Source organism: Leptidea sinapis, chromosome 21 (genome assembly GCF_905404315.1).
Source record: "Leptidea sinapis chromosome 21, ilLepSina1.1, whole genome shotgun sequence".
NCBI lineage: Eukaryota > Metazoa > Arthropoda > Insecta > Lepidoptera > Pieridae > Leptidea > Leptidea sinapis.
Genome location: NC_066285.1, coordinates 4,804,770 through 4,939,172, shown reverse-complemented (window position 1 = coordinate 4,939,172; position 134,403 = coordinate 4,804,770). Strand labels below are relative to the sequence as shown.

General features: G+C 35.2%; 4 protein-coding genes and 1 non-coding gene across 6 annotated transcripts; 3 read left to right on the top strand and 2 right to left on the bottom strand.

The window, feature by feature from the left end:
• Positions 1-13,543: 13,543 nt before the first annotated feature.
• Positions 13,544-39,400, bottom strand: LOC126970406 (trafficking protein particle complex subunit 10). The gene is made up of 15 exons (XM_050816239.1): positions 39,060-39,400; positions 38,778-38,989; positions 37,989-38,381; positions 36,217-36,516; positions 32,539-32,718; positions 31,132-31,367; positions 30,836-31,018; positions 26,933-27,337; positions 26,033-26,516; positions 24,917-25,096; positions 24,063-24,293; positions 22,939-23,199; positions 20,916-20,997; positions 19,928-20,056; positions 13,544-18,157 (listed from the first exon to the last, which is right to left on the bottom strand). The coding sequence occupies exons 1-15, from the start codon at positions 39,121-39,123 to the stop codon at positions 18,024-18,026; spliced, it is 3,474 nt and encodes a 1,157-aa protein (XP_050672196.1). The 5' UTR covers positions 39,124-39,400; the 3' UTR covers positions 13,544-18,023.
• LOC126970744 (U5 spliceosomal RNA) lies at positions 28,980-29,099 on the top strand. Its single transcript, XR_007730693.1, has one exon. It is a non-coding gene; the product is annotated as a U5 spliceosomal RNA (small nuclear RNA).
• A 9,203-nt stretch (positions 39,401-48,603) lies between the features above and the next one.
• On the top strand, positions 48,604-72,409 carry LOC126970407 (mothers against decapentaplegic homolog 4). Its single transcript, XM_050816240.1, has 13 exons — positions 48,604-48,748; positions 49,244-49,490; positions 50,232-50,406; positions 51,404-51,613; positions 52,477-52,593; positions 53,072-53,209; positions 54,064-54,168; positions 55,465-55,595; positions 56,417-56,508; positions 57,531-57,699; positions 60,135-60,261; positions 62,198-62,342; positions 63,191-72,409. Exons 2-13 carry the CDS (start codon positions 49,254-49,256, stop codon positions 63,258-63,260), a joined length of 1,716 nt encoding a protein of 571 aa, XP_050672197.1. The 5' UTR covers positions 48,604-48,748; positions 49,244-49,253; the 3' UTR covers positions 63,261-72,409.
• Positions 72,410-82,215: 9,806 nt separating this feature from the next.
• On the top strand, positions 82,216-100,705 carry LOC126970409 (RNA-binding protein 33-like). Of its 2 annotated transcripts, none has more exons than XM_050816249.1 (5): positions 82,216-82,383; positions 90,161-90,213; positions 91,893-91,956; positions 94,422-96,484; positions 98,774-100,705. In XM_050816249.1, exons 2-5 carry the CDS (start codon positions 90,200-90,202, stop codon positions 98,907-98,909), a joined length of 2,277 nt encoding a protein of 758 aa, XP_050672206.1. In that variant the 5' UTR covers positions 82,216-82,383; positions 90,161-90,199; the 3' UTR covers positions 98,910-100,705. The 2 variants fall into 2 exon arrangements, with proteins under 2 accessions (XP_050672206.1, XP_050672207.1); XM_050816250.1 differs by lacking the exon at positions 98,774-100,705 and adding an exon at positions 97,171-97,200.
• Positions 100,706-114,312: 13,607 nt separating this feature from the next.
• LOC126970423 (uncharacterized) lies at positions 114,313-118,202 on the bottom strand. Its single transcript, XM_050816307.1, has 2 exons — positions 116,889-118,202; positions 114,313-116,818 (listed from the first exon to the last, which is right to left on the bottom strand). Exon 1 carries the CDS (start codon positions 117,965-117,967, stop codon positions 117,056-117,058), a length of 912 nt encoding a protein of 303 aa, XP_050672264.1. The 5' UTR covers positions 117,968-118,202; the 3' UTR covers positions 114,313-116,818; positions 116,889-117,055.
• Between the last annotated feature and the right edge of the window lie 16,201 nt (positions 118,203-134,403).

Below are 134,403 nucleotides of genomic sequence, written 5' to 3'. Positions count from 1 at the left end.
AAATTTGGCAGGGGATTTAAAACAGGATAATTGCATTTTCTTTTACTTTATTGTTTTGGAACCAGAGTAAAAACACTGTATCAAACATTTATATATTATGGAGCTCACATAAAATTACATTATTATCATTTACTGGTTTCTGCACACACGTAAAACTTTTTTAAATATAAATCTGACAGTTTACCAATTAGAATAAATTTTTATATAGGTCTAGATTGGATCTTGACGCTTGAAGTATATTTTTTTACTTATTCTCATTATAGTGTGGCGATCATATTAGTGTTCTAGTTGACGTGGTATACCAAAGCCCTCTACAAAATAGTTTTAATAAACAAATTGATTGGTCGAAAGTATTAGGGAAATTGTATCAGCAATTTTGATTTCCACGAAACTTTATATATCCCCAAAAATGGGAAAATACCCTAATCTGGAGACACTGCCAGATGTCACCATTCGCGCTGTCAACAGCAAGCACCAGACGTACAGTGCGTTCACAGTTATTTTATCTCTAGCCGTTAGGTTAGCTAACCTGAGCGTTATATTGCCATATGTAGCTTCTATGACTCCCTCAAACGACAAGATAAATTTTACGGTATTGATGATATATTTTTTTTCGTAAACTGTATCGGGTAGAAGAGTAGAAATAATACAACAAGTTATTTTAGTAGTTTTATTATTCGGATTCCGATGATAAAAATATAGCTATCTTATAATATTATTTATACCTATCTTATCATATTAATTTCCGTTCGCTTTGTTATTTAATGTAAGACTATACCTTTTTATATCTTTAAGAATTTGTATATCTAATAATATTATTTTAAAATAAAAAACAATTAAGTGATCGGGAGGTTTCCGTCAGGAGCGATGTTCGTTATTCCAATTTTATAAACTGTTCAGTAAGATACGAAATGTTAATAATAACAATATGAAAATAACTCAAAAAATATGTATAAGCTTATCAAAAGTATTTACCTAGTACCAAAGAATTACCAACCCTGATGGTATACATTTCAAGTATTTTATTTCGAACTGCACACAGATCAAAATCATGCAAAATTTTTTTTTCTTGGACGCGCTTTGCTCTGGGCGTAGAAATTTTTTGAGAAGTGGATGTAGCAACATTGCCTTCTTTAGTTATGGTGCTTACGGTTTTTTTAGATATTCCTGAAACAGGAAAAGGTTTTATTTTATAAAGCCTATTTTATTTTAAATTAAAAATAGCTGTGTATATATGTAGAGAGCTATTTCTTACCCATAATGTTCCTATTTACATTTTTACCTAATCGTATCAAATGCTACCAAACGAAAATTGTAGTTCTAACTAAAAAAATAGAGGTCAGCTTGGCATTTATATTATTTATTTATTCAAATTAAAACCACACAAGGCGACTTATACTAATTGACAATGATTACTCTATTAAATTATGAAATCATATAATATATTACAAAGACAAATATAAAGGACATAGAACTTGTATATCAAATTGAAGCAAATGATTGATTATATTACTATAAAAATAAAACATACAAAAAACATCACAAGATAGTTACTGTACTCGCAAGAACAACAACAAGCAGTCTAACATTTATGGTGAGAGAAAATCAAAGTTGACGCGACAGAAATTATGTACTGATAGCGGTAACGCTAGGACATCAAGTTTCCACTACAATTGGGAAAAATAACTAATTGGGTAACCCTACATATCCGGCGGCAACTTCTTAACGAACATTTTCAAATGGAATTAAAGGAGCATTATTTACTTTTTCTCTTTCACAGAAATCACGCACCGATAGTATTATATTTATTCCGCTACTTTGAATTCTTTTCGACATGCTAACAGATGAAATATCACAAATATTAAAGAAAAACGCTAGGAACTTCACAGAACGACTCGACAGGAACACCAACATATAGAAAACATATGAGTAATGACTTCTGTCAGAGGTAAAATAACTGTGAACGGACTGTAATCTGAAATTTGACACTGACTGACTGTTAAAACATTCTTCATAGATACACAAAATCTTAGAATATTATCACCATAGAAGTTGTCTCCGCGTGCCTCTCTTAGAAACCTAGGAATAGTTTTGATAGTAGTCTAAGGTTGTCATATTATGAATAAAAATACCCCTAACCGAAATAAATCGTACGACACAACGTCACATACTCTACAGATGATTGGGAATGAAAATGAATTAAACACAATAATGAAAAGCATATACTGACAATTATTTAATTGGTATACGATCATTACATAACAAAAGTAATTACATATTGTTATATGAGATAGAGCAGAGTATCAGCAGTAGACTATGAGCAAATCAGTGCATTCACCATTATTTAATATAAGAAAACAGTTTTATAAATTAATTACAACCTTTTATAAGCATGACAACGTAATAACTGCTTTGTAGTCATAGTAACCAAAAGTCACTAATTTCTTCTTCTATGAGTAAGACCTCTATGATACTCCCCCTCACGATGACCTTCAGGTCTGAGTGACGCCTATCATCTTTAGAAGCTTTAACAATCTTGGTTGTGGTAATGCCTTTGTAAAAAGGTCTGCCTCCATATGCTCTGTGTCCTTAACGGATGGTCACTAATTTCTTCTGGACACAATCCCGTATAAAATGTTCCTTTATGCTGATATGTTTCGATCTCTTACCAGTCATTTGATTGTCTGTGCAGCCAAATTATCATTATAGATCGTAACAGTTTGTTGAAAAACTCCAATATCTTCCAACAGATATTTCAAGTGTAAAGCTTCCTTCGTTGCTTCTGTCATCGCCATATATTCGGCTTCTGCTGTTGACAAAGCCACTGTTCTAACTGTTCCACTGTTCTGTACTTAAAAATATAACCGGTATATGAACTACGGTCAACGGTACATGCCGCCCAGTCAGCGTCAGCCATGCCTGTTAGTGCCATTCCTGATTGTTTATATCTGATGGTTACATTTTTCGTTCCTTTTAAATAACGAATCACCCTTTTTGCAGCTTGCCAATGTGTATTATCAAAACATGTATTATATTGGCTCAAATAACTAACAACAAACATTATATCTGGTCTTGTGGCTACAGCGAGGTACATTAGAGATCCAATTAACATTTGGTATGGTATATTCTCCATCTCTGTGAGTCCATTACCCTTCTCCAGTTTCAGACCAGTCTCCATGGGCGTTGACACTGGCTTACATTCAGCCATGTTGAACTTATTTATTAAATTTTCAATATAATTCTCCTGTGACAATGTTATTTCTCCCCCTACATGGGTGAATTGTATGCCCAGGCAATAATGGAGTGAACCCATATCTCGTAACTCAAAAACTTTTTGCAGTTTTGATTTGACTTCTCGTAACAACATTTCTGATTTATATGCTAGTATTAAGTCATCCACATAAATGTTTGCAAACAGCTTTTCTCCTCCTTTTTCTAATATATACAAGCAAGGATCCGCTGAAAAATTCTTAAATCTGATTTCCAACAATTTCTCATGTAACTTTAAGAACCATTGTCTTCCTGCTTGTTTCAAACCATATATGGCTTTGTTTAGTTGACATATCCCATTATTTTTATATCTATTTATATCTAAAAGCATTTCTTTTGCTTTTTTAATCAACTCTATGTCTTTTCCATGCGTAATTATGTATTTTAAATATTTATCCAGATTTTTCGGCTTCTTCATATAAATTTGTTCATCTAAATCGCCGTTTAAAAATGCAGTACACACGTCTAGTTGGGATAACTTAAATTTATTTTCAATTGCATGTGCAATAAGTATTCTAAGAGTACTCATTTTTGCAACAGGTGCAAATGTTTCAGTGTAATCAATTCCTTCTTTCTGATTAAACCCACGCGCCACAAGTCGTGCTTTTCGTCTATCTATTTCTCCCATTGCATTATATTTATATTTTAAAATCATTTTACTATCAATCAAATTTTTGCTTTCGTTCCTGTGTACAATTTTCATAGTATTATTTTTAATATGAGATTCAATCTCGCTTATTATTGCATCTTCCCATTCATCCATGTTCTCGTCTATTTCACAGAGGAATGATTGTTCAGCATCCATCTCATAATCTTGATGCCATGCTGGTGGTTTTCTCTGTCTGTTATCAGTAGAACTAGTCAGATCTATTTCATCTGTTTCTGTATTTGCGTCAACAAATATTTCATCATTGTTCAATTCCTGGTCAGTTTCATCAATTTCATGTTCTTTCAAATCTTTATTATCTTCTACATTTTCTTTTTCAGGAGAAAATATAATTTCTATTTCCTTTTTATTAACTACATCTTGTTTTTGTTCTCCTTTGATCTCGTTTTCATAAAACATTTTGTCCAGTATTTTGACATCTCTGCTAATCATTACCTGGTCTGTTTTTGGGTTGAAAATCCGGTATGCCTTGTGATTTTCCGAATATCCTACAAAAATTCCAGGTGTCGCTCTGGCTTCAAATTTTCCATTTTTCTTTCCATTTTTATGTACAAACGCCTTAGTTCCGAATATGTGAAAATGTCTTACTGACGGAACTCTCTTTACCCATTTTTCAAATGGAGTCGTGTTACCAATACTTGTGCAAGGACTACGGTTTGCCAAGTAGTTAGCTTCAGCCCAAAAAACTTCTTTCATATTGGCGTCTATCAACATCATCATTTATCAAGCAATGTCCTATTTTTTCTTTCTGCTAAGCCATTCTGTTCTGGCGTGTATGGTGCGGAAAGTCTCCTTTTGATGCCATTCTCCTTCAAATATTTGTCAAAATTATTATTAATAAATTCTGTCCCATTGTCACTTTGTAAGCATACTATCTCCTTTTTGGTAAATCTTCCAGCCTCATTTTTGAATTGCTTAAATTTTGATAGAGTTTCATCCTTAGTTTTCATTGTATATACTCTTGTATATCTTGAATAATCATCTGTAAATGTGATGAAGTATTTGGAACCCCCTTTCGATGGCTGCCTCATGGGACCACATACATCAGTATGCACAATTTCTAATCTTTCATTTGTACGTTGCTCATTTTTAGGTGCATTAAACGGTAGTTTTGTTGCTTTGCCTTTAGCACAGACTTCACAGTCTTTAACTGTGTCACTTTTATTGAATTCTAAGCCTTCCATAATTTTCTTATCAAGTGCTATTCTCATTTGTCCTTCATTTAGATGTGCTAACTTTCTATGCCATTGCTGCATTTTGCTTGCTTCGCAGTTATTAGCTTTCTCTTCTATGTTTTCTTTAACGTAGTACAAACCGTCTGAATGTCTCTCTGCTTTTAACAGAATTTTATTGTTTCGCATCACGATAGCATTTTTTTGTTTAAATAAAACTGTTCCACCTTTGTCTGTTATTTTTCCAACTGACATTAGATTTGTAGTCAGTGATGGTACGTACAAGGCTTCAGTTAGTTTCAGATTTGGTATTTTATAAGTGTAAAGTTTTGCTGGACCTCGTCCTTCATTTGTGCAAGACAGTTTTCTGATGCTAACCTTAACGTTTTGTTATCAGCTTTGTCCATATTAATGAATCTTTTCAATTCATGACTCATATGTGACGTACATCCGCTGTCAAGACACCATTTCTTAATTTTTTCTTTATTATCAGACGTATTTAGGCATGTTTCTTCTAAGCAACATAGACTTGCATTATTTTTATTAACTCGGTCCACTTTTGACCAGCATTCATGAGCTTTGTGTCCTTTCTTTTTGCATTTAAAACATTTAACAATAAAGTTTTTATTTTTGCCACGTTGTCTACTGTACAGCGCCTCTTGTTCAGAGTTTTGTTCACTTGTACTAGCTCCTTTTTTTCTTGCCTCAGCTTCTTCAATTATCTTTTTTTTCAAGTTGTCTGGATCTGGTAGATCATTCCTGGATTCTATTGCAATTCTAAAATTTTCAAAAGATTGAGGTAAGCTGTAAAGCATCATAATACTAAGAAGATCTTTATTAATTGGTATGTCCATATCTGCTAGTTTATCGACGATATCCATAAATTTATTCAAGTGATTGACAATATTATCACCACCTTTCATCTTCTTCAATATCAACTCTTTTAATAGGCTTGCTTTTCTTGCAGGACCTTTGCTATAATATATGCTTTCTAGCGTATCCCAGACATCTTTACTTGTTTGACAATTTTTAACTTGTTTTAATTCGCCCGGTGATATTATGAGAAATAGCTCGGCTAATGCTAACTCATCTTTTTCCATATAGTCATTCAATGCATCACCTTCTCGCGTTGGTCTCTTAATTTTATTTGAAACATAGCTCCAAAGGCCAAGTTTTAATAGTACAGCTTTTGCATGGATCCTCCATGTATCGTAGTTTTCTCTTTTCAATTGTTCTATGTGCACGTGATTACTCATTTTTCTCTTTTATTCCCGTTTCTGAGCCCATGCTATATGAGATAGAGCAGAGTATCAGCAGTAGACTATGAGCAAATCAGTGCATTCACCATTATTTAATATAAGAAAACAATTTTGTAAATTAATTACAACCTTTTATAAGCATGACAACGTAATAACTGCTTTGTAGTCATAGTAACCAAAAGTCACTAATTTCTTCTTCTATGAGTAAGACCTCTATGATACATATAAATCACGATTAGTGATTAAAATATTGTGTAAATACATATTGTCATTTAACTAATTATGAATAACTTTCATCTAAATCTGATATCATTAAATATATACATTTTTTTATGACTCATATCATTATTTTTAATTAAAGCCGTGTTAACAACTAAAAACACCTAGGAAAATACCTCCACCACTTAATTTACTTAATAATTAATTCAATTTATATTCTATATAAAATTCATTAATACCACTATCACATTTTAAAAATGTTCACATATTAAATAATATAATAATTAAGAATAAGATATTGAAGGTAAGATTAGGACAAGTTAACATAAAGTTGTTATTGAATATTGAAGAATGTCGTAAATATTACAAAATTTCTGAAAACTAATAAATAAATAAAGAACCTTTCTTTACATTATCATTTTAATATACATAAACCTTAAGTTTTACGTTTAGTTTTACTTAAGTAATAACCTAAGCTTTTTTTAAGTTAATCAATTTCAGTACTACATACTTAGTTCAACTTAGTTTTATTTAAGTTATCACTTCTGTCGGGCATCCCGAGACGCACACGATTTTTTTGTTAGTTGACCTAATGGAAACCTGAAATAGAATAATTTTATTATATGACACATTGTTATCATGCCCCTTGTTTTATTATCAATTATAGAAAAAAGTTACTAATGTTCTAATGTCCTTACTCCATACAAAAAATTGTTGTAAATAAATACTAATAATAAATACCTGCTATATGTTCAAGAAAAGCATTACCCTAAAACTTGGGCAAAACTACATCTATTTTATAGCAATATTCTCGTTGTCACTGTTTCATGTCATTTTATAAATTAACTGAAATAAGGTGACTGCATAAAAAATTAATACTTTTGGAAAGAATATTTGATATAATTTTTTTTTGAGACGAGCTTACACTTTAAATTGAAAACGTTAGATTAAAAGTAATACTATGTACGTGTGGAAGCTAACTCTTGCATTTATATAATATTCACTACGTCTGTATGTATGTATCGTAACTAGAATTAGATTTTTTTTTATGGAATAGGAGGACAAACGATCGTACGGGTCACGGTGTTAAGTAATCACCGCCGCCCACACTCTCAAAATTATTAATAAATTAGATTTATGAATTAGATTGTATAAATAACTTTGCATCAATCGACAATACTAACGTCGATCTCCATTAATTCCTTATACCAACCATGATACTGCTCTGGAATGACTCCTTTGCAACAAAGTTTTTTACGCAACTATTTTAATACTTTTTAGTGCATATTATATCTATTGTTTTAGAATAGTGTTTTTGAAGTCGGTTGTTTTTTTGATAATTTTTTTTTATTAAATACTTGATTTTTAGTGAATTTGAAGTACACTAACTAATAATTTGTCTAAATATGTGTAGATATCGTCGTCCTTCCCCCATCGGCGCTCTCCGCCTAAAAATGTTCGCGCAGCGTTCTCCCCGTGCGTATTATTTTATGTGTAGTAATAAAATGCTTATAATTAGGGTGATTTGAGTGACTGTCACTGAAAGCTATTGAAACAAGCTATAAGACCATGTATAAATTATTCATATTGTGTTTTTATTTTATTTCACACAGACTTTTCATTCGACAATAAGTGTAAAAATAGGTATATTTAGAATAAATAATGATTTTCAATGATCATTTTATTTACTAACTTTTATGTTTTTGTAATAAGCATTATATGTTCTTTATAAAAGAAAAATACATGCCTTCATAGTAATATTTTGATATATTCATGCAGAAACATACCCACGAAAATGATAATCAACAGAAATTGCTCGCGTTAGGAGCCGTTCTTCCAAAACAATTTTATGAACAGATATTTAGCTTCTAGACTTTTATTTATATACCATTCGGTAGGAAATTTAATATAGATTTATTTTAATAATAATCGATCAGATAATTTATAAAACCCTATACTATTTGAAGCAAAAAGTAGACTGGGGTAGAAAATTAATTATCAAATCCAAAGATTTTTATCCTGTCACATTTTGTCATGATAATCTATGTTTTCTGTTCATACACTACATTTATCAAAATGGCAATGAAATGACCTTTTTAGCAATATATAAAACATGTACACCATAAAACAAAAACTATTGAAAAAAGTTAAACGAAAGTAGTTTGCGTGGACACAAAACCGTTACACACACACACACTTAGACAAATGCTTACGTGTATTTACAAGGGTGCCCTAACTTCGCGCTGCTTGAGAATTCTGAATCTTAGCATTTGCCTTTCTTGTGGTATACTGTGTAGCTTGTCCTTACAAAGTGTATATTTATCGAAAAAAATATTATACCCGCGCGCCTCCCACGAGTAGATTATTAGGTATAACTCCACAAAGAACAATCTTCGTGCGCTGTCTTGTGAGTGAACCGCTCGCTGCGACGCCCGGGAAAAAGTGAACAAAAATGCTTTGTCCGTAAAGATAGGACGTCGAATGTGGGTTGCCTTGTATCGTAACGAATCGAAATCTGTATCGCATTTCATTCGTTCATAATTGCATAGGTAAATAGACCATCTTGTACACGTAATAAGCGCTAAAACTGGTTGAGGTAAAACAGTGCCATACGGCTCTACCGATCTCTGCGTGTTTGTAAAAATAAGTGCCTATTGGCACCGTCCGATGTGGAAAGGTGGTAAAACCGACTAAATGCCCAAGTTGTCAAAACGAGATACTTAATACAATTTGAAAGTTGAATAAACAAAATCTCTGATAAAATAAATTATAATTAAAGTTGGGCGAAAATTCATTTTTAGAACAATTATTTATCATTTCAGACAAGTAAATTTTGTGTGCCGCAAGTCTATAATAATATCAGAAAACAGAAAAAAATTTTTAAACCCCCCCCCCCCCCCCCCCCCAGTTAGTAGGTTTGACCTGTATAACCTTAAAACACGAATATTGAATTAAATAAAGCTACTCCCTACGTGTTATCGATTGGTAATATTGGCTTAGTATAATTATTTATTGGTTCCTATCGAGTTACATTTTTAAGACAGGAATAAATCTAATTAATTATAAAAAAACACATATGTTAGTTAATTTTACCTGTATATAAATAAGTGTATTAAGTCCAAGAGCAACTACATCTATTTTAATATTTTCTTGACTCTATTAATTATTCATGGGCTTTTTGTCAGTGTAATGTTTCGAAACTTATTAATTTAGTTGTTACCTGACTACTCAAAAATAAAACAAAGCGTATAAACCGTAATTTGTACAGCATTTGCGAAAACGAACAATTAACAGCAAATTAAAAAAAGAGAGATAACAAAACCAACATAATTAACGTTCTTATATTTGCGAAATTATATTATCCTTCTCCTTCAACATATTTTAATATTACTCTTCATATGTCATCATTCATCCGAGGTATCCTCATCAGATACAGTAGCATCGATCGACAATACTAACGTTGATCTCCATTAATCCCTTATACCAACCATGATACTCCTCTGGAATTACTCCTTTGCAACAAAGTTTTTGCAAATCTGCTTTTTTTGCTTAAGTAATTGGCAGAGAATTGTTAAATATTACAGCTACATCTGGTGCAAGAATATTAATCAAAGGCTTTAAAAGTTTAACTGATATGACCCAGAGATCATTCGCCTTAGTTTTAATAGATTTAAAAGCTTTTATAATATCAGAGCCAGAAACAGGATCATTTATATTTAAAGATCTTATCACATTCAAGAATATTATCTTTAATAGTGAAAGAGCGAAGTCTGGATCATCAGAGTTCAACGAAATAGTATCTAGTGGAAGTATATTATCTGTAAAGAATGTTTAGAAAATTGTTGCAACTTCGTAATCAGACGTTACAGATCTGTTAGTCAGTGTTTAAATTTAACTCAAAATTTTTGTGTTTCACCCTTCCGGCTTCTTCATTTATTATTTTCCAAGTCGTTTTTATTAGATTTCTTATATAAGACAAACAAGCAAGAGGCTCACGGGATGGGGAGTGGTGAGACAATTGCCCATGGACATCCGCATCAACAGGTGTCAAGAGATGCGTTCCCAGCCTTTAATTTGGGATGTGTATGCTCTTTTATTTTTTGCTGGTAATTGATTCCACAAAGTGGCTGTACGATAGTCTAGAAGTTTCTTGCAAAACGCTCGGTTTTGGAATGCCAGCCGTCAACGTAATGCGGGTGGTATTGTTCATTTTTACGTAATGTCCGGTGGTAGGATTCGGCCGCTGGAATCAACCCGAACAGCTCCTTTGAGCACTCCCCGTTATAAATGCGATAGAAGATGCTGAGATAACCCACATCCTTAAGCAACGCCAAAAAACCAAATTGATCGGAGAAGACTAGTCGATGATTCGAGCCGCTCTTCGTTGTATGCGGTCAAATGGAAGAAGCTGCTTCTGGGGATCACCCGCCCAGAGGTGAGAACAGTACTCCATGTGAGGCCGAATTTGCGTCTTATATAGTTGCAGGTGGTAGTTTATAGTGAAGTACTGTTTCACCTTACTGTGTACCTACACCAAGCTTTTTAGAGGCCAGTTTGGTCTTCTCTTCCAAGTGACCATGGGACTGAACGTCGCTCGATATATCGACCAAGTATGCCGATACAGGCTATGGCAGTTAGATATGAAATGAAATGATTTATTTGTATGAATCGTGGTAACATAGTTGTTAACAATTAATTATTGTACAGCACAATTCGCCAATATATCGGCATACAAATATTTGATTGTCAATATTGGAATATCAGGTATATTTAATTTATACTTATACGTCATTAATACACATTACATGGATTTAATTCAATAATATAATATAAATATTAGTTTGTAGGTACCTCTCAAAAAATTTTTGAAAATTTGAATACTATTATTTTTGGCTAATATAATATATATAATAATTCTTTTAAACTATAAAAGCATTTATCTATTAACCATAATATTAATTTTTTATGCATTAATGTTTTAGGCATCTCTCTAATATTCTTTGGAAGATGGTTAAATACCCTATTACACATAACATTTGCGTTATTTTGATGAAGCGCTGTTCTACAGTACGGCATCAGAAGGCGAGTTGGATCTCTTAATCCTAATATGGAATAGTCCTTTGCTGGTTTAAAAAGTTCACCATGTTTTTTAATGAACATACAAATTTCTAATATATATAGACCAGTAAGCGTTAACAGACGGTGCTTTTTGAATAATGGTCTACACGATTCTAGAGGACTGACATTGCATAAAGGTCTTATACATTTTTTTTTGTGCCAGAAAAACATTTGAAATATTAGTGGAGTTTCCCCATAGTATTAACCCGTACCGTAAAACTGACGTCTGACGCAATATAACCATGTATGCAGTAAGTGCAGCATTAAAGGATACAGTTTGTCTGAGCCTTCTTAAAGCGAAAACGAACTTATTTATTTTGCCTGCCACTGTATTACATTGAGCTTTCCAGTTACAATTGCAATCTAATAATTTTATTGTGTTTGTTTCTTTAATCGTTTGGTCACTGTGTGTTATATTTAGAGATTTATGTATTGTTTTATAATTAGAAAATTGTATATATTTAGTTTTTGTCATATTAGCGAATAAATTATTCTCATTGAACCATGTCAATATCTAGGAGTGATCTCGAATCGAGGAGAGACTTTTTAGCGGTGCACGCACAAACTTCTGTCGTTTTGGGGTTGAATTAGACTAAATTTTGTCGACCCGACCGAGACTTTGAAAAGCATAGCCTCGATTTCAGACGCAAGTTTGTTCCGGTTCTCGTCGACGCAATCGCGGGACAAGTTGGCACGGCCGGTGTAGGAAGCAAACCCTGTTACCATACCATACGTTAGAACTATTGTTTATTTTATCTCGTATATACCTAGACTTAGCAATAGTGAAATCTTTATTAAAAATTTTAGAAAACCATCGTACATATTAACTGTTCGAACTAATCACTACAGTAACATTGTCGATCCGCATGTAGGTCATACATTTTTGCCTGTTTTTTGTAATTCAGCTGCAGTCCACTAGCTAAAAACTATTGCATCAGTTTTGAGGTCCGTCACTAAGTTCATTCTAATATTATATATAGCATTATCTCAATTATTGTCGAGTAAAAAGTACTATTTCGGTTAGGTATGATTTAATTCCATATTCGAGTGCTGCTAAGAAAGTTTCACTAAAGCGAAAAACAGTTAACTCCTGATCGTATTTTTTGCGTGTAGATCAACAAAATGGGTATTAAAGAAACTTTCAGCTTGAAAAAGAGATTTATTGGGATAATTTGTTTTTTTCGTAGAAAAAACATTTAAAACGATGATATTATGTTGTAATAATTGTTTTTAAGTCTCAACTTTTATGAAAAATCCTATTTTAGTGTTTTTTTCCATTCACTATCTTTGTAACGCTGAATAATACTGCAAAGTGGGTTTTACCATTAGATAGTTCTCATTTTTTTTATGAAAAAGTGTAGTGTGTAAAACTCAGTTTTCCAAAAATCGATACTTAGTCGGTTTTACCATTAATACGAAGATAGGTCTGTATCTACTAAATTTTTCAATGCAGCAATGAACGTAGGCGCTTAATTGAAGAGTTCCGCTACTTTGCCATGGATTCCGTAATCAGAACCTAACCAAACTCTCACCCAACTATCTTTGAAGTATATCCTTTCCAATAAAAACATGGCGCGATATTGAGTTATTCGTAAATTTATCATCCACTTTGCTATACGTATGTATAGCAAATTTAAGACTTTTATAGTTTTCTCATGGATGCCTTGTCAGTAACAATGGGGCCATACGGGAAGCACCAGCTTTCAAATAAAAAAAGAATTATCAAAATCGGTTCACCCAGTCGAAAGTTTTGAGGTAACAAACATAAAAAAAAATACCGACGAATTGAGAACCTCCTCCTTTTTTGAAGTCGGGTAGAAATGACAATAAAACGAACAACATTTTAACAATAATCATTTACTGACAGCTGAGTAATATACAGGGTATGAAAGATAAATATGTATTTCCATAACACCTTACATCTATGTACAATATTAATTAAATTCTAACATTAACACCACTTCTGACTATGAGAATTATCTTTTACAATATACAAAAACATATTTAAATAAAACGTTATTCAATATAATTAAGCATTTCTAATATATTAATATTATGTATTCTGGATTATAAAAAAATGTACACCTACACAATTGTTGTGAGTAAGATACCTCAGATATCTTACTGAAAACGGATAATTAATCACTTAAAATAATATAGGTATTATGTCGCGACGTAGTTGAAATTATCAGAAAGAAACAGACAGGTCATACTTTTGACAAAATTGAACTTTTCTGAACTACTCGTCGATTAGATTCATTGTTACATTCGCCTTTAATAAATTCTTAACTTAGCCCATAATTGTGACACGATAATCTGTGTGGTAAGACTATGTAAGGCTTAAGATGGATAATTATGAGAATCTACAGATGTACAAGCGCCTTTAAACCAGAACAGGAGCAGAAATAGACCGTACAGTCTCGGACGAACTCTGGACAAACATTTCTACTGCTACTACTATTGTCTATTGCTGATAGACAAGCTAACGTTCGCCAACTATGGGCCTTGTGAGAAAGGGCATGGAACCAAAGTCACCGACATATTCCAGATAGTTGCGAAACCTTAGTGGCAGTGGGCAGGGCACATAGTCCGACGGACTGAATTTGAATTTGAATTTAAGATGCAGTGTTGGTCTTGTCCCCCCCACAAGATGGACCGACTATCTGGTCATGATCGCCGTAACAGGTTGGATGAGAGCAGCGCAGGACCGATAGTCATGGCGATCTTTCGGGAAGGCCTCTGTCCAACAGTGAACGGCTGAAATGATGATGAATCTAGCTCCAACTCCAAGCGCTGTTTTATTTTGTGGGTTTTGAATTATACGGAGCTGTCACTCTCGGTTTTGTTACGCTCATTCGAGTAGAATCGGATCAAGTTTACTAAAGGAGAGTAATTTATGCACAATAATTATAAATGTATATTGTAAATGTTTATATCGAATTAACACTAAAGAAGACTTAAATCATTTGTATGTTTATATTTTGTATAATATAAAACAAAAGCATTGTGATATTTCCTATTATTAGCATAGTCTTGATGATTTTTTTAAGCCCACTCCATTTTTATTTATTTATTGGCTAGTATTATGCAGACAATATCCATCTTGTTAAGCGACTTTTGAATAGGACGTCTATTTTTCCCGCTAATATTATATTTAACCTCCCACAATACCTTTACTTTACCTTCTTTACAGTCAAACTACGCGGGAAGAAAACTAATACAATTAGGCATTGATAACAGTATTTGGCGAGTCAACACGTGTCTTTGATTGTCAACAGTGATTTTGAGAAACTTAGCGAATTAAAGACTAAATAACATTATAAATTACTAAGCGAGTAGCTCAGTTTGAACACCCGTGGGAGTTACCTTTTGTTTTTGTGACTGATAGGTATTGTACGGTCTGCAAAAACATTTAAATATCATATCTGCATTATCTTCGTCACTAGTGTCATAATTAAGTATGATGAACTCTTGGTCTATTTCCTTTCCTTCATTGTAATAGTTTAACTATAAACGTTTGTGTTCATGCTAATATTGACACAAACAGGCTACTCAAAACGTAAAAAATTCCCAACAAACAACACAAAAATATATAGTATTCACAAAATTAACAAAAGATATCTTCGTTGACTAAATGTATCTTATCTGGCTTCCTGAGGCTCTATTAATTTGTTGGAAATTATTTTGTAATAATTTGAACTAATAATATATAAATTGAGCTATATTATGTTTAATTTTATAAATTTTTAAAGGGAATTTTATGTCACACTTTATATATAATTAATAGGGGACGTAAATATTTTTGGACAAAGGGGGTGTTTACACTTAGCATTTTTTATGACAATTAGGGATGAGACAGGACGTTCAGCCGATGATAATTGATGCGCCCTGCCCATTACAATGCAGTGCCGCTCAGGATACTTCAAAAACCCAAAAGAGTGGCACTACAACTGCACTCGTCACCTTGAGAAATAAGATGTTAAGTCTCATTTATCCGTTTGCACCGCTGTGGTACCCATAATCTAGCTGGCATCCTGCCTCTGGTATGCCACTGGTATGTAACTTTTTTATTGTAAAACTTGTAAACGTAAAATAAAAAATAATAACATAGTACCCGATAGATGATATTTCAATACAAGAAATATATTTATTCATATTAAAAAATAATAATAATTAAAAATCTCAGTAATATCTCATCATTAACACTGAAAATTCAAACTATGAAACGTTAACACAGGTAACAGTTTACGACAAATTCCTATTCCAGAATATATTCGAACAAGTGATTGTATTATAGAGTGCACTGATTAGCACCAGCTGTTTTAATAAACAAAATAATCCTGCTACAAAATTCTATAATCGCACGACACGTCACAAATTTAACCTTATAGAGTTATGCTAGAGCTCCACAAAACACGTAACTGTCTTATAAATTAACGCAATGTAAGTTACTCCAAGTTTAAAATTACTTCCAAGTCGTGTAATTCTGTAGTGACAGAGTTAAGATAAAGACAAACGGTCTCACAAACAAACTTCGTATAAAGTTATACCTGAGAATAAACTAAGAATATTTACAGTGTCAATACAACACTGACCTGTATTAATACCAATGGACAGGCTGTTCCATATGTTTCACAGCAAACTTTTGTGCCTTCCATACAAATGGCTGCGAAGGAACGTACAATACTCTGAAGTATTTTGCATTTTCAATTAATTTCGTTCGTTCCCCACCATTTTTTTTAGTACCGCAGACTCTCGCTACATGGCCAACAGCGCCAAAATGGCGAATATCAAACAGGCACAAAAGCACTTTGACAGCCGCCAGTATAGTGCTACCATTATACAGTGGTAGGTATACCTACGTATATACCTACCGCTATACTGTAGGTATATACCTCTACTATATAGTAGAGGTCAGTGCAATACAATGATAATTCTGAAGTTTACCGAATGTTAGATACCCTTGCAAATAAACTCAGGAACCGTTATACGTCCGAATAAACCAAATCATAACCAAACATCTATTTGTAAACATTTTGCATATTCTTGGTTTATTATAATTTACTTTACACCAAGTTTATATGTGAGGCAGAAAAAGTTTTAAATTTGTAATAACTTTACTTCGCGTTATTAATAACACAAAATCGGTATAAAAATATAACGAAAGCGGAAAGGTTGACTTTAAGCAGAGTTGTACTTTGATAGCATACGCATACTAACATTTAGTGACGAAAGAGGTTGATCGATTGCACCGCAAGTCTTTAGTTACGAAAAAAAGGTCTCACTACATATAATAGTTAAGGGATCGTAAATATTCAATCAGTTTTTGTACCTACTAGAAAGTAAAAAAATAATAATTATACATTAACTAACAAAAAAAAAACATTTCAAAACTCTTGCTTAAAATGATGTATATATGTATTTGTTATTTTTAAAGTGATAACCACCACTTCTGGAATTAATTATAACACAAATTAAATTTAAAAACAGAATTTATGAACGATGTGGGACTAGAACGGTTGGTTCAGTGGAACGCGAGAGATTCGAGTCCCGCATTGTTCATAAATGTTGTTTTCACATTTAAATTGTGTAATTATGGATATACATTATAAATTAGAGTGAATCGTTAATGTAGGTATCCTATTGGTGTCACATAGTGACTAGTGCGGGGCTAAGTACCAGTTTGACTAGTCAATGATTTGCAATTTTTATCGGATAAGTTTGGACATTATTAATTAATTTTTTTCTCATAAATGTGTTGAATATCGAAATGCAGTCTTTTTGTGGTTTTAGTGAATGGTTTAAATTATCGTTACAAAAATATTACTTTCAAGTACTTACGTACAAAAAACTGACTGCATAATATTGTTTTACGATACCTTAACTATTCTCCATAGCCCAACCTTTTTTTTACTAGTGGTATAGGTTTTTTTCCGAGAGCAGTCGGTGATCTCTGAAGAGAACAGGCCACGCGAACCGAACGTTATACAAGCACAAGACGAGCAGGGCTTCAGCTGATGATTGTTGTAACGCCCTGCCCATTACAATGTAGTGCCGCTCAAAATTCTTGAAAAGCCCAAAAATTCTGAGGGGCACTACAGCTGCGCTCGTCACCTTGAGACATAAGATGTTAAGTCTTATTTGCCCAGTAATTTCACTAGCAACGGCGCGCTTCAGACCGAAATACAGTGATGCTCACACATTACTGTTTCACGGCAGAAATAAGCGCCGTTGTGCTACCCATAATCTAGCCGGCATCCTGAGCAAAGGAGCCTCCCACTGGTAGAATTGTCTTGACTTGTTATGAAACTTTGATAACTACGCGGTAATATCAAGATGTTCCTTAGGAGTCGGCGCTAACACATGCACTTGTTTCGCTTTGCCCGCGTGGTACACCTGTCCCGGACTGAACGGTTCCAGCCTGGGGTGAACTGACATGTCATTCTTTGGATCTGAAAGTGGAAGAACATCATTAGTGAAGCTCAAGCTTGATTTTCACTATCCGAGTACACTCAATGATCGAGGCTGAGATCTATAGAGTGTACTTATACTTAAAAACACATACAACTTTAAATTTTCACCCGTTTACGATCAACACCTATTTTTGTATCGCGATTTTAATATTATTCTATTCCATTCATTTTTTTATTCGTTTCAATATGGCATATGAATATAATAATTGTAGTATGATAAATATTTTTTATATTTCAATAATTTTTCTTACTTACTTCATTTAATTTATTGTTTTAAGATTGTAATTAATACTGTAAATTGTAGGTATGTGTTTTTTATTGCTAATAAAGTGTTTCTATTCTATTCTATAAATTGTATGTAAGATATAGGTTGGTGTGAGACTCGGTCGTTATCTATTTTTTAGATTCACGACTCGTGGTCACACCAGTTTGTCACACCAGTGTGACTACGAGTAATTTTTATTCCTCGTGGTCACACCAAGGGTTTTACTACACCCTGTTGGTAATTGATATAAGTGATGTGTCAATTTCAATTCTCATGATATCGACATTCTCGATAATTTAGATAGCGAATGATTAAGGATAGAAATTGTTTTTTCCTCGTCTTCACACCACGGTTTTAACTACACTATTTTATTAAGATATAAAATTAGTTAAAACGTTAGTGGTGTAATAAGTACCATATGTCGAAATAGGCAAAGATGTTTAACTTTTGTACATAGGTATATAATTAACGAAGTATTTCCATAAAATGGCCATAAGAAATATTATTATTAATAAGTTTTGTTTGGGTGTTAATGATCAAATTATATATCTTTCTCAATTTGTCTCTTTTTCCTTGGGCTTTTTTCAATGACTATTTCCATATACTCTTTTAAGACAGTTAATAATTAATTAACTGTCTCATAATTTTTGTTAACTGAATAGTGCCAACTTTGGCAAACATTATTTGTTCTGTGTCGTTTCGTGTGACCGTAAACGTTCCATTCTGCAATGAAACTTTTATTATATATATTAGTATTTCTTCATGTACTCTAAAAAGTCTTTTACTTTGCCAACTGAGGCACCCAAATCTTTGGCTTCATTTTTTATATAATCCCATGTCCCATGGCGATGGTAGGATAATCATTTTTGCGACAAATGATGCCAAATCAAAAATGGAAACTATAGACGAGTATTTTTGCAATGCTACTTTGTTATTACGTGTCCCACCTCCTTTCGTTCAATTATTTTCAATCCACGGTGATTTCAGGACCACGAGTCGTGAATGATTTTTTAGACCCCAAAAAAAATTAATTACTGCAATCCTTTTTTTTACTCTATATGGCAATACAATGTTTACTGGGTCAGCTAGTAAACAAATAAAAATGATAAGCACGCCTCAGTTCGCGCGAAAATATCAACGGATGGATCGCATTCACTCTGTATCGCGCCGCATCGCATCGCATCTCGCGTCTGTTAGGTCACATTTGTTGTTACCGCACCTTACCTGCCGCTTAGCGTTTGCGGCAAAATCTCGACACATAGCATCGAGCATATCCACTATCAGGTAAGGGTAATAGCAACAATATTGATATGATATCATTTATTTCTTTTATTAAGAATGCCTCAGACCTGAGAAGAACGGGCACAAGAAACTAAGTGGGCTTCTTTTTTCATCCAGCAGCTCCATTCCCAAAATAAGAGAGCAAGGATTGATACAAGTGAAAGATGTTAGAACAAATAGAGGAGTGATTGTATATTTCAAACCTTTGCTAGCTGCGATGTACTTGGATAGCCGCACGGTGGGTAGAGGCAGGTAGCCCGCCACCAGGGGCATTACGTCGAGCGACACGCATTGACCGGTCCCGGAGCCCGAACTGTCCATGGTTATCACTCCTGTTAAAACAAAACATGTGTCCTGATTAATTTGTGAACAATCTGTGCTGTTTCCCCCGGGGCATCCAAATTATAGGGAAGTCGGCCACAACGGCGCCTTTTTCTGCCGTGAAGCAGTAATGTGTACGTGTTGGAACCGTCTTAACTGCGGCCGATGAACCGGTTGTCTAGCCAGACGCCAGAGGGGAGCCGGCGGAGAGGGGAGGCAACGGTCATCAAGGCACTCTGCAGTGCCACGTCCTGCAGTTGCGTCCAAACTATCAGCACGACACCGGCGCACGCGCAGCTATCTATTTATAATATTTCCCCATACGATAACCAGTTACTTTGGGCTGTCAATAAATATTTAACTACAGTCCGCTGTTTGCTTCGCCACCAGTACGCGTTATTGTGTATTATGTTATTTATTAAGAATCCTTAGCGGCACTGCATTGTAATGGGCAGGGTGTATCAATTACCATCAGCGGAAAGACCTGCTCGTCTCGTCCCTTATTATCATAAAAAAACTGGCCATATTTGAAATGAAAATTCCAATAAAGACGACTCATGAGTAAGAAACTTAAATCAGATAAAGTACGGGCGATTGTGATAACGTAGAACACTAAAAAAGGAAAACAGATAAACAAAAGGTTGGACAAAAATTTTAAATATTGTTTTCCCAGTGTAAAAGCTGTTCTTTTAAAATACAAAGAGATAACTTATTTATATGTCATCTATGTATATGGATATTGTTTTCCCAACACATTCACTGCTAGCTCTGGAAAGTTATGATACAACTATACAGTGTTTTATAGCACAGTTGAATTGGAAGTAAAATCCCAAATAATGTGATTTTAGCAGTTAATGTAAACACACTCACCCGCAGTCCGACCCAACACGGCCCACATGGTCTGGTCGGCCAAGACCTCGTACATAAGAAGCGTGTAATCAGTCTCGTTTACCTGAAATTCAAATTGAATTATTTTTATTCAAAATACGATGTGACTTATGTCACTTATTGAAAACTACCCATTCAAAACGAATGCCTCAGACCTGAGAATAATGGGCGCAACAAATTCAGAGGGTTTTCATCAAAAAAATATGTTTACAAAGTAATATTGCACAATTAAACTTATGATTTAATAGCCTGAGGGCAGTCGCTCTATTCCCAATCTGTGGTACCATTAAGAAAGTCATTTATGTCATAGTAACCTTTACCTTTACCGTGTTAACATTACGGTTATGACAGTTTCTAGCAAATTCACTTATGTGCATGAACATACATTATATTATCAAGAATATATTGAGAACCAACAGTCAACGTTCTTTGAATTTTGCTCTCAATGATTCTTTATTACCTAGGTTATAAATAGCGCGAATAGCCCTCTTCTGCAGCACAAATTTTGTATTATTATACAATAGGACATAATACTATGGATATAACTAAAGTACGTGTGTAACACTGAAAATGTTTAGAACTGGCCTGTTAAAAACATTGCTAATTAACCTTATTTTGAGCTTTACCAACTAAGGTAAAGAGAGGAAGAAGTCAAGGAAAAAAGATGATTGCCTCATTCTTTGGTCGGAAAGGTCATTTCGCGACAGTTGTTCTAGAAGATGGAAGGACAGTTACTGCAGACTGGTATGTCGATCGCTGTTTGCCTGTTGTCTTGGAAAAAAATCGACAGCAGTGCCCTCGAAGCAGGATCCTCCTTCACCACGACAATGCTTCAGAGCACTCCGCACAACGGACTGTTGAATATTTGACTATGGCAGGTGTCGATAATGAGTCATCCGGCATACAGTCCTGACCTGGCGCCCTGCGACTTTTATTTATTCCCAAGAACTAAAGATAAAACTGGGAACAAAGCGGTGAAAGCGTACGAAAATGCAATAGAAGAGACCCCTAAGGTAGAATGGGCTATAAAACAATAAAAGTATTGGCAACTTTGTAGAACGAAGCCGCTTTTCATTTTCTAAACATTTTCAGTGTTACCTTTACTAGTCGCGCCATATCTATGTCAGGTAATTCTCTAATCTTTTTAACCGCGTATGCTGCAGAACTAAGTCTGTGCGCCAATCCTTCAATATTGTTATCCCATTGTAATTTGGAATCCAGAGTAATGCCAAGAAATATAGCAGATTTCACCGATTTTATCACCTCTCCGTTTAACAAAACACTTGCATCTACATTTTTGACATTTGGTACGGTAAATATTATATATTTCGATCAATATCAAACATTATTAAATGAATATTACTCGAACGATAATAAAATCAAGTTAGCTGATTATAATCTATTCATTCTTTACAAAGCTAAGTCTAGAAGTGTGTTTTAAAAGCTTTGGCAACTTTAACACGAAAAAAATAAGAATAAAATATAAACTGACTTCGTAAAATGAACATAATTATTATTTGTTTATTTTCACCACATTTTTTACTTTTAATGAAACATTTGATATATATTTAAACACGATTCATATAGTGGATGCAGCGACCTTACAAACTAATTTATTATGTATATTACAACCATTGTAAAATAATCTAATTGATGGAAAAGACTGGCCGTTGAGTTTCTTGTATGTTCTTCACAGCGAGCTCTACTTTTTCAGAACATAATATAGTAGATTGAGTAATTTAAACGAAATATTTATAGTGTCGATTCCAAAGCGCTTAGTTTAAGCCTAATTGAATTAAGTTACTTTGACTTTGAAAAATGGTACAAACATATAACCTGTACAAAAAAAATAACAGCCGATATTTATTCAGATTGTGTTGTCCCTATAGACAGTGGATGCTGCAGTCAAATTAGTTTAGTTAATAATATTTCTTTTTTGTATTACCTTTAGTTATATATTAGTACTTAGGTATAAAAGGTATAGGAGTAGACAGTTTTAGCTTACCCTTTGCACAGTCAAGTGTAAACAGCAGACCTGTGATGCCCTACAGAAGTCCGAGCCTTTCCCGGGTTCCAGCTTTGTCCGGATAACAAATAATGTTGTGTAGTCCTGTATATCAAATGGACACAAGAAACTTCTAGACTGTTCATCGTCAGGTAACTGGTATTGAACACTGAATGTTGCTTTCATTGCTCCAGCTTTCACCAATGGGTCTTTGAGTAGCTCCCACATGAATGATACTGTAGTGCCTTCGGAGGACACCAACTGAAATTTTAAGCAAAACAAATTTCAATCAAACAATGAGGAACCACATTTCAGAGTATAATGTATTGTATCATAATATGTGAGTGCCTATTTTTATTTATATATATATATAATAAGATACGGGACGAGCAGGGCGTTCAGCTGATGGTAATTGATACACCCTGTCCATTAAGGCCATAAAAGGCATTTATTTTCTCAAAATTGATTCCTTTAGAATTCTTTTTGATGTCATTTCTTATACTACTAGATACTACTACCGCTTCGGAAACAAATGGCGCTCTGAGAGAGAAGAAGCGGCGCAAGAAACTCTCCAAGCATTCTTTTTTTGCGCTCTTTTCAATAAAAATATACAATATTGTATAGTCATTTCTATCGCTATAAAATAATCACAATTTATTTCCAGGCTGTCCGATCATTTAGAAAATCATTTGGAAAACCCAAAAATTCTGAGCAGCACTACAATTGCGCTCGTCACCTTGATACAGATGTTAAGTCTCATTTGTCCAGTAATTTCACTCGCTACGGCGCCCTTCAGACCGAAACACAGAAATGTTTACATATTACTGCTTCATGGCAGAAATAGGAGGCGATGTCTCCCACTGCGTGAATTTCAAATAAAAAACTAATAAAAGTTTCCTGAACTATTATATTTTAACTTTTATATTCTAAACTTTGTATGTATGTTTTGTATTTTTCCACAAAAGTGCAACCGGTTTTTATTTTTTTATTGGGGTGATATTTTGCGTAATATCTTTCCTTAAAATGTTAAAATTGTATTTATTTTACATGTTTCAATTATATATTTCAGATATACATGAGTTTTACATATTTTTTTATATATAAAATTTTAAGTGCAATCTTACCAAACTTCGACAAGTCTTCGGATTCAAATCAGAGACGGTTATATTACCGTCGCACTCCAACTTGGGCTCACTCAGTACAAAGCTAACTAAATGAGCAACTACAGACTTTACTGTGACATTCACGAACTTTCTGGTGTTCGAAGTAAGTAGCCGCCACGTCGCTAACAGGGGTGGGGTGAAGTGGAGGGGGACTTCCATCACAGTCTCCAACCATGGACATGTTAGCCACACCTGCAGGAAAACATTTACATACATATATATAATAGTAGCAGAACAACTAACAGTAAGTATGCTGATTTCGTCCAAAGCTCAATGTACCTTCACATTTCTACTACGAAACTGCGATTTAAGCTGATCGTGTAATGAACCAATTTTGTGTGTTATTATATGTTAATGAGCAATTCGTTCAATTAAATTATAAATTTTTACTAAAACTGCATGATGATCGAACAAACGTTACAGCACAGATAAAAATAATAATAAGCCATTTATTCCATAACCCATATTTTACAATAAAATGTTAGTAAAGTTTTTAAAATCTAGTGTTAGTTTTATTTAAAGTGACCAATTTAATTATTTATTCTTATATAATTTTGGTTGTGGACCCCATTTTGGGTATAGGCCTCCCCCAACTTTTTCCTATCCTTGCCCTGATCGATCCAGTTTCTCCCCACCGCCTGCCTCATCTGCCGATCGCTGCTTTGGTCTACCAGTGCATCTTTTACCTGGTGGCCCTTTCCATTTGATGGTCTCTATTGTCCACCTTCCAATGTTAGCGCGTGTCTTAGTCCCAGCACAGATAATAGCAGTTGTTTTCATGTAGGTACCTTCACAAAAAAAGTATAAATACCTACCGAGTGTTCTATACTTTTCTCCCGTCTTGGCATCAAAGTAGCATACAATCTTAACGATGTTCTCGATGTATAGAAAGGTTCAGTTGCCTCAACTTTCACGCTCAGTTCGCGAGATAATTCGGAATCGTCTGCGAATCTCATCTGCAGGCCCGTTGATGTCTTTAGAAGTATTGTAGAATTCTGCAATATATAATTGATTGTATATTTTATACTGTAGATGAATGTATGATTAAGAATATCTTTCGATTTGACTGTGACAATCGAACTTTAACTTTCAGGCGTAACACGTAAAGTCGAATTTTGTTTCTATAAAACCTACATAGTGGATGGTCTGAAAACATTAGTAATTTTGGTATGTACATAGTAGCAAATGCTGCTATCGATTGTTTTTAAGTTTGGAAGCAAAACAAGGCTATAAGTACAGAACGAAGAACCAATAGAAAATTTTAAGATTTCGGCGATAATCTTGGACTACTAAATACTCTATTTCTGATTTGGAATTGTTGTGTAAGTAATTTTAAATTACTAGTTAACTAGACATTTTTTCATTGGTATATCGAAGAAATTGAAAACGTAACAATAAGATAAGGTGGATAGAGAGAGGATGGAATGAAGAAAATTAACAGCAAACAGTTAGGAAGCGAGAGTGGATGGAAGTTGGACTTTATTTATAAACGGCTTTAACCAACGTTTGGCGGAGTTGGAGAGTCCCTCATCAGGGTGAGTGTAGTGTAGTCCGCGGTGATGTCCCATCTCAAATTGCGGATTTGCGTAGGAACTCCGAATGGTCCGAAACTAGTTGGTACTAACTCCGACAAACCGTGAGAAAAGCCGTATATAAATAAAGTTTATAATGTCCGGAGAAGTTTTTAATAATTTAAGTGGATGGAAATGTTGGAAAAGGTCGACTTATTAGTTTTTTTCCAAGCGATCAAATAGACCATGTTTTAAAAAGAAGCCTAGTCAAGAAGACAATACTGAGAATAAGAGAGATTGACTTGAACGAAGGTTGAGAGTAGCTGAAGATAGTGACTGAGACGTATGGAGATAACCATAATTATTGATAAATTTATTCAAACGCAATAATATATATAATTCTGAAGATAACATACTTACCTCTTCTAATTTAGAACTGCCGTTAGTTACAACTAGCTCCATCTCCTGTTCAAGACCGGCAACTAAATCTTTCTTCGGCTCAACTTTATTCAAATATACAGATACTCCTTGCGTGACCACTTCGTAGCCCATTTTAATATTCAACAAAGCATCCGATAAAAACTCCAATTTCTCTTCTATCGTTAATGAAACCAGACCAAGTTTGAAAGTGCCACATTTCGTTGGAACATATTCAAGCACAATATCATTCAAGCCCGGATGGATTATAATATTATTTTTCGAAAAACTTAACTCGTAATTACTTCTCACTGGGGCAGAAGGTTTTCTATATTTACTGCTATCAGAGCGTTTTAGTGTAATCTTTTGATTTAGACATTCCACTGTAGCCTTTTGAAGAGTTTTGTCCTCTTTGTAGTGAAGTTTTGATATAATGTGCATTGGATTGAGTAATGGATCCTTAGGTTTTAAATCATCTAGTTTTATACTGAAAAATTTAAATGAACCTTTTAAAATATCAATACCTGACTTATGTTTTTCAATCAACAAGTTTTAAAAATCAATCCATATTATGGGAATATACTGGCCCATGAAAATGTCAAACTCAGATCTATGGAAACACTGCAATGTGACCCCGATAAGAAACCCACAAGTGAGTTAGATTTGCCACACACTTCCAAGGGATTCGTCACATCACAGAAAGTATCTAATCGCAACTGAGCTAATGTTGCGGACCTCAGATTAGTTATTATATACTTCACGATAGTTGCGTTTAGTTCTTCCAATTTCATTTCCTTTAACAACTTTGAAATACGTAATTACCAAAAATTTATGCTGCCATCAAACTCAACATAATAAAATCTAATAAGTAATAAAAATAATATATTAGTAATTTTATGTTACCTTTTAACTAAATTGTTAGAAACATCATCAGATTTCTTTGGACTCTGTGTTCCTACACTACTTAAATCAGTCTTAGAGGTTTTCACCGGCGTCTGTTTTTCTGTCTGCCTTTCTGTGTACACATCTATACATATCGCCGCTTGAGTACAAGCCACATCCTTTGGCAACAGACTTTCAAACACCAGTCTTACTTGAACCTTATTTTCAGTAATATAAATACCACGTTCGGACGGCAGGAGAGTTACTGATATGAGCTGAAAGCAATCATTGAGCTCTGTTTGAACAGCTTTCTGTTTATCACTGAGACTCTCTTTAATAGACTTCATCATCTCTTCGAAGTAGAAATGTCTGACTAGAATTTCTAATTCCACCGTGCTTGCTATTCTAGCTGATAATTTCGTGTATCTGAAACATAAAAAATGTTCTTATTTCAAAGTATTCACAACTTGATTGATATAGATTTTAATATAATAAAATAAGCACAATTTAAAAATGTAATAAACAAGAAAATTACAATATGATCTAAAATGTAGCTTATACATTCTGTAACATTAGTCTTTCTTTTAATGTTCTTTTTCAGTAATCTATAGTTAATCAAACCGTCCTTGTCACATTAGAAACTTTAAGTCTTAGTGAGAAGTTTCTAAGAAACAATTGTTTTAGCATTATATATTATAAGCCACTTATTTTTAGATTTTAGATAATTGTTCTGTTTTTTTCTCCAAATAAATAAAATAAAATAAAAAAACTTATTATTATTAGCGACACTACCTAAATGTTACGACAAACAAATCCGGGATTTGTTTTTTTCTTTTAAATTTTTTTCAGTTTTAGTTTCTATCAAATTCTCTGAGTATTTTTCACTCTTCCTTATAGTTGCGGATTTGTCATCCACGCCCACTCGAAAAATTCACCCTATAGTGTTTTATACATGGTTTTCTAGCATCCATAGTTTAATTTATGTCTAGTTTGGGTCTAGATAATTTGATGTTATTGTTTATTGGTAAAAGTGTGTCTATTATTGTTATAAAATCAACATAATATACCAACATATATACAATATATCGTCTTTATGAATACAGAAAATGCCTGCTAAAACGGCAACATCCATGATTGTTATTCCAATTTAGTTACAAAAAATTCAAATATCAACTGTCAATGTCATCCCCTCATGACAATTCTTTCTGATTTTTTTTTCATTCAATTCAAAAATTTTCGCGTAGTGTGCAATCTACTAACATTTTTCTTATAAAAAAATGAAAAATCTATTTAAGAACAGGCACAAGTAGCACCCATTTATGTTATTATCATTTTTCAAAAAAAAAAAAAATGAGCCCTAATTTTATTTACTACTAGCTGACCCGGCAAACGTTGTTTTGCCATATAAAGTATAATTCACGCGATAGTTTTATAAGTAATAAAATATTGCCTATATTATAGCCTGTACATCATTTTGTTCTATTGTCAATAGTTTTTGCAGCGCAAGCAAAAATAGGTTTTCGATTTTACACCTTGTGTTACAAAATAGCAATTTTATTACGGATCCCTAATTTTGAAAAAAAAAACATAGCCTATAGCCTTCCTCGATAAATGGACTAGCCAACACTGAAAGAATCATTCAAATCGGACCAGTAGTACCAGAGATTAGCGCGTTCAAACAAACAAACAAACACTGCAGCTTTATAATATTAGTATAGATTTAATATTATTTCTATTTAGTTATAAGATATATCATAGAGATTAACTTTTTTGAAGCTGTATCAGTAGTAGGCATTGTGAAAATGTGAGATATCCACAATAGCAATAGCTGATGTATTTGGAACTCTTTTTTGAACTGAGCAAGAAAAAAAAAATAAACAAATAAATAGTAGATTCAGTGAGAGGCACACATTACAAGATTTCTACTAGTTATTTACAGCAGCTGTAGGGACAATGTTGTTGCTTTCATTACAAACTAGATGTCGCTCTTGCGACGTTCTGCATTGCTAACACGCGCTATCTAGTTTTATCGTCATATGACCCTATCATTTCAATGCAATGGATTGAGTCACTCTGGTTTCCCTTCAAAACGTATAAATCTTTCGCCTTTTACTAAAGATTTCCGTGGAGGGGAACACCCAAATGAGTCTAAAATACTTTTTTCAATAGTTTCACTTCGGTGAAACTTTATGACATAATAAAATATGGTTAATATATTTTACTAACAATAATTTATTACTTACGAGTTACGTCTATCAGTTTGTATTTTTAATTATACGTAGTACGTACTACGATTATTAATAATTATAATGATTCATGCGATATTCTTAATTGAAAATTATTATATTAATTACAATTTAATGAAATTATGTTTAATGTGATAGTTTTAATTGTAGACTAAAACAGTACTAATAAGTATTATTATTCATTATAGAAATATAAGTTATTGATTGCTTTTAATTAAATATAACTTTAAAGTTTTTAGTTTAATACTTTAATACAAATATAACATTAATGACTATTGACTCATCAGTTGCTAATTGTTATCCTACTTTATGAAAATTTATTGAATTAGGCGTTACTTTGCGGAAATCCATAATTATACAAATTATTTAAGTTTTCTTTAGTGTTAATTCCGCCAATATTTGTCTTTAAAACAATTCGACACGTGTTTCGCCTCTACACGAGGCATCCTCAGGACGTGTTATCTTGCCAAAATCTGACACGAGACTGAATCAAATGAGCCGGAAGCCGCTCTTTTATACCCTCGTCCCATGAAATGACGCGCTGTGATTGGTCGGCTGTTGTGACGAATTACCCCCGGAAGAGATACGTAACAAAGGTGATGGGACTAAATTTGTTTGTTCATTCAACAATGTAAACATATTGTTATTTTTGTGTTTTATTATTTCTAATTGCTCTAACACATTTAAGCGAAATCCTTTTTCACATGTATGTAAAATATTAAAATTATTATTGTTTCCGAGTGAGTGACCTGTATCAATTAAATGTTTCGCGAAGTGTGATTTTTCGGGATGATTATTCGTAAATGCGGCAATATGTTCCTTTAATCTAATTTCGAAATTTCGACCTGTTTGACCTATATATACCCCGTTACAAGTGTCACAACTTAGTTTATAAATGCCGGATTTTTCGGAATTATTTAATCGATCTTTGCCATTACATATTCGACTGACATTGTGATTCTTTCGGAAGGACACATTAATATTGTTTTTCCTAAATATTTTACCTATTTTATCCGATATTGGACCAATATATGTCAAACTACCCCCATTTTTTTTGGTATTTGATTGTGGTGGGACGGGATAAAGTTCTGAATTAATTAAATGTTTTTGTTTATTATGGAAACCGCGATTTGGTATATTGTATTAAGTTCTTTCGCGAAGCTGTCACGGGACAGTGGGACTGACATTAATCTGTGAACATAGCAGCGGAAGGCCGCTAGTTTATGTTGTACGGGGTGGCAAGATGACGCGGGAATAGCAATATCTGTATATGACGGCTTTCTATAGATTTTGAATTCTAATTTATTATTTACTCTTGTTAATGTTAAATCCAAAAAATCCTACTTTATTTAAATTACAATTACTACTAATGTAAAATTTAGAAAATAAGTGAAGTAAATTTTTTTTTATTGCAAAATTATTGAAGTTAACTTCTTTAGGTGCGACTTTGGGGTAACTCTGATTTTTTTCTGGGTTGTATTGCCGTAAGCTAACACCGTCTTTTGTGACGTGTTACTGACTTAGATCATATATTTGATACTGATATTAAGATGCTCCTTAGCAAGAGGGGGGCTATGTATTCTTTCCCAACATGTTCCCATAAAAGCCTCAATAATAGACCTGCATTTTCAAGCTCATGTAAAGAAATAATTTTATTGAAATATTCAAATTACCACACCTTTCATAGTCCTTCATTTTCTTAGCAGCAGCGACCAACTCTAGTCTAGTCTGTGCTGCTAAATCCATCCAGCCCTGCTCCTCGTAAGACCTCAGGGCATCGACGAGGAATACTACTGCTTTGCTGGTCTCACCCAGCTCTGAATAGAATGCCGCGAGATCCCTCCCTATCTGACGAGCGAATCTGTAATTATATAGAGAAAATTGTTTTTTCTTTTTCTAAATAGAAACAAACAGTAGAAAAATGGTAAGGTCGAGGTTTCTATTAATGCTTCAAGAATATATACACAAACTAACCTTAATCTCCCAATATGTTTATATGTTCCCATAGCTAATTCGGCCAACTCTAAATAATATTGCTGGAAAGTAGTCTTGCTGCAGAGAGCTTCTTTCAATCTCACAGTGGGGGATATTTTGTTGTTTGTCTCTGAATCACCCATTCCGGCTGATAACATTACAACCAGGTGGAGTTGTTCGGAACTGGGCTCTGGACAACCAGGAAGTAAGCCACATAGTTTACCAAGCTCGTGAAGCTAAAATAAAATTGATAAGCATCATTATCATTTATCATGATCACAAGTCTCCCATAGTGATATTCACAGAAAACATTCACAGTTTTCCACTTGCATCAGCCCAAGGTCTCTGAAGAGAGTCAGTTGGCGATAAGATGGAGCAACAATGGAGTGGGGTTTCAAGAGGAGAGGGGCGCCCCACTCCTGCCCACGCAGTCCGCAGTCGTGGAGGTTCGTTTGCTTGTGTACTCGTACCATTTCTGCTGTAAATGGCTATGTCAGCATCTTATAGCAAGTTTTCGTGACAGCCAATACATTCACATTCCAAGCTCTATAGATGTTCATCAATAGAGCTTTGCCTCACCTATTAAAATTCGTTTATAACTGATTATCGAACATTTAAACATACGCCTTCTACTTGCGATTTCTCATTAAATCAAGTTGAAGTTTCAAAATGTTTGTTAGGACTAGGGTTACCATCCGTCTGGATTAATACGCCTGTTTAGACTCTAGTCCGGATCTGATGGAATGTAATAAAAAAAACTACTTATCGAATTAGTCTACAATCTTAACGAGAAACAAAATCTAAACGAGATCAACTAAAAAGTCCGGACTTCTAACAAAATGCAAGGTCACACAAAATACAAATCACAGTGGAACAAAGATGATAAAGCATTGACATTAATGACGTTTCCTTGCACAATTGTACGAAATGATGTTATATTTGCCATACAATATACATACTTAATAAATATTATTAAAGTAATTAAAATGTGTGATTAACAACATATAACAATTAATTTAAACAAATAGCATTATTTATATTACATATTCAACAGGATTTTTGTTTTTTTACTATCAAGGAATTTAAATCGTTTTATTTATGTTTTGTATCGTTGAAAGTACTGCAAATGGCCGACTGAGAAATAGGAAGTCGAATAAAAAGGGGTTGAGTTACTTTTTTTATTCACAAGTTTTATTATATTTATTCAATTTTAAAGGGGCGTATTATTTATATTACATAATTTTTGATTTACATTTTATTTTGTCTAAATGATGTAAATTGTTGGGGTAGAATCTGGTAAGGTCTATTACAATAATCAGGAATAGACAATTTCTTAGCAACTGGACTTCCAGACACATACAAACTTAGTTCTACTGCTCACCTATAATCAATAATTTTAATAAGTACCTTATCCTTGGCATTATGTAACAACGGTGCCTGCATTTCAGTACAGGATTCACACACATGCAGTGTCTCCACACAAGCTAGGTGTGCCCAACAAGCTGGGGCTCCGTCTATTGATTGAGCATTTAGCAGCGACAGCTCCAGTTGTGTGTTGTGAACTGTGCTCAAGCAACGGGATGCAATCTGAAATGATAAATTACATTTGTCAATTACTTTAAAAAGAGAAATCTTATAAGCAATCCTTCACTTAGTTTACAATTATTTCAATTATAATCAATCACGAATTCGACGTATTTCAGATGTCAATAATTTTGGAACAACAAATTTAAAGAAACCCAACCTCTCTCAAATTCAGCGAACTGTCGCCTCATGGTGCTCAAGCAACGTGCTTCTCTCCCAAAAGCATTATGAAGACGAGCGGCAGAGTCTTGCGGAGAGAGAGCTTTTAAAATCATAAAAATCTTTTCGACTTAATTCCATTTTCGTTGATGATTTTTGATTTTCCGCCTATTTAAGGTTGCAATGATTCAAAAAATATGACATTCGAAATTCAAAGTTCCGATTAGCTAGAAGTGCAAAACTTTAAGTGCGCCGCATGTATAACTATAAAACTGCATGAATAAATAATTGCTGATCTATATACTGAGAAAGACAATTAAAAACAATCTTCACAAATGGCTAGTCATGCAGAAAAATTAGTACAGTTTTGCTTTATTCTTGCATTATTGAAGTTTATGAGCATTTTAAAAGGAAGTGAAATTGTATGTAAGTATAAATCTCTAGGAACGACTGAAGGTAATTAGCGCAATGATTTTCCTCAACATTAAGATTAACGCCGGCGGAGTTTGAAGATTTTTGTATGCATATTTATATAATATTTATTACAAAAAGCTCATACAAAGCTCTTAATACTATATTATTTAATATTTATAGAAGTTTTATGTTCAACCAGAATATCTCCGAGAAGGCACATCTTTTTTTATGGACGAGGAGGATAAATAAGTAAGATTCACAGCCGGGCGCCGTCGATACTTTCTTGCTTTCTTATCAGAGTAATAACAAGAACGTTGCCGGGCTTTAAGGAAGCTATACGCCGCTCGTTTTTTGAAGTCACCAATGTCGTATCGTCCTGCAAGAAAGCTCTTTTCCGTGGAGAACAGATTTATACATTTTTTGGGTGTGACTGTTCATAGAGGCATGTTGGTTACTATAACCATGGCGGGTTCTATTCTATTCAATTTAAAAAAGAGTAATTTGGATTGGTGATTTTTGAAGTTTAATATTGGCCTGCCATCACTAAGATAGAGGCCTGTCCCTCTCATCTTGCTGGGATATCACATGAAATGCGAGCTGTGCGTGCGAATTAAAATGTTTGAGAGGTCGATTGAGAAACAGTGAAATGAGAGCGAGATATTTAGTTAAAGGTGGTGACAGAAGGAAATATTGTGGTGGTTTGAACACAACATATGGATCAAAGTGGATTGATTGTAAAAATTTATAAAGCGAATACGGATATTATATCCGTATGCAGCTATATATATTATATACTATTATGCCCGCTCTACACTTAGTCCGCGAATTGCAGGCAAACCTGCGACAGGGCGCGAATGGTAAATATGGAGCCGTTTCGGATATTCTTCGCGGCTTCGCGCTTTGTTCTCAGATTTTTGTCCCCGCGACCGTGAAGCGTGAACGTGGCGCGAATCCGGTAAGACTCCACACTCGCGCTCCGCTCAGTGTCGACTGAGCAGAGTATTGCTGTATTGGTTAATTGTCGTGCATATATAACGATATATTTACAAAAACAATGAATGTCTGGACAAATGAGCTAGAAATGGTATTTTAAGAATATTACCAAGCCGAGCCCATATTATGGGATCCAAATGATAAAAATCACAAGAATAAATTAAAAATTCACGACGCTTGGATCAGCGTTATGATGGAAATATCAATATATTTACATAGTTAAAGTACGCTAATGCGCACAGCGTGAGGGATGCAGCAGCAGCTACTTCGACGTCTATCTCATATGACGTTGCGAACTTTACTGTGAAAGTACTGCGAACCATTGCGAGTGTGGAGTCTTGTTTACTTAACGCAAATTAGCGGCGTATTCGTGATGAGAGTGATGAGAAATAGCGCTGTGATTCGCGGACTAAGTGTAGAGCGGGCATTATGTAAGTGTTGCGAAGTTCGAACTCGGCAGATATTCCACAATCAAATCAGGGATTTAAGGGTGAACTTACGGGTTGACGTCAGAGGCAGAAGCCAAGGAAATAAGTCAAGACTGTGACAAATGGGGGTTCGTAGTTCCTGCCAAACTATTTGTGGTGGAAGAATAATATCATCTAGATAGTTATTGAGCTTTGAACCCACAGCATATTAGATTGGCCAACAAAGTTTATTGTAGTAAATAATAACTAAATAAACATAGTCTTGTTCGTTTTGTGTTCTTCATTGCATTGTAGAGTAGTACAAGTATAACATGCAATCCATTAAATGAAATTAACAGTAATTATTGACATTGCACATGAATATATGAATAAATTATTGTGACTATGATTGATTCATGTATTATTTTACAATTAGTCATCAATTGATCATTATAACCTACATTTCTTTTCTAATTTAACATCAAAAATACCACCCATTTGAAAATTTATCCACACCTGAGAAGAAACTCGGTGGGCTCTATTTTTTTTTATATAATAATCAGTTGAAATCAAATTTATTGTTTATATAGCCTGACGCCGGTTGTTCCATTTCAAATCTGTCATTACAAAGTCCATTATAATATAAAGTTTCTAATGATTCTCTTGAATTTCGTAACTCATTCGTTTTGAACATTTTCTGCTTCGTTTTGAAAGTATCTAGTATGGAATGCACGTTCAGGTGAGATTTTGAGTTTCCCTAATAGCCCCAGTTTTTCGTGCATAGATGTGTGTGGGGTCGCGTGATGATAAGTGATCACCACAATCCATGCTCTCTCGCAGCACAAGGAGAGCTCACTTGAATTTTGCAGGGATTTTGTCATTGTCATTTGTCACCAACTGGTCAAACCAACTGAGAAACATTTCATAAAGAAGTTTATATCAAGTTGGTTATACATGGAAGAATATTTGTTATACCTACACTTAAGTTGATAGGTAGGCACATTTTAATAATTGAGTGGAGTGACATAAGTAACTTCAAGTGAGCTTCATGCTCATACATTGTGGGCTCACAAAAATGGACTGAAGACATCAGCTTATCACTACCACCATTATTCACAGGAATCAATTATCACATAATTATTCGAAGAGTGATAATGACTTTTAGAACAAAAAAGATTAACATGATAGACCAAATGTTCCCATACTTTGTTTGTTTCTTTATGATAGTAAGGGACGAGACAAGCAGGATGTTCACCTGATGGTAATTGATATGTCGTGCCCATAACAATGCAATGCCTCTCAGGATTCTTGAAAAATTCAAAAATTCTGAACGGCACCACAATTGCGCTCGTGACCTTGAGACATAAGATGTTGAGTCTCACAGTAAGAGCACAGTAATTTCCCAATAAATCAATTTTGTGTTGAAAAAAATTGTAAAGAACACACTAATAGACTAGCTTTACTTATATGTAAACACACTTTCTGCATCACATTTAATTGAGGGAAATATCAGTAAATGAATTCTTACCTCAGCTGGCTTATAAGTAAGTAACAGCATGGCACTTTGACGTTGAAATAAATAGCTCCTAAAATCTAGTAGAGAGGCTTTCTGTTTTATTATTAATTCTCTTAAATGTTGTGGCACAACTGCAGTCAGTCTTATGGCTTGCCACGAGGTTATTGGTTGCTTAAACTTATCAAGCCACTTTGGACTTTCTGTTATATTAGAATTGAGAACAAATTGGGAGAACAATGCATCCAATTCATCATACTGGACTAGGGATTCTTCGTATAAGCCTAGCATTTCAAGAACAAATGCTAGTTGCTCCTGTAATTAAAAATGTGAGTTTGAAATAATTGTTTAAATAAAAATAAATACAGTCTATGCAAAGAAATCTCAATGACTATCACAGCAAATAATTAAACAGTAAATCTTCAATTAAAAATTTAAAAAAATACGTTATCTGCAAATATGTTTCGAAAATTAAAACAAAACGAAAATAAAATATTTAAACATTGCAATATCTTGCCCATTTATGTTAAAGTTAAGCAAATGCTATTGAGTCAATTCTTTTTTAATGAAAAAATAAGATTGCAAAAAATAGAAACTCCTATACAAACAAGAGCCATAACTCAGAACCGGTTGTCAATTCTCCGGGCCTGCAACATGTACAGCAAACAAACTGCTGATTACCTAATACCTCGCTTGCTAAATAAGCTGCCCTTCATTGAGCGGCAAAATTCAAATATTAAAAACATTACTTACAGACTAAAAGATTATCTATTGAAAAAAACTATAGCAGCTACGAGAATTTGAACCTGCTAAGTTATATTTATTCGTTTTTATGTCTTTAAAAATTATTTTCACTGTTGTTAATTTAATTTATAGCTTAAGTTGCGACATATAATTAAGTAGTTATTAGCATTAGTTGTTAACCTTTGTGGTTTTTTTAGATGCTAAGTTGACCTAGTTTTTATATCAGTATATGTAATATGATATAAAATAAATAAAAAAATGCAGAATCACACAGCTATGCAACATCTAGTACCCTCTTATTTAGATTTCTATGAATATATTTGTAATTATGAAATGATAAAATTTAAATATATTTAATGTCTTTTGAATTCTCTAATGACTGTTAAACCACACTGTGGAATGACTTCCTTTCACTGTGTTTCCCTGTGTACAGCTATGATTGTACTCCTTAAAAATCCCCTGCAAAAGCTTCTGTAATTTCTCTTAAGTTACATAAGTATATGGGCAGGGATTATTACATAATGTTTATAGTGTTTCATAACAAAATAATTGATAATATTTGTTATATAAATTATTAATATATGTTCATACATGAACTAATTATATATCTATTCAAAAATATTATAGAATGTTTTATAATGTGTCCTGGATAAAACAAATTGTTGATAAAGATGAAAAGCTCATAAAACATGGAAACTAACTTGCATTTGATTGTGCTTTAAAATTGAAATACTCCTTTCTGAGTCCACTAGTGTGAGTCAGAGTCTGCCACATACTATTTAAACAATCAACAAACAATTGAGATAACCGAACAGAAATGTCAATACTGTGTGTACCCACAGTCACATTTTCACACACTCACTGTGATCAAAAAACAAATTACAACAAAAATTAACAGTGTTGATAATAATAGTGTATCATCTGCCACATCTCTTTGTGATAACCCAGTTTAATTAAAATAATTAATATTTTTGAATTTGTATGTATATTGTTCATGTATAAACTATGAAATGTTTACTATACTTATAAAAATAAAAAATTACCTGTAAAATAAAATATTTACAAAAATCCCACTCTGGATCATTTCTTCTCTCCCTCTGCTCTCTCATATATTCTTCAAACTTATTTAACACCTTGTTGTATCCAACTAGAATGAAATGTCTTAATTTTGCTATTAAACCCCTCCATGAATCAGCACTTCGAGCTTCAGATTTAATTGGATTAATAACAGATATAAACCTATCCTCTGTATGTTTTATTGCAAATTCCCCTTTTATTTTATCAAGAACTGTTGTTCTTGGAATTAGTTTATTTGTTTTTCTTATATCATATGTTTCTACTAAGACCACCATCCAATCCGTAATATTATTTTTTTCAAGCTGCTTAAACCATGTCTCCACATCTTCTCGGAGATGTGTTTTATAAAATTCAATATCCTGAAATTAGGTGGCACATGAAAGATTATTTGTCTTTGTTTAGGTTCGTAGTATGATAAAACTAAATCATGTCATTCATCATTAAATATATTGTGAGCATAGTTAAGATTAATGTTGCAGAAACTCTCAAAATGACTAAAAATAATATGAAATAGAATTGAAACATATTACCCTTTCATAGGTTGGTTTTGGGTAAGCCCCAATGCCACGAAAAGTAGGTCATTGAACTTATAGATTACACCCACCTACCAGAAACAACATAATTCTAGTATTAAGATTGATAACATTTAATGATATCTAATAACCAATAGTTAGTCTGTAATTTTTTCATACTAATCTTTTTCTTTAATTTATTTTACACTACAATGTTCTTAATATATTATTTAAAATAATTACCATACAATCTGTCCAATATATATGAAATATTGGACGTTTTAATAAATTGTATTCCGGGTATACTTTGTCTGGATTATATTTGATGAAGGAAGCATCCAAATAGACAAATTTTGTGGTCCGCCCATATGACCGCCTCCACTCACATGAATCTTGAGGAATTGCAGCTACTAATGGTGCTTCTAATGTGCAAAATAAGTTCCAATCACCAGCACCTAAACATTAATTACATTATTATGTATTTTAAAAATTAATCACAAGATGTTTTTTGAATTATTTACTTACATGTTATTAAAGGTTTATTTGTCATCCCTTCTTTATTCGTTTGGGAGCTATCTACACCCTTCATTTTTCATTATCAATTGATTTTCTAAATTTTACCTATATGACACCAAAACAGTCCTGTTTAGCAAAAAAAAAATCACTGACATAACAGACACGGTTGACGACTGTAGTCTGTAATTCATTTAATAGTACACAACATTCTTCATTTAAATAAGGGAGTATCTGTTACACATTTCTTAAATTTATGCCAAAAATTCAACTTATCTAAACTGATTGTGCAGCAAGAATAAACTAGTAGTAGTAATAATTATGGACCTATTGACTATTGTAGTATCAGTGGCAATTGGCAACCCACAATAATGACATGGCATTGGCATTTGACAGCTGATTTTATCCAAATGGCATTTTGCATCAAAGAGGATGGAATTACTAGTATAAAAGGGGCGGGACTGCCTTACTTTATATTGTAATTTTGTTTGTATGCAACGTGCAATGCGATTTTATGCCAACATACAAACTGTTAATTTTGTCATTATTATGTTGGCACTTGCATAGCCAACTATTATTGTTAACACAAGCCATGCTGAGTGCCGACTTAGCAACGGCTAAGGGGGCATATTGCATAGTATTCTTTTGCTTTCGTGAGTTTCGTTTGCTTTTAGTTTTGTTTGGTTGAAAACACATTTTGACTGCACATCGAATTAAGTTTGCTATGTGAGATTTGATGGAACATCTTCCCAATAAGCAGAACAGGTAAGTTTTAAGCATGAACATAGTATACTAGCGTAAAGTTAACAAGGTTTTTGGTTTTATGGCAACTTGGCATATTAACCGCAGTTTCTCTTTCAAGTGTAGCTGTACCTAGAACACATAACATCAATTATTTACAATGTGTAACATCTAACCTTTAACGTAATACCTTCGTAGCATTATAGATTGTAGAAATATAAATCGTGCATATTAACTGTGATAGCGTATGCCGAAAGATTCGTTCTTAAAAGAACATATTATTTTATATACCGTAATATTACCTCTGATAAGAACCATTTCATAATGCTGTACATCAAGTCATAGAATCATGCAGATCACCAGTAGTCATCTCAATAGAAGTACAAGCATCGTCTCGAAGACCGCAGATATACTCACGTGACCAGTCATATGCTCCGCGTCACACAACCTCACAGCAAGGCCGAGAGTACTCTACTAAAGTGTGTAGTTTTCTATTCATTCAATTTTAATGAATGAGCAACAGGAGTGAATGCTCATTGACACCCGCCGATCGAGGATCGACGCGAGCTTACACAAGCGCTCGCTGGCCGGCTTACTGCGATAGCATTAGTTTTAGAGCGAGATAGAACACATTGTATTATTCTCAATTCTAATTGAATGAAATGTTTAACTATTAGTCAAAACGTAAGTAAGCCAAAAGGTTTAGTATTGGTGTGTAGTTTCTAAACTTGTTAATATTTTTTAAGTAACGATTGTACTTGGTTAACTAGTTTAAGGATTTTTTTATATATATCGTGTAACTGAAATAAATTATATATTCCTCACATTCTTCATACTACGTCGTTTACTAAGTCGTTTTATTTAATCTCCAAACGCTCTGTCTCCAAACAAGTACTAACCATCAAGACAATTTTACTTTCTAACCTTCCAAAATACTCAAGTTAAGCATATTATTTATTGTTTTATTACCACACAGATGCTGCGTACCAGAATGTAACTCCAACTAATAAGACAAGAGTGTGAAGTTTGTAGAAACAGTTTCTACTTTGTCATTTCCAAAGAATGAAGAATTACGTAGGAAGTGGTTGAAGGCGATACTTCGGAAAAGATGTACCCTTTCCGACTCCTCCGTGCCGTAGATAAAGCACTTTAGTGACAAAAAAGGCGTGCGTACAAAGTACAAAATCACATACTGTTGAAATTAAAAACTAGTGAATTGTTTAGAGTTTTAGATTTAGAAAATGAGTTTATTCCTCCAATGTATGAAATACTAGTTTTCGCTTGCGTACTTGATATTTATCGTTTAATCGATAAAATGGCCAAATTAAACATTAAACATAGCCTAAAAGTGAGTCTGATGTATAAGCTACATTACCGGAAAGTTTCGTCAAAATCCGATGAGAAGTTGTTGCGTAAAAGAGTAACAAATATCTACACATCACAAATTTTCGGATTTATAATATTAAGAGTTTGGTGGACCACTCATTTGAAAATTGCTAAAAAATAGTAAGCCATAGCATTGGTGACGTATAGATGTAGCGATTCTATCAATATTTAATTGTCGATATCGATATTTTACCCAACCAATGGAACTACCTTAAAAAAGGAGATTGAAACGCTTCCACCCAATACTGGGCCCAGGTGATAAAAATATAAAACTAGCACCATTTAAAAGCTTACATTTAAATAATCCATAATTGAAAGTTTAGCAAAATTTGTCAATCTAGGAGTTGAGTAATCGAAGATATAAAAAAAAGTGTGTGCGTGTAATCTTTACGCGCGATTGCAGCAAAACTTAATTATAATTAACTTTAGGGATAATTAACAGATACATTAATATATACCATGAAATAAAGCTTTGTTACCAAATAAGCACACACGTATTACTTCGGAGCTTTGTTAGAATTTTTGCTAATTTTTTTCTCGGAAACACTATACCGATATAACTTCAACTTTTGAGCCAAGTTGGCATTTTCTCTACCTGATAAAAAGAATGCCTTTATAATAAATAATATTATTTAATCAAGTGAGATTTTATATACTTTACAAAGAATGATATAATGTTATATTTTGATATTATTATTCATCAGAAAATAAACACTTAAACTTTCTACAGGTGAGGTCATAATAAGGTTCTTGATTTTCTCTTTTATGATGAAAGAGTAAAATGTTCCTGGGAATGCGCCATTTTATTTGACTGGATATCATTTAATATTCTATTTATATTTCATTAATACCATTCGCACATTTCAAAATATTCACTCATTAAATAAAATAATTGATAATAAGAAATTGAAGGTTATATTAGCACATACGTCGTTGTTTTTGAATATTAACGAATATGACTGTATGGGCTCGAACCCTTTACCTATCCTAATAATGGACGGAGAAACCAAAAACAAACGAATGTCGCAAATGTCAGAAAAAATCTGTTAATTCTGATAAGTAACTTAAATATTATTTATTACAAAAGGGAGGGAGATTTTCAAAAAATATTACTGAGCATATTTAAATGTTTTTTTTAAAACCATAACATTATAACGGCTTAAAAATTGTTTCAATTGACTTTTTTACTGAGCGTTATTTCCGTCAGAAAAAATTCAAAGTTTTTCGCGCGCTAAGTCGTGCCTAAGAAGTTTTACTTCAAAATGAGTTTATGTCTAAATAATAATAAATTTACTACCAGAATTAAGATGCATACAAAGTAATTAAAGTTAACACAGTACACTAACATAATTGTGAATATTTGAGTACCTTGTACGTTATATGTACTGAGTGGTAGCTCTGCACAAAGCAAGGTGCTTGTGACACAGAAGCCGGGAAACAAAGTTACTAAAGAAAGTTACTTCTATTTGACTAGCAGAACATAGCATGGAGATGGTAGAAAAATAATAATATATTTGTAAAATAAATGAAAATAAAAATAAAAACTTCTTAACAAACAATAAAGTGTGTAAAGTAAAGTAAAGTATGTAATTGTGTATGAGAGTTTCAATCCTTTTTAAAAAATTGTCTGAATGATATTTTCAGTTTCTTGATAATATCGACTCATTAAGTATAATTCAATTTTTCGTTTTAAATCGCGGTTAGTAAGTTTTTTCAGGTTTAAAATACGGCAAAGTTTATTGTATATATGTGGCAGAAGAAAATACGGCAGTCTTTTGATAAAGGTGCTATTAACCTGGGGGTCAGGGATTTTAAAGACTCGTTGTTTGATTAGATCATTGTATTGCGGAGAATCTAAAACTCTGCTGTGAGTTGTAATAGTTGCTCTCAGAATGAACAGTTGACGTACGCGGAGAACGTTACTCCCTTTATATAACAAGTCGGTACAGTATCTATACTTTTTACGTAACATTACTTTTAGGACTGCACGTTGTGCTCTTTCCAGATTGATGAAAAGAGTTTTTGCGGCACCTCCCAAAACAGTAATGCAGTATGTAAGTATTACTTGGCACAAGGTTTTGTAAACTAAAGTTAAAGTATCTTTCCCAGCAGAGTATCTTAGGTTTTTCATAATCATGATAATTTTTCGGACCCGTGATGAGATACTATTTATTTGAAAAATTTGAGTCAGGTCTTCATCTATTATAATTCCAAGGTACTTTATATTGCTGATTTGGCCTATAATTTTACAGTTGTTATGACATTGATGCATAGAAGGTGATGAGCAAGTGTGAAGATTTAATGGTTTATTTGATGGTTGTCTTGAAGAATTTATCAAAATTTAATGTTAGAAGATTTTGCATGAACCAGTTGCTGATAAAAATCATACCTTTTTCTACTTTTCCATATACCTCATTCCAATTTCTCCCTTTGAATAAAACCACTGTGTCACTGTGAAGTTTTTGTAGAAGTATTGGCTTAGACACTGGCTGGACACTCCTAAGCAGGCTTATTTTTGGTACAAAGCCTTCGATATGTCAGTTTTTTTTTATATGAGAGAGGGCAAACGGGCAAGAGGCTCACGGGATGGGGAGAAGTAAGGCAACCGCCCATGGACATCCGCAACAACACACCTGACTTGATCGTCGATGATTCGAGCCGCTCTTCGTTGTATGCGGTCAAATAGGAGAAGCTGGTACTGGGGAGCACCCGCCCAGAGGTGAGAAAAGTACTCCATGTGAGGCCGAATTTGCGCCTTATAAAGTTGCAGGCGGTGGCTTTTAGTGAAGTACTGTCTCGCCTTACTAAGTACACCAAGCTTTTTAGAGGCCAGTTTGGCCTTCTCTTCCAAGTGACCACGAAATTGAACGTCGCTCGATATATCGACGCCAAGTATGCCAATACAGGCTGTGGCAGTTAGAGGAGTGATTTCGAATCGAGGGGATACGACAAAGGGAGGCTTTTTAGTGGTGAACGCACAAACTTGTGCCTTCTTGGGGTTGAATTGGACTAAATTTTGTCGGCCCCATTCCGAGACTTTGCAAAGCATAGTCTCGATTTCAGACACAAGTTTGTCCCGGTTCTCGTCGACGCTATCCCAGGACATGTTGGCACGGCCGGTGTAGGAAGCATACCCTGTGCTGTCGTCTGCATAGCAATGAATATTGCTGATTTGCAGCATATTATTTCAATATTATTTCAGAAAATTTCAGTACCTTTTATAAGTAATCTGGATAATAGAATTATTGGGATTTAGTTTTGCTTGAAGATGAAGTTTGGCCCTATTTCTTTGGCATCTTATAAGACCAGCTATGATCCAAGGCTTAAGTATGATTTAAGAGCGCTTAATAGTTAATTCTTTCGTGTTGCTTTTTATTCAATCTTCTATTATTTGATTAAATCTATTTGTCGCATCGTTTACATTTAACTTATCTGTGACGGTACTCCAATCTATTAAGGATAATTCTTTTGACATTGACAAGTAATTAGTTTTTGTATTTGAGCGTTTCTTATATTATGTCATGATCTGTTATATCTGTTGAGCAAACTAAACCTACGTCTTTTATCGGATTTTTAACGAAATAATGATTGAGACAAGCACTGCCGCGTGTAGGCTTGTTAATTGCTGATATTAGCTGGTATTCCAGTAATAAACATAAATAATCTGAGCATTTACTCTTTTTAGTGTTACCAAGAATTTATCAAAATTTTGTTGAATACTTGATTTGAAATTGTATTGCACAAAAGTACTAGAGATTTCAATATTTTCAAGCATATGGCAGTCTATAGACAGGGATTCGTCGAGATCAGTAAGAAGACTATCAACCATATTTAAAAGTGACACTAACTATAAAAATTACGGCTTAAATTGAGGACTGCGTACCTATGCTTGAATTATAAGATCTATATTTTGTGCATTTTAGATATTTTTGTGCGATAAGGAATGTGTGTGTTATTGTGTAAATGTGTATTTGTAATTGTAGGCGAAGTAATTCGGTTACAATATATAAAATAATTATTTTTAAGTTAATATTGAACCTATTCTTTTTCTTCTGGCAATTTTGCGGCTCCGATTTTGCGATCAAGGTCTTCATAGTACGAAATTTTGATTGCCGGTTTTCCATTATCTTTTCTGACATATTTCCCTCCGTTTCTAACCCAACAGTATTTAAAATCGTTGTCTTTTGCTCGGATACGGGCTTCACGAAAAAGCCGCATATTTTCTTTAGTTAGCCTTTCGTTGAGGAATATTTTTGAGGGCGCACCTTGCATAATGTCTTCAGTTGATAGATTTTTTCTTTCTTTTGCAGCTTTCAATAACGCATCGCACTTGAGTTTTCTTACTAGCTTTACTAAAATAGGTCTGTGTTTGTTAACAATTGAAGGTGACTTTTGTATGATCTTGGGGCCAACTCTTAAAACATCATTTAGGTCTGATTCGGATAAATCTACTAATTTTCAATTATTAAACCATTACGATATGTGTCAGATTTTCGTTGTCCAGTCCAGTTCAGTGACTCTAGTTATTTCTAGATCATTTTGTAATAGATCTTGGTCACGTGAACCTATTTGCGGATTGAGTTGCGTAACTGTTGATTTCAAGAATGAGATCTCTTGTTCTGCTTTATTTCTTAGATCACTATTATCATTCTTCAATGATGATATTTCTTTTTTCGCTTCTGCCAGCTCTTGTTTCACTGTGTAAAACATACTGAATAAATATTCTATGGATGATTGTATATCATGTAAGCCACTCAGCTCTTCACGAATTTTTGTTAATTCAATACTCACAGATTGAGAGATGATTTCTTGTACTTCGTTTCTTATCGCCGTAAGCCAATTACCTTGAGAAGCTACCGTTTCTTCCGTAGTTATAGTTGAACCTGATAGACTACTTCCCAACCTTGTAGGCGGAGATTTGTTCTTATAGATCGAACAACTGGCCTCGTATAACAGGTGTTTTATTCCCCGGTAGAACAATACAATCAAAATGGAATTTGGCTTGACACTTTACACAATTAATTCTTTTTTGTGTAACTAATACATTCAATTTGCAGACGGAAATGTCAAGCAGTTGTAAAACTGTTTGCCATTTTATAGAAATAAATACTTAAAAATATTTGTAATAAAAAATGCTCTGATTCGTAGATTTGAATCACAGACCTCTTGATTGTATACCAACACAAATCTATCGCTCACCACACAAGGCTATCGACGTGCTTATGGTATCATGTTAATAATTGAATTGTATCTTTTGAAGATCAAAATTTTGTGTAAACTGTTACTGTATTTAATAAAATATGTGGGTACTTCTATATCAACCACTTGCACTATAAGACTTTGAATCAAATTTAAAACACTTTTTCAAGTACAAATCTTTAAATTTTTTAACTGCAAACACTAAATTTATTGATAAATATTACTTATACAAGAAGCTTATTTCATATTAATCACTTTTAACTACAAAAATAATTTTCGAACACGGAACTAACAAAGAATGACTGTACTGTTCTTGTTCGAGCGAGTCTCTCTGACTATATGTTGACAGCTGATCTAAAATAGGATAATTAAATGCCTACCTGCTAAGAATTTATCATACTTATATTTGCTAGGTACCAACCTGGTTTTTTTTAGATAAAAAAATACCTATCTATTTACTACTGTAACAACATTTTATAATATTAAACAATAGTAATGAGATATAATATATTAATCCTAAAATAAAAAATAGTTTCATTTGCTCAGATATAAATAATATGTACTCATTAGTAAGTATGTGTCGATCGCGAATGATCGAATCAAAAGACCCGCGCGATCAAACGGGTCGCCGCGGCAAAAGTGATTCGATCTCTCGCAGTAGCTCGATCGTTGCAACTGATCCACCCGTCGCCGCGCACCCGTTCTCTCACCCTAAACGATTGTTTCGCGGCGCGCGACCCGGGTCGTGATCGAGCATCGCGACTCATCCGCCCGCCGCCGCCCGCGCACCCACTCTCCCTCCCTAACGAAACGAAAGTATGCATCTGTCTTGTACACAACTTTTATTAAATTATTTCCATTGTAAATTCATTTACTATGTAATATATTATTTCTTAAATAACTTGTGATTTTTCTTTTCATGGGTGCACTTTTATTACCTTGAATTTACACAACAAAATCTATGTATAGGTAAACAAAAGGTTTATAGGATAATAAGTTATTATTATTATTATAAGATAATAATTAATATACACATAGAATATTCACATAAGAAGGCATGCTTGGTTCGTCAGCCGCTACTTAATAACTACTAGCTATTAGTTAGTAGATACTTAGCAATATCATACTACTATTGTACGTAGGTAACTGGCATCGGTTCTGGTTCTGAGGCGTGAGCCGTGAACCATTGTCCGGAAGCGGAACTGAACCTGAACCAATTAATCGATCGAACGGGTCGTGCGACCCTGGTAATTTTGGCGACGGATCAGTATTGACCTGATTCTCTAAAATTGAACGAACGACACATGTCTACACATTAGCTCATACATGAACTGTAAAGCTTGGGTCCCATGGTCCGAAAAATCGCGGACGCACGCAGACCAGCTCGCACGATGCACTCTGGGACCGGCCTCGTCCGTGATAGCACAGACACGTCTGTGGTGGTGCGCCGGTATCCATCGCTAGTCGGTAACTTCAAAGGTGCGGTCAAGATATGGTCTGGCCAGTGATGACACAGGCCGGTACAGACCGACACGCACCGTTGGAACGGCCCTGCCCACGGTGCATCCCCGTCCGTGCTCGTTGGCTGTGCGTGGCTGATCCGTAGAATAGCGGACTGTGGGACCCCAGCTTAAAACACTAGAGAGACTGCTAGAGACACAAAACATAAAAAACTGGTGGAAGTGGCATGTGGGCGTTACCCTGTCGCCATTATTGTGTACAAATGTACCTACTCGAGGCTCAGGTGAGACCAGTCATTTGAGGTCAAGTGAAGCATAATTATGTTTTTAAAAAATACAAATATGCCTTGTGCCATTTATGACTGTAGAAATCATAGCCGCAATAAAAATATGTCCAACGAAGGGATTTCCTATCATCGGTAATCATAATTTTTCGGTTCCGTCCGAGCGCTCTTTCCAACTGAGCCAAACGTTCAAGTACGCATGTGTCGTAAATTTTGTCATATATTGTTGAACTGTTAATCTTAAGTTGAAAGCAATTCAATCATTGTTGGGCCGTCGAGCCGCACTTAATTATAATTTGGATACGATTTGTTCTAATTTTGATTGCATCTTTAAATTTTATTGAATGGATTATTATTAAATTTTGTAGTTATTCCATAATAGATTTCCTTTAGATAGACTATTTTGTAATAAGCTCTTGAAACTCGCAAAGCAGTAAAAATATTATTCGTAATCGTTGGCAAATGGCAACCCAGACAAAAATGTCGAAATTCGCATTCTGTTTTGGTTTTGTGGATTTGTGAATCAATTAGAGCATTCTAATGATTTTAGAATTATGTGCATTGTTTTTAGAATTTTATAAATTGATACATAAAAATTAAGATTTGTTGCAGTATACATAATAGGAAACAGGTAATTGTACATAAACTGTAACATTGGTTTTGTTAAGTAGGTACATTAAAATTGTATTACTTTATTTTTGGGTAGTTGCCATTCTCTACCGTACGTAAAATTGCAATATTTATATTCAAAATTAGAATACACTTAAAGAATTTCTCCGAAATTGTCAAAAGAAACGCGCTAATTATTTTTTTATACGGATTGTATCGATAAAAATAGAACAGCAGTTTTTGTCAGCAGTCATGTTTTCATTTTGGAATGTCAGTAAATAATAATAAAGTTCATCGATTATACTCAACATATATAATGTAAACTTTAACTGTAAACTTTAGGAATTTTCAGTTTTAGACTACCTGACGAACTGATCAAAAGGTTATGGTAAATAAATTTATTATTATTTACTGTCAATGTATTTATTTATTATTACTGTTAAAATATTGTTTATAAACAATATTTCAAGAAAATTTATATTTGACATATATATTTTTAAATTTTTTCATGTTAAAGGTACCTAGTCATGAATACAACTGCTCCAACTTCAGCTGATGCATGTCTCAGCATTGTCCATTCACTCATGTGCCACAGGCAAGGTGGAGAGAGTGAAGGTTTTTCTAAACGTGCCATAGAATCACTTGTCAAGAAGCTAAAGGAAAAGCGAGATGAACTAGATTCTTTGATAACAGCTATTACAACAAATGGCGCTCATCCTAGCAAGTGTGTTACAATACAGAGAACACTGGATGGACGATTACAGGTTGATATGCATTTTTATTTTATCAAAAATTTAATATAATACTTCAAAACTTTCCAAATCCCATCAGAAAGAAAGTGTAGGTCAAGTTGTTCCTGTTCACCAAAAATCGGTTTTTAAAAGGAACCTATGTAAAGTTTATTTGAAGAATCTGTTACATAGTTATTTCTGATGTTGACATACCTTATGTAAGGCACTGACAATGCATGCACTTCATTCTCTTACTTAAACAGCAGTCATATCAATGTATTCACAAGAGTAGAACTAATTATAATTAAACAATTTGTAATGTTTTTAAAGTGATAACCCTCACTTCTAGGATTAATACACAAATAAAATTTGAAAAACAAAATTTTATGAACGATGCGGGATTCGAACCCACGACCTCCGGCGTTCCGTGCCGGTGCTCTAAAACACTGAGATAACCGTTAGAGTACTGCCTCGTTATAAAATTCTGTTTGCTTTGTTAAATCAGTTGGGTTTCTCTTTTTGGACCTTGAGATAGAAAATATGACATACATAAAGAAATGATGAAAATGGAAAATATCTTACAATTTAAATATGATATATATTAAATTCTTAAAAACTAAAATTTTTAAAACTTCTCATGACAAAATGTAATATGTGATGATTATAACCGAAATATAATGTGTAATATGATGTACCATTTCAAGTATAGGCAATGTGCAGGTAAGGCCGATATTAAGCCATGAGCTCACATTGGTTTAAATATTTAATTTATAGGTTGCTGGTCGGAAGGGATTTCCTCATGTTATTTATGCACGAATATGGCGCTGGCCAGACCTACACAAGAATGAGCTCAAACATGTAAAATTCTGCCAATTTGCTTTTGATTTGAAATGTGATTCAGTATGTGTCAATCCTTATCACTATGAGAGGGTTGTTTCTCCTGGAATTGGTAAGATTGTATTTGCTATACTGAATGTTATTAACTATTAAAAATGATTAACTAAGCACTTCAATGTGCCAAATTTGTCTTGTAAAAAATTATATGTACCCAGTCTTGCCATAAATATGTGACAAGGAGAATATCTTTACTTCTAATGCATAATATAAAGTAGTTTAGATACTAAATTTAATTAGCATTAAAAATATGTAGCTTATTAAAAAATCTGTGTTGGGGTTAATACAATCCTTAAAATCTGTGGGAGGCTCCTTTGTACAGAATGCCGGCTAGATTATGGGTACCACAACAGCACCTATTTCTGCAGCAGTAATGTGGAAAGCATTATTGTGTTTCGGTCTGAAGGGCACCAAAGCTAGTGAAATTATTGGGCAAATGAGACTTAACATCTTACGTCTCAAGGAGACAAGCGCAATATTTATTGGTATAGTTGGTTTGGGTTTTTCAAGAATCTTGAGCGGTATTGCATTGTTATGGGCAGGGCGTATCAATTACCATCAGCTGAACATTCTACTCGTCTCGTCCCTTCTTGTCATAAAAAAATCTTATAGAAACTACAAATTATTACATTAATCTTAAAGGTACTTATTAAATTAAACATGTTAACCATGGTATTCTCGCCCGTATTACTGCCCGTTTCTGGTCTTGGTTGCGTGAGCGCCAAACCATGAACAGACAAACGAGTTTGCTGTCTTGTTGCTATCTAAAGATTGCCTCGGCAATATTTAAAAACTTTGTAAAATATCAATTTTAAACGTGATATTAACTACGTATCACGTTTACGTGTACATAAAATTTATTTATTAATTATATTTCCCTATGTGTAAGTTTATATAATATTCTAAATTAAGTATCTGTAAGTATGTTAAAAGTTTTGAGATGGACTTTTGTTCGTAAAACATATGATCTTATGATGTACCACTAGGATTTAATATACACTGGCTTTTGTACATTTTATTTATATTTTATTTATATTATTTGTTAATTTCAGATTTATCTAATCTTACACTACAGTCTGGGCCCAGTAGGCTAGTCAAAGATGAATATACAGCTGGTATTGGTGGTAATGGCATGGATATGGATACCGGAGAACTAGTCACCATTCAACATCATGCAACAAGTCCAAGACATCCACACTCATCTATACCACACCACCATCAACAATTCCAAACAACAAATATTATTATTAACCAAGGACAATGTAAGATCTATGTTACGTTTGTAATATTTATTTTCTATCAATGTTTTATTTAGTTTGCAATGCATTTTAATTTTTATTTTGCTTTTGTTTTTTGTGCCGATAGCGCCAGATGGCGTCCCGAACATATTTTCGCCTGTACATGGACCTAGGCCGCCGTTACGTCCGGGAGGCCCTCAGCTAATCACACAGCAAATGGGTCATACATCTGGGCCGCCACAAATGATGCCAGGCCATCCAAACAATCAAATGACAAATACACCAATGGGTACAGGCAATCAACAAATGGGTAGAACAACTCCACAAATGGGCAGAACGACTCCTCAAATGGGAAGGACAACTCCACAGATGGGACGAACTACCCCACAAATGGGCCCTGGTCCTACGCATATGGGTCCTGGTTCACAGCAAATGGGGGCTGGACCTCCACAAATGGGACCTGGACCTCCACAAATGGGACCTGGAAATCAACAAATGGGACCCGGGACTCCTCAAATGGGACCAGGCACACCTAAAATGGGACCGGGGACCCCACAGATGAATACAAATGTACCTCAAATGGCATCACCAAGAATGGCATCAGCACCTACCCAAATGTCGCCTGGAACACCACAAATGCCTAATATAAGTCAAGGAATGTCTATCCCAAGTTCACAGCAAATGGCAATGGCTCAGCAAAGAACACTAGTTCCAAAGCTGGAACCACCGGATACAATGGACGCCAGGACGCTCTGGCTCCCGAAAAGAATGAATCATTGTAAGCTTTTGATCATTTTATTTTGCACGTATTACTAGCCTTGTTCACGAACTTTATTTCTATTTAATATTTATAATAAATTATGCACAAATTATTCTTTATGTTCCAGCAATGTCAGTAAATATGTCCCCCGGTGGCACTACCCCACTCATGGATGGAGCTAATAGTACGTTCTTTACAAATGAACAGACAACGGCCGACACACAGTTAACACAAACATTACCTGGTGAGTAAAAACCCAAAGTTCTCAATGTTAAGTTTTTTTTTATAGAAGAGATCATTTAACTGATGTTAAATGATCACCCCACCCATGTTCTCTTGCAACAAGAGGAATTACAGAAGCGTCCCCGGCCTTTTAGAAAGGTATCCGCGCTTTTTTTTAAACCACCGCACAAGGAAGCTCTTTCCACATCTTAGTAATTAAGATTAATAGTAATTAGTACTTAGCAATAAAAATTTTCTATTACATTTTTATTGAAATTTTCAATATAATTAAAATAAAAATGACTGAAAACCGCACTGTAGAGAACGCCAGACATCGAGATGGTGGGTAACTTTCAGCATTTATTACGAGGAGTGTTCCGAAAACCTGTTTGACCTGATTTTTGTACGACAAATGAGGATACGAACGTCTCACAATATGCTGATATCGCTCTTTGTTTGATGTCATTCATACTCACGCAATAATATAATTATAATTTTAGCGGGATCTGTAGCAGTGTCGACGCAGACCTCCGTGGCAGTGACAGCTGTGGCCACACCGACCGAGCCTCAACAGAATGGATTCGTAGCGACCAGTCCGCCTTTGCAGAGCCCACTACCGCACACTCAACATCAACAAGGTGAATACAAACTATCAAATCATATTCCGAAAAACTTTGTGTAATATTATATAACTCCAAAATGTAGAATATATATAGAGTTAAAAAAATTGACGATTTTATTCTTGTAAAAACTGTACTAAAACTCAACAAAAAAGTGTGTGTGTCAGCTCCAACGCACGACTGGAGTTTACTTCTCAAGAATGAAGGAATTTAGGCACTTATGCTGGAATTTCAAAATTTGGCCGATCAAATCTCCTGTTAAAAAAATAAATCTATAGAAATCAAATAAATCCTTAACGCTCAAAATATGTCAGGAAATGCCCAAATACAACTCCTGTTAAAAGCGGAACTCAAAATTCCAATTTTAAAAGGTCCAGCAAGGACACATTTGTACACAAGGTTACATTTTCGCACACCCTAATAGGTATATATACTACATGCGTAAGCTATCACGCAGTATACTATGTATGCTGGCTACACACAAGTATATATATTATACACACACACACACACACACAACTGAAAAGTGAAAGGTGCGCGAGAAATGATGCGCACCAAAAACGTTACTATCCCATTTGATGAGTAGGTTTTACTCTCCAAATTTTTCTCATACCGGGCGCCTTATATGAAAATCGATTGTTAAGGAGTAAACTCCAAAAATAAGGTTTTTTATATAATTTATCTTTGGTTGCAAATCACAGATTGTCCTATTTTTTATTTTGTCAAAAAACATGGACGATGCGGGATTCATAACTGTGTCTCCAGAGTAAATGACTCTGGCATGCTAAGAGATAGAAGAGAAGAACCGTGGGTTTACATTATAAGCGCATCATATTGCTGGTGTTGTATAAATAAGTTTAATAATTGGACAGGAACGTGGACCGGCAACAACACGCTGACGTACACGCAGAGTCTGGCCCCGCCCCCTGCGGCGCCCGCAGTCTCCGTCGACGCACCCGCACATCATCATCACTACTGTAACTACCCTTTTTATGTGAATTAGAAGGATAAACTAGTTTTAAACATCTTTTAGTCGGAAGTTGACAAACACTGGCTAAATTATTCAAGAAATTTATATTGGCGCTATTTTGCAGGAATTCATACATATTTAACTGAAGATATTATTAATTCATTACATATGAATAAAAAATAATTATTCACACTCGCAACTTATATTAGTATCATAACCATATGAGCCGGAAGAGGTACACTGCTGGACCAAAGCCTCCCCCAAAAATCTGCACGATGATAGGTTCTGAACTGCCCTCATCCAACCTATTCCGGTGGTCATGTCCAGATCATTGGTCTATCTTGTGGGGTTCTAACCTAACAACTTCCTGTCCGTGGTCTGCCCCAACGGCCATCTGTCCGTCGAGCCATGTGCCCTGCCCACAGCCACTTCAGTTTCGCAATCAATTGGGCTATGTCGGTGACTCGTTCTCCTACGGATATCTTCATTTTTGTTTCGATCATATCCGAAGATATCGATTTATCGGAGATACTGAAGAAGTACCACCCAGTTCTCGATTGAATCAAAGGCTTTCTCATAGTCCACGAACGCTAAACAAAGTGGCTGGTTATACTCCTCCGTATTCTGTATAACGCAGCGTAAGTATGTATGTGATAAATGTGTGGTCTATGGTGCAGTATGGTGAAGTCGTATAACCTACGCACGAAACCATTCGTGATAACCCTAGAAAAAACCTTATATACAGGGCTCAGAAGTGATATAGGTATAAAATTCTTCAAAAGCGTTTTATCGCCCTTTTTGAAGAATACCACTACTATACTTCTGTGCCATACTTGCGGCATTTACCCTCGAGGATGACTGATTTGAATATTTTTTGTAGGATCTTAAGCACAGAAGTACTTCCAGCTGTCAGATGCTTGGCTCTAATTCCATCATCACCCGGCGCCTTGTTTTTAAGCTGTTTTAGGGCCATACTAAATCTCGTACAAGCTGAGGGATAGACGCTATAGTATCGGGTTATTTTGTCTCTTGGGTTTTCAGCCTTATCGATAACAGGCGCTCGTGCGCCCGTGTATAGCTGTCCGTAGAACTTATCGACTTTCCTAAAAAGATCAGGCTTAGACAAAATGACTGACGTCAAAGATCTTCGTCATTGATCATTCTCTATATTTATGTATATGTGTATATAGGTGCGAACTTCAGAGTGAACTAGAAGTTTGGCAAGAGGTTATATTACATTCAGTATGCTAGAGCTAGACGATCCGCTTCTCCGCAACATTTAAAAATATTCATATATTTACAGACAATGGAAACCCGGGTGGGTTGTTATCGAGCCAACCCGCGCCCGAATACTGGTGTTCTGTTGCGTACTTTGAACTCGACACGCAAGTTGGAGAGACGTTCAAGGTGCCCTCTAGCCGACCCAATGTTACTGTGAGTTCGTATCAAGAAATATTATAATGAGCGGCCGCCTAGATCTCATTTACGTTGCATTGTGTACTGTACTAATGATGTACGTTTCTACAATTAATTATGTGTTGTACATGTTAAACTAATTCAATTATTAGCATGCATAAATCATAATGATATAAATATTCTAATACATAAATAAAATTCATATTTTAAATCCGCTTTGCTGCTTAATTTTAATTTCTTGAATCATTGAAATTGCATTTTCATTCGGGCGAATCCATAAATATTATATGTTTCGTATTTGGTACTATGGCATCTTTTGATACCGAGAGTGCGGCCGTACCTCTTTTCATATCCCAGGGCCGCATCTGGACATAAATAATTGTTCTAAATTTCAACTTGGTTTACCTAAGATAAACTGGTCTTGACTGAATTAAAGACAGAATGACGGACAACAAAATGTTCCAATGGATATTTTTCGTTCAGAGGCTTGGAAACCTAAACAATAATATGTCTGTAAACTAATGACGCAAAAGTTTTTATGACATGACATACTTGTTTTAAATAGGTATGTTAAGCCAGGGGCGTGCATTGGTTTTCCAGCAAGGTAGGCACTGTAGTAGATCTAAATAGTCGTTGTTGTGCTTTAGTCCGACAGTACGACATAAGTTGTATGAAACGCTGCTTGCTTCGTGTATGCAATGTACTGCCTACTGTAGGTAGTAAATTAACTTTAACACAAGTGCTATATTTATTTAGGTTCATAACGAGGTAGGCACTGCCTAATTGCCTATATGATAAGCACACCACTGTGTTAAGCTATAAAGGGATGATGTTTTCAGGTTGACGGCTATGTGGATCCTTCTGGCGGCAACAGATTTTGTCTTGGAGCACTAAGCAATGTGCACAGAACTGAACAGAGCGAACGGGCAAGGTTTGTTACATCTGTATAGTGAATGCAGTTATATAGTGCAATAATTATGCATCCAAATGTTTGGCTAGAGTTTTTACTCATATATTTTTTATGATATGAAAGATACCTTAAATAATAATTCTAATAGTAAATGATACTTCTATAAATAATCGTTGGATATCAATATCGTATATTAATATTTTTCTACAAATGTCACTTTGACATATGACCATTCAATTAATATTTAATGTTTTCTTTCCTCCACATACAACCAAGCTGTAGAATTAGCTTCCTTCTGCGGTGTTTTCAGGATATCCGTCGTATATGGACAAGACCTGATTCGAACCTTTTTTTTAAATGGACTGATTGGTGCAATGTGCCTAGTAGTCGTCTCCAGCACCACATATCAAGCGCATATATTTCATTGCGGTCTTTCTGGCGGTTAGCCCATATTTTGGCTCCGTTTAGAAATATTGAAAAAAAAAAAATCACCTCATTACGTGAATTTTTGCATCTTTGCTTATTCGGCAATCTTACTAAATCTTTCAGAGCTTTTCCACGGCTTATTCTCTCATGACACATGATCTTTTTAACCGACTCCAAAAAAGGAGGACGTTCTAAATTCGTCGGTATGTTCTTTTTTTTATGTTTGTTACCTCAAAACTTTCAACTGGGTGAACCGATTTTGATAATTCTTTTTTTAATTAGATTGTATAAAATACGCAATTATTTTTATACTTTTTAGTGCACATTATATCTATTGTTTTGGGATAGTGTTTTTGAAGTCGTTTGTTTTTTGTTATTTTTTTTATAAGAAATAAATACTCGGCAATTGACATGTTAGGACTGAACTGGACAACAGAAACATCTTAATATCCCAATCTGTCGAAAATTATCGGAGATCCAAAACTTGTGAACTCTTTATAGCTTGGTGTTGCATATAGATGTAGCCCCATTGCTTCTTTTGCTTTTATTATCGGGACTGTCCCGAGGAGCAGATATCTTTTACGTACAACCAATATACATTTTATTATCTATTACAGACTTCACATAGGCAAAGGGGTCCAGTTAGACCTGCGAGGGGAGGGCGATGTATGGCTCAGGTGTCTTTCAGACCACTCCGTGTTCGTGCAGTCATATTACCTGGATCGCGAGGCGGGCAGAGCCCCCGGTGACGCCGTGCACAAGATATACCCCTCAGCTTGTATTAAGGTATGTCTTTTCATGAATTTAAGAAAAAGAATGATTAGATATAGCTCAGATGTTCGTCTGAATTGTTTGCATTGGGAATAAAAATATTTACACAGGATGTAATCGATGATAGCGTTCAACCAGGCGATTATTCCGTAACTATTACAGATACCAATAAAATTTTAACTGGTATCGAAAGTACGTTACCTTATCAATAAAGTAACATCAGTTTCTTTTTAAAAATCAAACGATAAGTGTCCAATGTTTTGATATTAAACAACCCATAACTTTAGTATGAGATTAGTGGAAAGTTTCCTTATTTTAAAAGGTAATTTTAGCGTTGTACTGACACTATAGGAAACTGTTTATTAACCTAACAAAGTGATAAAACTACCTCTTCATTTAATAATATTTATTTCTTAGTAAGTACCAAATGACCTATCTACATGGGGCACACTAAAAGTTTTGCACTTCTAGCTAATCGGAACTATTTGAATTATGAATGTTATATTTTTTGAAGCGTTGCAACCTTCTTAGTAATAAAAATCAATTGGCGGGAAATCATTTGTCAGTTGTTTTTCATCACACATCAAAGTCCCACCCAACGAAAATGGAATTAAGTCTAAAAGATTTTAGAGCGATGATTTTTTATGATTTTAAAAGTTCTTTCTCCGCAAGACTGCCGCTCGTCTTCAAAATGCTTTTGGGAGAGACGCACCTTCCTTTAGCACCGTGAGGCGATGGTTTGCTGAATTTGAGGCGGCCTTCAACTGCCGTCAACGAATATAATGTGGCTACTGTTAAGCGGCTAATTGAAGAAAACCCGCGGATTACCTATGAGACAATTCGAGGACTATTGGGGATTGGTATGAGCCAAATTCAGAAAATTTTACACGAAGAATTGTCGTTTGTTCCCTGATAAACTGACAGCGGAGCAGAAGGGGGCTTGCGTGGAATCGTCCTCATAGATGCTAATAAAGTATGACCACGGACATTCTAATGCTGTTTATGACATTGTCAACATTGTCACAGGAGACGAAACGTGGATTTATTGTTTACAATTCCACTCGAAGGTCAAAAGAAAAAATGCCGAGTGGTATTCTACCATTGTTTGTTTACCAGGGTGTTAAAAAGAGTCCCCAAAGACGACCACACACGGCCAACAAAACGAAGTCATTTTTAGCTTCCGAAAAAGTACAACTCATCACCTACCACCCTGTGATTTCTGTATTTTCCTCAAAATTAAAGATTTGATGAGCGGTTTAATTTTTACCAATTCCGAAGCGGCAGTGATAACGTTCAATCAGCTCGTAGAAAACATGCCTTCAGATCTATGGTCCTCCTGTTTTAAATGGTTCGATCGCTTGAAAAAATGTTTAAAATGTTATGGAGAGTATTTTGAAAAGCAATAAACATAATATTTTGGTTATAACATGTTGTTTTCTTTAAGTTACGCAAAACTTTTAGTGTGACCTACGTACTACTAATACCTACCTAATGCTAATATTGAGCCAGCAATAATGAAGCAAGCGCCGCACAGTGGTTTTATTCTTTTTTTTAAATAATATTTTTTTATCATTATAATATTTCATTTTACTGTTTTAATTTAGATGTCTTTTCAATTTAAAATTATGTGTGGCGTTATATTGCTAATACAAGTTGTTTCTATTTCTAATGCCAACCAGTTTCAACCGCTTATAACAGCTGTCCAGTGCTGTCATATTTTATGATCTGTTACGCTACGCATCTCCAAACGACCTGAGACATATAATTGTAATGCAATACGAATCCCTATCAATTCGTTCTGTAACCTTTACAAGTTTTAATATTCACAGCTGTTTTTTAAATGGGTAAATGATTATGGAATAATAAAGATGGGATTGACTTGATTTTATGCAGGAAAGGATTGTTGCTTGTCATAATAATTTTAAGATGTGCAATGTGCATGAACCTCTTAACTGCATATGAGGTCCTGGTACATGTTGCTAGAGTGAAAAATGATTTCAGCCGCTATGAAAGACATTATTATCACCGCTACCAAATTTATGTTCTCCGCGTGTCTACGTAGTAATATGTCGTGCGCATGACGTCAGAATATATTAAGGTATACTCGCGTCATACATAAGACAACCTCTTCTTCAGCTATGATCGCCTAGTACCAAAATACAGTATAATGCTTCCTATCTCATTTTCTCCCACGTTAATCATGTGTTTGTCCCATTCTCTGGCCAGCTGAATCCTATACATTACCCGTTTGTGTCTTTATCGTCACGCTTTTTCGTTTCATCAAGTTTCAAATCACAACGATTCTAAAGAAGTTTTAGTTCAATGCCATCTTAATCAAAGCGATTGTTTATGTTTTAGGTAATGTTTTATGTTTCATTTCTGATAATACTGTCACTCTTGTGGTCAGATTATGCTGGTTTCGATACATAAATAAAAATTTCTTCCTTCAGGTGTTCGATCTCCGGCAGTGTCACAGACAAATGCAAACACAAGCAGCTACGGCACAGGCGGCGGCGGCAGCTCAGGCGGCGGCTGTAGCGGGACACATACAACCATCACATCCCGGAATGAATAAATGTATGTAGTACTTGTGTTTCATTTATGCTTATTAAAGGTAGCTCGTAAGATAATTTATACGTCTAGATATAGTCTCTTGTTACCAGACAACCGATGAAAACAGCCCAGGCTTATTACTTTCGTGTGCGTGACAAGCTACGTCTTACACTCGCGGTTTGTATTTCACTTAGAGTTATTGTGCGTGCATTGCTCAAAATAGAGGTTAACTGTCAACCTCAATTTTTTTCACCGTATAAATGATGTAATCGTAGCTCATAGGTTATAAATAGGAAAGTATAAGATATAATTGTTAATAAGGTTTGTTTACTCAGTAATAAAAGAGACACAAAGTACCTCTTTTCTATTTCTGAATTTTAATTTGATTTTAATTGCTTATTACTGATGCCATCTGCTGCAACTATACAAGAAACAATATTTGAATTATTTAGTTCATTCATTTGTAATACATATCACACTGTTATTCGTTTTACCTTTTGCAATACTTAAAATACCCCATGCCCGAAAAGATCATTAAACAGTGAACTTAATTTTTCACATCCGTTATTAATATTTTTCTTCTCTCATAGAAGAAACGAGAAAGAGGACAAATAGGCGTACACACGGGTCACTAATGGTCACATACCACGTGACCACAATTACCGCAGCCCATACTCTTTTGTAACACCAGAGGAATTACAAGAGCGTTGCCGACCGTTATAAAGCGGCGAATAAACGTATATATGAATTAAAAAACCGAAAATATTGGTATGAGATGGGCGAGGAGTGAACCGGTGGCACAATTGTGATTGTAAAGTTTATGTTACTGTAAAAGCCCTGTGAGTACAGTTTTTTTGAATAAAATCTATGATTTTCCGACTGTGTTAATGGTAAAACTCCTAAGAGTTCTGTGATCATCATGCATGTGTAGCCATCACTGGTGAAACCTAGTATTTATTACATCTTAATAATTATATCGTTAGTATATCTTATATATAGAGGAAGACCGTAGGAGAACCAAAGTTACCGACATAGGCCAAATGATTGCGAAATTGAAGTGGCAGTGGGCAGGGCACATAGTTCGATGGACAGATGGCCGTTGGGGCAGGAAAGTCGAATAGCGACCACGTACCGGAAGACGCAGCGTTGGTAGGCCCCCACATGATGGACCGACGATCTGGTCGCCGAAATACGTGGGATAAGGGCAGCGGGCACCGATCTTCGTGGAAATATTTGGGGGAGGCCTTTGTACAGCAGTGGACGTCTTCCATCTTGATGATGATGATATCTTATATATATCTTAATATTTATTAAATTGTGTCCCTATTTTATTAGCCCTTGCAAATGTAATTGGTAAATACCAATATTAAGAGCTTTCCAGATTCATATTATAAAATTGGAAAAAAATTACGAAAATTAAAAAATATTAAATAGCATAATATTTATTTATTCCTGTCTCGCTAATTGTACTGAAAATAGCGGGCGGGTGTTGGGGTGCAAGTCAACGGGTCAGTGTAATGTTTCAACAATGTTATAATATACCTCTGATAATAATAATTTGCCGATAGTTAGATACAAACGGTCTATACCCACGGTGTGTTTGTTCCCACTCTATGAACAACCGGTATTTGTTTTTAAAATATTAAACAGCTATTTTACTTTAATTTAAATGTGTCACCGAACGCTGTTTGACTTTTCGAACATTTTAAAACCACGAACAAATAGGAATCATAAGTGACAGAGAATATTATAAAAAAAATAGCATAGTCATTTACTGTCACTAAAGCCTACCACTTCTTCCGGTCCTCGGCCTTCCTTATTGCAGTCAGAAGTGGTAGGCCAGTGAGTGTCATGATCAGCTCTCGCCCTACCTTGCCTATGACTATCAGTTTGTCTAAATTACTCGGAAGGCGTCGGGTAATATCCATATTTAATTATTGATCATATATTATGTGTTCAGGTTTGACTGCCGCCGCGGGTATTGGCGTGGATGATCTTCGACGGTTGTGTATAGTGAGGCTTTCTTTCGTCAAGGGCTGGGGCCCGGACTATCCTCGGAGTTCCATCAAAGAAACGCCGTGCTGGGTTGAAGTACACTTACATAGGTATGATTTTTTTAAATGACAATAAGAAACGAGACGAGCAGGACGTTCTGCTGATGGTAATTGATACGCCCTGCCTATTACAATGTAGTTCTGCTCAGGATTCTTGAAAAAGCAAAAAATTCCCAGCGGCACTATAATTGGACGTAATTCCTGAAAAACGTTCAAAGCCACAAACATAACATTTTAAGGAATTCGTGTTTAAAGTTTAATAAATATTAGTGTATTCTACGTGGGTTGGGCTACTAAGTCATGATGTCATTTAAAGAGTGACAGTAGGGCTGCCATTTTTTGACAGTCCGATAATATGAATCGCGTGGCCAGTTTTTTATTCTTAACTCAATTTCAAAATGATTGTGGTTTGGAACGTTTTCTGGAATTGCGTCCAATTGCTTGCGTCACCTTGAGACATAACATGTTACTTCTCATTTGCCCCGTAATTTCACTCGCTACGGCTCCCTTCAGACCGAAACACAATAATGCTTACACATTACTGCTTCACGGCAGAAAAAGGCGCCGTTGTGGTACAAATAATATACAACTTCGCGCTATATCTGTATATATATACATATATATACAGATATAGCGCGAAGAATTATATATATATATATAATTCTTTTGTACGTGTATTGACAGTGAACTCCTCCAAAACGACCGATTTTGATGATTTTTTTTGTGTTCCAGTGAATTTGAGATTGGTTTAGATTCTCAATTCAGTCCATATATAATTCTCCTGAACTTGTGTATGGTTGTGACCGACTGGACCGATTTTGTGTACAGGACAACGTCTGTCGGGTCCGCTAGTATATATATATATATATTTAACAGTAAATTTTATTGTTGATTTTCAGAGCACTTCAACTTCTCGATGAGGTATTGCACACGATGCCGATTGACGGTCCTCGGACAAACATCGAGTAGGAATTGATCGGCTTCTTTTGAGGCCTTCGAGCGACAGACCGACGCCACTCCCCACCACGAGTCCAATGCTGCGCTCTTACCTTGTGTACAGTGAGATGGAAAGTTCTTATTTTTAACCGAATATTTATACTTTGTGTTGGGAAATATTGATTTGATAGGAGTTTCAACTATATATATTATTTTGATTATCATTTATTTATAGCTTACTGTAATTAAATATACTCATATTTATGTGAGAGATAAAATAAAACACGCATATTCTTGCAAATTCTTTCTGCTAAATGTTTATGTCGATTGCAATAGTGCACGTGTTTTATACCGAGTACTCCCATCACGTGTCAATAATCACAACACTAAGGGTATGTTCCGATATGCACTGCGAGCACTGCACAGTGCTATCACTGTAGAAAAATTCGTTCCGTTATGGATTGCCAGTATACTGCCGCAGTACCCTAGGGAAATATATGACGTCATAAATCGCCGCCATGTTCTACTGTGAGCACTGGCGTTTTCGAGTTAAGGTACTCGCAGTACTGTGGTCAGTTAAAACCACTCGAGTGCCTAACGTTTTGTAACAATACTTATAGTTTAATCCCAAAAATTTTTAATTTGACAGTAACCAACAGTTTTTTTACCAATATAACTGGCTATAAAGGAACGGCTTCACAGTATACTAAATTGACCTCACACTGTACAGTGGTCGCAGTGCATATCGGAACATACCCTAAGTTAATAATAGTATGTATTCGACGGAATAAAAAATATAAAGTGTTGCTTAGTGTGTGGAGAAACAATAGTGGCCAAAAGACAATATTATGTGCTCGTTTGTTGGGTGAGGTGTTGAAATTTGAGGGTATGTTAGGAATATATTGGTGGTCTACAAAATTTTTATGTTTTATTTTGGCACTGTCTTCCGAAATTTCGTTTCGTCTTCCGATGCGTTTTGTTATTATGGTATGTGAAAAGTTTGGGTCGTTGAAATGAGTTGGTTTAGAAATGTTGGGTTTGTGTTATGATGATGACCGACTATTGAATTCTTTATACTTTTTTTTTAAAGTAAGAATTATTTTTAAGTATTCTACAATCTTTATTATTGTTTTGTTGACATTTATTTTATTTAAAAAAACCCAGGATGTGAGTGAATTAACATAACTGTAGTCGGTCATCTGATATTTGACAAATTGGGAACAAATGTGGCACATTTTTAAGGCGCTTCGCTCGTGTTATTATAAGGTGAACTAAATTTATGTCTTGTATTAATTAAGTTAGAGTATGTATGTATGTACTCATAGATTTATTTAACAGTATTTTACCAGAACAAACTAAATAATATTGACGGGATCTCAGTAAGATAGTGGTACTTTTAAATGAGTTGTACTATAAAAAAGAGATAGATATATACCAATATATTTTGTTTACAGGACAAATGCGTGTTACTATTAAATGGGATGTAATATTTTGATTTTATTGATCATTTATTATAGATATACCTTTTATAATAGGGTATTTGTCTAAAATAAACTACAAATAAGTCTGCTGTCATGATCAGTATCGTGCCAAAATTTGAATAATACAATTTCCCAGTTCTTTAAAATGTGTATCCCGTAATCTTGATTTGTCTGATAAATAAGCAATCTTATTGTGACAGATGGCATGGGATTATAGGATTTATGTAGGGAGTATCAACGATATAGATCTTGCACATATTAAAATTTGGAATAAGTAATATTTTGAAATACTTTGGATTTCGATTGTATGGTGAAGGAACTACTATTGTTCCGGCGTTCCGTTAGAAAAAAAGCAAGAAATAACGAAAGAAAAAAAAAATCAAAATATATGGAAAATAACTTACTTCCCACATAAGCTCCCGACCATGTAAACAATATATAAAAAAGCTATTTTGTTTGAAATTAGTCGCTATACAATCGAAGTCGCAAAAGCCACATTATTGTCGTCTGAAAGTACACTTTAAATTCTGGGGACTTAACCCTTTGCGTTCCAAAATGTAGATTTTCCTAATTTTGAAATGCGCGCGAAATGCCGTTGAGTCGATTGTCTTGATGACGTAATCCACATGACCTCATTCGATTTCTGGTCTTATTCTGTTATGAGGAATGTGCTATTTCTCTAATAATATAGGTATAGCTTTAAACAGACAAAATGGTGCTTGCCATACTCCATGTTGAGTGATTGTTTCCGACACAGTTTTTTATACCCAATCGTGTACCACCGTCATAACAAAAGTCGTCACAATAGAGAACGTAATAATTATAAAATCCACTGTAATTACACCACAATGGGAAGTCAAATGCCCTAATAAGAATGATTTCTCATACAGACCAACATTTGACTGAGCTTATAAATAAATAAGATTATTAAAGAAATACATTTTATTAAATATTTTATGTTTAATAACTGGAGTAGTATGACTCATTTAAAAGTAAATAGTATATTTGGAAATGACGAACTGTCCAGACGTTGCTCAAGCAATTAGGACATAATTGGTCTTATATTATTATTATATATACGAATATTGTTTAGCAATGATACCAAAATAAGGCATTTTATATTAAATAGAACTAACAAGACATAATTATGGTTCAACTTGAAAGAAGCCAAATTGAATATTTTAGGTGTAAGATAATGTTAAATTAAAATTACACAGTAATTTATGGTTAGATAAGTTTGTGTTGTCTGGAAGTGAATGTCGGAATGGTGGATTTTGTTAGCAATATGTGCCTGGATTGTGGATACTGGATATGCCAATACATGCATAAATAATTATAGAGTAGATGTTTTCAGAAATATTTCTATATATTGTCGTTGTTACACACTAAAGTGCGTATATAATAGTATGTAACTAGCTGATCCGTGCGAATAGTTCGCATGCAAGATTACCAATTAACAATATACTATGAACAGTTAATATTTTGAGTTTTTTTTTTTTAAATGATAGAGGTTTCCATTTGTGCGCGCATCACGTAAAAGCTACTGGATAGATATCAATTTTAAGTCTAGAAAAAATTAAGGTATTAAAGTTTTAAGAAACAACGATTTTTATAAGCACAACGTGCTCAGCATGTGTGTGCACGGACAAAGTCGCGGGTATCAGCTAGTTTAAAATATATTTAAATGAAAAATATCATAGAGAAAATGTATTTTCAAGTTGATTTATTATTTTATGAATGTATTGATGTGTCTGGTGCCACTGAATTGTTTAAGAAACTGTGATGCGCTGACAAAATCGTGAGGTAGGATTTAATGATCATTTTCTTGTAACAAGGAATTAAATATAATGTGTATATATATTAGTGTTTGTATGAGAGTGTTGTATTTTTGTGTCTGAGACTTTTATATTATAGATAATAATATTAAGATAATAAATGTGTTAATCAACAAAAGGATAGACCGATCTACAAAATGCTGGGTAGGGCTTGACCGTAGAAGTTTAAACAAATAAAAAAAAATTGTTTCAATGACTCAACCGCCTGAAAGTAATCATACGCGTCTGTTGACTAATATGGGACCGGTATAAGGCAATTTTCCCACTTCACTTTGTGGGTCTCATGTTTTTATTTTTAAATATATTTCATTACGTAGTATGTGCGTACAGCTGAATACCGATCGGGTAAAGCCAGCTTGAATAAAAAAAAAAACCCGTGCTCATCTATCTATGGATGACTTGGCTGTATGGGCTTTTGACCCCTTTGCCTGTCCAGATGGACGAACAGAACCAAAAAAAAAAAAATATCTATGGATGAAAAATGCAACTGTTTCTGTCTTTATAGCAACAATGTTGTGACCTAACTATTTGTTGATTAATCATTACAGGTGTTAAAAAATGTTTTTTTTTTTATATTACGTGTTTCGAGATTTATTCCCATTGATTGTAGTAGAATTTTTATTTCACGCGGAGCGTAAACATATTTTTCTTTGTAATTTCGAATGTAAATTATGAGCATACTAGCGCTCCTGGCATACGAAAGTCATCTCGAAAACCCTTGGATAAAATAAATAATTTTTAAGTTTATAGTAAAACGGGGCGTCGCTACTTCCCTTGTGATTTGTACGCGATTTCGAATTTCGTATTTGCACGTGCCACGAGCGTTGGTAGCTAAATTATCCAATAGCCGCGTACTGAATGAGGGAGCAGCCGTGCGAGTCAAATCCTCGGTCGATCAAAACGTTCCGTCTCGCCCGAGCGTGCCGCGGCCCGAATATTGTCGGTTTTTGTCCATGCTCAAAAGCGTCTCGGTATGTTTGCCTCGCATGTTCGACGAACGACGAAATCTTTTTACACGCTTTATATTTTCTCCTTTTTTTTTTGTAACCGACTCATTTGGGCGCGATTTTGACCCACTTTTAACGGCCAGATTTCGTTCAAACTTATTTATCGAGGACCGATGACAATAAATTAATTTGATAAAATTATTCCATTTTTCAATTTGCAAATTAAGATTTTTTTCATCTTTCGTCGATGAAATTAAGGCAGGAATTGATGTTCATTTTAAATTTAAATCATTATCTTTTTAACCAAAGCGTGTGTTTTAGTTTTTTTTTAAACTATTTTTATACTGGTTCTAATAGTAAGGGGTTTTCTTAATATTCTGAACGCAGGACTTATAATGCCAAAGGCGATCTCCACTACTCTTGCTCTGAAAGGCCTGTAATTTCTTGTCATTTTCTTTTTGTACCAGTGTACAAGACGTACAGTTAATACAAAGGCAGTGGCTATAGCTTTCTGAATGTATGGTCTCATCCAAAACTGGCTTATAATATAAGCCGCGTTAGTCACTTCGACGTCAAGTTAAGCTGAGAGCTTGATGCTGCCTCAGCCTGACCGTGGCTCGTCCTTACCGTGCGTATCCTCATGCAAAAAAACCTATAGACCGAGCCAGCCTCTCGCGGCAAACGTTACGTGTCAAACGTTACGCGGCAAACGTTACGCGTCAAACGTTACGCGTCAAACGTTACGCGGCAAAGGTTACGCCGCAAACGTCCCAGGCTTCCTGGCGAGGCTGCTCGCTTAGACAGTACCCGGCAAATCACAATTTATTATTTGCTCCGTACCGTCAACAATGTTTCAAATGGCTTTACTATATGTTTAATTTTATCTATAGTTTTATAACTGATTTCGTATTGTCGCCTTTATGATAAAGTTTGATTTTAGTTTTTATATTTTATGCACAGTTTAATTTCATCACAAACGTTGTAATATTATTTATTGGTCGCATATCTGGAGAGTGTTACCAAAAACATTATGTAAATAATACATATTATATTTAATTAATAATGTAAGTGACATTTTGAGGCAGATTATGAATGTTTGTACTTAGATTATCGTTAAGATGGCGGCTGATCAGAGCCTTTCAATGTAACTTAATAAATTTAACATACATTAGAATAAAAATGAGACTTAGAATAAGAATAAATTTGTTTTAAAGCCATCTTTTTAAAGAGAAAATGAACTAAAACTGCTTGGCTTGTTATTACTTTTCACTCATACCCAGAGGCGGAATAAATGCCAACATCTCAAAGCGATCATTATTATAAATAATGTTAATAATTATTTTTTCAAATGGTTTGTGCAACTTTTTAGTACTTATATCGTAGCTTTATTATACCAAATTTCATCACAATCATTGCAATACAGTTCTGTAATACGATATTGTGTAAGGTAACTTATTAACGCAGTTTATTTTATGTCAAATATTTTTTTGGCCGTGGCTAATTGGCCGTAGTTCCTGAAAAACGTTCCAAGCCACAAACATCGCATTTTAAGTTCGTGTTCGTGTTTAAAGTTTAATAAATATTAGTGTGTTCCATACATGTGGGTTGGGCTACTAAGTCATGATGACAGTGAGAGTGACACTTTTTGTCAGTCCGTTAATATGAATCACGTGACCAGTTTTGTGTTCTTAACACAATTTTGACATGATTGTGGTTTGGAACGTTTTTCTGGAATTACGTCCAATTTGCCTTAGGTATAAGCCGCCTCTACTCCTAATTGTCACACACGCGGCAGTACTGCGTGCAACAAATATTGGTACCAATTTAATAACAGAAAATCTTTTTATTAATCGAAAGTAACTATTGTTTTTTTGCTAACCGTACTGCTGTAATTTTAAGTACAAGACACAATTTTAGATTATAACGCAAACTAGGTACATATAACGGTGAAATGTTTGGTCAGTCGCCATAATGTATAAAATTATAGACTTTCGGAAATCGAGTGAAATTTGACAATGTATCAAAAATACCTCACACTGACGTTGTTTCTTATAGTCTCTAAGTATTAAGCAGCAATTTTTAACGATGTTGATGTTTTTAAATGAGATATTTGACAAATTCTACATGTACTAGCTGTTGTTAACGTCATTTTTAAAATTAATGTCTCCGTATAGGTTTCTATTTCGGCCTGATAAATATATTCACGCGTATTAACATCTCTTACTTTAAATGTGCATCATCATTTTTTACTTTAAATGTGCGTACCATCGGTACTCTAAATGGCTATGCACAACGCTAGCATATTTTTTGTGACTAGACGTCGAGACAGCTTTGTAGATATTAAGGGGCAGAACAAAACAGTTGACCCACTATGAGTATATATTACACATATTATGATAATGTTCTGAGCAGATGATTAATGTAAGGTGGATCATCTGCTCGTCTAGTCACTTCATAAACCAAGACTAAATGAGTTTTGAGCTCAAACAGTACCTACAAATTTACACCCCAATAAAAGTATTTTTCTGCATTTTTATGAATAAACTTTCATAAAAATCAAAATAAGTTAAATATATTTTCAAGAAATTGGTAAAAATTGTATTCTGGTCGTTCCTTTTTATATAAAATGTCTTTTGTTCTATTTTATTTTAATATTTATTAAATTTTTCGCGTCACGAAGTGTATTCTTATATGTTTACTATCTATATTGACATGTTCTCCTTTACAGTCGCGTCCAGGCTGCGTGTGCAGTTTGATTTTAAAATTTAGCGCTGTATTTATATTATATATTTATATATATGTTATAGCGATAGAAATCCTCCACAATACTTAGGTATTCTAGCCAACGTTCCTGGTATATGGGGACAATTTCTGAAGGTCCGTATGTCAAAGATATGTATTGATTGAAACCAGAAAATAAGGGAAATGCAGTAACGAAGAATATTCAACAATATTTTTGTCTTCGATCATTTATACGTCTAGATAGACAAAAAATTGAGGTTGACTGTTAACCTCTATATTGAGCAATGCACGCACACTAACATAAAGTGTACAAATCGCGAGTGTAAGACATAGCTTGTCACGCACATTATAGTAATAAACCTGACCTGTTTTCATCATTTGTCTAGCAGCAAGAGGCCTATTTAGACGTATAAATTATTTAAGATTTTTATTTAATTAATGCGATTACAAACTTAGCGAAAAACAAATTTCGTTACGAGACACAGACTACAAATTATTGCCAAACAAAAATATTAGATGTCATTTTTTTTTTAATTATGTAAACCGCTTTGGAAACAAGCCTTGAAGATAAACATGGAAGAGTTATACATTTTCAAAATGTAATGAATTAAGGTAGGGCTGTGCTATCTATGCAGCAATAAGTTGTTGGTTTTATGCCTGAATTCTTTCATACATTGCCTCTAAGTTGCCACGAACGTTGGCAAGCTTGCCAGACTACAGTGTCTACGATTAAAAATTTCTCACAAATATCTGTTGCATGTGTCATTAAATTATTGTCATTATAGATAATAATATATTATTATTAATTCAGATCAATAATATATTAGATTAGTATTGAATGTATACAAATGACAAATGTGTAAGTACAAGATTAGTGTTAGTGATTTGCAATTTTTATTTTTTTTTAATAGCAATTGTCTTGATTAGCCGTAAAAGGTCTAACGATCTCATTCTTAATTCAGCCTTATATATTTGATACCTTAGTATACTTAATATCTTAATAAAATCAAATTTCTTTAAACATCTTGACATTTATACAATTGCAGCAAGCATTTCTCTGCGGATCTCCCTATAAACAGACACGTGTCAAAATTGCCTTGCAATCACAATTCTGTATCGGGTTCGACGATGCGGGAGTTGATCGATTATTTAAATTCATTGCTTGTTCTAATAAAGTATGAGCTATAATATTGCAACTAAAATCGCCAATGTAATATGAACTATGTTGTAATTACTGCAGGATTCATAATCTTAATAATAATGCTATGTCGGATTCGTTTTCAATGAAAGAAACATTTGACACACAAAGTAAATACAGTCGGGTCAAAGTCAAAGTCAAACAAACTCTAATCAATTAGCCTTAAACTAAGCGCTTTTGAATCGTCACTACAAATATTTCTTTTAAGTTACTAAATTTCCATATGTTGGTAAAAAGTTGAGCTCGTGAGAAGAATATATAAGAACCTCAAAAGCCACTCTTTTCAATCAAACAGAGTATTCTTAAATGGCTGTAATATACATAATAAATTAGTTTGTAAGGTGTTGCATCCAATATATGAGTCATGTTTAAATAATATAAATTATTTCATAAAATGTAATAAATATTGTATAAATATGAATTATCATATAATGGATGCAGATCAACCTTTAGAGCTTTATTTATTGTGCCTTGGAAGCGTGGGCGGTGGTAATCAATACAGGTAGCACGGTGACTTTGTCCTCATAAACTATAAAACAACGAAACTTTCGATGGAGTGGCTGTCTCGTTCAATCTAATTTGCCCAAAAGAAGAGAGTACAGTAAGGGTGCCTGTGGGTGTACTTCCGGACAACTTAATCGTAAATTATTGCAAGGCATCTTTGAAATGTGTCTGTTATCTATTTGTTTAATAATGGTCGCGTTAATACAGAGAGGTCCATCAAAGAACCTGAACGCGTTTTTTCGCGTTTTTCTTTCGTCGTGATATTGTTGCCACAATGCATTGTATCTTAAAACAGTTTAATCTTGAACTTTAACAGCAGATAAGACTGCGAGTAGACGGAGTCGCGGGTTAATGCTAGTATATAACTTCTTTTTATGTTTACTGATGTTTTCCGCACGTGGCGTAAAGTAGCCTTAAGCGTATTTAGTGTAAGAGTGAAATTTAAAAGAAATGAATATAAAGGTTATTCCTCTAACTGAAGTTTTATTTGGAAACCAATTATTGTTTGTGGATTATCCACCGCATAGCATTTATGAAGCGTCGCCTAGTGGCTGAAGATAAAAAGGATGAGGAATTAGGTACATCTCTTCTATTCCAGTATTAGAAAGAATGGAGAAGTATTGTTTCTTAATAATAGGAGAAAAAGGCTGAAAAAATATGTGAGGCTGAATTTGCAACTTATACAGTTGCATGATGATGATTTTTAGAGGCCCATTTTGGCCTTCTATTCCAAGTAACCACGGCACTGAACGTCACTCGATCAAGTTTTATAACCACGCTTTTTTAAGCCGGTCATAAGGCCGCAAGAAACTGGCTGATAGTATTACTCTCAAAGTTAGGGAATCGGCTAAACACTGAAAAGAATAATTTGTAAACCTTTCAACAACTATCTTCATCATCTGTGTATATAGATATATACACAGATGTGTTGGTGCACAGATCAGTTTTTAAGAAACTTCTAAATAGGTACAGCCAAGTTAAACGACTTACTTCCACTATTGTGGCTTTTTATTATATACCTATATATCTGTACGTTATATAGTTCACGGTATGTAACAAATAAAATTTTTTTATATAAAAGAAATCTTAGTAGTCGTAGTTCCATGCAGGACGAGTGGCATCTATATTGTTTTGACACACGTTACATCGCCATCTATGCTTGCACAGCTCTGGATATTGAAGGACTTGTGTAGCAATGGTAGGTCCGAATTGAGAGCAATACGAATAATACCGAATCTCATAGCGAAAAATTATCACAATAAATATATAAATAAGCTTTTTATTCAGACTATTAATAAGCTGATATATAAACAAGAACTATTTATTAATGAGACAGTTTTAAATATTATATGACGCCAGCTATCTACTAATAAACTACTATATTTTCTTTTTTAGTCTGTGTCCTTTGGCATACGCCTCCTCCAACTTCTTCCATAGTACTCTGACCTTCACTGTCCTAGTCCATAACTTCTCATCTGTCTTTTTAATGTCGTCTCTCCATATTTTATTTAAATTTCACATAGCTAAGATCACAATATATTTTATTAAAAAAAACTCCAGAATAGTAAAAAATACCATTGAAATATAATTATACATTCTAATACTTTGATAAAAATTTAGCGCCAGTTAAGATTTGATTTACTAAAAGTTTTCCTGCAATAAGAGGTAGGTCACCGCGGACGGTAATATTCCGTAGTTATATTTAGAGGGCCGAGGCCGCTCCTGTTTATATCTTTTCGCTTTACGATCAAATATCTTACAGGCCACAGTATATCGGTATTTGCTCAGTCTTATTATAAAATGAACTGCACAAGATCAGAAAAACGAAATTAGTTATGTAAAGTTTTTATTTCACAATAAATCACCCAATACAATAGATATTTATCAAGATTTACAAAAGTATGAAACGACAATTTCAACTCTATGTTAGTAACTTCATCTGTATTCTTATATATTCACTAGCTGACCCGACAGACGTTGTTCTGTAGATAGTTAAAAAAATACTGTTTTAAAGGAAATTGTCAATAATATTTCAAAACATCAAGAATTATTTCGTAAAAATATCCCTGTTGTTATAATGAAATTGTTTCACAGCGGATTTGTCAAACCGTGCGTCACTAAATTCTCTCATAGAAAATATGTCCATACAAAACAAATATTGAAAATAAAAATAATTATGGGTCCCAAATCGAAATAAAAACTATCCTATCTCTCAAGTTGGACTAAACTGCACACCATGAAGTAATCCCCATTAAAATCCGTTCATTAGTGTAGGAGTCCATTGAGGACAAACATTGTGACACGAGATTTATATATATTAAGATTTATTAGGGAAACATGAAGAAATTTGAGTTATTTCATATGAACCACAATGTCATTACTCAGGCAGGGTTTCTATTCCTTTATCTGACATTATAAAGTATTCTAAAGGACTCAATTTTGAGGATAAATGAATGCCTTTTTCGTGACGATCTCGTATTTTTACATTCAATGCGACCACACAAACCAGGGAGATTGTTCAGATTCTGACGATACTGATGATGATATATTGAAATGATTTGTATATCAATGAAGCTATAAATATCGATTTATAGGAGTTGCATTGAGTTTCTTGCCACTTCTTCTCTTTAAAGCTCAACTTTTTCCGAAGAAAAAAAACTTTTCACTTTCATAAGCGTTATTTGCATGACCAACATGAATAAAGTGATTTTGATTTGATTGTATTATCGGTGCGTAATATTTTACCTTATAAATATATGTCCATCAAATCAAAACCCACAGGTTCATGAATTACTGACCTTATATGCTTTGCATGGATTATTACCTACACATACTTTGCCTATTCGCGGAAAAATTGCTTTGACGACTCACGTCTTTCTAAAATCCAATTTTAAAACTACAACACCCTAATCGATTATCCCGCTATTCATACAGCCATATCGCACACGGACTTTAGCCAAATATTAAACACCTCCAGCGCCAATGAAGCAGCTGAACTATTTGTGAGGAAACTTGGCGAAATCCTTAAACAGCACACTAAAATTAGACAAGTTCTATCTAAAATAGATTGATAAAACCATGGATTACATAGGGTTTGCTTGAATGCATTCGCAACAGAACCGCTATGAGCCGTAAACTTAAAAGTGAACCTAATAACTGCACTCTAAAACTAACTTAAATAAGGTATCGTAATTTTTGCAATAAACTGCAAAAAAATTGAAATAAAATAACCCCAAACAAACCTGGAAAGTGATTAAAAGCATTGTTCAACCATCTCGTGCATGCAACCCACCACTGGAATTGGTAAATCTAGATAATAATAATTTGTCGTTAGTCAACCAGGTTAATCACTATTTTACAAATTGGCAGGCTTCGCCTTAAGCCTAAAAATAAAATGACGCCTTCCTTTAAGCCTACTGATGACCAACCCCAACTGAATTCTTTTACTCTCCTTCCAACGGATGAAGCTGTAGTGGCAAGTATCATCTCTAGCCTACGCAAGGATGCTGCCGTTCGATGGGATGGAATTACGAGTAATTATTTAAAAAGGCCATCGTCCATTCTATTTAAAAAAGTGGAAACAAAGAAAATATCAGTAGCTATAGGCCACTATATACTTTCCTTCCTAGAGACTCATAACATTCTAGCCCCAAACGAATTTGGATTCAGAAGGGGAAATCAACAGAGGACGCAGTGTCATTTCTTGTCGACTATGTTGTTAACAAACTCGACACACAACAAATGCATAGGAATTTTCTTAGATCTTTCCAAGGCATTCGACACAGTCTCTGTTCAGCATCTGCTAAATAATTTGGAAAGAATGGGAACACGTGGTCACGACCTAGACATTTTCAAGTCTATTTCTCTGATAGAACCCAGTGCGTAAAAATTGACTCATTTGTGAGTGGTGAAGTATCTCCCACTTTTGGTGTTCCCCAAGGTTCTATCTTAGGCTCCACCCTTTTCCTCATATATATAAATGCCCTCTGCAATATTATTACATCTCTTCCTAACTGCTCGCTCATCACCTATGCAGATGATACAGCCCTCCTAGTCCATGGACGTGACTGGCCGACCACTTATGCTTTAGCGGTACAAGCTCTCGGAAACGTACTTGACTGCCTTTCTAATAATCTCCTGACCCTTAACCTTACAAAGACAACTTACTGAAGAAAATTTATTGAAGTAGGCGTTACTTTGCGGAAATCCATAATTATACAAATGATTTGAGTTTTCTTTAGTGTTAATTCTGGTACGAGACTCATGCCAGATTTTGGCGAGACAACACGTCCTGAGGATGCCTCGTGTAAAGGCAAAACACATGTCGAATTGTTGAAAGACGAAAATTGGTGAAATTAACACTAAAGAAAACTCAAATCATTTGTATAACTTACTTAACCTTTTCAGTAACATCTCCGCGTCAACCATCTCCAGAAATGTTCCCGTTTAAGGCTCACTCCTGCTCAAATCGTTTCACACCTTCTTCATATGCTTGCCCAACTTTATCTAGGTCTAATAATATCAAATATCTTGGAGTCTATATTGATAACCAAATAAACTGGAAATTCCGCTTGGCAAATCTCACCTCTCGTATACGAAAATTAATATACGTATTTAAAATTACAAGATCATCCGTTGACAGTGATACGCTAAAATTAATTTACTTTGCTCTGTGCCAGTCCATCATCAGCTATTGCATTTCAATATGGGGAGATGCCGCAACGACTAGATTTCTGGAACTAGAACGGGCACAAAGAGCTGTGATCAAGGTAATGACGTGTAAACCTTTTAGGTACTCTACGCGCTTGCTTTACAAAGAATCTGGAGTTCTGACCGTTCGACAGTTCTTTATACTTCATTCCGTAATAAGAAAACACACCACTCTCATACGATAAAAATAAAAGTAGCCAGTCGACATCATGAAGTAATCGCGAGTCATCTGTCTATATATATAAAAATGAATTGCTATTCGTAAGTCTCGCTAGAACTCGAGAACCGCTGGACCGATTTGACTAATTTTGGTCTTGAATAATTTGTGGAAGTCCAGGGAAGGTTTAAAAGGTCAATAAATACGAAAATGCTCAGAATTTAATAAAAACAACAATTTTGGTTTTCCTTTGATGTGTCCCCCGTCCGTCGTTCAGAAACCAAATACAAAGAATAGTTTAAAATGAATAACTAATAAGATTTTTTATATCTTTCTAACTTTCTCAGGTAAACAATAAACTTAATTTTAACTAACTATGGTTGGTAGATTAACAAGAGTTTTTAAAAAATATCTATCAGATTATTTTTATGTAGATTGAGTTATCTTAAGTTTTGTCACAAATTAAATTTCTGAACCTAAGCGTAATATTTGACATTTGACAACCTATTTTTTTAGCTAGGTTTTCGACCCATCCACTATGTCGATTAATACCGTAGATAAAGAGTGCATTCTTCGAGTGATCCCGGAAACATCGCACAAGGAAGCTCAAGCTCAGATGTGTGGTATGTGGAAGTTCCTTGAAAACTGCAGTGTGGAGCACCGCCACACATCCAGATGGTGGGGGTGATATCCTAATTTGTGGCGTGTCGCGCGAAGGGGAAATTCGTCGGCAGGAATCAGGTGAAACAGCTCTTAGGAACACTCCCCGTGATAAATGCGATAGAAGATAAACAATGAATCGAAGTATCTACGCAACGCCAAGTGATCGAGCCGTTCACAGAGCACTGGGTCCCCGATAATTCGAGCTGCTCTATGCTCGCGGTCAAATGGTTGGAGCTGATACTGGGCTGCGCCAGAGCAGAGATGATAGCAATACTTTATATGTGGCTGGACCTGCGCTTTATAGAGCGCTAGAATGTTACCCGGCTTGAAGTATTGTCATGATCTATTAATGACGCCCAGCTTCTTCGAAGCCAATTTGGCTTTGCTCTCCAGATGTCCGCGAATTGGTAATCGTCCGAGATCTCGAGACCCAGTATTCCGATAGTAGGCGAGGCTTTAAGTAAGGTGTTATCGAAGAGCGATGATTCGACAAATGAGGTTTCTTTTAGAGTACTTATACTTTTGTAAACTTGAGTCTTCTGCGGGTGAAGTTGGGCAAAAGAGAGAGGACATGAGAGGGACTCGATAGAAGCCTTATCATATTGCTTAATATTTTCGAAATTTAAGACAGGACAACGTCTGTCGGGTCCGCTAGTCTATAATAAAATAAATCAACAATGTCACATATATCCTCTTGCAAAATTTTCCTGTAAATCCGTTGTTAATAAATGGCTCCTATCAAAAACATACGCAGAAACTGAAGATCTCCTCAAGATAATTTATGTAACTTATAAAACTAAAAAATACTAATGAGTACAACTACTACTGTTTACAACATTTGGAATATTCTACATATTTTGTTATAAATTATTGTAAAATGTTGTTAATTACCTTAGATGTATGCGTTCTCCTTCATTTCTAATGTTGTTATTATCTTCAACCAATATAAATTGATTTACGCGAACACTGGTACCCATAACACAAGTTAGATCTTATCATGGGTATCAGAGTTTCAATTCAACACTGCGTTTTAAAGAGATAAATTAATTTTTAAAACGTAGTACATATATATTTGTGAACCTCTGTTTTAGTGAAATATGGTTTATTATTATTATTTTAAAGGTTTTAGTTAAAGTTATGTAAATATCTCTTGGAACGATTGCAAAGTTGATTATGCTGTTTTCAATTCAAACATTCAGACCCAAAGCGACAAGCGATCTCACTACGTCAGTAGGCATCTTAAAAAGTTTTCTAAATAACAAATTGTTAGCTCGTATGCGACATAGGCTTGACTCGATGATTCATCCTTCGCAAAAAACCTTGTCGAGTGCCAGAAACTATTTCCGTTCAATACAAGATATATTTAAGATGGTCAACTGTACGGTCAATGCTATCGAAAACATGCGTAGGGCTGTGTACAAAATTCATTACAAATTATATAGTTACCTAATACATATTTCATAAACAATAAAACGTGTTATATTTATAGATTTCTGTTTCCTTGAAGAAAAATCTTACAAAAGTAATGATAAACCTGGAAAAATAAATTCAAAATAGTTCTTACGAAATTTTATAGTGATGTTCTTATGTACTTATCATTCGATAGAAAGAGTCTACAAATTATTAATCTTTTATTGTCTATGTTATTACTTTATAGATTAGATTCAAGAAGTTTAATAAACATAAGACTAATTTGTTCGACTTTAATCGCTTAAAAAAGAAGCCTTAAGGTATCTAAACATCATAGCCGAATTTTCATTTTTTATAATGTAATGACCCAATGTTTTACCTGTAGGTAAAAGATTTCTACTATATTTTCAGAAAATACCAAAGGAATATAACTACTTAACTATATATTAATCATATAAGGAATATTTACTAGGAATCCAAACTGCAATACAGTTAAGATGGAATTATGTTGGTGTTGTCAACTTTTTAACCCACCACTACTTTTCACAGTTATCCAGTGATGGGTGAAGTGGGCTTGGCCTGCCCAGTACTTTGATGTAGTATTTATTTGCCGCCGACAATGGAGTCGAGAAGTTGCTGAGATCTATTATTCTTTATCAAACCTTGAGGTTCGAATGTCAAAAAAAGTCTGATGATTGATTACATGCATACATGTTATATTTGTCAACAATTATGTTGACAAATATAACTTGCTTCATTCATAATCTAAGATCTTTACGAAATGTTTTAAATTGTGTATCTGTATCATCATTTATTTACAGTTATGGGTATATATTATAAGATGTTACAAATCACAATAAAAGTTTTCCACTCCTTGCCCGAATGCTGTAGCGTACAAATAATATTTATTTATTTATTAGGAAGACCAACAGCTATTAGCTACCTTATAATATGTTAATTTACATAACTGTGAGCCAATTATAGGTCTCCGCCAGTAGTTACAGAATAATTAATTTCAACGATACTAATAACACTAAAGTAAACTAATAAAATACAATGCACAATTTAAATCAATTAAATAATTAAAACAGTTAATACACAAGCAAAGATTCAGTGACATTACAGTACTACTTTTAACTACTATCTTAATACTTATTAAAGAAACACCGGCTTAACATGCTCCTCGCTGACATAAAGTTAGTCTGGAAAACATCGATTGTATTATCTCTAGATAATTTATTAAAATTATTACTTGCTCGCCAAAGGAATGTATTTTATCTATAGTTGGTACTAGGATGAGGAAGATATAAAAGTGGGTTGAACCTAAGCGGCCTAGACGGGATTCTGAGTCTAATTAAGGATAAAAGTTCGGGACAGTCAATAAAACCAGAGGCTATCTTCATTAGAAATATTAAATCGGCGAAGGAATATTAATATATTCAGATGAGTCATAGGATTGACCAGTGCGGAAGCATAAATGCCGCACAAACCTTTTTTGAATGTTTTCTAAACGGCTAACATAAGTAGAGTACACTGGATTCCAAACCTCAGAGCCATATTCCATATGGCTGCGCACAAATGTGCAGTACAAGATTTTAAGTGTCTTAGAGCGTTTAAAATCTTTAGAATTACGCAATATAAATCCTAGTGCCTCTAGCGCCTTGGCTGTGATGATATCAATATGACTGTCGAATATTAATTTACTATCATGGTGCACCCCAAGATCTCGTATGACATTCTCTCTTTACAGTAAATGACCTTTTAGCTTATAATTGAAGAGAATGGGGTTGCGCTTACGGCTAAAAGTTACCAAATTACATTTGGTAGGGTTAAGATCTAAACAATTCATATCACAATAGTTCTCCAAACAAGACAGATTATATTGTAGTGCTTGAGCATCGGATTCAGAAGATATAGTGGCAAAAATTTTCATGTCGTCAGCGAAATAGAGAAGCTTGGAAGATCGGAGACATAGGCCGATATCGTTTACAAAAATAAAAAAAAGTAATGTCCCGAGTAAAGAACCTTGTGGGACTCCGCTGCGAACGATTACCCAGCTAGAAATGTAGTTATTAACCACCACTGCTTGTGAACGATTATTTATGTATGATGTAAACCATCTAAGCAAGTCACCACTTATACCAATGTCACAGAGTTTCGATAATAGCAGGCTATGGTTAATTTTATCAAACGCTTTGCTGCAGTCTGTGTATATGACATCGACCTGTCCACCATCCTCCATAGCCTCAGTTAGTGAATTGTTCAGGAGCACTAAATTGGAAACCGTTGAACGACCTCTAAAGAATCCATGCTGGTTACAGCACAGGGAATTCTTTATTGACGGATACATATAAGTATAAACCAGCTTTTCGAATACTTTAGCTATTATACACAATTTGGATATCGGCCTATAATTAGTAACATCTTTCTTTGGGCCCTTTTTGTGTACTGGCGTGATATAAACACGCTTCCAAATTTTGGGCACAACGCCTTCAGATAATGATCTGCTGAAAAGTATTGATATTGGGACAGAAATTACATCAGCACAAGCTATAAGAAAGGCGCCTGGTAGTTGATCAGGTCCTGTCGATTTGTAAGGATCAAGGTTTTTAATTAGTGTGCGCACCATATTGACATTTACCGGTATTGTAGATATACCCGACGTGGCCGCGACAGTAGAAACGGAGTCGCGAGACTACCGTTGAATGCAAGATTGTACTATAGAAGATGGACTCAAGATAGTGGAATTAAAGTTTGATGAGAATAAATCACAAATTGACTCACCCGTATTAGCTATTACAGTACCATATTTCAGACAGCTCGGTAACGAATAAGATTTTGATTTTTGTTTAAAGAATGACCAGAAGTACTTTGGATTGCTCGCGATGGAATCCTCGACAGTTGAACTATATTTTTCAAAGTAATCTTTTTCAAGAACTCTCATTCTATCTTATTCCTTTCTCCGGTTCTAAATTGATTATCTAGCTGGCTATCAACATATTCAATTATAAATAGGACAATTTTATTTTCGGTTGGAATAGTAATAAAGTGCGTCATAACATAAGTTTATTTATTTTTAATTGCTATTTTGTTGCATAAACATCGAAAAATGGATCGCGAAGTATAAAGATTTTTAGTAGAACGTCAGTAGACTAGAAAGTCGGACAAGAAGTATCATCTTCACAAAAATAATATGGTTAAGCAGAAATCAGAGGACAAAACGTTACAAATATCATAAAACAATCTAGATTGTATCGGTACCATGAAAGTTCACTCATACTGTTAAAGTATTTTTACGCATCGACACACCGATGGTATAATTATCGACATCGATGCTTATTTCCCACCTCTAGTCACGCGTAGAAACAGGAGTGGTTCACAATCCGCGATTGGCCGGGCGCCCGCCAGCGCTTACGAACGAACGACTCACTACCACACAACCGTGTTACGAACCCCGCGAATATAGCAACCCCTTTATTAGTGATTGGATCTTTTGTTTACATTATCAGGTGAGGGATTAATATTATTATTATTTAAAATACGCTTCAAGTAAATACATATATAATTATATTTATATTATTTTTATTCTTACCCTTTATAATTAAAAATATAAAGAAGTAATACGAAGAGCTTATTCAACTTCTATGATTATGATTCCTATGTAGAACGAGATTATTCTGTATATATTGATACGAATTTCTTTTCTAACAAAGGAAATTCTTTATAAATTAAAGTTATAATAGTTTTTAATCCATTAATATGTAGATACACATAATATAAACGAATATTTTATTTAAGTTACTTAGAAACCAACCATAAAATATTATCATTTTGAGTTTGACTGATCCTACATTTGACTATTTGTCTTCTGTTTCTCGTGCTGTATAGTTTTATTGAAAAAAAAATGATAAAGAAAACAAAAGATAATAAATAAATACTAATAAAGAAACCTCAAAAGCCAAATTATGGCATAACTCTGTTGCGCCGTCTGTCTGTCCTAACTTTACGGTAAGATTGAAGTTTAATTTGACGTTTCGAGCAACTGTAGGTGTTTGTGTTATTATGAACTTCCGTCTAGGTAGAGTCTCTTACTGTTACACAGCCGATAAAAACAGGCCAGAAATATTAGTTAAGTGTGCGTGACAAGCTACGTCTTATACTTGTGATCTGTATGACACATTGTGTTAGTATGCGTGAAGTGCTCAAAATTGAGGCTAGTTCTAAAGTTAATTTTTTCGACGTTTTCACAGCTGTCGTAGTCTTTCTAGACGTATAAATGATCTTAGATGTTGAAATTTGCTATCGTTGCAAGATTTTTACAAAATTGTTCTTTCTACAAACGTTGAATAGCACGACGAATAAATATGAAAATGACATTTTAATGATTTTTGCTTCGTTAGGCCAAAGAAGTATAACTTTTTGCGTACATACATAAGTACAAACACACTTTTTTAAATGGCTAAGGCTATTGACCCTTTCCCAAAATGCTTGCTATGCTTCCAGGCCCATTTGATTTTTTCCTTAACCTCACAGCGTCCTGGTCCACCTATCAAAGCGTTCCCATTAATTGTATCCTGCTTTCCATTCCATATTGAACTCATGGAGCTAGTAATAAATTGTAAAATTTAATCCGTATATCGTTTAAGGCTTTCTGAATGTTCCACCGAAATAGAATCATCAAATTTAATAAAAGCATATTAAAACTGCCGAAATCTTGTCCTTCCATGCTTTTCATAACAATATAATATTGATCTAAAAATTCTGTAACTTTCTGTTGATGACGTAAGTGAAATTGCACGTTATATGTGATTGTGAGTAAGGAGTTACAAACGACATTGAGTCAACGGTCAGATTTAGATGTATAAGTATTTAATGTAAGCGAACAGCGGATGCTCTGTCGTAAACAAATCATTCTATTTAAAAGGACATATTGCATTTTATCTGGAAGTTTCATTTTATAAACTTTTGATATTCAATATAAATTTATTGAAGTTTTATTTTAATCGATGCTTGTAGGAAATGAAATGAAATGATTTATTTGTATGAATCGTGGTAACATAGTTGTTAACAATTAATTGGTTTACAGCACAATTCGCCAATATATCGGCATACAAATATTTGATTGTCAATATTGGAATTTTTATATTTATACGTCACTAATAAACATTACACAGTTTTAATTCAATAATATAGTAGGTACCTCTCAAAAAATTACATTTATATACTATTATTTTTGGCTAAAGAATTCTTTTAAACTATAAAAGCATTTATCTATTAGCCATAATTTTAAGTTTATATGCATTAATATTTTAGGCATCTCTCTAATATTCTTTGGAAGGTGGTTAAAGACCCTAATACACATAACATTTGCGTTATTAGTTAGTTAATTAGTATTCATTGCAAATATTTTTATATATTACGTAGGGCATGGTTTACATTCATTTCTATACCGAATATTAATTGTTTATCATGCCTCATTGAATTTCAAATACTGTAAAAATCTTAAAAAAAACCATATCTTAAGTCACTTTCTCCTTTTTTTAAATATAAAATTATGACAATTTATCAGATGTTGTTCTATCTTACACTGATGATGAAAATATTAAACAAGGTCACTTAGACAAATTTAAAGTGTTTTTTTTTTTTATGAAAATAAGGAACGAGACGAGTAGGACGTTGAGTTGATAGTAATTGATACGCCCTGCCCATTACAATACAGAACCGCTCTGGATTATAGAAAATCCCAAAAAGTCTGAGCGGCACTACAATTGCGCTCGTCACCTAGAGACATAAGATGTTAAGTCTCATTTGCCCAGTAATTTCACTAGCTACGGCGCTCTTCAGACCGTATCACAATAATGCTTACACATTGCTGTTTCACGGCGGAAATAAGCGCCGTTGTGGTACCCATAATCTAGACGGCATCCTGTGCAAAGGAGCCTCCCACTGGTAAATGTACTGGTGTATGTCTATTAGTATAATGTATGGGTTAGGGTAACAAACAAACGAACGAGCTATTGGGCTGTAGAATTCTAAACTTATATATATTACTGTGTATATAGCACAATATTTAACTGTGAATATAAATTATCTAATTTAAGCAGAAATAATCATTAAAAACACATCTAAATCTAAAGGCAATATGCGTACGTAGATGTGCATTCTATTAGTAAATATCGTCATATACTCGTGCGAGATAGATTGGAATTAGGAAAGTTTTGTCTTGGCTCAGGTATCGAGTGAGTCATTCGACATCGTTGCAATATCTTATGACCAACACCTGGAACGTGAATGATTTATGATTTACGTTTGTTGTTTTGAAATAGGTTTGTTTTAATGGATAATACAAAAAGTTCTACGGCTTCGGATAGGTTGAAACACAGATTTTCAATATCCAGTTACTAAACAAACCTTAGATAATTTATACATCTAGATAGAGTCTCTTGCTGTTAGACAACCGATAAAAACAGGCCACGAATATGAATTTAGTGTGCGTAACAAGCTACGTCTTAGACTCGCGATTTGTATGACACTTTGTGTTAGTGTGCGTGAATTGCTCAAAATAGAGGTTAGTTCTAAAGTCTATGTTTTTCGACGTTCTCATAGCTGTCATAGACTATCTAGACGTACAAATGATCCAAGAAACAAATAAATATAACATATAAACAAAAGTGCAAGAGATAACATCACTAGCGTAGACACAGCAAGATAGAAAAGAAAAGCAAATCTTTAGTAACTGTAACAGATTTTGATTGACAAGTCGTAAACAGTCAGCCACGCTGGCATTAGCTCCTTAGTATTTTGAATACTTAACCATTAGAACTACAAATATTTTAAAGCATACATTGACAAATATAACTGGTCACTCATTATCGGACTGTCAGATCGTTTATACAATACTATATTCTAAGTTTTTAGGTTTAACAATGAAATTCCTATATGAAAATAAATATATGAACGATGCTCGAACCCGCGACCTCCGACCGACTGTTCGAGTGACATAGCGTTTATATACCTTGTATGTCTTGTTCAACTCTCAGGTTGGCTCAGTGGAAAGAGCACCCGCACTGAACGCGAGAGGTCGCGAGTTCGAGCATCGTTCATAAATTTTGTTTTCAATTTTTTTTTGTGTGACTAGCCCAGAAGGCGCTATTTTTAATGACATTATCACTTTAAAAAATAACAAATTGTTTAGATTCCTAGAAGAATCAAGCTATAGCTTTGAAATTAATTACTTAACTTCATTTAGAACTACTTAAAAGACATACTTACATGAAATCAAGCCTGTCTCCTAGAGAAGGCAGGAGATAACGGATTTCCGTTTGGCACAGACCTGACATGGCTCCTTCATAACAATCAAACCCTTCATGGTACTTGTTCTTTTCAATAGGCTGGTATGAAAACATCAGTAACTCTAATATCCAAGTTATTAATATTTTTTTAAATATTGTGACTTAAAAATTTATAATTACTGTAGCTTAAAAGGTCAAACCTCAAGTTCCTATTATGAATGAGTCCTTCGAGCATTTAGTGTGACATTTTTATAGCTCTTTCCTTATCTATATGTGTATATGTTTGTTTCCAATCTAGACTATAAGAAGTAGAACTGTCTGTGTAGTGTTGGTCGCGGGGCGGGTTTATCCTACTGCACACCTTATTATACAAAATACCGATGTTCTTGTGATTTCTGTCACAAAATACCAATGTTCTTGTGATTTCTGTCACAAAATACCAATGTTCATGTGATTTCTGTCACAAAATACCAATGTTCTTGTGATTTCTGTCACAAAATACCAATGTTCATGTGATTTCTGTCACAAAATACCAATGTTCTTGTGATTTCTGTTACAAAATACCAATGTTCTTGTGATTTCTGTCACAAAATACCAATATTCTTGTGATTTCTGTCACAAAATACCAATGTTCTTGTGATTTCTCCCACAAATTACCGATTTTCTTGGTATTTCTGCTACAAAATATCGATTTTCTCGTGACTTCCCCCACAAAATACGAATGTTCTTGTGATTTCTGTAGCAAGTTTAATTTTATTGATTATTTTCAAAGTTGTGATATCATTGAATTGAAATACATGTTGGTCGATGAAAGTAACTATCTATGCAAGTGTGCTATCGCATATACCTACTAGTAGTTCATTGATTCCTTTGCTACAGAAAATGTTGGTGATTAAAGTCTTTGAAGGTAGTTTATACTGACTTATCGGAATAGAAATTTTTTCCTTGCCTTAGTTGTTGTTGGTGCAAAGTTGGGTAGGGTGTGATTGATGTTAAAGACATTGCAATTTTTGTTAGTAAATGTTAGAACCAAATACATACCATGTTTTCCTTCACAGTAATAACATACGCATTATCATTATCGAAAGATAAGTTACCTTAATTTGATTGATTAGGGCTCTTTTTGCATTCTGGCACCAGTGTGGATATTCTTATTTATAAATAGCGCGATATTTTAAGTTTTCCATATTTTTATAACAAAACCACGTCAAAGACAGTTTACAATGACGCGATATAAAATAATATTTCAGATCAAAATATGACAAAATTATAATTTTTGTACTATGTAAAGTTCCAATAAAATATTATAATAATGTGATCTTATTCGTTTGAACAGGTTGTAAGCATTTGAGCGTAGCCACCTTTTTCATCCTTACACATAAGTTATGTCGCTATTTTTAATGATGAAGACATCAATTTGTAAATTATACCCATATATAGCAGTTTTCCTGAATAAAGTTTACATCTCCTCACCTTTCCTGAAATGTATATCCTATGTCCAAATAATACACGACATTATCAAATCATCGTATACAATTTATTAGTGATCAAATTTTAAATTGCTTTGGTTAACTCTCTCCGTTGTATCGTTAAAAAAATGCGAAAGTTCTTAAAGTGAAATACTTAGTATTTTGTAAGCAAAACTATTGTAATTATTATTAATTGAATCAGAATGTTTTGACTTGATGAAGGTCGAATTTACGCGTTATTCGTTTTTGTCAAAACAATAACGGTATCATTACAAAGAAATAATTTAGATATGGCTTAGACACGTGTTTTGTTAAACAGTGACCTAACTATAACAACGTCAGTGACTTAACAATAACGACGTCTAAAATGGAGTTTATCTTTTCTATAACATAGCAGTGTTTAGCTTGTGTTTAGCTAAAACGCCGTTACGCAATTTTTGTCAGCTGTCATCTATCTGTCATTATATGAATATAACCTAAATCTTTCTTGAATATGATCTATCCGTTACACGCACTTTAGACAAGCTTCGACTCGTGTTTAAATATAATCAATGTCTAAAGATTGTTTAACGCAAAACAACAGAAAGACTCAGATTTGTAATAGAACTTTTTAAAACAAGTGTTCAACACATTTTTAACTTTTTTGTAATTTGTGTTTAGTGTTTATTTTGTGTACGTTTTTAATATATTGTCCAAACAATCATTAATATATTGAGATTACTGGGAATGAGCTTACAAAAAAATATGAAGGTTCATTAATTTTATCCAGTTCATCAAAGAAGTATTCTGGGCCCTCAATACTCAATGTTGCGTTGGCCGGCCCGCTTTGTGTCATTGAAAAAAACATTGGATTTTTTTTGAAGTTATTCTTCTTAAACTATTGGAATAATGACCTATACAATATGTCCAGAAACCTCATAATATCCAGGGCACAGTAAATAAAGTTAGAAACATTTAGTTTTGTAGGCTACGATACCGTTCAATTTTACACCTTGCTATGCAAGACTTATTTAATCATTATTGGATCTATCGCTTTATGTTCTTCTTGCAAGTTCCCATTTTTAAAACTTAATTTGCAGGCCTCTCCATTGTTTTCGAACTACTGGATAAACTACCCAGGCTATATAAATTTAAAGAATTCTCCATTTTTGAGGAAAAAAGCTTCTGGAAACCAAAAACCCTGTCATCTGTCTATTTCCCAAACGAATCTGGCAACGATTAAGGTTGGGGTCACTATACAATGTAATTGTGTAGATATAATCTCTGAAATAAACAATTTGTATCAGTGGTAGTTATTCCTATCAACTAGAATTTTATATTAAATTTTATGATGATAGAAGAAAGGGAAATTAGTCTTACTCTTTGCAATAGGAAGGCGTAGTTGGTTTAATTTTATCTTGGCGAAACGCCATCGTCTATAATTATCGTAAGAGTGCCAAAATTCTGCCACCGCATTCCATCGCGGATCAATACTTTACCAATTTTATTTATCACCTTATTATAATATTAAGTATTCACCAATTTGTGTGAATGTAAAATAAGATTTTTTCTCAGATTTAGTTTTTTCTTCATAAGAGCCATCGAGCAAATAGCTTGTGTTACTAAAAATATATTTTATTAATTATTTCTCTTACTTTTTCTTGAGAGTGAGTTTGTTTTCGTTTCATGTTTTAACATAAATTTATTTTTGCGCTTTATTTCACCACTATCTCTATAAATACTTATCTTACTCTCTCTCTCTTGAATCATTTCCTTGTTGCTATGGATATTTGTCAATGTGTGCTTTTGTGGTTGTAGTAGTTTAATATACAAAATACTATAGAGCTAATGCCAAGTGTTGCTGACTGTTTACAACTTGTCAATCAAAATCGGTTCCACATTATGGATGTTATTCTCTCTCGCACATTTTGTTTGTCTATTACCTCAAATGAAGAGAATAAGAAGAGATGGACATACACAATAATATAATTATTTTAGCATCGAAAAACAAAATAGTGGTATAATATTACCAACACAAATACTGGACATTGTCCTGGGATTAACTCGCCATAGAACCTTATTTTATTCTTCAATGGTTTTTTAGTTTTTTATCCGGCACTATTATAAACTACTTAAAATAAAATATACTAAAACATAATCCATTTCGAGGGTTCCTAGGTATTCTAGTGCTACAATGCATTAAAAGTAAAAAGTCAATCAGTCACTTCAGTTTTATTACTATGTATAATTTGACGAGCAGGACGTTCAGCTGATGGTGATTGATACGCCTTGCCCATTACAATGCAGTGACGCTCAGGATTCTTGAAAAACCAAAAAATTCTGAACGGCACTACAGTTGCGCTCGTCACCTTGAGACGATACATGTATATATCTTATTGAAACGTAATAATTTCAATGTGTATCTTTTTAACGTTGAGAAAATATGAAGAATTTTCTACGTAAACATTTCAGATGTGCTCAACCTTGAGCAGGTGGTGCGCTATTCTCGGTGTTTATGCTAAAATTGCCTGTGATCTCACTTACAGGTGAAGGATATCAGCAACGCAGAGATACACAGCAGCATAATGGCACAGAACGGGTAATTATATTTTGCATATTTTAAGATATTTAATTTAAATTGATATAATATAGTAGAAAATATTTTTTTAATATGAAACAATCGTTCTATAGCGATATACAGACCAGATAAATGTATAATTTATTTTATTTGTTTTATAAACTTTTAACTTATAACAAAAAATCTATTCCTTATAAGTATTACGATAAATCGTTGGTTACGATATCTTTGTAGGATAATGACATTGTCATTAACCTGGTTGTTAGGATAGTAAGACTAGTGTATTTAAAATATTGTATTGCTATCGGTCTTTGATTTGTGCGTAAATTTTCAATTAAATCAGACGTTTTTAACTGGCTGAAAATAACTTCTTAAATCCAGTTAGAAACATGTTTAAAAAGATTCAGACAAAGCTTATATAAACCGTATAATAAAAGTTATAATATTTCTGAACTTTATGAGTTTGCGTTTAAGTTTACATGGAATTATAAAATATTGATAAACCAGTAAGATGATGCAAATGATATTCTGTTGTTTCTTCGAGATTTCTGTTTCGTCTGGTTTGTTGACGTATTCCATACAACGTTACTACTCCTACGCAACGCATAAATCTCAAACAAGTCGGATGCGAACACGAGTTGTGAAGCTTTGAAACAGCTGTACTTAACTCTACAAAATTTTATTAAATTCAATCTCACTTTTTATTTTCCGTAACTACAAACTGATTCTTTGGAGGTGTTATAAAAAATAATATTGAAAACATCAAAGATTTTAAATTGTCTTCAGAAGTCTGCGACTACATTTATTGCAAAGTAAATGAAACATCGGGATTTAATAATTATAAGTCATGTTATAATTTAATTACACATGTTCCTTTCAAATACCGGTTTGTTAATAATACCACCTGTTAAATATAAAAAGCACTTTCAAAATAGATTCTGCTTGCTGCTTTGTCATGAGTACAATAAATAGTTACTTTGTGATAATCCTATCGTTTTTCATATTCATTAAATAAAAGGAATATATTGTTATGAATACTTACGAATACTATCAAATAATTGGGTCACACTGCCTTGAAACAGCTTCGTGATTTCGATTGCGAGAAATATGATAATTTTAACGATACTCTTAACCGTGACGCAATAAAAATTCAAATAACGCTTCTGACAATCTTCATATTTAGAATAACGTGAAATTATTAATTAATTGATAAAAAATTATATTTATAATTTTAATAGAAACACTTATAATGAATTCGAACATTAACGAAATAATTTATGTGAAATTACAGAATAGAAATCGTTTTTATGTTTTAGTTTATGAAAATATTACTTATACTACTGTTATTAATCTTTCGTTTTTTACTTTTAAAGAATAAATACTGGAGTATCCTGCAATACAAATGATATATAAACAGCCTGATCAGAGACAGTCAAATCAATGACGAAATTCAACATACAGACATCAAATTTTAATAATTTAATTAATTGTATACGATTAGTACATCTGTTATATACATTATTATATCCATCTTTTACAAAAGTGACATTGCTATGGTATACCACAATCTTGCAAGTAATTTATTATTTGCTGCAACAGTCGTCTTAAATCGGAATAGGTCAACACGAAGCTTTTGACAATGTTTGTGTCCAGTGCTGTGATATAGTGTAAAAATAACATGACGTTTGGCTGTTTTCCAGATACGGGCCCACGCCTGCTGGTCACATCGGCAGAATCCCAAACTATGGTAAAACACAAATAAATGTAAGTAACATTAATTTTTATTTGAATCTACAATGTTGTTGAGTCGATATTGGTCTTTCAATAAGATTTATTACATTTGCATAGGTTATTAGTACTATTTAGTAATCCATGCAAAATTAAGATAAAACTAAATTATGATAATTGCACATAATGTAATTAGGTATCTAATGCATAAAAGGTGTACAGTGAAAAACCGTTTTGTACTGAAAAATTCAATAATATTTTTTTTAAATATATTAATTTAATAGGAGTATTGACCCTCTTTAGTCACTATCCGCTATTTCTCCCAACTCAAGGGACAGTCATTTATGCCTTTGCGGTAAAATTTTACCATGTAAAAAATTGTACAAATCACACAAAAATTGGTAATCGATTGTGGGCATATCTGGGGAGAACATAGAACGTCGGAGGGCTTCATAATGTAGAGTTAAAACAGATTCTTGAGATTTGTTTTGTTTATATAATAGTGAAGTATGGTTGACGAGAAGTCATCTGCGTACTCCAGTGCATCCATTCTGAGGTCTGCCAGGAAAGTAGTTCATTCACTGCAAGTGTCCATGGAAGTGGCGATACAACGCCTCCTTGTAGGCATCATCTAGAGGGTGTAATTCCAATGATGTCTCATGAAGGGAGATTAGGTCTTTGCAGCTTGAGACCATTGAACTAACCCATTTGGCAGTGTTGGAGTCTATGTTTTCATTAATAAGACCCTTGACTAGCGGACACGCTAGTCCAGATCTAAGACATTAGATCTGGACTGTATTGTTGTCTAGAAACGTACAGACTGCTATTTGTTTGTCTTGTGGTGCCTTTTGGACTCAATCCACAATTTGTAAAAGACCAGCTTCCATGGGCCTACCTCTACGGTCAGAACTGTGAATGGGCTTAGAGTATCCTTTCTTATATACTGTCTGTCAAGGTCTTTCTTGATACACTCGAGGAGGAAGAAAGTAAGACTTACATACCTGAAGAACCTTGGTAGGAAGAAGTCTTTTCTGTCCACCTTTGGTATAAACAGCGCTTTAGTACTTGTCCATTGTTCTGAAAGATAAGAAGAATCTTGATTAGAAGCGGTGCTAATATGTACAAGCTTTTTGTAGTAGCGCCGAAAAAATGTTGTCTAGTCCCCTTGACTTATGGGGTTTTTAAGAGATTTGATGGCAGTAATGACCCAGGGCCTGATAATCCTTATTGCTCTACGTTACTCATCGATGAGAGGTCGTTGCGGAGGATGGTTGCTGAGTAGCTCTCTGAAAGTGGCCCATCAGACTGTTATAGGTGATCCAATGGTGAAGTTGCATCAATGCCAAGCAACTCGGATAAACGCTTGGCAATATTGTCAGTAGCGAAAGTAATATCTTAAACTTCCTGCCTGCTGGTACTGATAAAGATTGCCTTGTTATCCTTGTTCAGTATCTACAGGCACTTAGGCTGAGCTCTATTGAGCGTACTTAGACTTTGCTAAGACTTTACTTATGTGTAACTTAGCTGAGTGTGGTTAAACGCAAACTTTCATTTGCATATGACTGTCTTAGGTAATGCTCAGCATAATTTCAGCTGTCAAATTACTATAAATGCCAAATCAAAGATTGTACTAAGTTTCAACTCAGCTAAGTTTTACGTAAGTAAAATCTGAGCAAAGTCTAAGTACACTCTATAGATCTCAGCCTAAGTGTCTAAGAAGTTAAGAAGTTGCTCATTATTATAGTCAACGTCACCGTTTCAGTCGGTATAAAAGTAGTAGCTCAGCAGTTGTTCCTTCCACAAGCATTAGAACTCCAACCTGTCGCCAAGCTTCGATTGAAAAATTTTATTCATAAGATACTCAGGATTGAACTGATTCTCACATCTCACGCGAATACAAGCATTCTATAAGCCTGGTTTACTCATGTAAATCCTAAACATTTCGGCCCGGTTTCTGATTCTGCTCCGGTGATCAGATTATTTAACTTAGATGCTGTTAATCCTCATGGTTAATTCTTCAATCAAGTTGTAAATTCCTCCTCGAAAGCGATTAAGCCAAAAGTGCACGATATATTCATTCGTCGTATCCACTCCCAATTCAACATTAATATTGCATGCTGTTTCTGCTGCGTTAATTCGTCGGAACTTGTATAAAAAAATACTCAAAATTAAAATTTATTCATTGTTAATTTTAAAACCGCAAAAATTAAAGCAATTGTTTTTTTTTAATATTTGTCTTTACAAAAAGCGGCTTCCAATAAAACTCTTTAGTTTTATAATGATTATAAAAATATACCTTCTTGCTATATTTCTATAATCAGACTAGCTAAATGGATTTATACCTTAAACGTAAAAAGCCCTAACATTTGATTATGTTATGTAAAGCTCTCTTGAAGTTGTTTGTCCTTTACAAATTAAAGCAATAATAAATATTTTTTCATTAATTATGAATTTTTATGCCAGTAACGGTAATTAATTTATCAATTTATCACTCTTTTCAGCCAATGGGAAACGTAGAACCACCCGCGTGTATACAGAATGCTATGATGACAAAAGACAAAAAGCCTTTCACATACACTCCGGGTGGGTTAGATCTATCTCAAATTAGAACACCTAGCATGGCCAGAAGATTGGCTCGTCAGCGGTCAAATGAAGAAAGTGATGCAGCACATATAAGTCCCCCGATTAAAAATGGAAATACCAATCATGGATGTTCAGCCCCACCTCCTCCACCACCACCACCCCCTCTTGTTATAGAAGCACCAAATAATAAAGCACCGAAACCCATTGTATCCGGTGAAAGACCAGAAATTGTTATTCCTGACAATCCCATTGGAATGTTAAGAAAAACAAATAGTCCTTATCATTGGGAAACTGAGCAAGCAGAAGCACAAAGGATGGGACCAGTTCCTAAGTTTGTTGAAAAAGTACCAAGTCCTTTAACTGTAAAGTTGCCACAGCAAAACTACGCGCCTCCGCCAAATAATTATTCGAGACAAAATAACTTAACAAACCAGTATTCATCACCTGACAGCCCACTTCATCGTCCGGAAGCTCAGTATGGTAACCAACAATCAATGTCACCAGGTCTTAATGGCTCTCCACAAATAAGGGAAATTTTACAACGTCAAGATTCCCAATATAATAAAAGTCCACAACCGTTTCCCAATCAGTCTCCACTTAATAATAGTGCCCCGTATTCTCCAACTGCCAATAACCATTGGAGACAACCGGAAAAAAGAGATTCTCCTGCAAAATCGAGTCCGCAATCACCATTGATAAATAGCAATATAGTTTCTCCAAATGTGCAATCAAATAGCCCATTCTATAGCCAAGGATCTCCTAACAATAACACTTTTCATACTCTGCCCCGAGTTGGGCAAAGAAATCAGGACCAAATGAGCAATGCTAACATACACAACAGCTATGCAAAGCCCAACATGAATATTGATTCAGAAAATATACCAATCCAAAATACTAATGTTAGTCCGGTTATATCAAATACAGCTCCTTGGCGTACAAGTACATTAAATCGCTATCCACGTGAAACTCAACAAAGCTCTCCCAATCAAAAAGCCGACCAATCGCAAATTTACAAACCCACGTGGAAAGCTAACGATATCAATAATAATCCGTCACAAAATAATAATACTCCATGCACTCGTGATAGTAAACATACAAATCAACAGCAATATAACCCACCGTGGGTTAATAGAGAGGAAAGTAGTAAGAGTCAAGATAATACAGCACCCTGGAGAACACAAGAACGAGAAAGATCAGTACCAACTTCACCACCGGAGAGATATCAATCAACAATTTCAATTCCAATATCTCCGAAAAAACAATCGGCTCAACCAGATTACAATAACAGCCCAAATCAAAGAGAAGTAGTCTACGTGAATCAAGAGCCAGTCTACTATTGTCCTGAGAGTCCGAACGCTATACCTCCATGGGTGAAAACACAGAAAGAAAAAACAAAAACGCCACCACCAGTATGGTGTCAAAGGCCTTTAGATGGCAATAAGGTATCCCCGAGAGAGTTAGAAACTCCACCAAGAGATGTGAACCAGGAACCTGAGTGGGTTAGGAAAAGCAATGAATTGCAAAAAGGAGCGCGAGATGTTATCAGCCCTCCTAAGTATCAGCAATCTGCGCAACCGAATTGGTCTACACGACCTTCAGAAAATAGGAAAAGTATTCCTAGAGATTCGCAACCACAACAAACGCAACAACAACCAAGCCGAATAATTCCAATACAAATGGAAGTATCAAGTCAGGAAACTAGAAATCAAAAGCAACCAGGAAATCAAAATCAACCTAACCTGAGAATTGTTATTGACATGAAACAAAATCAAGGCGCACAGAACGAAACCAATTCAACAGCGCCATTCTCGCAACCAACTCAAAGAATCATGAGGGTACTTTCACCACAATTAGTTAAATTAGACGAAGGAGCGGATAGAGATTTACCGACATTGAACAGACGTTTCCAAGATCAGGACAGTCAACCGAAAACAAGAATAATTCCCATTCAGATTGAAGGCAATGGTGGCTCAAACAAAAGGTGCGTATAGGTCAAATATTAAAAATTACACTTTTCCTATAATTCGATTTATCTTAATATCCATAGTTATTATTATTTATAACATTCGATTGATGATAATATATAAAATCAAGTCGCAGACGCTATCAATAAAAATGAAAAGAGAATAACAACTATTGTCTTGTCTCAAAATACAACACTAAAAGCCAGGAGCAGTATCCACAGGGTGATGTACTATATATCTATCAGGCTTTTTGAGCATAACTTCTACTGTGTACATATGTCTACTACAGTTGAGATGCGATGCGTGGCGATCAAGGGGTTCGATACGGTGCGGCTTGATGTGTTCAATAAAAACTAATTTGATTTTTACTTTCGTTATTGTTTTTCGATTAACTTAATTTGTTTAGATCGATTGTGAATAAAAGAACTTTTAATGATTTTCAAACAATTTTGATCGACGATCTTACTCATTTGTTGAAGATTATTTAAATATATTGTAAATGTGATTGATCAACAAAAAAAGACAGGTTGATGCCAAAATTTACTCCGTAGATGAACGCATGAAAAGGTGCAAGAATTATGTAGTTTGAGATCGTTTTTCGTCTGATAATTACCAATAATCCTCGTGTATTATTTCATAAAAGTCCTAAGGGATCTTTAACGTATAAGTAATGCAATAAATTGATGTAATATCTTTATTTCAGCTTCGGTGGTCGGTATTAGGGGCGTCGTTTGCACTGTCCAAAGTAAATAAAATTTTATTGCACCGCTTGCTACGATGACTCAGTATTATGTTTGCTGTATATTTAGCAATTTTAACATCGTTTTGCTTTGAGAGCGTGCGCTAATTTTGTTTTTATTGCGCTAAACGTACCAGTCTCGCTTGAAAGTGTAATTGCTCATTAATATAATTGTTATTTGTGTGCTAATATAGCAAAAAATAATTATTTCTTATACAATTTAACCATTCAAAGTGTTCATTGAATTTAAACGATCAAATGAAAAACTGTTTCAACGTTCAAAATATCAAGGATATTAAAATTACAATAAGCCAGTATCGATAATAATCGATAGGTACTCATTTATAGTACAAATTAAGTGTATGTTGTTTCGAAAGGGCAAATAATTAACGATTTCGTTAATTAAGTCAATGGTAATACAACGCATTTATTTAAGTTTATTGGCAATTCACATGAATTGAATTTCATATTTTTATTGCTTTATTATATTGTTTGTATTTAAATAATTTGAATTCGTAATTTTCTAATATTTATAAGCAGCATTTTAAAGGTTTACTATCAGTATGCTCTGACGTAAAAAAAGAACTTTGCAAATCAACTGAGAATGGGTTTGTTTTCATATTTTTTTTTCTGTTATTGTTTCTTTCGCTCTTTAATTTGATGATGGAAATCATTGAAGCAGGGTAAAGTTTATTAAATGTATCTATCATGTTGAGCTATATAATATAAACAATAACTGCTTTCGTTTTAATTCAGATAATATTATAATTACTAAAAAATAATAAGACTAGATTTGCTGCTTAATAGGTATTCATGTAGAATGTATAGAGCCATCGTTATTCAATATCCCATCATTTCATCAACCACTAATTCTTTTTTAGGTTCTTACCTTTACACTTTACTTTACCCTATTATATTATATATTATTTTATAATTACTAAAAAATAATAAGACTAGATATGCTGCTTAATAGGTATTCATGTAGAATGTATAGAGCCATCGTTATTCAATCTCCCATCATTTCATCAACCACTAATTCTTTTTTAGGTTCTTAACTTTACCCTAAACGATTTTTCCATATGCATATAAAAGCAAATGTTATTTTTAAACTTACAAAATTGCAGTGAATACCTTTATTTAAACTTTCTTCGTAATTATGATATGTTGTGAGCGTAAGGGTTACTTGATGGTTATTGTTCACCGATGCAAAATTGTGATGCTAAAATTCCACAGCAAGAATCGTTCTTCAGTTGATTGCGGAGCTTTAGTAACGGCTTGGATTTTTTAATTTTACAAGAAATTATTCAGCATTAAAAATAAAAATGTATTCTTACTGTTTCTGCTGCCACCATTGCACAACGATTTAAATTAATTTTTAAAAATTAATTTACTCATACTAAAAATTTTATTAATGTTACGAAAATGTTTTTTAATTTTCTGTGCTTCGATTTTTTTTGGTATTGTGGTTGATTGCTTGTTTTAAACATCATTAACTTTTTATATCCAGTTTTCATGTAAATTTTCATAAAATAAGGTTCTCTTTCTAATAGTGTATTAATAATTTTAGAGAGTACTACCACAGGATAGTTCTCGACCCGCCTCGCCAGTCGAACGCGTTTAAAGTGTTACAAGTTATAACTGGCACCCATGGCTCTGATGATGTACAGTTTTTGGAAGACAGGAATGGATTCAGCGATTTATGAAGACCGAAATTCCCATAGAGAAGGCAAATATCCTCCAGAACCATTAAAGTTTACCTATAAATAGTTTAGAAGTATGTTCTGACACGGTTACTAATAATTTGAGTTATAACTATATTTATATAAGATTTTAATACGTAGGTAATAAAAACGCAAAGGAAAGAACAGAGCTTATTAAATTTATTTTAGAAGTATACTTCTTTTGGCGCGTTAGGAAAAAAAATTACACCCAAACAAAAATCGAAAATAAAAATTGTAAAAGATGTGAAGTTAAAGAAAATTAATTTGTATCTAATTGTATAAAAATAATGTAATGATATTTAAATCAACGAAATGTTACTAAATTATGCATTATAACAATATTTTGATTGATTGTATTTTATATTTATTTATTACAATATTGTTCTTTCTTCTAACGTAAAAGCTCGAGGGATAAAAGTATTTAAGGACTAGCTGACCTGGCAAACGTTGTTTTGCCATATAAATTATATATGTAAACCTTCCTTGAGCTTCAACGAATCTATTAGAAAAGATTTCATTGAGATCGGTCGAATAGTTTAGGAGTTATTAGGGAACATACAAACATACATTCTCTTTTATATATATAGATTTTTGTTTTGTTACGCCAAAGAAGTATAGCTTCTTGCGTTCGTGATGTTTTTCGAACACACACATTTTTTTTAAGGTAAATTTAATTTTATTAAATTGTTATTGTTAGTGATAAGGACGTAGGATGTAATAAGATGGCGAATCAAATGCTTTTTGTGATTATACTAATGCTAATGTTAAATAATTCACAGCTACTATACCAAAGAATATTATTTGAACATTACTATGTTTGTAGTCTTATGTTAATGTACTCTATGTGTCTTTGTATTTGCTTAATATAACATTTTATGTAGATAAATAAATTTGTATATTTATTAAGATTAATTTAGAATTTGATTAAACTCCCTTTAGTAAAGTCAGTAATTAGATAGATATTTAATAATTATAAAATTAATTCTCTTTTGTAAACTGTAAGATTTATAAGATATTAGATTTTTCGTATGGCGCTAACCCTGACTGAATTAAATCGAATGAATTTCCAACTAATTGACTAATTCAATGAATAAAATAAAACTAAATATCCACTATTCCAGTCCTGATTTGTGTTTGTTATTAACAAAATTGAAATATTTTTATCTGAACATCGATTTGACGGTATTTTAATAATTATTAACCAAATGAAAATTTAAGTTTTTAAAGATTTTATTTTCATTCTGATCTTATTTTATATTTTCGTCAAATTGTAAATGGAACATACTGTTATTATTATTTTCAAGACATTTTGTTCTTAGAATTCTATATTTATTGGTTGACTGTTATCGATTATGTTCCGAATACCATCTGTGTCATGTCATCATGTATTGGCAATATCTCTTAATTAATAAATATCTCGAATATCTATATCACTTCACACTAGAGAGAAGTTAAAACGGTTAAACGGCTAGCCTCATGTTGGAAGTTCGTTACGCTGTGAGCGCGATTCTAAAAATGAACTCTCACCGTGCCATAAGATGTTTTTTTTTTCAACAAAATACTCGAGAAATAGATATGGAAATAACTTATTTAATAAAATACTGATTTGTTGCTTAATAATATTAAAATTACGTCATTTAGATGCAGATACAGACAAGGGGTGTGGCATTCTAGTCAGTGTGATATTTTATAATTTATTATTAGTGTAAATTATCTTAAATATGTTTATTATATTTATCGTAAACTAAGTTGAATTTTAATAAAATTATTTAGATAGATATTAGTCGTTTTATTGGCCTGGTATGTTTAGTATTTTTCTTGATTTCCCACGTAAAAAAGACACCTATAATGGGCAGTAAGAATCTTAATTATTTTTTATATGTCGTCTACATAAATAATAGCATTCCTCAATGTCTATTCATCAAACAAGGTTAAAGAAGATATTATATATACCTTATAATAAAATTCAATCATCAATTTTATTCAATTTACGTGTCTTCTTACTACAGGAATTTTACATTATACCGTAAATAAGAGACATTAAGGTTGTATGTACTATACCCAGTATATCAAATCAAATCAAATCAAAATCACTTTATTCATGTAGGTCAAGGAAATGACACTTATGAATGTCAAAAAAAAAATCTTATTGAATCTACCGCTACATCGTAAAGGGTATATATCTGAAAAGGTCCAGGTAAAGAGTTCAGCATGCACAAAAGAGTCGATGCGATCCAAAATCCAAATATTTTCATTTAAAATCCACCCAATTGAAAAGATATGCTATTATAACTTTTTTGAATTCTATTTTATTCGAAATTAATTTATTCATTAAGTTACCTGTGAGCAATTATTCCACGTATATTGCGTTTGATATTCATTTGTCATTTTACACAATCTCACTTGACCTTTTTTTTTTAATTTTTCCTGTATATTTATTTATCTGGGATTCTATTCGTAAAGTATAACTTCGATAAAATAACCGACTTAGCCAGCTAACAGGCTAGCAACGAAATATGTCAAGACCGAGTCAAACCAAGGTAATGAACGCTGTCTAAACCAACTAGAGACAGTCAAGATTATATCTAAGATTATAAACTGAAGTAAGATGACCAGTCTACTGGGAAGTTGGTCATAAGCTGAGCTGCTACTCCATGTAATACCTAATCTTGTTGCAATTAACTGCATAGAGCAGCAGCACAAAAATATGTTGCAGTTTCAATCGTAACAGGCAAGAAAGTAATACCAGTGGGAGGCTCCTTTGCACAGGATGCCGGCTAGATTATGGGTACCACAACGGCACCTATTTCTGCCATGAAGCAGTAATGTATAAGCATTACTGTGTAGCTAGTGAAATTACTGGGCAAATGAGACTTGACATCTTATGTCTCAAGGTGACGAGCGCAATTGTGGTGCCGATCAGAATTTTTGGGATTTTTCAATAATCCTGGTCGTACAGCATTGTAATGGGCAGGGCGTATCAATTACCATCAGTTGAACGTCCTGCTCGTCTAGTACCTTATTGACATAAAAAAAAGAAAGAGGTGATCTAATTGAAACATCCAAAATCCTAAGTAGTTCTTATAATGTCCCAAGTTTTTAGAGCATGTTTCCGGAAGGGTAGAAGGAGCAATTCAGGACTAAAGGGACATGATATGAAGCTAGGATAACAATTGGTATCGTCAAATCTATTAAAACACTTTTTGCCCAACAGAGTTGTTCATAGAATGAAATAAAATGCCCAAGGATGTGGTTATGTTAAGGTTTGTGAACCAGTTCAAGAATAAACTCGACAAACATTTAGAAAATTCATAGCACTTCTGCAAATGATATAGATGCATCAGCGAAAGTTGCTTAGTCTATTATAAATAATCCGAGTCCTAGAATGAATCAGTCATGTACTGAGGAAATCTACAACGAAGGAGATACTAAGAGTATACCAAGGAGACTTATTCAACACATATATGATCATCTGTTGACTTCGTATCAATGGTACAAACGGGACGTACATTCTGCATCAAACTTAAGCTGTTAAACATTATTTTTGTAACGAACTACTCCACTCATATCTTTATTAAAAGGAGCTGAAATCTGTTTGAGAGCAAAAACACTCCTGGAATAAAGCTAAGAAGAAACCGATATGATCTTGTAGCTTCTCACTCAGCCTAGCGAAACTCTCTAAGAAAAAAGCGATTGACTCGATTGTATGAAACGTGCAGTGATTGATACACTGGCCTGCAAAAGTAAGTATCACACTTTTCAAATAATTTTTTTTTCTTAACTATAGAAGGTAGAGATTTAAGATTAAAAACGTTTTGTTGCAAATTTTATAGGCTTTAATTCTTAGAAACTAAAATTATATATAAGTAACATTTTTAACTTAAAAAAGATAAAACAATGAAAATAGACATTTTTAGTTTAGTGTAAAAAAATTCAACTAAAATGTATTACATGTTATTTAATTTTTAATAACTGTTTTTGCCTCCTCGAGCTCTGATTACAGCTTCGAGCCGGTTTGGCATACTGAACACTAGGTTTCGGAGCCGATGTTGGGGAATATTCTCCCATTCTTCTACCAGGGCCTGCTTTAGTGCCCTGAGGGTAGTAGTGGTGGTCTGCGATTTCTGACTAGCCTCCCAAGCTTATCCCAGGCGTGTTCAATCGGGTTGAGATCAGGACTTCTTGATGGCCAAGCCATCACGCTGATACCGACCTCCTGAATATACTCTTGTACGATATGAGCCGTGTATGGCCGGGCATTATCATGCATCACCATCGATCCATCACCCATATTTGCTAAATACGGCCCTGCATACTCATTGAGAATCTCTTGAGCATATCTTTGCCCAGTGAGGGTGCCATTTTCTATGGCTACTAGCTCTGTGCGACCTTCTGAAGATATGCCAGCCCATACATGTACACTGCCTCCACCGTATTGGACTCTTTCTGAGATGCAGGCTTGAAGGTATCGCTCACCAGGTCGCCTGTAAACACTTCGCCTTCCATCAGAAGTGTAAAGGGAGAATCGAGACTCATCTTCAAACAAACAAACAAACAAAATTCTTGACCATTCTTCTTCATCCCACTGCATGTGTTCACGGGCGTATCGCAGTCTCGCTACTCGATGCTGTCTCTCGAGTTTTACGCCACTCGTTGGTCTTCGGGGTTTCAAATTTGCTTCAGCAAGTCTTCTTCTCACTGTACTGTCACTAATGTAGTCCCTCCGGGTCTGAAGAAGCTGTTGCTGGACTTGAACTGCATTTTGGTGGCGATTTCTTAACACAGTGGAAATAATATAACGATCTTCTCGGGTACTGGTACACCTGGGTCTGCCATTACAAGGTCTCCTCAGATGGTGTCCAGTCTCTTCGTACCTTCGCTTTACCTTCTGGACCGTTCGTACCGTCACACCCACCATTCTTGCAGTGCGACGCATACTGATGCCTAGTTCCAGTAAAGCCATGATCCTAGCACATTCTTCAACTGAAAGAGGCATGATTAATTAATGTTATGTGCTTTTTAGCATAAATTTTTAAAACAAGACCCATCAATCTTGAAAAAAAATTAAAAACAGAAAGAAAAATGTGAATGGTAAAATTGTAATTCGGAAACGTCCACTTTGAAAAAGGAATGGTTTTGTTTTTGAAGTTTTTTTTCAGCCAATTCTTAAAAGAAGGTTACCGACTATAAAGTTTTTATGTACAAAATTAAATTCTCTTTGGAGTCCTTTTTATTTCGAAAGTATATCTTGTGAACTTAAAACGTTATCCCAATTTTAAAAGTGTGATACTTACTTTTGAAGGCCAGTGTAGATTGACATATGACGGCTATGATCGTTTAAATAACGGAGTTAGCCGAAATCTACTACGTTTTAAGCAACTGTTCGCTCTTAAACTTAGTCGGATTCGACTTCGTCGCCAATCGCCATACTATAATTACCTACTATTATTTCAAACTTATGTCAAATGACTGAATGCTTCATACTAAAATAAATTTCATTTACGTAGAATTTACATCCTCTTTGCTTCTCACTAACTACTTTACTAGAAAAAGTTTAATAGATTTGATATTTATATACTGAGAATAATATTCGCTGTCAGGCTATTGTACTGTTCAAACAAAGACTTGGAGTTAGACAGTGTAATCAGAGCGAATGATATTGAAGTCAGCGAGAACGCCACTGAGATTTTGGCAAGCGTTCGCAATCTGCTCTCCATCACACAACATAAATAGAACCAGAACGCCTAAAACATAACACGGCGGTCTTATTTCTATTCAGCTTTAAATGGAAAATATGAACAATACACAGACATTATTAAGTAGATAAAGTTAAATAAGCTTTATATGATATACGCACTAATAAGATAGCAAAACTAAAAAAAATATTAAGACTATCAAGTATCTCCAAAATAATTTATTGCAAAGATGGTAAAATTTTCTGTGCTTGTTAGGAGATAAATGATCTATGAAATTGTGAATGCTGTTGATATTCTACTAACGTCAAAACTGGGGAATGAACTTTCTTACACAGTTTTTTAAAGTTGATACGGCATGGTCGCTTTATTATTTTGATTGAAGAGTTAAGAGTTCGTAACAGTACCCTCTTTAGGAGGAGGGTACTGTTACGAACTCTTTCTACAACATATTTGTGAAGCCAAAAATTGTTGTCAATGGGCCAAATAATTATATATCAGCAATATTTTATAATTCGAAACCTATTCATCTTTTTTTTTAAATGAAAATAAGGGACGAGACGAGCTGGACGTTCAACTGATGGTAATTGATACGCCCTGCCCATTACAACGCAGTGCCTCAAAAATCTCAGGATATTTGATAACCAGCGGCACTACAACTGCGGTCGTCACCTTCAGACATAAGATATTAGTCTCTAACCCTTCAGACCGAAACATAATAACATTTACACATTACTGCTTCACGAGAGAAATTGTGGTACCCATAATCTAGCCGGCATCCTGTGCAAAGGAACCTACTACTGGTAGACCGTAAAATTGTTGGGGGCAAAAGCCCAAATAATTATCTATCAGCAATATTTTATAATTCGAAACCTGATTCCACATCTGATGATATATGATGAGTACTGCCTACTCTCTATAATATGAGGAGTTGCCGGCATTTTAAGTTTCAGGTACCAATAAGCGAACACAATTGTTTCAGGTACCAATGTCCTAAAGCTCTGAAAACACCATAATAATAGTATTTCATTCCACAGTTTGATTGTAGGTAGAATAAAGCTTCTAGAAACTGGACCGGAGATTGGCCATGCGTTGTATGGAAGATATTAAGGTTTCCGTGTGGTGCAGTTATGAAATATGTCGGCAGGAATTATTTCAAACACCTGTCCATAATACATCTCGCATTAAATGCGGTAGAAGACGCAATGTGAAGTGAAATCTCTCAGCAAAACCAAAAGGATTGATATTCACAATAATTGAATTATCTGTAAAATTATGACCCCCAGTTTCTTCGAAGCCAACTTGTCTTTACCACTAACCACGGAATTGAAAAACGCTCGAAATTAAGACACTCAGTATTCCCATACTAGGTCAGGCACTAAAAGGTGTTGTTATATTAAATGATCCATTTGCCATTGATTGGCATTGTTAGATTACTGCAACAAACAATGCTTATGCCTATATCGTCAGTGATTAAAGCGTAAACTTTCAGTTAAATACTAGTAATTATGAGTGAATAAACTTAGTGTATTTCAACCTAATGGACCCTGATCGAGGAAACCCTGGCTTAACGCAGACATGCACGTCAAAATCACCTAAGAATTTGACTTGAGCGGAGGAGATTTATGCAAGTACATCATCAACAGCCTCTTAGACATGGTCCATCAGGCTATCAGCTTATGAATTACACTATGGGACCTTAAGATACACAAATGTCTTTAAATCTACACGTAATTATATATTAGAAAGATCCCTAACATCAAAATTGCGAGTCTCTGCAAATATCCTCCTTATTGAATCAGATACAGATACTGTCATGAGGTTTAAAATGATGTTCGACTTCTTTCTCTTATGATTTCTCTAGACCTGAAAGCTCCTTTTATTAAGTAAAATTCATAGTAATATAAAACACAGACTTTATAAAATGTGAGAATTCCACAGAATAAATAATCGCCATCATAAAAAATATCAGGAGATCATTTTTGTCGGCGACACTATCCACGCTCTAATTTTCACGTAAGGATTCTCAAGCGAATAAAGCGCCTACGGTCCCTTTTATTAAATCATGTATAAAAATAGGTAGCTCGTGCTCCGAATACAAAACTCTACTTGTAAAATGTGAATTGCCTACTCTTGATGTCTTTCGTATATTGAATACCAGACAAGTTTTTATGGTACAATTTTCTATTTTGTTCACGCGTTTACGATATATATATTTTAAGGACATTTATTTTTCAGTATTTTATAAGATATTACAACAATGAATGTAGCGTGCATAGTTTTATGCATTCTGTAAGAAACGTTATCGTCTATGCTCAAAACAATGAATGCATTTCCTGTGGTACCAAAGAGGCTTGCCAATTTGGGAAACACAATACGCAAAATTATAGGTATTAAAGCTGTTCGTGCAGGTAAAAAGCAGTCTGAAAAAAGATGATCAAGGCTGGCCTGGGCTGGTTGGAGTAACACCATAAGCGGACACGACAAATGGCCCATTCAAGAGCGACAATAAGCCCAGTTAAACTAACTGTCATCATTGCCTTTCTTACCAATACATTGAGATGGTAAGAGTTTTTCTTTCAAACCTCATTTACCAGGACACTATTGTTATTTAACTCCTATATACGAATAGATTTGATGAATACTAACTGATTGCCGCGAATTCAAGCGCGTACACATGTGACTAAGCACGTTATAATAAATAATTCATTCTTAAAACTTTATTAACTTTAAATTTAATGAAGATATCACAATATATTTTTTTGGTAAGAGCCAAGGGTCTAAGCCTCTAAGGGAATAAAGCGTAATCTTTCCAATGGTTTTTCCATGATGTGCGCACAAATTAAAATCTCTATCATTTTATTTATATAGATGTATATTACTTGGTTGTTTTTTTGTTTAAGTGGGAAATAATCGAAGGATAGTAACAGGTATGAAGATGGTTTTCATTCATTTAATAACTCAATTCGATTCGATGATTGCCCTGTACTTTCCCCGGGGCGTAAAAAGAATAGGGGAGTCCCAGGCCCATGGGTGTCGTAAGAGGCGACTAAGGGCTTTTTAGAAGGGGGAGAGTCACGCTGCCGTCTTATGACGTCAGCACAATCGGGCCAGACTCGTCCGGGTTAATTACCACACTCGCACAGTATACCGGCGTGACGTAGCGGCCTAGTGCCGCTATGTTTCGCATAGGTTAGTGTCGAGGACCGGAGGCCATCCCTTACCCCCCCCAACAAAATATGAGAGCGGTCCGTACAATGATATTACCCCAGGAGGGTACCGGCTCTAGCAGAGCCGGAGAATTCCTCCCCGAGCACTCTCGCTCGGGCTGCCCTTCGTATTCTGGGGTGGGCACAGAACCGCGCATGACCGAGGACAAACGAGGCAGAAACACCACGGCACCCCGCTCCACGCTCAACGTGGACTTTTGCAATATCAGGGGAATTCACTCCAATTTAAACGCCGTCCACCACCACCTTGAGACGGCGCAGCCGGCCTTGTGTTTCCTTACGGAGACGCAGATATCTCGACCTAGCGATACCTCATATTTAACGTACCCCGGGTACAAAATTGAGCACAATTTTTTGCCTCATGCCGGGGTATGTGTGTACGTTAGGGAGGATATCTGCTGTCGCCGTCTCGGCAATTTTGAGGGTAGGGACCTGTCTACTCTCTGGCTCCGCGTAGATTTAGAGGACCGCGTCCGTATCTATGCGTGTGTCTACAGGTCCCACAGTGGTAACGCAGAAACCGATCATCGCATAGGCTGCGTTCAAGCGGCAATTGACGACGTGCTTGCACAGATCCCCTCCGCTGAAATCGTAGTCTTGGGTGATTTCAACGGGCACAATGCCGAATGGCTTGGATCACGTACCACAGACTACGCAGGGCGATCTGTGCATAATTTTGCATTGGCGTATGGTCTGTCCCAATTGGTTGAGTCGCCAACGCGGCTCCGGGATGTGGATAGCCACATGCCGTCCTTATTAGATCTTCTGCAGACTACACATCGCCGATAGCCGATGGTTACCAGGTCTTTGTCGACGCCCCTCTCGGAACGTCCGACCATTGCCTGGTCAGGAGTGTAGTCCCTATCCGACGCCAACGTCGCAGACCACCAGCGACCCGCCGCGTTTGGCACTACAAGTCAGCAGATTGGGATAGGATGCGTTCCTTTTTTGCATCCTACCCTTGGGGCAAGGTTTGTTTCCCTTCGGATGATCCTAGTGCCTGCGCCGTTGCAGTAGCCGATGTGATACTGCAGGGCATGGATATTTTTATACCAAGCTCTGTAGTACCGATCGGTGGCAGTTCACAGCCCTGGATCCATGCGTCAGTTAAAGCAGCATCTGACTGCAAAAAACAGGCGTATCGAACTTGGGTTGCGGCGCTGGGCACAAAGGATCCGAACTACAAAGTTCTTAAGAGGAAATATAACCGTGCCTCCAGATTTTTTAAGCGGCAAATCGCCCGTGCGAAGTCTAAGCACGTCGTCAAAATCGGCGAGCAGCTTTCCAGTTACCCGACCGGAACACGCAAGTTCTTGTCGTTGTCGAAAGCTGCTCTTGGTAACTTCAACCAGCCGTCCATGCCGCCGTTGCACATGAGGAATGACACCCTGGCCCATACGGCAAAAGAGAAAGCCGAGCTCCTGTGCGCTCTTTTCGCCTCCAACTCGACTCTTGACGACAACGGAAATACACCGCCAACCATCCCGCGGTGTTAGAGCTCTATGCCTGAAGTACAGTTCAGACAGAAAACTGTTAGGCGAGCTCTGTTTTCGTTGGACGTCAGGAAGTCGAGCGGGCCGGATGGCATTTCTCCAATCGTGCTTAGAACGTGTGCCCCTGAGTTGACGCCGGTGCTAACGCGTTTATTCCGGCACTCTTATTCCAACGGCGTAGTCCCCGACTCATGGAAGTCAGCCCTTGTCCATCCGATCCAAAAAAAAGGAGACAGTTCGGATCCGGCGAACTACAGGCCTATTGCTATCACCTCCCTGCTCTCTAAAATCATGGAGAGCATAATTAGCCGCCAGCTTTTAGTATACCTAGAGGGTCATCAGTTGAACAACGACCGACAGTACGGCTTTCGCCATGGACGGTCGGCAGGTCATCTTCTATCCGCCGCCCATCTATGTGGTATACCTAACACATAGATAGGCGGCGGCTATTGAAAGCAAGGGGGAAGGCCTGGCAGTTAGCCTGGATATAGCGAAGGCCTTTGATCGTGTATGGCACAAGGCGCTCCTCTCAAAACTTCCATCATTTGGGCTTCCCGAGAGCTTGTGCAAGTGGACCTCCAGCTTCCTCACTGGGCGTAGCATACAGGTCGTTGTCGACGGATATTGCTCGAACCCGAAGCTCGTGAATGCTGGAGTGCCCAAGGCTGTGTGCTATCTCCTACGCTGTTTCTTCTGCATATCAATGATATGTTGGACACCTCCAACATACATTGCTATGCGGGCGACAGCACTGGTGATGCCGTATACACGGGCCATACAGGTCTCTCTCGGGAAATCGTCGACCAGTGCCGGGAGAAACTTGTGTCTTCTATCGAGTCCTCTTTCGAGAAGGTCGCGGAATGGGGTAAATTGAACCTTGTCCAATTTAACCCCCAGAAGACTCAAGTTTGCGCGCTTACCACTAAAAAAACCCCATTTGTCGTATCACCGCTCTTCGAGAACACTTCTCTTAAAGCCGCGCCTAGTATCGGATTACTGGGTCTCGAAATCTAGAGCGATTGCCAATTCCGTGGCCATCTGGAGGGCAAAGCCAAATTGGCTTCGAAGAAACGGGCGTCATCAATAGAGCACGGCAATACTTCAAGCCGGCCCACATTTTAGCGCTCTACAAAGCGCAGGTCCGGGAATTGTCGGTGACTCAGTGCTCTGTGAACGGCTGGATCTCTTGGCGTTGCGTAGAGACGTCGCTTCATTGTGTGTCTTCTACCGCATTTATCACGGGGAGTGTTCCGAAAAGTACACCTTCCTTAAAGGCCGGCAACGCTCTTGTGATTCCTCTGGTATTGCAAGAGAATGTGGGCGGCGGTGATCACTTAACACCAGGTGACCCGTACGCTCGTTTGTCCTCCTATTCCATAAAAAAAAAAAATGTCTTGTGGCATGTACGTGAAAGGTTGCTGCGTGGTGTGACTGGTCGATCCTATCATAGCGAACTTTGCTTTTATTGGTATTAAAAAGCATGATGTTTATAATTCAACTGTTAATACCATGTAGTTGGATGGACCTATTGTACTGAATGGTTTTTGAAATTGTAGCTGTGAAAAAACGAAACTTCTACGTTAACGTAAGAAAAAGATATGGCCGTTTATGCTGCAGAAACGTAAATCAAACTCTCTCTCTCACACAGCAAAACACTCTTAAGGAAATCAAAATTTATAGGGCATAGCAGCTGCCCGCGACGTCGTCTGCGTACATGTTGTAAAGCAGCAAAAGTATTGTCCCTACATCAAACGTGATAAAAGTAGCCTATATGTTATGTTGTCCATATCTCTTATTATTTATTCATGCAAAATAAGAAATCCATTTAGTAGCTTTTCGTTTAGCCCTGACATACAGACAGACATTCTATAAAATAATTTTTATCTTCCTTATTGTATGTGGTACAGAGATTTCTATTAACAAAAATAATGTACAGTTTTTTCATTTTTACAATTTTATAATATGTATAGAGTAGTTGTTCAGGATAATTTGGTAAAGGTAATTTCTCAAAGGGTTTTTTTGTTGGAAAGCCATAACTTCCAAAATTATTAGTCAAATTAGATGATTCAAACAACCTTTGTGTCTATTAATAAATACGTTTTGCAAAAGTTCACATGTTCCGTTGGTTACGTTTTGTTTAGCTCTAATTGACTTTGTAGGTATCGCTCATCTCTTATCAGGTTATCATGTCAGAGGGCCTACCATCAACTTTTAATAAGCGATGCGAATCCGATGTAGTTCAGTTTAGGTACCCAAACTGAATCTCTTAAATTCGTACCATGAAGTGCCTTTTACTGAATGGCTCGCTTATGAAGAATGAACGAAATAAAATTGCGTTTTTTCAACCTAAAATGATATGATTTTAGCGGTTTTTATTGCGTAGAAAATACTAAAAATACATTTTAAAATTGCGCAATTGCGTCAAATTATAAACTATTAAGCCCTTTTTTATGCTTATTAAATAATAGTAATATAAAAAAATATATAGTTCTTTGAATTACAAATTGAATGTTTGGTTAAGTGTTTTCATAAAAATAACGTGTTTGATTATGAACGCACCTCCATTGATGTTTGATTTGACAGGACCACAGAGTACAGTTTTTTTAATTCGTTCTTGCGAACAGGCTATAGTACGGGCCCGTACTGCCTCGTCTTTTGTATTTTCATTTTTGGTATTTATTTTCAGTATTTTGTTTTACAAAAAAATCCAGTAAAGCATTCTCATCTCATCTTTCATCAATAAAATTTTTCTTTTCTATTTTTTAACTATTTTTTTAAATTTATTAACAACTCGATTCACTTTCCTCTAAGGAAGTAGCAACTTTTTTCGAATTGGTCACTTTGACAAATAAGTTATCCAGTTTAGGTTGAAATAACACCTCATGGTACGAATGAATGAACGAACTAAATCAGAATGCGATTCAGTTGATATCATTTTTGATTTTTAATTGACATAATTGCGATTTAATCAGTTGATTTGACGTTAACCTATATTAGCTCTAATCACGTCGTGGTACGAAATGGCAAAGCAGTTCATTTTAGGTTGTCAATTGAATCGCAATAAGAGTTCATGGTAGGCCCGCAGGTCGCGGTACATGATTAGCCTAATGCCACTGTCATTTATTACAATTATAATGGCAATGGGTCAGAGAATTTTTTATTATTTTATTTTTTATTTAGTTATAAAAATATATCTATTTCCATCATAAGACTTATACAGTAGATGTATGAATGTTACAGTTTTAACAGCTAGTATTTGTTAGGAGCTGGTGTCTGAAGTAGATTGACAAACGTTTTCTAGTTTCAGTTAAAACTTAATAACTTTATATAACACTAGCTAACCCGACAGACGTTGTTCTGTGCATAGTAAATAAAATAGTGTTTGCTTATGAATTTGTCAATAATATCTCATAACACCAAGAATTATTATGTAAAATATGCTCCCTGTCAATGACGTTCTATATTATGTACAGAATGTCTTTGCTCACAGCTGAACTGTCAAACCGTGCGTCAATAAATTCTCTCATAGAAAATATGTCCAAACGAAACAAATATTGGAATTAAAAATAATTATGGGTCTCAAATCGAAATAAAAACTATCCTATCTCTCAAGTTGGACGAAACTGCACTCGATGAAGTAATCCCCATTATAATCCCCTCATTAGGAGTCCATCGCGGCCAAACAACCTGTCACGTAATTTATATATATTAAGATAAAGTTGTCTATAATCCCTTTGTTGGGCGATGTATATGCTTTTACATGATCCCAAAAAATGTGTCAAGCAAATGTGTTCCGAAGTTAAAAATAATTGTAAAAAAAACTTTAATGTGGTAAAGGTGTACTAATAACATTGGGACTGAAGCAACCGCCGCAATATATTATAAGAATAAATTATGGATGGCATGAAGTAAAAAATAAACATTGAGAATTTTAATTCAAACTACGAACAACGCAATTAAAAAATCTTTCAATATTACTTTTATATTTTCGCTGCACCCGACTTGAGTTGCAATGCCCGATAGGTATAGGTATAGGTATAGGGCTCCTGTTTCCGCAATTAAACCACTAGCATGGGTCCATTTTGCGTGCAGTAATGGCCGGTTACTCCAACCAGCCCAGCTCCTTCCAGAAGTTCAGAACATTCCTGGGGTGTTCACAGACTTCTTGGAGCGACCTTGTATTGGTTAAGGTTTTTGCCCGTTGGTTGGCCACCCCCGCGCATTCCAGGATTACGTGAGCGACCGTTTCGTCTTCGGTCAGACAACCTCTGCACTTAGGGCTGTCCGTTACGCCGATTGTGAAAAGGTGTTTGTTTAGTGATGTGTGACCCGTTAGGGTGCCCACCATTATACGGATGTCATGTCTGTTGAGGCTCATAAGTCTACGTGTCAGTTTGGTCGATAGTGCAGGTATCGCCACCTTCGACTGTCTACAGCTTGAGACATTCATCCATCGGGTGTTGTGTAGGTCGTTGGTGAGAGAGCGTATCCATGAGCGCATTTGGCTGAAGGGCAGTGGCAGAAGTGGCAATGGACCAGACACTGTATTTGCCGATGCCCGCCTTGCAAGCTCATCCGCTGCATCATTACCCAACGAACCACTATGTCCCTTGATCCATTGCAGAGTTACCTGGTTATAAGAGGCAACTTGCTCCAGGGTTTGGTGACATTCGTGTATTAGTGCTGAGTTGTGTGTGGTACCCTTCAGCGCTGTTAGTACCGCCATACTGTCAGAAAGAAATCTGATGTTGTGGCCATGTACCTTTCTTCTTAATATAGCGCTGGCGGCTTCCTTGATGGCTACGCACTCACATTGGAAGATGGAGCTGTGTGTGCCCAAGGGTATGGAAATGTGTATGTTTAGTTCCTGTGAGAATATGCCGGCACCAGTTCCAGTAGCCATTTTCGAGCCGTCTGTGTAAATTCTTAGTTCGTTTACACCTGACTGGTCAGCATCTTTCTCATATAGCTGTATGTGATAGTTTTTATGGAAGGTATTTGTTTTAGTTATCTTATCACATGGTGCCTCACAGAGTGGATAATCCTTTGTTACCCTATTCCAGAGCTTATCTGTTAGGCCGTCTTCATTCTTCCATACACCCAACAGCTTTAGACGTAGAGTCGCCATTGTCGCTTCTTGTTGAAAGTGTATGTCGAGTGGTGTTAGCCCTAGAATAGTTTCAAGGGCCGAGGAAGGCGTGGTGCGCATGCATCCTGTTATGGCTGTGCAGGCCAGCCGCTGGAAACGCTGCAGCTTGGTTTGCACTGTCACAAGCTCTGTCCTGGGCCACCACGCTATTGCTCCGTAGGAGATAATTGGTCTGATGACTGCTGTATAGAGCCATCTGCTTATCTTTGGAGCAAGACCCCAGGTTCTGCCTATGAGTCTTCTGCACTGCCAAAAGATGATGCATGCTTTTTCCAGCTTGTTTTCAAGGTGTTTGTTCCAAAGCAACTTACTATCCAGTATAACCCCCAGGTATTTAACTTCTTTAGTAAGGCTTAGTTCGGTGTTGAACAGCTTTGGTAATGTTAGATTACCAAGGCTGCGTTTGTTAGTGAATAGTATTAGTTCCGTCTTTGACGGATTAGCTGTGAGTTTGTGTTGCGCGCACCATTCTTCCAAAATCTTAAAAGCAGATCTCATGAGGCTACATAAGACGTTCTCGACTGGTCCTGTTATTAGAATGGCGAGGTCGTCAGCATAGCCCACTGTGTACAGTTTCTTTTTGTTTAGCCTTGTGATGAGCTCATCTACCACAAGGTTCCAGAGTAGCGGCGAGAGTACCCCTCCTTGTGGGCAGCCCGTTGCCACCACACATCTAGTACTGGTGTTCACAGTAAATCGTATCGCCCTATGCCTCAACATGCTGTCTATCCACCCGGCAATTGTAGGATCTACATCATGAGCGGCTAGCGCTCGGCCTATGCTAGTGAAAGGGGTTTTGTCGAAGGCGCCTTCGATATCAATAAAAGCACCTAAGGTTGATTGTTTACGTGATAATCCTTTCAATGCGAGAGATGTTACGCAATAGAGTGCGGATTCGGTTGATCTGCCCTGAGTATAGGCGTGTTGGTTGTCATGTAGCGGTTTTTGTATGAGGGCATTTTCCCTAATATCCCTATCGCAGAGTCTCTCTAGAGTCTTCAACAAAAATGATGTGAGACTGATTGGCCTGTACGATTTGGGATTTGTGTAATCACTTTTGCCGGGCTTAGGGATAAATACCACTTTTACCTCCCTCCACTGGAGCGGTATGTATTTGTAGGCCAGGCATGCCCTATAGATTGCAGTTAAATGCGCTACTAGCGGCCCCATACCGCTCCATTGTAGCAGTCCTGGGAAGATCCCGTCCAGGCCTCCTGATTTAAATGGAAGAAAGCTGTTAATTGCCCACATTACCTTGTCTTTGTCTACCACCCTGTGAGCTGTGGTCCAATCCGTTTGATCCGGTGTGTTGCTCTGCGATGCCACTTCCTCCCACGTCTGGTTGTTTGTGATGCGGCATCCAGGGAAGTGAGTTTGCAGGAGTAGTTCGCAGGTCTCGGGGTCGGATTTGGTGTATGTGCCGTCAGATTTTTTCAAGCAACCCAGATTACGCTCTGGGTCGCGTGAAAGGATGTTTTTTACTTTAGCCGCTTGGTTTGTGGATTCAATGTTAGTACAGAAGCGTCTCCAGCTTTCTCTCTTCCTTTCGCGGATGCGCCTCTTGAAACGATATTGGGCCTGTTTATATGCATCCCAGTCGTCTGGTGCCCGAGTATTTTTGGCTCTGTTGAACAGCTTCCTTACTTTGCAGCGCAGCCTGTCTAACTCTGGACCCCACCACACACTTTTGTCGATTGAGTTGGGCTTTGTCGAAGTAAGAGGACACGTCTGTTCATAGCTGTTGATAAGTGTTTGAGTTATGTTAGTTACATGAGTTTCTATACCTGCGGTACCGTTATAATCGTCTGGTAGGGAAATGGCCATAAGCTCATTTCTCACCAATCTGTCGTATTTGGTGCGGTCCGTTTTGCGCGGGTTCCGCCTTGGCAGGGCAGGTTTGGTGTTTAAGCGAAGGTTGAACCTAATCCATCTGTGATCCGAGCATGAAGGTTCGTCTGACACGTGCCAGTCATTGACGAGAGAAGAGACATGGTCGGTTGCCAGTGTTAGGTCGATTATAGTTTGGGCTCGCGCCGTAACGTAGGTAGGCTCGGAGCCCCTGTTAAGTATATTAAGGTTAGTTGAGAAAAGGTACGTAAGTAAGTCCTCACCTCTTTTATTGGTCTTTTGGCTGCCCCAGATGGTGTGATGTGCGTTGGAGTCAGCGGAGATGATTAGTTCCAGCCTCTCTGTCTCGCAGTAGCTGACTAGCGCGGTGAGCTCCGGTGTTGGTACCTCCTCTTCCCCCGGCAAATAGACCGACGCTACGACCACGTCTGATAGGCCTAGGCGGTCATCTGCCTGGAGCTTCACAGCGGTTAGATCTCTGGAACATAGCTCATTTATGATGGTGGTCGTTACATGTCGTGGAGTATAAATACATGAACGTGGTTTACCTTCGGTAGCAGTAAAAAGTTTGCCTCCGATGTTGTTGAGACCACATATATTGCCTTTCCTAATCCACGGCTCCTGGATTAGGGCTATGGTCTCGGTGTTTCCCTCCAGCAAACGTCGCAGGTTAGCCGTCGCGGTGTAGCTGTGCTGGAGGTTGATTTGTATGACTTTAAGGAGTTGAGGTGGATCGGTCTGGGCTGCCATCGCTGTGCAGTAGACTGTCCTCCAACTCCTTTGTCTGATCCACTTCCCCGGCCCCTTGCTGCCACCAGTCTATGGAGCGCGATTTGGTCTCTATGGGAGTCCGAACCTCTTTACAAGTGGCGGTCATAGAGACACCATCGGTCCTCTTCTGATGTGTAGCATCAGGGGCTGCACCTGAGGGCTGCTGCCCTCCTTCCGGCACGACATCCATGCGGTTGTCGGGCGCCGCCTCAGGAGCGGTCGAGGTTGGTATTTTCGGCTGCGCTGCCACGTCCGGGTTTGGTTTCGGTGCTTCGCTGCCTTTACCCTCCTCTTCGGGGAAATTTACGTACACTGAGCCGCATTTGTACGAGACCCTGCGATCTCGCTTCTTGAGCTCAGCTACATCTGCCTCAGGTATCCCAAGGACTATGCGCACCCTACCACTTTCGTCCGGTTCTGGGATGTGGTACAAGCTCCAAGTGCGGACGTTGTACCACGGATTCTGCCCGGCGAATCTGGTCTGCAGCATGCTAAGATTTTCGTCCTTGGAAAACCTCGGGATGATCATGGTCGCCTTGACTTTCCTAGGGATGTCGGCTTGGCGTTTGACCACGAGTCTGGTGTGTGGAAGTGGTGAAGTCATCTTGGAGACAGTCTTCTTAAGCCATTCCACGGTGTAAGTGTCCTCGCACCAAAGCTTGAGAGTACCCTCACCATGGTTGGCTCTGCCTCTGAAGCTGGGCAGCCTGAAGGGATCAGTGGAAGAGGTGGCGGCGCAGACTTCTGCGTCTATCGCACCCTCTATTGCCGACTGTATCGCCTGGGCTTGCTCGGCTTTTATGTCCCTGAAGGGCTCATGCATGATCGCGACTAGTAAATCGTTAGATTTACACATGTCGGCGTAATTTACGGAGCCCTTTTTGGGAGTGGGCCGCGGGTTCGTTCGCGTACGTTTAACGTCCTCGCGGGGTGACAGAGTGTCATCCGGGCGAGCTCTTTTGCTGCCCTTGGGTAGGTGTGGACCTTGCCCGGAAGCAGCACGAGCTTCCGCCCTCTCCTGAACGTTTCGGCCAGCGCGTTTCCCTCGTGGCCTTTTTTGGGGCTTACTACCGCTTGCTACTGGTTCGATAGTCGGCTGGCCTGCGGGCTCGCCTCTATCTCCAGTAGCGCTGTCTACCTGAACCTCTTTGGGTTTGGGGGGGTTGCTTTTAGCGGCTTTTATTCTTGCTTTCCTAGCCTCGGCTCGCGCGCGGTTTCGTGCGGTCCTGCTAGGTGCCTTGTATGTAGGCTTGGCATCTCCCTTCCTGATGGGTAGCGTCCAGGCATCGTCCGTGAAGGTAGTTGCTGGTATGGCTTCCTTTAGGGTGGAAAGATCCAGCGAGGAAGACTCTTTCGGCGCTGTGGGAGCAGCCGTGGTCTGGACGGATTGGCTAAGCGCTCCCGAGGGAGCAGCTCGTTTGTTATGGTCGACGTTTCTCTTTTGGTCCATGGGTAGAGATTTATTAAGATTCATCCTCGTCAGTGCCCCACCCGCCTTGGAGCCTCAGTAGGGGACGTCATGCACCTTGATGTACATGTCCGCCAGGACTACTGCGAGGATATAGTAACCCTCACCGTGAATACCTGATGACTGACGGCCGAGTAATGTAGAAGCCGCATACGTGAGGAAGAGAGCCTCCCGCGCTCACCTCAACATCCGCGACCGGGCCATAGGCACCCACATGGATTTGGGTCACTCGCCGGCAGCCCTCTGACGGGAAGCCACAGCCGATTGATCGAGAATGGCTAGTCCCCGACCGCCCGTTTAAGAGGAAGATCAGGGCCAAAGAGGCGTGTTGCTTCAAGCAGGTAACTGACCGACCGCTATCCGCTCAACCACCAGGATTCCTTACTCCCTCCTTACGGGTATCCACGCACGGCACAAACACGTGGGTGATCGCATTTCCTTACTCACTGATGTTAGTGAGCCCTCGACCTCTCGATCACGCGAGGTGAGGTGAAGGAGGAAAGGATTGTGTGGGTAGGTTGGGGGAGGGCGGCCAGAGGTTTCTGTTCTGCCAATTACCTTAGTGTAAATTATTTGATGACTCTATGGAGGCACTTGGCCAATAAACGGGCGGCAACCTCGAGAAGGATAGTCCACTGGCCTTGCTTAGAGGGTCGCTGTATTGATATTCCTCTAAACCATTCGCCAAACCCAGCATCGGACAGATGCTGGGAGTAGGGGTTGCGTCAACCAAGGTCCGTGAGAGAAATTCATTGACGATACCCCCGCCCTTGCAATGCCCGAACAAAATTTTCATTTAAAAAAAAATAGTGCTAGAATCTTCGGGGGAATCCCCAGAACACTCTATCAAAGTTGTATCATAATCTGATGAATAGTATCGATACGAAGTGGGATCAAACATGTAAACATTGATTGTTATTTATACCCATGGAACATAGATATATATACAATCACTAGCTGACCCAGCAAACGTCGTATTGCCATATAACATATTAAAAAAAATCAATTATTAAAATTTTGATGCCAAAGATTCTCACACCTACCAAATATATCGTACTACATTCGATTGCCGTCTTGCAACCCTATATCAGTTTGGTGGATGGAACAGAATCATATAAAAATCGTGATTCAAAAATAGTTGTAGGTCGTAGAAGGGCGAAAATTTTAATTTGTATGGATTTTTCAATGCTGAATCATAATAAAATAAAAATAAATGTCAAAAAATTAAAAAAAAAAAAATTTGGGGTGGACTACATTTAGGGGGATGAAAAATAAATAGTAGCCGATTCTCAGACCTACTGAATATGCATATAAAATTTGGTAAAATTCAGTAAAGCCATTTCAGAACATTAGGGTAACTAACATTGTGACACGAGAATTTTATATATAAGATAAAACGCTAACTGGGAATATTCACTTCCATATGAGCAGCCTCAAAAATAACATCGAAGCTTTTCTAATAATTATCAATACAAATCGGAAAAATACAGATAAATAAGTGATTGTCTATATTTATCTTTATACTTCGAAGTGTTGGAGCGACATATTTTCATTTCTCTTCAATTGATTTTGGCAACCGATGTTACCTTCGAGTTGTATAATTTTAAGGGGATAAAGAAAAATAGTGGGAAAATCTATGCTACACGCAACTTATAAATTTTTTAATTTACTGTGACTGTTTTGAGTTTTAATTTGCGCATTTGGATTGCGGTATAATTTTGTCAAATTCTTTTTGTAAGTCTTCATCATCATCATAATGAACCGGAAGACGTCTACTGCTGGACAAAGCCCCAAAGACATCCACGATAATCGGTCCTGCGCTGCCCTCATCCAACGTATTCCGGCGATCTCAACAAGATCGTGGATCCATCTTGTGCGGGGCCTGCCAATATTGCGTCTTCCGGTACGTGGTCACCATTCGAGGACTTTACTGCCACAACGGCCAACTGTCCGCCTAACTATGTGCCCTGCTCACTGCCACCTCAGTTTCGTAATCATGTGGGCTATGTCAGTGACTTTGTTCTCCTACGGATCTCTTAATTTCTGATTCGTTCTCACAGGGAAACTCCAAGCATAGCCATTGCCCTCTGAGCGACCATGAGCTTTCTCATAAGGCCCATAGTTAGCGACCACGTCTGCGTACCACTAGTCATCATTGGCAACACACACTGATTGAAAACATTCGTTTTCAGACACTGTGGTATTTGGGACGAGAAGATTTTACGGATCATCCCGAACGCTGCCTTTTTGTTGAATCCGACTTGAATTCCACGAGTGACCTCTTCCGCGAAATTGGACCTACCTAATTGGATTTTTTGTCCGAAGTAGACGTACTCGTCGACAATTTCGAGAGTACAGTTCCCAATTATTATTAGGTTATGTCAGTCTAAATAAGATATAATTTAACATTGATAATTTCCACAGGCCAACTCCCAAAGTAGTTGATTTATTGTCGCCGCTGTAATGATCGGCTGTGTGTATTTTATATTGATAGAGGCAATCAACAAATACACATATAGGCCAGGTCCACGCAAGCAAGACTATCAAATAAAACAATAACAGTGTAGAACGGTTCCGTTGTTTGTTAATTAACAATTTCATGAGCGACCGGACAGAGAGATTAAGGCCGATAGCCTATTTACCTGAGTTGATGGCAAATAGATGCTATAAAACGAACAACGTTATATGAAGCCGTCATTTCGGTTCTAATTAAGACCCCTGTACGTTCATATAAGACGGATAAGCTTCGGAAGGGTTAATGATTTTGTATACCCATTAATATTACTTTTTTGATGGCCCCGTTCAATCTATTCGATACCTTATAATTTATAGGTTTTTTTTTTAAATTTATCTCTTTATTATCGTTCGGAAATTTCTCCTTCTTTTTCTCATAGAATTACAGATCTTGATAAATTGACAGCATGTTCTTTTTACACGCTTTTTATTAGCTACACCTGTATGCATGTTTGTGTATAACCGACTTATTTGGGCGCGATTTTGACCAACTTTAAACAACCAGATTTCGTTCAAACTTCGTAGATTTAACGAAGACCGATGACAATACATTAATTTGATAATGTTATTTTGTTAATTTATATAATATTCATCTATCGTCTATAAGGCAGGAAATGATGTTAATTTTAAATTTCAACCATTATCTTTAACCGATTTATGTAATATATGGAAATTTTCGAACACCAAAGACAATTTTTAATGCAACAATGCAAATAATAGTTAGAAAAAAATTAAAAAAACATGATCTTTTATATAAACCAAACTAAAAAGTATCAAATATTTTGTATTTTTTTAGTTCGCTTTTCTATAAAAAGTTATTGTATGTTATGTTATTTAACTTACTTAAGAAAAATAAATCCCTTCTATACACGTAATTATTATAAAGCTGAGAGTCAATATTTGTTGTAGATATTTTATTCGGATAATTGATACCCTAGTGTCCGTTTGATACCATATCCTTTAAATGTAAATTTGGTTTTCATTAAAAATAAGCGGCTCTCTTGAATCAAAATTTGCTAATGATTTCATAGATTTAAATTATTTCGCACGGAAACCGGAACGGAAATCCGCTGTCAGCTAATGAAAAATCTAGTCCAGATTTAAGGCTCCATTCAAAGCATCAAGTTAGAAGTATCGCTCTACTACATTTTCAAATATATATATACAATAAATAAACGTATGTGACTTGTATATATATACTATAATATTTATATTATATTATAAATAATATTTATATGTATATGAAACATCTGCCACTTTGCTGGTGTACATTTATTTGCGTTGAAATCTTATTATTTAATCAACATTAACTTTTCGTGATAATGGCATTCCTTACACGGAACCTAAGCTGTTTTTCTATACTAAACGAAGCCTTAGTTATCCCCTTTAAACTAGCTCATGTTATGAGGAAGTAACCTCTTTCTGTGACAGTTTAACAAAAACGTTCGAGCCGTTTCACAACATATAATAATCCATGAAATTAATACAAATGTCTATAATCCTATAATATCCTATCATAAGGCTCCTTTGCACAGGACAGGAACATTACTGTGTTTCGGTCTGAAAGGCCGTAGCTAGTGAAATTACTGGGCAAATGAGACTTAACATCTTATGTCTCAAGGTGACGAGCGCAAATGTAGTGCCACTCAGAATTTTTAGTTTTTTCAAGAATCCTGAGCGGCACTGCATACGCTAATGACACTGTATCGAGAAGAGAACTTAAAACCCTTTACCCTTTGTATATGTGTTACTATAAATGTTTATTGGATACGACGTCAGTGGAAAAAAACGAATTTAAGAATATCAAAAAATGTAGCTATTCTTAAAAATAAGAAATGTTAATACGTCATTTTTATATCAGTTAAAATCGCAATCCTTACGTTCAAGGTGTACCTATTTTTTTTTATGTAATTTATTTGGTTACTCCTACTACATTTATTTTTAATTTAGAAAACAATCTATCAGAAAAAAAATAAGAGTTACAAGTAATGTGGCTATATAATACTATGACTTATAACGGGACATTTTTTGTGCTACCTGGTATCCCCCGTAAATGCACACACTTCACTTGTTAATATCACGGCGCGGAGTCCTTCTTTTTACTCGTCCGTGGTATTAAGTTATATTTTGTTAAGGTGGTGTCAAAAAAGTGTTTTAAATAAATAGAAGATAAAAACTCGATTGTTGAGTTTTTTACTCAATATTTTTAGTTGGAGCTGCAATTGTTCTACATGATTTAGTGCCTCAAAATATTGATTTATAATTCTTAAATCTGACAAAAACTTAAGCGAATATTGCTTCTAAAACATTCCTTGTGGACTTTCCACAAACACAATAAAATAGAGAGAGTATTTATTATTCTTTCGAAATAAAATAAAACTATTTCAATAAAGGATACTATTCGTACGACAACCGATTAATAATTTCGATACAGTCAACGAAATAATTGCTAACAAATTAAATTGGATAGTGGGCCGTTGATTGTCGATAAAATCCGTGATTGTATTTATAAAAATAATTCCTATGAATCAAGCGAACATGAATATTGGATTACGAACTGAAAAAAGTATTAAAATTTCCTGAAGCGTTTATGTTGTGGTGATTTTTAATATTTCATTTGTTTATTTGCTCATGCAAAATGGCTTGAATATAAATTGAATATACGTGTTCCATATTAGTTTTTGTTCGATTATTTTGAATGAAGAAAATAGTTTTCTATCAATAAATGTTAATTTTTTTATGAAAATAAGGGACGAGACGAGCAGGACGTTCAGCTGATGGTAATTGATGCGCCCTGATCATTACAATGAAGTGCCGTTGAGGATTCTTGAAAAACTTAAAAAATAATGAGCGGCTCTACGACTGTGCCCGTCACCTTGAGATATAAGATGTTAAGTCTCATTTGCCCAGTAATTTCACTAGCTACGGCACCCTTCAGACCGAAACACGGTAATGCTTACACATTACTGCTTCACGGCAGAAATAGGCGCCGTTGTGGTACCCATAATCTAGCTGGCATCCGGTGCAAAGGAGCCTCCCACTTTTATGTGTTCTCAAATTTTACCAGCCTGGAGTACGATTGTTAAGTAATCTAACCGAATGCAATTTTATCTAAGCACAACTTAAATTACACTTCTGTAGATATATATTAATTTAAAATTATCGTGAATTTTTATTATTTTAAAATTATATATTTATGTTTATCACTCGTATTAGTAAAAAAATAGTTCAAAAAAATATATTTAGCACCAATCCCAAGGTTAACCACGTCTACTTAAGTTAATATACCTAAAAACTTGCTATGAATGAAAACTATTCGAAATTAGTATGATAATATAAAAATTTTATTCAGAAATCTGTCCAATTTTTTTTTTATTATTTTAATACATTTTATATTCCTCATAGTTACAATCCTCAAAACTCTAAGTGAAAAGCCGGCAGAGGCCAAGTTAAAACTAAAAATTGAATAAGTTTTGTTGCATCGGAATTTCCAATTTCCCACTATTTTCCTTTATTCAGCCAACTTTAGACAACGCGAAGTTAAATCAACATTGGTCGCCAAAATCACTTGATTGAAAATGAAAATATTTCGCGCTCCAACACTTCGTGTGGAACAATGTGGGAATTTCATCATATTACACTTTATTCTGCGTCCAATTGTGAAAAAATTAACGGCGTTCTTATTGAAGTGGACATTTCCACTTCATACGTTATTTTATTGTACAAATTTATGAGAACTGATTTAATTTATTAAAAAAATATGTTGTACAGCAAAAAATATGTAGTACAGATATTTTTAATCAAAATAGGATAATATCAATTTTTGATAGTAAAAAAATACCACTCATTCCAAAAGTGTTGCTGTCAAATTGAGCAGAAAAAGCACTAAATATCACCATTTTAATATTTTCTATAGTAATGGATTTCTTACAGCAAGATAACTTCTAACCCCCTTATTCATAATAGTCTGCTAACTTAAAGCATTGCTAATTCTCACTCTGTCTTCTTCTATTGACCTAAGTCAGAATGAGAAAAAACACTCCCAAGCGGCTGTGTAAAGTTAGCGGACCATTATGAATAAGGGGGCTATTCTTTATATTTTCACCTTAGTTAAGATCCATCAATGGATTTTAGTGGACAAAGGGGAATTTATGAATATATATGTATACATATCTACTGTTTTAACTCGTACAAAGAATTGTTCAATCATTCATGTAATTAAATTTATTGTAGTTATTACATGTTTTTTTATTACGAAATATTTGATATTTAAATCACTTTTTAATCTTTAACATTGAATCATGTTATGTATGGGATGCAGCAACAATAATTATATAATACTCATTAATTTAAATAGTGGCCGTTAAGTTGTTCTTCTCACGAAATCTACTTTTTCCGAGCATATGGTAGAGTAACTTAAATGAAATAATATTTACAAAGGTAAATCAAAAGCGCTCAGTTTAAGTTTACTTACTAAGCGATTTGTTTGTTTCAACAAACCTATTAATATGATATTTACTTTTTATAATTTAAAATTGTATAATAGATTATTCAAGTTTTATTTTAATTAATATATACATAGAAACTCAAGATTGAATAAATTTTTATATTTATTCATCTTTAAGGATATGTTTTTTTATTATAAGTTCAAATTGGAGGCTCCATTGGGAGGCTCCATTGCACGGGATGCCGGCTAGATTATGGGTACCACAACTTCGCCTATTACTGCCGTGAAGTATTAATGTGTAAGCAGGCAGCTAGTGTAATTGCTGGGCAAATGAGACTCAACATCTTATGTCTCAAGGTGACGAGCACAGTTGTAATGCCACTCAGAATTTTTGGGGTTTTTCAAGAATCATGAGCAGCACTGCACTGTAATGGGCAGGGCGTATCAATTACCATCACCTGAACGTCCTGCTCGTCTTGTCCTTGATTTTCATAAAAAAAATATTTCTTTCATCAATTTATTACATTGGTGAGCTGTGAAAAATGCTTAAATAATTTATTTAAGTTATTGTAATGTTATATATGTTGATATACTTTGCAACCTAAAATAGCACACACTGATAACAGATATCTAGAGTTTTCATAGCGCTGCTTGACCACCATTTTCTACAAATAAGCATAATAAGTCCGAGACTTCAATATTTCATCAGGAATAGCCTAAAGAGCCTATATAAGACGAGTTTCTATCGCTCTTCTACCTCGCCAACCAGATAACTGCGTCAGAAATTATTATGACATCGATAAAATGTATTTTACTGTCAGCTATTTGGTTATTTAATGTTAAAATTCGTCAGATAAACCTTTATGGTGTAGTGAAATGTTTTGTGAGTTCGTTATCGTTCAACGCACTCATAACATTTAAATTTTTATTAATATTTTCACTATTCAAACGGCTATGGTTGCGGTTCTAACGGTTTTCTCTATCTGGATAATTTCAGACGGCAAATGAGGACTATAAGCAGGGAGCGTACATTTTATGCCCGTTTCGTCATAATGACGTTTTCATATGAACACACAGGATGTTTCAAAAAACGTAGTGATAGTATATCAACGTTTGATTATAACTAACATAATAGTTTCCGAAATATAAATACTTAAGTATTTAATGGGATGGAAACAAAATGCTTTATTGTGTAATATGATATTAAGTATCTCACAGTTTCGTCTTCTCCGTAGTCAACAGGTTGGAAAAATAAAACGCAATATCGGTGCAATTCAAAGCACACTATGCCATAAAATTTAAATGAAGTTAACACCATATCTTCACCATCCACACACACAATAAAGCATTTTGTTTCCAAACCATTAAATAGTTATTTTTTATATTTCAGAAACTACTACGTTAGTTATAAATTATAACTAATTAATTTATCTCTGAATAACACGCATAATTAAATGAAGAGATAGTCATGAAATCCAACAATTCGTTTTTTTCCATCCTGTATGTAGCTCGGCGTCATACGCATCGGCATGACATGTGCTCTCCCTGACTATAAGTAAAGCAACATTATTACCTCAGAGCTATATAAGCTGTCATTGTTCACTGATGGAGAAATGTGAAAACAGCAACCACGTAGTACTACGATGGATCAAAGGTCACAGTCGTTCTAGAGGTAACGATACCGCTGACGAACTAGCCAGAAAGGGTTCGGAGTTGACAGAAATTGAATATGAATAACAATAGTCCCACTACGCTCTGGATAGCCTGCATCAGTTATGAGCCAAAGTACCACGGAGTACCATAATAAATAATGGAACAAGGTTTATCATGCATAGATTCGTGGGGTGTCATGCGAAGGTGGAATTTAGTGCCAGGTATCAGTCATACAGGTCGTACAGCTCTTTGGAACACTCCCTGTGATAAGTGCGGTAGAAGACACAATGAAGCGACGTCTCTACGCATTGCCCAGTGATCTAGCCGTTCACAGATAACTGGATCCTCGACAATTCAAGCAAAACTAGGGTGGATCAGGTCAGAGATGAGAGCTATACTCCATATGTGGCCGCACCTGTGCTTTCGAGAGCGCTACAGTATGGGGCCGTCTTGAAGTATTGCTGTGCTCTTTATGAACCCAGTTTATTCAAAGCCAATATTTTTTAGCCTTCAAGATGACAGTGGAATTTGGAATCGCTGGAAATTTCGACACTCAGTATATTATAGATACTAGACGAGCCATGAAGGGGCATTGTCGAAGAGCGACAAATAGTTTTCTTTTGTTCTTACCGCACAAACTTGAGGCTTTAACTTGTACGCTATAAATTGTCAGGTCTTAATGTTTTGCTGAATTTCGTCTAAAGAATATCAAGAAAGTTTGTATTTTAGTTTTTTATTGACATTGGCGAGAAATAGATATAATCTCTTTAAGTAAATATTGAACCGGACCGCGCAGGATCGATCGTCAAGGTGGTCTTTGGGGGAGGAATTTGTCCAGCAGTGGACATCTTCCGGCCGAAATGATGACGATGATGAAGTAATATATTAAGATCTCATTATAGAGACGGGATCCATTCTCTTATAGATGCGATGGCTGGTCCTTGCGTCATGCTCGGTAACAAGCGCTGGTTGGGGTTGATCATATCATCGTGTAGTCTTCTTTTGTCTATTTTTTATATTTCTGAAAAAGTATTAAGTGCGTTTAATATAAAACTCTTTTGAGATTTTCTATGATTTATTTACTCTTTTTTAACTTAGTAAGTCTGTAGGTAAGTCAGAATATTTGAATATTATTGTTGGATCACTAGCTTACAAAAATATTTAGCAAGTCGTGTTATGCTGTAGCAATTCGTTTCTAGTATTTCTTGTCTAATAGAAAGGTCCAATTTTCTGAAGTGGCGGTAAATGGTATTATGATAATAGTCCATTGAAATGTAACATGAGCATTACATTTTTAGAAGACGCAATATTATTTTTAGGGTATGTATAACAAAAAAAAAAATATTCAATAATTAAAATTGTAACATTTCAATGGACTAAAAGCTAATTGTCTCTATCGCTGGCAACATTGTCAATACAATAATAATTCTGAAGTTTTCCGAATGTTAAGTACCTTTCTAAATAAGCGCGGGAAATGTTTCACATCCGAATAAACCACTGACCTTAAATACCACTGGACAGGCTGTTCCATATGTTTAACAGCAAATTTTTTGTGCCTATTTGAAGCGCCACTCGCGATCGTCCAGAGAACTAATTTTGACGTTAGTACAAATGGCTGCGTGCAATACTCTGTAGAGTTTTTTTATTTTGAATTAATTTTGTTCGTTTTCCGTGTTATTTATAAGTCAAAGTCAAAGTCAAAAAATCTTTATTCACTGTAAAACTTTATAAGTTATTTAGTGCAAGTCAGGATGAAGTACAAAAGTTACAATAGCATTCAAATGAGTATAACAATATTCATTAACAAAATTTAGAACATTAATTCCAACCATCTTTATCATTCAAATAATCTTTCACTTTATAATAGGCCTTAGATGTTAATTTATTTTTTACGATACATTTAAATTTTTTAATAGATAACATTTTAATTTCATTTGGGAGTTTATTATAAAATATAACACAATCTACTTTAAAAGATTTTGCAATTTTACGTAGCCTAGTAGATGGAATTGCGAGTTTATGTTTGTTTCGAGTATTGACACTGTGTACATCACTATTCTTTTTAAATTGGCTAATATTTTTATGGGCGTATAGGAGGTTCTCGTATATGTACTGGCAGTGTACTGTCATAATATTTATTTCACTAAACTTTTCTCTCAATGAATCCCTTGAACACATTTTATAGACTGATCGAATTGCTCTTTATATATATCCATACTTCAAGAATCAACGTAATAAAGTACACATTTTTTTTTACAAGTACAAAATACACTAGGTTGTCATCACTACCGCAGACTCTCAATATCAAACAGGCACAAGAGCCGCTAGTCCAGTGGTAGTAGAGGTCAGTGGAATAAACCAAAGCAAAAAGTCTACTTGTAAACATTTTGCATATTCTTGGTTTGTTCTCAAGTATAACTTTATACCAAGTTTATATGTAAGGCCATTTGTATGTTACTGTCTGATTGTTATTTTTAAGCCTGTGTGAACAAAGATTAATGATTTTATTTACAAAACATTAAAACATTCGCTAGCAGACGACACCCACGCAATATTTGCTTTCCCAATTGTTGGCAGCGAGCGACTAATTATTTTTAACATAAAATTTAACTACAGCATTTGACGCGTCTTTTTCAGATAGTTAAGTCTTTTTTATTCCCATGCCATATACCAAAAATGTATATTTTAAACTACATTAAAAAAAATAGGTCAAGTGAACAATACGTATCAAAAAAGAAGCAAATATGTACATTTTTCTTTCATCACCTTCCAGTGGGAGGCTCCTTTGCACCGGATGCCGGCTAGATTATGGGTACCACAACGGCGCCGTGAAGCAGTAATGTGTAAGCATTACTGTGTTTCGGTGAGTGGCGACGTGGTTAGTGAAATTACTTGGCAATTGAGACTTGACAACTTATGTCTCAAGGTGACGAGTGCAGTTGTAGTACCGCTCAACATTTTTGGGTTTTTCAGTAATTCTGAGCGTTACTGCATTGTAATGGGAGTATCAATTACCAACATCTGAACGTCCTTTTGTGGCTTAAAATATTGAGCATTTTGGTTTTCTATCTTTTTCAAATGGGTCATAATTGTTTTGCGATCTATTCCTATACTTCTTCAGCTATTTCATATTTACTGATTTAGTGATCCACTCCTTCAAATAGTGCCAAAGCGATTTTATTACAAGTTCAAACATACATAAAAATACTATATGCGAAGAGCCGTTTTCCCGGAAAATTCCCCGTATGTTGGGTTAGGTCGGGGTCTATTACACTGTCAATATTTTAGCTGATTTAATTTACTACTTTCAAGGTAAATGTGCAATAAATATATCCAAATAAAGTAAAAATAATCTGTTCTTTTTTAAATAGGCTTGCTTTAATGTGTGAACGTTGTAGAATTATCGGTTTATTTCGCACTTGCAGTACTTTCTAACGGCCTTAAAGTATATTTATGTAGTGGTGAAAATACCACAAACTTACTACAAATAATAACTTACTGTCAAATTACAATGCAATGAGAGTACAATATTGTGTATTTTCACACTTTCACTGTTCGTGACATTATCTGGCTTTTCGTTCTACAGCAAGCCGCGTAAAAAAAATAGCTCTGTCGTAAATCCTATTACTCCACAGCTGAATATCTAAAAGATCGGACAGCCTGGGACTAGATTGTGATTATTTTATAGCGATAGAAATGACTGTACAATATTGTATAATTTTATTGAAAAGAGCGCAAAAAATAGAATGCTGGGAGAGTGTCTTGCGCCGCTTCTTTTCTCTCAGAGCGCCATTTGTTTCCAATACGGTAGTAGTGTCTAGTATCAAAAAAATAATTCTAAAGGAATCATTTTGAGAAATTAAATGCCTTTGTGCCTGCCTTCATTCAATCTGTACTGTTCTTTAATTAGGTCACTGACACATCATGACTTAATCTCGGCGATTATCCTTCTAGGGTACTTCTAGCAGACACTCAATCTACACAATTGTGTGTTTCGCACAATGACGTTCTATACATATGGACATATCATTCGCAGTCTGATAACGGAACGGCAAAAGTGTGCTTAAAGACAATGTAAGCATACTTTTCTCCTTAGTCAGGTGTCAACTGTGTGTCAATCAACAAGCCTAAATTTGCTATAAAAAGTGCTTAAATAATACATTAACGACTCAAAAAAAAGATGGTGTGACTTATCATCGGTAAGGTTATTTTATTATATAAGACTGATATGCAAAAAGCGGAAGTAATTTAATAAAACGAATATTTTTTCATTAAATATGTTACAATATTATTGACAAGTCCCCAGACAAGACCCGCTTGTCAGAATGGGACAGATGAAAGGACACATTCAGAAATGTATAGACATAGCAGTCGAAGGTTATTAAGGTGTCATTTGTGACATGTGACATATTTCAGCTTTGATTTTGTATGAGGTGCATTGTCTATATGTATAGAACGTCATTGGTTTCGCATAATAACTTAAAACTAAAAGTTCCGCAATTTAAATTTTGTTTTCTACAGCGTAGCGCTGCAATAAACACACGGGTAGAACTACTTAACCGTAATCATAAAAAATAACAACTCTTCGTAACTTCGTAACTCTCGTCTTAACAAATAAATTGTATATTTAAAAACAAAATATTTATCACTTTTCCGTTGGTGTTATTTTTCTAAATTTTCTGAACGGCTACAGGTTGGCGTGGGACAAGTAGGTGTCAATGCCTAGAGCACCACGCTCTACTTGATTCCTTACAGGTTATTTACTGAAGTTAGATATTATGGAAAATACGTTACGTGAGTTCATTTAATGTTGAAATTGTAACTCTACGCGGTTTATACATAATCATGTATTTTTTACTTATAGTTACGGTTACGCGTGTTCATTTAACCCCTTAAGAAGTGGCGGTAAATTCAATAATGAAAAATATTTTGAAATAAAAATACATGAATAGAATGACTTTTATTTGATATGAATTAGAAAATATTAAGGGTCACAAATCTAAATAAAACTATCCTATCTCTCAAGTTAGATCAAACTACAGACAGTGTTCAGAATTTGATTAAAATCAGTTCAGTTCTTGCTTAGGAGTTCATCGCGCACAAAGATCGTGGCACGAATCATACAAAGAAGAAACATTCTCTATCAAATAATATTCGTGTTATTTGCTCTAAAGACATTCAGCTATAGCGGAAGTTACAAAATACAAGAGCGTATGATTACGCAAACGATACAAAAATACTGTGAGTTCTCGACCTTCAAGCGATGATAGATGATGCAGTTTGTAAACGATTTTTGTGTTAGCTTTGCATCTCAGATGAAAAACTGATTGTCGAAAGACTTATAGCGACGAAAGCGCTTGATGAGGTATCTATACGGTTCGACTAAATTATGTAGAACATAGAAGAATATGGAAATACTACTGGAAAACTGGTCTACCAACATCCTACTAATAATCATTCTTCATATTAAGATTGCATAATCTTATGAATTTAAAAGTAATATATTTTTTTGGTTTATCTGCACCCATTCTTGAAATCCTCTATTAAAGATTCTAAAACAGTAAGCTTATTGCCAACATTGAAACACCCAATGTCCTAATAACCATTACATCTTCAAATGAGTGTTGTAAAGAAATTCAGTACAACATTACAGCACTCGTTTGGATGACGTAATGGTTACTAGGATTGGCTTTTTTAATGTTAGCAGTAAGCAAACTGTCTCAGAATCTTTATATAGAGGATTCATATTATGGGTGTAGATAAAGTCTTGCATGCAACTGTTGACAATTAGGTATTAAAACTCTCATGTTTTATCACACTCGGCTCACGGAAACCCAAATTTTTGTTTTAGTACCCCTTATTAGACAACAGTTGCTTATATAACTATTATGATATAAAATCCATTATGAACGCATTATATAGAATCATTTGTGGACGTGCTTTGAGAGCATTATACGTATGCTATAACTTGGTTCGTCAAGATCTGGATGTAGATACATCCAATATACGTAATTTATGTTTATTTTTATTTATTAAAAGGCATAAAATGCATTTATTTTCTCAAAATTGATTCAATTTGTATTCTTATAGATGTCATTTCTAATATACTAGATACTACTACCGCTTCGGAAACAAATGGCGCTCTGAGAGAGAAGAAGTGGCGAAAGAAACTCTCCCAGCATTCCTTTTTCGCACTCTTTTAAATGTAATGTATACTTTGACTTTGACTAGAGGTCGTCCACATTTAAATATATATTATGATTAGATTAAATTTACTTTTTAATAAAAATCAATTAATGAAAACCTATTACAATATCATGAAATTTGTTATTCTTATTCATCTAAGATTGCGATCCAATCAATACCAATTAAACATTATTCCTACATAGCTCCTTTTTTTTATATTTATTTTATTTGGAAAAATTAACAGTGTTACAATAACTTAATTACCATACAATAGTTTGAACATTTTACACCATTTAATAGTTTTCGCATATTGTGGCTCCAAACAGACTTAAATACGATTTAGTTGATTAATCTAAGGGGTTAACGTTTGCAATTGCCGTTTTGAACTGAACAAGTCAAAGTTATTTTTTAATGAAAATAATGGACGAGACGAGCGGGACGTTCAGATGATGGTAATTGATACGCCGTGCCCATAACAATGCAGTGCCGCTCGGGATTCTTGAAAAGCCCAAAAATTCTGAGTGGCATTACAATTGCGCTCGTCACCGGCAGAGATATGATATAATAAATATTGCTGGTAGATAAGCATGATTCAATTACATACGTAATAAAATTTTTAATTTACTAGATGTTAACGGCCTTACGAATAAACTTTTTATACAATTAGACCTGAGAATAAACCAACAATATGCAAAATGCTATATTGCTGACAACACTGTCAATGAAATTGATAATTCTGAAGTTTTCCGATGGTCAAGCAGCCTTGCAAATAAACGTGGAAAACGCGGAGCAAATTTCTATTTGTAAAAATTTGCATATTCTGGGTTTATTCTTAGGTATAACTTTATACCAAGTTTGATGCCGTTAATGTTTTAGGTTTTTGAACTTCTTCTCAAAGTAAACCTTCAGAATGAAAAATTTCACACTTGTGCTTAAAATGGGATACAACGGTTTTACTTGATATATTAATTTATTAATCTGTATCTGACGGCGTGATTCCATTAAAAGATACGTTGTATTCCAT

Excerpts from the sequence above, each read along its gene's own strand:
- LOC126970423 (XM_050816307.1), bottom strand. The coding sequence starts at position 117,967 with ATGTGTAAATCTAACGATTTACTAGTCGCGATCATGCATGAGCCCTTC.
- LOC126970407 (XM_050816240.1), top strand. The coding sequence starts at position 49,254 with ATGAATACAACTGCTCCAACTTCAGCTGATGCATGTCTCAGCATTGTC. Across the intron at positions 49,491-50,231 it reads CACTGGATGGACGATTACAG|GTTGCTGGTCGGAAGGGATT; the intron begins GTTGATATGCAT and ends TTTAATTTATAG. Across the intron at positions 62,343-63,190 it reads GTTGAAGTACACTTACATAG|AGCACTTCAACTTCTCGATG; the intron begins GTATGATTTTTT and ends GTTGATTTTCAG.
- LOC126970406 (XM_050816239.1), bottom strand. The coding sequence starts at position 39,123 with ATGAAGGGTGTAGATAGCTCCCAAACGAATAAAGAAGGGATGACAAAT. Across the intron at positions 31,368-32,538 it reads TACATAATGCCAAGGATAAG|CTTCACGAGCTTGGTAAACT; the intron begins GTACTTATTAAA and ends ATTTTATTTTAG. Across the intron at positions 26,517-26,932 it reads TCTAACAATTTAGTTAAAAG|TATAAAACTAGATGATTTAA; the intron begins GTAACATAAAAT and ends TAAATTTTTCAG.
- LOC126970409 (XM_050816249.1), top strand. Across the intron at positions 91,957-94,421 it reads ATGGTAAAACACAAATAAAT|CCAATGGGAAACGTAGAACC; the intron begins GTAAGTAACATT and ends CACTCTTTTCAG. Across the intron at positions 96,485-98,773 it reads AATGGTGGCTCAAACAAAAG|AGAGTACTACCACAGGATAG; the intron begins GTGCGTATAGGT and ends TAATAATTTTAG.